Below are 111,448 nucleotides of genomic sequence, written 5' to 3' on the forward strand. Positions count from 1 at the left end.
CAGAGGAAATACAACAAAGTAATTTTTCATCAGAAGATGATTATTGAGCCGCTGTCTACTGTAATGTTTTATAAGGAAAAAAGCGAAAAAAAATTGTTACCTGCTTCTGTTCCCTATTTGTGGAACAGTTTTTCATGTAAAATACAGGGCTGCATATACCACAGTCCCAAAAATGACAGAAGGCAGATGTGTGCTGCACTCTCCGGAACAAATGAGAACTGTGGTGTATGTTCTGGATTAACTGGATTAGCCTGGTCCCAGATGGAGCCCCACCTCTCATAAGGACATGAAGTCTGAGTGCTGTGATAGTCAAAACAATCCATGCAAAGACAAAAAGGAAGTTGCTCACGACCCGTCCCTTTCTAAGTCCGCTAATGAAAGTGGAAGTCATTAAAAGTGTGGTCTTATCTTCCTATTACAGAGATACTGTATCCAGCCTGGTAATTGAGCCGCTGTGTCACATAAGCAAGGGGAGGGTGAGCAGAGCTGGGGACAGCGAATCACACATTTTCACATGGAATTTGTACACCTCCATCCCGCTTTCATCTCTTTCTCCTGTCACTGCCCTGTGCCAATTTCTCTCTACACAGACAGAAATGAAACTATGGATCAGAGCATGCCAGCATGGAAGATGTTTAAATTAAAGATATTTATGCTTGATAGTCCCTCCTCTTAATGAGAACTGGATTATTTTGGCTTCCCATGAATGGATCAAAGTATCAGAAACTTGGGAATAAATGGCCACTGCTGATTAGTGTGATAAGTTGGGGGTGAACTGCTCCCTTGTCCTGCGTAGCCCTGAGTTGCGAATGTCTGGTCTGGAAATTCATGCTAAAACAGTAGCTTAAAATGAAGAGATTGTCATTGTGATACACAGCAGCACAGCACATGGTGCACAGAGTGAAATGTGTACTCTGCATTTAACCCATCACCCTTAGTGAGCAGTGGGCAGCCATGACAGGTGCCCGGGGAGCAGTGTGTGGGGACAATGCTTTGCTCAGTGGCACCTTGGCAGATCGGGATTCGAACCGGCAACCTTGTGATTACAGGGCCGCTTCCTTAACCACTAAGCCTCCACTGCCCCTTAAAGACTCATTCAGTAAGAATCACTGATTTAACTAGAGACTGCAAGCTGAGAGACCAACAATCACATGAAGTAGGTCTGGTATACTGCTCTTAATTTGAGATAAGTAATTTTTTTCCATGTTGAGGGGAGATTCTGTGTCATCTGCCTAACAGTTGTTTCTGTGTGGAAACATTTATTGAAATAACAATATTGCTCCTAGTTAGATCCTTGGAGTACTCCATATTCAACCAATGCTTTTCCAGTGCTTTTCCAATGCTTGACCAATGGAGTAAGGAAACAGACCTGTAATCAGAAGGTTCGGATATTGAATTGCCAAGGTGTCACTAAGGCGCCACAGAACAATGCACCATCCCCACACACTGCTCCCTGGGCAACTTTCATGGCTGCCCACTGCTCACCAAGGGTGATGGGTTAAAAGCAGAGGACACATTTTGTGTGAAACCCAGTGCTGGGTAATTGTAAAACGTATTAAATGCATGATGTGTATTGAAATGCAGTCATTGTCCTGCAATGGGAACGGTTTTCTGTAGCTGTTGATGTCTTGCAGGCCTCTAAACGCTGACAAAGGCTTGTTGGGTGGAAACCTGTTCTCCAGTGTTTCAGCATCTATTTTTTAGCCATTCTGATTTCTGCATTCTCATCACCTCAGTGAGGAATTCACACCTCTATATAGCAGCAGAAAATTCATTCACTTTTTTATTTCTATTTCAGTCTGGTGGTTTTGCTTTTACTCTAAATGCACAGCATGGGCCTGAAATGAAATAACACTTAGGTAATTTATCACTGCTCAGAGTAGACAGGCTCATTTCAACCAGCCACAAACTCAATGTGTTGTGTGGATTACAAATTGCTCAACTGACAATAAGGAATACCAAATAGTAAAATATATGACAAGGAAAGGCATAGATAAAGATAACAGGGATCATGATGGCAATATGATATGAATTTATGATGTTTGACAGTGTTAAATTGCATAACTTAAAGTGTTTACTGTGACTGAGCTGCTATATAAACAGCAGTAGCCCTGCTGTTCTATGTATACACAGGATTGTTAACCTCAGTAAGGATTAAACCTTATGACTTAACTTCTTGGAGCTACTGCCTTTTTGCTTTTCACTTTATAGATCTTTGGGGTTAACACGGTTGAACCCATTGCAGGTTTGCAGGTTTAACACACATGTATACGAATTAAAACTCTATGTTATTATTTTTGAGCAACATAAAACGATTGAGTTAGAATAAGATACAACCCAAATTTCAATGAAGTTGGGACATTGTGTAAAACGTAAATAAAAAGATAATACAATGATTTGCAAATCCATTTCAACCTGTATTCAATTGAAAACCACAAAGACGTTTGATGTCTAATGTTTAAAACTGATAGACTTTATTGTTTTTTTGCAAATCTTAACTTATTTTGAATTTAATTCCTGCAACATGTTCCAATATACCAGGGTCGGGAGCATATTCACCACTGTGTTACATTGCCTTTCCTTTTAACAACACTCAGTAAGCATTTGGGAATTAGCACAATTTGTTGAAGCTGTGTAGGTGGAATTCTTTCCCATTCTTGTTTGATGTACAACTTCAGTTGTTCAACAGTCCAGGGTCTCCATAATGTTCCACACATTTTTAATGGGAGACAGTTTTGGACTGCAGGCAGGCCAGTCTAGTACCCACACTCTTTTACTACAAAGCCACACTGTTGTAACACATGCAGAATATGGCCTTGCATTGCCTTTCTGAAATAAGCAGGGATGTCTCTTGGTTGGAAGCGTATGTTGTTCTAAAACCTGTATGTACCTTTCAGCATTAATGGTGCCTTCATAGATGTGCAGTGGCAGCCTGGTGGGCTCTATGACTTGGGCAATCATGAGCTCTTAGCTTCCAAACTAGCACGAGAGTAGGGGCGACACTGGCTGGAGGAGGCGGTGTACCCGGTCCTGGTCCTGACGGACAACAAAAGCCATGCTTACATCTGGAAGTCCCTGTCCATGCACGTCAGCCCCGTGTTTCATGTGTATCACCTCCACAAGGCTCTCACATCTCCACTGACCCCCCCCCCCCCCCTTCCTGGCCCCCCGACCCCCATGTCCTCCTCCACCATGCCTTGTTGACAGGTCTGATATACCCACTTGAAGCCTAATAAATGACAGCCTCTGCCAGCTGACATTGTAATGGGATTACCAGGCAATTCGGTGTAATAAACTTCACCTGTTAGTGGTCATGATATTATGGCTCTTCAGTTAGCATGAAGAATGGTGATTTGTTGGGTCTGTGTATAGTGAAAATAAGGTGTTTTCTGTGTTGTGTCAGCAGTGTGTAACTGATATACAAGATTATTTCCAACATTTAATTACAGTTAAACCACAAGGAAAACAATCAATATGTTCACTCACCACTGCAATAGAAGGAGGTGTGTGTGTGTGTGTGTTTGTTTTCTGAGAACAGACTTAGTCTTTCTCACAACATCTTTTTTTAATGGCCAGTAGTAGCACAGTAGTAGTAGATATTTATCAATGTCATGATTTCTTTGTTAAAAATGTTTTTGTCTTCATCAAGAGCACTTTGCCAACTGACCAAAGGCAAATGGTGAGACATCTTGTTTCTTATAGTAACCACAACAATTGCAGTTGAAGAGATGAAAATATTCTGTCTTTCCATAAACTGTCACCATGCACATACCAACTTTTTTCTGAGATCCAACTGTCTTCTCCTTTCTCATCTTATATTGCATAAATATTGCAGTAGCAACTGTAGAACAATAGAGAGGTGACAATTTGCGTGGTGGCATCCATGTTCTGTATCAGGAGGTCTCCATTTGGCTGTATGATTTTAACCTTCAGAAGGCCTTTGTTTTCAGAATTTATTCTGCATATCTATTCTGTATATCCTCAGCACAGGCTTTTCATTTGCACATTGCAGGACTATCCATCAACATTTTGAGTCTGACAAATAAACACACACTCACTATCTCATTGTTTTTTACTGATTGCTTTACTGATTGCCGGTTCTCACAGAGGATTTGTATTCCTAATCTCTTCTGCTCTGGCTCTATGGCAAATTCAAGATGACCCTTCGATCTTTTCAGCCTCCTTGCCAGTCTTCACCTAATGCTGAAGAAATTGGCATGGACCTATGCTCTTTTGTCCTTCTGTGTCAAATCAGTCGATCTGTTCGTAAATGGACATGTGGGATCACTGTCAGCTGAATTATTGTGATTGTGACTCAACTGAAAGGCATATGAAGGTTGTGTTTCCACTTGAGTGCTTCGACTCCATGCCACTCCTCAAAACATGTCTGCAGGACTGCATCTCCTAATTGTGTTGCATTATTCCAACTAATTACCAGCTAATTAAGAATTAAGCAATTATCTCAGCCAGAGGTGATTGTGAAATGTTTAGAAAGAGATTTGTTAGGCTCCACTGATTCATTCCAAAGGACAATTTGACTTGAGAAATCAACAGCAAAACAAAATCTGTTTTGACCATATCAAGTAGAAGCCAATAGCACAAACCCTCAAATATCAGTCTGGTTCTGTGACTGGGAATGAAGAGTAGAATGTTTTAGTTGCTTTTTTTTTATCTAACTGCCTGGGTTAAAAGCAGAGAAGCAATTTCCATCGGGATTAATGAAGTTTAAGAAAATAAATAAATAAAATCCTCTTCCCCCACTGCTAATATGCAAACTCTCCTATGCAGGATAAGTGGATACAGTAGACACCTTCACAGCGATTCGTCTGCCAGCATGAACTTCACCTGGTGACACTACCCATGTGGTGTCACAAACAACAGGAGGACACAGGAGTTGTTTTACAGACTGTGAACCCAGGTAATGACAGTAGAGAGTTGTTAGCATGCATGGTCTGAACCAGTCTTCTGCTCTACTTGTCTACTTTCCTTCTTGGCTTTCTGTTGTCTGGTATGAAGCCAGTAGGTCCTTGTTGAGTCTAATTGTCCATCTGTCTCTTTGTCCTGTGGTAGCCAACCTCCGATCCCATTGCAAACACAAAGCCATGGTGCCAACTGTCTGGAGAGCCAAGCTGGAACTTTTTCCAAACAGGAGAGTAGAGTCAGGGGGAAATGCATAGACAGGCCATGGGTCTGGTTAGATCCCTCTGAGAACAGCATGTAAATAATGCACATTATTTTGTGTTCTATTTCCCATGTTTTTAATAAATAACCCTGTCTTACCAAACAAACATTAAGGGTGTGCAGATCGATCTGAAATATTGATGCTATCGTAGTGATCAAAGAAGCATAAACCAAAAGTAGTCAGTTCTGGAAAATGTATGACATGTTAACTAAATAGTATAGTCCCTTCTCTGTGCATCTGTGCAAACTAAATTATAACTGCAGTTCCTTTCTGGTTTGATTATAAGTGGCAAGAATCCCTTTGAATCTGTTTATTTCAGATTGGAGAGCCCAATTAAAATTGCCACCTATGATGAAACTATGGGATGGGTAGAAGGATGGGTTGTTTTCAAGGGCCCATACAGATTAACACAATTCAATGTTGCTGAAAGAATTTTACATTGATTTAGCAGATATGTCTCTAATGGGATATGTTTCGAATGATTAACCCATGTGAGTGTGAAACTGACAGCTGAAAATAGAGCATTGCCATATCTATATAACTAACTGCATAATTAGAAGTCCAAATGGAGCTTTTTGGAAAAGACTATTTTGGCATGTAGGTGTTTAATTCTACTCCATATTTGCATTAATTTGGCAATTTTTTTAATCCCCTTACATTTCAGGTGGTAAATAATATGGATTTAGTATAGGCCTATAGTTGAATTGACTGTAGAGCAGATGCAAAATTTAATAATTAGAAAAAGTATATGCTAAGAAACTGAAATACTTCCCACAATCCAGGAGGTGGGCTGAAAATAGAGCTTTTCTGGTGTCTACCATGAGGTGAGAAACAGGATGCCAATATCAAACTTCACATAGCCCCACCAGTAAAGAGCATTTAAGATGCTCTTATTTGTTTGCAATATTTAAACTGTTCCTTAGACCTGTGCTGAAAATTTGAATATCAAATTTGAATGTCATTTGAATATCATATACAGTTTATGCACAAGCACCTCCTTCTGATTCTGTCTGAAATGTGTAGAGAGGGAGACCAAAAGTCAAAACATTTTCAAAAACATTTTTCGCTCATAGAGCGTTCCTGTCAGATTTCATAATGGTTCACCGTCAAACCTGAAAAACAAAATCTTTCATTGTGTGAAATGGTATTGAAAATGTGGCTTGGGATAGCTGGATTGTCATTACACAAACCTGGCTACAGCTAGCCTTGACAAGACCCACCCGATTTTGGTTAGTGGAACAGATTGAGCCTCAAGTGAAAATTGCCACTAGAACCCAAGTGCCGATTTCTTAAGCAACATCCAACATTCAGAGTCAGCTTTTGAAGGTTTGTGCAGTGTTGGCCCTCTTGATCAGGCATCTACAGTGACAATGACACACAGTCAATACTACAACACAAAGAGACTGAGTGAGGGTCTGACTACTGTCCATGGCTGCTGCTGATCACGCTCTGTGACACGCACAGCTCCAAATGGTAAAAGTGGTTGAAATGTGCTGTCCCAATCACGTGTCTGTCTGTCTGTCTGTCTGTCTGTCTGTGTGTCTGTGTGTCTGTGTGTCTGTGTCCGCAGGTGAAGAGAGAGGATGCGATCCGCAGGCGCTCGGACCACGTCAGCAGAACGCGCGCCTCCTCCAGGAGAAGATGTCGCGCTAGGGTTACCTTGGTCACAGTGCGCAGTGGACGCCCGCGTGTTTTGTGGGACGGCAGCCCGCTTTATGTAACCGGGGTGTTTGAGTGGGACGGCGTGGTTGCGTGCGCAGATTCGCGCAGGGGCAGCGACGTCGCTCGGCTTCCGCTCTCGGTCACTTCGTCAGTGGAACGCTCGCCAGCATGGAGCTGAAGGCGGACCTGGAGGAGATGCGGTGCGAGCGGCCGGCGCCCATCGAGGTGTTCGCCAGCCGCTCCACGCTGCACGGCATCTCGCACATGTTCACGTACGAGCGCGTCTGCGTCAAGCGCTGCTTGTGGATCCTCTTCTTCCTGGGCTCGCTGGCCGTGCTGCTGCTGGTGTGCGTGGACAGGGTGCAGTTCTACTTCGAGTACCCGCACGTCACCAAGCTGGACGAGGTCGCCGCGCCCATGATGTATTTCCCCGCCGTCACCTTCTGCAACCTCAACTCGTTCCGCTTCAGCCGCGTGACGCGCAACGACCTGTACCACGCCGGAGAGCTGCTGGTGCTGCTGAACGGGAGGTGAGTTCGAGTGCAGGTAGGGTGCTGCTCTCCGCTGCAGAGAGGAGTTCCACGTACACGTCTCCAGCACGTGTTTCAGTCGAGTCATTCTTTCGTTGGTGAGTGGCCTCTGCCTGTCTCAGCTGGGGCGAAGTCTCTCTGCGTAGTTTGTGCGAAAACATCCAGACATGCAAAGAATGTCTGGGAAGGGAAGTGGGGGGTTGCTACACAAGTGTCCTTTGTGGACAGTGGACAGGAAACTGCAGACTGGTCCTGGTGCCTCCGAGGAAATGTGCGGTGATCTACACCAGGAGATCCTTTTCTCTGCTGTTGGGGTTTTTGGTTTGTTTGTAAGTTGGGCAGTGATGACTTTCATATTTTAATATTATTAATGAATCGAGCTGTGGCAATTTTAATGTATTGTACAGAAATGGCTGCAGTTTGTCGTCTTTTGAGATTTCTTTGATTGTCTGTATCATATTTCACAGTTTATCAAACAAGATATTTATGCTCTCTTGGAATGCAATTCATTGCTTTTTGATCTTCTCACTGCTTTAATGAAAGTCTAATACCTTAGAAACTCATAATCTCATGTACAGTTCTGTACATGTTTTCTGAAATGATCTATAACAATGTTGACCTGTATTGCACATTTTTTTTGCCTCGATTTGATCCTGTAACATCAAATTGTGGTTCAGTTGCTATGGAGATGTCAGTCTATCTGTGTCTTCATAAAAGTCCTATACACAATGGGCCACCAGTATGCACCATACATCCAGTGTTACAACCATATAAAATGATCTACTCACTGTGGCTCTTCCCATTCTGGAAAATCACACTTCAGGACTTCAGAAGGAAAATCCCTTCTCCACAGCCAGCTTATATCCCCTCGAGATGTTACCAGAGTAGCGGCAGAGGAAACGGGGGACTGGGGCTCACAGTAGGATTAGACAGTGCAGTTATTCCTGTAATCAAAGAAATGGCTTAATTCACACAGCTGAAGCTAGTTTATGACTGCAGAATATTCTTTAAAGTCTTTGGAGTCTGCCCAGTTCCTTTTTGGAGGAAGTTGGGAGAAGGTGGATTTATAGCCCCAACTCACTGTGAAACGTAATACTCAATTTATTAGACGATACTGCTCAGACACAACTTACAGTTTTTCTCAAATGCTAAAACACATTTCACAAACGTTTCCTCCATGTTCCCCAATGTCTAAACACAACACCCTTTTCTAAAACTACATAAACATAATCACACCTTCTCACTTCAAATCTCAAACTCGAAGCTTTCAAAAATGTAAACACTATACACATCATTACACACTACAGCAAAACAATTGAAAACACAATGCTCAATTTGTGAGAAGGTTCTTCATATCACAACTGCCAATTTTTAGAAACTTTACAGTTACGGATCTTCTTAGATCTCTGCAGAGGATTAGGCATTTCGATTTGTGAGTTTCATATGAAGAGTATAAATCTCTAGAAAATTCTGCATGTACACTACTGTAACACAACTCAATGCAAAAACAGAATCTATTGCACACAACAGTACTCATGAGCAGGGTGTGAATTTTTTTTATTTACTTTATTCACAACACACACACACCACAATCACTGTGCGGCATCATGTCGCTGAGCTGCATCGGGCCGCGTCACCTCATCCACATCGCAGGCTATATTGTCTCTTGCCAGACACCGCGGGAAAAACGCCCTGGAATGGCAAATCCATCCTTGGACGGCCTCCACTGGGATGTCAACACAGGCCAGCTCCATTGCATTTAGGAGGTTCTCTCTAGTGTATGGTTGTCTGTCATAAACCTTCCATGTCCATGATGAGAAGAACTCCTCTATAGGGTTCAGGAAAGGGGAGTAGGGTGGCAGACAGCCGTTTAAAAAGTGGTTACTGTTGGTGGTGAACCACTCTCTGATTTGGTTTGTCCTGTGAACCACTATCTTTCTAGCTGGCCTACCACTATGTACCATCCGACCTCTACAACTAATACAAAATGCAGCAGCACGACTAATCTTCAACCTTCCCAAATTCTCCCACACCACCCCTCTGCTACGTTCCCTCCACTGGCTCCCAGTAGCTGCACACATCAGGTTCAAAATACTGATGCTGGCCTACAAAGCCAAACATGGAGTAGCACCATCCTACCTCACAGCCCTTATTACACCTCACACTGCACCTCGTTTACTCCGAGCCTCCAGTACGACTCGCCTGGTCCCTCCATCTCTGAAGGTAAAAGGAAGACATTCATCTAGACTCTTTTCCGTCTTGGCCCCTCGGTGGTGGAATGAACTTCCCCTCGAGGTCAGAACAGCTCAGTCACTGAGCACCTTCAAACGACAGCTCAAGACCTTCCTCTTTAAAGAATATTTAGATTAAATTGTAATTTTCTTGTTGTCGAACTTTGTGTACAGAATCTACAACAGAGTGAATAAAATAGATGTATTCATAGTTGGGGTCCTAGTGAACCGGAATTGATCTCTTCGTCGATGGTAACTTGAAAGCACGTTGTAAGTCGCTCTGGATAAGGGCGTCTGCCAAATGCCGTAAATGTAAATGTAAATGGTTTGTCCTGTGAAAGCACGTCACATAAATGTGACGTGCGGGCCCAGGATGGTGTTGTTGGTGGTCCAGGTGGATGTCTTATAGAAAGGTGAGGAGATGCTGGGTGTTGTAAGACCCAAGGAGAAGCCGCTCCAAACCCATGGCCGCACAAAGAGTAATATTTCCTCCCTGTTGGCAAGGACTTCCCTAAATGCCCTGGGGTCATGTGCTCAGGGGTTATTCCAATGCTGAAGTTGCCCGTGTTTATTTTTATCTGTTAGAAGATTGTTAATTGGTGGAGATTTAGGTCTGTTAACCACTGTTTAGCAGAAGACCATTTAGCTACTTAACGATGTCTCTGAGTCTGCTGGTCCTAGTACTGATGAACCTGTAGCGCCTCCCAGAGGGCAGGAGGTTGAACAGGCCGTGATCAGGATGGGTCCGGTCTCTGATGAGTTCAGTTTACTGAAGTGATTATATGCTGTTAGCCCCTGCTACTATAAATGAAACAGTAGTAGACATTAATGATGATGGCTGCAAGTGTGCTTATGCTGGAGTGCCCTCAATTATTTTAATGAATGGTTTAGGGACAGTTTCAGGTATATGTCTACTGAAGAGAGTTTTAAATATGCTGGAGAGAAACTGTGGTGTTGACACAACTTTCACAGCCATATCTACAAATCAAAGTTTAGACTAGACCTCATGTGTAATAAAGAACAGAGCAAAAAGCTCTGCCTGGATAAACTCCGACTCACATACACAGCTTGATGATGATGATGATGATGAGGTTCCTTCTGGTACATTCAGAACTGGATAAGCAAGGTTCCTATCCTAGTGTTAGCCCTATGAATAACACCTAGCCTGTCCTGTTTGGCCTTGTCATATTAATCCTTTTTGCATATTGCTGAAGATTACAGGTTTTTGGTAAATACGTATATACACAGCACCTGGTTCAAGAAAAAGACGAAATGTGCTCATTTACTGCACATGAGTGGCTGGCTATTTTTAGCCATATTGATCTACAATGCCCTGTAGATGGGTGTAATACAGGCCTGAATCCCAGTACCACTGCATTGCTGTCTGAGTGACCCCTGACCCTTCATCTCACATTTCTCACCACCTAGGGGATTTAGCCACTGAGGCACATATGCGCCCCGACCATACCAACTGATGTGTGAACAAGAAGCATTAATTCTGAGAGAGAGAGAGAGAGAGAGAGAGTGTTTGTTTGAGATATACTATTTAAGGTGTGGGTGCTGAATAATTGTTGTGTTTGTGTTGTATTTTTGTAGCTGTGAAGTTTGAGGAGTGCTGTGTATTAATCCCACACACACACACCCATTCATGTGTAGAGCAGTGCACTTACCCACAGGACCTCTGGGAGAGGGGCTGCTGAGACTGGTACGTGGTGAGTCCTTTGCTGTGTGATAATAAGCACTTTTTTCATTGTAATTAGACACACCACACACACACATGCATATGTACTCAAATGAACATACACCCTTCACATCTTTGTGCATATTATATCTTTCCTCAGAACAACACTGAAGATAAGGCCCTTTGATACAATATAGAGTATAAAACCACTGACAACAAAAGAAAGTACACCCCTAAGTGAAAATATCAAAATTGTGCCCAAATTGTCAATATTTTTTGTGTGGCCAGCATTATTTTCCAGCACTGCCTTAAATGTCCTTACTAGAGCTTCACAGGTTTTCACTGGAATCCGCTTCCGCTCCTTCGTGACAACATGACAGAGCTGGTGGATGTTAGAGACCTAGTGCTCCTCCACCTTCCATTTGAGGATGACCCTCAATAGGGTTTAGGTCTGGAGACATGCTTTGGGTCCTATGAAATCAGTTTTATTTTTTCCTAAGTTCCTTGATTTCCATTATAAATATATGTATTCAATGATAAATCACATTTAATCACTGTTTGCTTTTGTAAGCCATTTACATGTAAATAATATGTGCATTTCATGCAAAGAAATTGTATTATTACATAAACGTATCAAATAAATAAAAACTGAGGAGACCTAGAATTTAAAAAAAAAGTTGTGCCCCCTTGCATAATGAACTGGAATCATGATAATGAAATCATGTTTTAAATCAGCTGGTTTGTTTGCATGACCAAGAGTTGCTGGCATGAGCAGCTCATGCTAGTTTGTTTCTTTTCTCTGTCTCTTATATGAGTTATTGACTGTAAGTGGTCATCACATACAGAAGAGTTGTTCTTCTGATTCATAAAACATAGTTTGGGTATTGTTCCGCTCTAAACTCTGCACTCAGAGTCGAATTACAGAATTTTCTGAGGACATTGGCGTTCCATTGAGCCAAGCCTTGCCACAGAACCGATCGGGCAAGTGGTCATGTGTAGGTGGGCTGCAGTGGCCAGAAACGCCATCATACACAAATCGTGTTTTATAGAGGATTTTGTTTTATTTGTTGGATTCTGCGTTTCTGTCCATGTTTTCCACATCGCTAAGATCATAGGGCCCTACATGCTTGGCCAGTCCAGTCCTTTACCTTCAGTTTTTTTATCAAGTCAGTAATCATCTTGGAGGTATGACATGTGGGTGTACGCTCTGAACTCTGACAGGCTGACCCCTCAACCATCAACCTGTACAGCAATGCTGGCAGCACTCATGTCTATTTTCAAAAGACAACCTCTGGATATGATGCTGAGCACGTGCTCTTGACTTCTTCTGAGGTTCCAGCGTGCTGGAGCTAAGTTTTAGGGGTTTTGACAGTCTTCTTAATGCATAGACCATTCTTTATCAAAGTGATTGGTTTTGTCATTGAGATTTGAACAAACAACCCATTGTTTATGAGTCTGCTTCCTCACTCGCTAGGTTACTCCCTGTTTAGTCTGCCGATAAGGCTGCTGTTTTACGTACATATACTCACATAGTACGCTATTAAATATTGTACACCAAAAATTTTCTAACACATTCACACATAATACAGACACTAACTGCACACTGCAAATGTTCACACTGCATACATATTTACATTGAACACATTCTCATACTTACATACAGTGCCAAGAAAAATTATGTGAACACTTTTAAATGTTTTCTGCATGAAAACCAGACGTTTATCTAGATCAGGAGTCTCAAACTCAAATTACCTGAGGACTGCAGGAGACAGGGTCTGGGTGAGGTTGGGCCACATCATGCATTCAACAAAAACAAAACATTCAATGTCCAGGTTGGAGCCTGACTCCGGAGCGGGACGGCAGACTGGAGTTTTACCCTCTTTTCAGCATTTTTTAAAATTGAAAACTCAAATGTCTTAAAATAGCATTCATTGAATAAAAAATATAACATATAACACATATTTGCAGGCCACATTAACATCAAACCTTTATATCATCCTGCGTGCCACAAATTATCATCCCAATGGCTCCAAGTGGCCTGAGTTTTAGACCTCTGGTTTGGTCAACAAATTTATATCGAGGAATATTATGTGGCCAAAATAACAGCACAAAGAATTCAGATCGTTCATGTCTTTTTGAGAACAAGGGAAAGTGAAGTGATTGTCATTGTGAAATACAGCATAGCACACGGTGAAACACTGCTTTTAACCCATCGCCTTGGTGAGCAGTGGGCAGCAATGACAGGTGACTGGGGAGCAGTGTGTGGGGATGGTACTTTGCTGAGTGTCACCTTGGCAGTTCGAGATTTGAACTGGCAACCTTCTGATTATGGGTCTGCTTTCTTACCCGCTAGGCCACCACTGCCCCACAACCATAAACACTTCATATTGCTAATAGAAAAACCATTGCGTTAATGACTTCAAAAAGGCTAATTGGGGTCAGGTATTAAAAAAATTGTTAAAGACGGCTTGTTAAAAAAAATTAGTTTGAAGGTGTGGATCAGACATACTTAAACTGATAAAAATCCAATCAAACTTTTTGAAATTGCTTCACACAAGAAGAATACATATGTGAACCACATTCAAGAATTGTTGATTTACATAAAGCTGGAAAGAGGTACAAAGAAAGGGTGAATCTTTGGAAAATGAAACCAATGTGCTAAAAAAATCTGTAATATTTGCACTTTTACTTGTCCTAACATTGAAGATGAAGATGTGGAACATAATTACATTTCAATGTATTTAAAAAAGACTTTAGATACAATATTAGGGTACTACTTAGACCTATATAAAAGCAAAAAAAGTGAAGACTCATCAATGAGGTAAAAAAACAACCCATAGCGAAAGACAACAATTTGAAAGCATCTTTTGAACTGGTTAACATATGTGTTCATGAGTCTTCAGGGCCTGGCCAGCTTGCATTCATTGAGGGGGAGATGAATTCCCAAGTGTATGGAAAAAATTCTGTAGTGTATTGTGAATCAACATGCCCAATAATCCAAAAAAGGGAAATAAGTCCACAACAGAATGGTTTAAAAAATACATCCACATTTTGGGGTGGCCAAGTCAGAGCCCAGACCTCAACCCAATTGAGAATCAAGGATTGACTTGAAGAGAGGCATGCACATGAAGTGAATATGACAGAGCTAAAGCAGTTCGGCCAGGAAGAATGGACTAAAATTCCTCCATCTCCATAAGATGATCCACAACTACCTGCTTCAGATAATTCTTGACGTGAGGGGGTTTAACCAGTCATTAATTCCAAGGGTTCACATACCTTTCTACTAGCAATATGACATTGTTTTTGTTTGAGGTTGTTCTCAATAAATAAATATCTATTTTATTATATTCAGCACATTATATTTGTCAATACCCTTGACTTAAATTAAGCTCAGATCACATTTTATGACAAATTAATGCAGAAAACCATGAAATTTGGAAAGGGTTCACATACTTTTTTTCTTGTCATTGTATATTGTACATTAGCCATTTATTCTCTCACACATGCACTCATACACCCAAGGCTCATTGCTCAACATCAAGGAAAAGAGAAGCGAAAACAAAGTCATTATTGGAAAAAGTGAGCTTCAATTGGGCATGGGGGGTGTCTCTTCAGAAGTCCTCAATCAATTATATTGGCACACACACACACACACACATACACACTCATTCATTCATGTCTATCGACTGACACACAGCTTCTGATCTCATGTGTTTACACTCCAGGGACACACTCATGCCTGTAACCATACCTATCCCATCTTTGATGTCTCTCTCACCTCTCTGTTTGGGGTGAGAGATGAGCTGCGATCAGAGATGAGCTGTGTTACTGATCTCAGGTCAGGGGATATGCTGGAGTATCACAGGAGTATACTGGTGAGCTGGTTAAGGAGAGATGTTGACTGGGTGTCCAGAGACGTCGTAGGTAACAGTGCTGTGATTTGCTGTCTGACTTGACATCTTACGTGATGAGGTTTACATTAACACACACACTAACTCATCTTTTTTCAGCAGAAAAATTTGGAGCACTGCTGCAAGGAGACAAACCCCTGACTGCCCACCCCTCCCCCACCATTTACCACCCTGCACCTCCCACTCATCTGCTTCATGGCAGTGTGTTTCGTTGGGAGCCTTGTTAATCTCCGCAGGTCTTTCAGTGGGAGAAAAGCTCCTTTATTTACAGTCTCCTTGTGCTTTGCTCGCTAGCTGTGGCCCCGGTGCTGGGATGATACTTAGGCTACATCATTCGTTAAGCCATTTTCTGAAAATTAAAGTGCTCAGGGCTGCTAATCCAATTCAGCACCCACTGCTTCCTCTGCTGCCAAATTCAGGAGACCTGTGGTGTGTGTGTGTGTGTCTGAGCAATTTAAGTGCTCTCCTGGCAGCCTTGGCCACCTTAAGATGTTTGAGGAGGCCCAGGGTCCAATTCGGTTTTGCTGGCCCTGCGATTGTGAGTTTCATTTTGTCACAGCTGCAGTCTTCCCAATACACCGGACATGTCAGGGGTTCTGTGCTATGAAGAGGAATGGAACTTCCTCCTCCTCTTATTTTGTGATGCTGCTGCTAATTGGTCCTAGTGCTGCTTGTGTTTTGGTACTTTATGTGTTTTGATTCGCCAGCCTGAGGAAAAGGAGCGAAGAGGAAGGTTGTTGTGTACGCCGTTCCCATGACACATTAGTTTGTCAGCAAGCATTATTTTAATTAATAGTAAGTATAGGTTGGGGACACATGCATTCATTGCCCTGAAATGACACTTAAATAAGTAAAATGAAATGTTTACATTTTGGAGAAGGCGCAAATGCTCAACATGAGTGCAAAAGGGTCATGTTTAATAAAAAGAAATGAAAAAGGCACAATGGTCAAAACCTAAACAACACTGAAAAACATGCATACACCAGACATCTTTCTCAGGGGTGGGGTGAGGAAAGAGGGAGTCAAGACCCTTTGGCTGCCTGCAGGTGTTGCTTCCCTCCTCTCGGTTGCAGCCGGAAGGCAGCACCTAGGCACTGGGATGGGGTCACCAGAAGACAGCGAGGTGCATACTCAGGGCACAGACACCGGTGACTACCAGAAAAGGCAAACACTCACTGCGTTCGGACACCATGCTGGTTGCATGCTGCGGACCATCTGAGGAGTTTTAGGGCAGTGTGAACTCGCAACCGAAAAGGATACGGAGAGGCAGGCTTCCCTAGCGGTGGGGCCTGGGAGGCGAGCTTCTGTCTGCCTCCACCGGTGTTCCTCTAAGTCGCCATCTTCTCACTCTTTGCTGTCAGCCTCCGGCTCACTGTCAGCTTCTTCTTGCCCCCTCTACTCAGAAGCAACTCAAAAACATGTAGCATACTCCAAACATCTTTATCAGAGAAATGCAGGACAACCTGTGTGTCCTGCAGATACACTTATAAAGGGTCCTGCTAATGAGCAGCAGCTTAGAGTGATCAGGGCCAATAATCAGGTAACCAGGCGTCAGTTGGGTAAGCCAAGTGACACCTGAGCATCACAATCCTACATTAGATCCTACAAATACAATAAAAGACAAAACAAATTCTTTCTGATGATAAAGGTATAAAATATATTCATAATTACTCTGTAAACCATTATCATGGATCCCATGTGAAGTACTGATGTTGTGAAAAGTGCAATCATCATGAATGTCATTAAGCACATAGTGTAACGTCTGCGGTCTGACAGGGGAAGGAAAGCGAAAATCCCCGCAATGGGATTTATTAATAAGCACAAGGGCCAAAACCAAGGAAACAAACACAAACAAACCTGTGGTCGTGTGCCAATTGCCAGGAGCTGAAAACAGACGTAAAGTACATAAAAGATTCAACTTCAATGTTGCAGCCGTGGTCTGCCGGCTACATTCCAGTTTTATGGGAGTCCCGATCCATTAAGCCCAATTGGTGCCGGGTGCAATGGATTGGGACTCCCTAATCAGGTGCATGGGCACCTGCTGTGACAGCTCCTGGCCCCGGGGCATCACACATGGATACTTTTAGATGACCATGTAGAAAAGAAAAAGGGGTGACCCATCTGATGTTAAACAAGGGTTGTTCCATAAAGGAGAAAGTAATACCAGTGTATTTTTCCATCCTATTTGAGAGAAATAGTAAATCTCTAAGTCCGTTGGAATGGATCAACGTAGCTTCTATTGGATATGTGGTCCTTTATCCATCCAAATATGTTTCGATCGGCTCTGGAAGGCAAGGAAGTACATTTTTAAATCAGGAACGGCTACTCAGTCCTATTTTTTTGGGTTGTTAAGATAATCTGTGAGTGTGCATTAGCCTAGTGGCAGCCTGGGGTGGCAGTAGCCTAGTGGGTAAATCACTCGCCCATGAACCAGAAGAATTAGGTTCAAATCCCACCTACTACCATTGTGTCCCTGAGCAAGACACTTAACCCTAAGTTGCTCCAGGGGGACTGTCCCTGTAACTACTGATTGTAAGTTTCTCCTGATAAGGGCGTCTGATAAATGCTGTAAATGTAAATGTGCATTCTCAAAAAATTGGTGAGGTTCATTTTAAGAATGGTAACTTTAGCTTGCATAAACATTTTAAAGAGCTCCATCTTTGAAGATCTGCAGTTATTTTTGTTTGAGCTCAGAGTAGTTGTCTCATAGGATAGTTGACAGGGAGCTTTTAATTTTGATGCTTAGGTATACAGGGAGTGCAGAATTATTAGGCAAATTAGTATTTTGTCCACATCATCCTCTTCATGCATGTTGTCTTACTCCAAGCTGTATAGGCTCGAAAGCCTACTACCAATTAAGCATATTAGGTGATGTGCATCTCTGTAATGAGAAGGGGTGTGGTCTAATGACATCAACACCCTATATCAGGTGTGCATAATTATTACTTCCTTTCCTTTGGCAAAATGGGTCAAAAGAAGGACTTGACAGGCTCAGAAAAGTAAAAAATAGTGAGATATCTTGCAGAGGGATGCAGCACTCTTAAAATTGCAAAGCTTCTGAAGCGTGATCATCGAACAATCAAGCATTTCATTCAAAATAGTCAACAGGGTCGCAAGAAGCGTGTGGAAAAACCAAGGCGCAAAATAACTGCCCATGAACTGAGAAAAGTGAAGCGTGCAGCTTGCCACCAGTTTGGCCATATTTCAGAGCTGCAACATCACTGGAGTGCCCAAAAGCACAAGGTGTGCAATACTCAGAGACATGGCCAAGGTAAGAAAGGCTGAAAGACGACCACCACTGAACAAGACACACAAGCTGAAACGTCAAGACTGGGCCAAGAAATATCTCAAGACTGATTTTTCTAAGGTTTTATGGACTGATGAAATGAGAGTGAGTATTGATGGGCCAGATGGATGGGCCCGTGGCTGGATTGGTAAGTTGCTGGCGTCCGACTCAGACGCCAGCAAGGTGGAGGTGGAGTACTGGTTTGGGCTGGTATCATCAAAGATGAGCTTGTGGGGCCTTTTCGGGTTGAGGATGGAGTCAAGCTCAATTCCCAGTCCTACTGCCAGTTTCTGGAAGACACCTTCTTCAAGCAGTGGTACAGGAAGAAGTCTGCATCCTTCAAAAACACGATTTTCATGCAGGACAATGCTCCATCACACGCGTCCAAGTACTCCACAGCGTGGCTGGCAAGAAAGGGTATAAAAGAAGAAAAACTAATGACCTGGCCTCCTTGTTCACATGATCTGAACCCCATTGAGAACCTGAGGTCCATCATCAAATGTGAGATTTACAAGGAGGGAAAACAGTACACCTCTCTGAGCAATGTCTGGGAGGCTGTGGTTGCTGCTGCACGCAATGTTGATGGTGAACAGATCAAAACACTGACAGAATCCATGGATGGCAGGCTTTTGAGTGTCCTTGCAAAGAAAGGTGGCTATATTGGTTGCTGATTTGTTTTTGTTTTGTTTTTGAATGTTAGAAATGTATATTTGTGAATGTGGAGATGTTATATTGGTTTCACTGGTAAAAATAAGTAATTGAAATGGGTATATATTTGTTTTTTGTTAAGTTGCCTAATAATTATGCACAGTAATAGTCACCTGCACACACAGATATCCCCCTAAAATAGCTAAAAATAAAAACAAACTAAAAACTACTTCCAAAAACATTCAGCTTTGATATTAATGAGTTTTTTGGGTTCATTGAGAACATGGTTGTTGTTCAATAATAAAATTATTCCTCAAAAATACAACTTGCCTAATAATTCTGCACTCCCTTTATAAAGGAGGTCACAATTGGGATAAATGAAGGTATGAATTGCATGATCAATTGGCATTAGTGCAGATTTGGACCAGTTTATCTTATTGCAAGATGGAGTGTGTAATTTAAGATAAGATAAGACCAACCTTTATTAGTCCCACAAGTTGGAGATTGCATTTGTTACGGCAGAAACAGAAGTAATAGCAGCAAAAACAGAGGTAAATAGCAGCAAAAAAATAAATATGTATATGTATATTTCTACAAATGTACAATGGAGATCTACACATGTGCAATGGGGAAAGTAATGGGTAAAATGGGTAAAGTGCAAAGGGTACACCTGTACAGTTGGTAATTACTGTGATGTATTTGAAGTGTGTGTTTATTTTTCTGTGTGTGTGTGGTCAACTGTGAGGTCTTTGTTATAGAGTCTGACAGCGGTTGGAAGAAAAGACCTTCTGAACCTCTCCTTCCCACATCGTGGGTGCAGTAGCCACTGAAGGAGCTGCTCAGTGCTGTCAGAGTTTCCTGCATGGGGTGGGAGATGTTGTCCAACAGGGATGACAGCTTAGCCACCATTCTTCTGTCACTCCACCACCTCCACTGGGTCCAGAGGGCATCCTAGAACAGAGCTGGCCCTCCGGATCAGCCTGTTCAGTCTCTTTCTGTCCCCAGCGAGATGCTGCTGCCCCAGTAAAAGATGGCTGATGCCACTGGAGAGTCATAAAAAGTCTTAAGGAGTGGCCCCTGTACTCCAAAAGACCTGAGCCTCCGCAGCAGGTACCGCCTGCTCTGCCCTTTTTTATAGAGAGCATTTGTGTTATGAGTCCAGGCACAATGGTCCAGTTTATTGTTCAGATGAACCCCAAGGAACGTGTATCTCTCCACAGCCTCAATGTCCATACCCTGGATGTTCAGTGGAAATTTGTCAAATAACTGGAATACATGGGGGACTGTTTGATACTGTTTGACAGATATGCAGGACATATCTGCATACAGTGAGAAATGACTGGAGGTGTCTAATAATTTGACTGGGGAGATCGATTTCTTTGTGCAACGGGTTCTAAAGAGAGGGCAAAGTAGATGAGAAAGGGGACACCCCGGTCTACTGCCTCGTTGTAATTCAAAAGGGGAGATTTGCAAAAACCATTTAGCACAGAGGTAGTGGAGAGTAGTGGAGTGCTTTAATCATCATTTTGAGTGTTAGTCCAAACCCGCAGTGCTCCAAAAGTAACCATAAGTATCCCCGTTCAAGGCAATCAAATGCCTTTTCTGTGTTTAGTGAGAACACTGCATTGGAGTTCTGAGAGGCATCAGCTAGATGAATTATATGGAGTAACCTTCTCTGATGCCATTTGTCCTTTGATACAACGTGTTTGGTCACAGGAAGAACGAATTTACTAATAAGGGGTTATATTGTCATAACCAGTGCCTTTGCAAACATTTTAATATAATCAGCATAAATTAACGAAATGGTTCTAAATTTGCTGTTTGGATAGTAAATTGATGTAACTAGTGCTAATGACAGCATAAGCCAACTGAACACTTGTGTCCTGCCCAGTTATATGAACTTTTACATGTTTTACATAATATTACAATGCCCTTTGACTTATTTTTGGTCAGGAACAGGCTATGACTTTAAATTGTTTATTCTGAAAGTGATGAACATCTTCTTGTTTTAAATGTGATTCTTGAATTAACACAATGTCTGCATTATTATGGTCACAAAAAGCTATTGCACAGTTTGCCAGTAAAAGCCTGAAGACTTCGGTACCCTTTAAGAGGGTGAAGAGTACATGTGAGGGGTATGTTGAATCCTTCGCAATGCTAGTGGCTTTCTGGACACAGTGTGTGTTGTAAATGTCCGTTATGGAGTGAAGAGAGAGACATACCAGACAGTGATGCTGTCTCTATAGAAGGTGGTGAGAATGGGTGATGGGCTTTCCTCAGCCTTTGCAGAAGACGTTGCTGGGCTTTCTTGGCTGTTGAGCTGGTGTTGAGAGCCCAGGAGAGGCACAAGAATAGTTTATGTTCAGTGAAGAGTGGTTGCTCCGTTCTTTTCTGAAGTAAAAAATTTTGTCCACGTTCAGAAACAGATTATTGAGCTTACACCAGTCCGTCAGTGGTTGCACCTCCTCTCTGTATACTGACTCATTGTTCTTGCTGATGAGACCCACCACGGTTGTGTCTACAGTGAACTTGATGATGTGGTTGGAGCTGTGCATTGCTGCACACTCATGGGTCAGCACAGTGAACAGCATTGGACTGAACACACAGGCCTGTAGAGCTCCAGTGCTCAGTGTGGTGGTGCTGCTCCTGATCTGGACAGACTGAGGTCTCTCAGTCAGGAAGTCCAAGATCTGGTTGCAGAGGGAGGTGTTCACGTCAAACAGGCTTAGCTTCTTAATCAGGTGCTGAGGAATGATGCTGAAACTAAGTCTATGGACAGCATTTGTGCGTATGTGTCCTTATTGTCCAGGTGAGTGAGGGTCGGATGCAGGTTGGTGGCAATGGCATCGTCCATGGAGAGTTTCAGTGAAGGGCAGCAGGGTCTTCATATGTTTCACGTCCAGCCTCTCAAATCACCTTGGGTGTAAGTGCAATGGAATGGTAGTCATTTAGACAAGACACAGAAGACTTCTTTGGCATGGGCCGGTTGGTGGTGGGCTTGAGACATGTTGGAACGGTGGCGGTGCTCAGTGAGATGTTAAAGATGTTGATGAGAACATCTGCCAGCTGGTTTGCACATTCTTTGTGCACTCAGAGCTATTGATGTTGTCTGGTCCAGCAGCTTTCTATGCAGAGTTTTTCTCACATCTGCTGTGGTTAGACACAGCACCTAATCACTGAGAGTGGGGTTGGATTTCCTTGCAGTTATATTTTTTTGTGCATTGAACTGTGTAACTGTCACAGGCAAAGGTTGTAGTCCTGTATTTTGTGATTGCCTCGATGCTCTGTGTTACATCCTAGTGTCGTCAGGTTGTATGTTTCTACCTTTTGTGTCTCTTTCTGTTTTTGTGTGTGTGTCTGTCTCTTTTAGATTGCTGCAGTAGGAAACTCTGCCTGCTGATGCTGATTAGATGCCACAAGATTTAAAAGGAAACCTCATTGTTTGAGAGGTCTGCTTGAGATCTTGCCCTGTGTGGATATAGATGTGTTCAGTGCTTAGGTTGCTTAGTATGTTTCGTGTGTTAGACTTGCTTGTGTGCCATACAGCACACAAAGCATCTCCTTCGCATTAACACTGTGGTCCCAATGAGCACAGTGGCTTCCATCATCCAAAAGTGGAAGAAGTTCAAAATCACCAGGTTTCTTCCTAGAGCTGGCAATCCACCTAAACTGAATGATCAGGGGAAAAGGGCCATAGTCAGGGATGTGACCAAGAACCCAATGGTTACTCTGTCAGAGCTTCAGAGGACAACCATCACTGTAGCAATCCACCAAAAAAGGCCTGTATGGTAGAGTGGCCAGATGGAAGCCACTCCTTTGTAAAAGGTACATGGTAGCCTACCTGGAGTAGGCCAAAATGCATCTGAAGGACTCTCAGGCCATGCAAAACTGGTTGAACTCTTTTACGTTAATGCCAGGTGTCATGTTTGGAGGAAACCAGGCACCACTCATCACCAGGCAAATACCATCCCTACAGTGAAGCGTGATGGCAGCATCATGCTGAGGGAATGTTTTTCACCAGCAGGAACTGGGAGACTAGTCAGGATAGAGGAAAAGATGCCTGCAGCAACATACAGAGACATCCTGGATGAAAACATACTCCAGAATGCTGTACATATATGCATATGTACATCAGGTATAGAAAAATCTGGAAATCACTATCCCAACATTAACAATCAGAATCTCTGGACTGGCACATGTAGCCAGAGCAAATAGGAGTCAGAACTGTGACAGTTAGACCAACCTGACCAGCACAACTTTTTAGAAGCCTGTCTTTGCGCGTGCAAAGATACTAAATTTGATACAAAATTTTAGGATTGGTTTATCTGAGAATAATTTTTTGACAACCCTACTTTAAACACTTTGTTCATGCTTTATATTATAATTCTATATTAAGGGTGGTAGTAGTCTAGTGGATAACACACTTGCCTATGAACCAGAAGACCCAGGTTGAAATCCTACTTACTACCATTGTGTCCCTGAGCAAGACACTTAACCCTAAGTTGCTCCAGGGAGACTGTTCCTGTATCTACTGATTGTAAGTTGCTCTGGATAAGGGCGTCTGATAAATGCTGTAAATGTATATTATAATTTGTTGATGAAAAGTTGATAAAAAGCACAAGCAGAATGTTTTTTTTTTTGTTATTTTATCACTTGGAGATTGGCCCATTACAAGGTTTGAAGACTTTGATCTTTTAAAATGTTATATTTATAAATATACATCGGAGTGTAAAAAGTTAGAGCATTTCAGCTAAGGAAGTAGAAGGTTGTGGGTTCGAACTACCAAGGTCCCTTCAAGTGAGGTACTGTCCCCACACACTGCCCCCTTAGCACCTTTCCAGTGATGGAGAGGACACATTTCATTGTGTGCATCGTGTGTTGTGCATGCTGTGTACCAGAATGGCAAAATTATAATTTTCACTTATTTCTTTAGCATCTGATTTAGCATCATGCACATTTCCCTGTAGAGGTTGTGTTACATTAGGGCATTAAATGTCTCTCCAAAAGACATATTATGAGCTGCAGAAAAGCACTGATGCCTTCTTGTATTTTTCCTGATATTTTTTAATGATGCTGTGCCACAGAGGATAAAATGCGTTCCTATAAGCAGTCCAGAGATCTCACACAGTGTGACTGGTGTGTCGGATTCCATGAGTCAGAGACACACCTATAGTAAACTTGATAGTTTATTAACCAAGCAAAACAAAACAAGCAATCAGCCAGTCTGAAGTTGGAAGATGTTAAACTGATTCTCAGGATGGTGTTGAGGACTGCACCTCCTGCAATCCTGGATGCAAACATAAATCTCCGAGGACAGAATAGAATAATAGAGAGTGATAGAATGTTGTGTGTATATTTTCCTACTTTGAATGATCATGTCATTAGTTTCTTTTACAGTATGTATTTTGTCCACTGTTCAGGTGAGCTTTAGTGCTTGTGATATTGTCCACAATTGGACAAGCTGAGCCCAAGGTTGAAGGACAAACTTGACTTTCTGCTGAATGAGACAGAAATAGGGTTTGCAGTTCTGTAGGTGCTGGGTTCTACAGGTTCTGTTCTTTGATGTGAATAACCAGATGGATGTGATCTGATTGGCTGTTGCTGCTCTGGCAGGTATGAGATCCGCGACACCCACCTAGTGGAGGAGAGTGTATTGGAGACCCTCAAGGTTAAGGCAGATTTCCTCAACTTTAAACCCCGCCCCTTCAACATGCGTGAATTCTACGACCGCACCGGCCACGACATCAAAGACATGCTGCTGTCCTGCAACTACCGTGGTGTGGAGTGTAGCGCCGAGGACTTCAGAGTGGTGAGTCCATCTGAGGGGTCCCTGGGGGAAGACCTGCAGCACTGTGTGTCGCAGTGCCATGTTCTGCTTGTTTTGTTCTATGTGATATTTTGAACACACTGAATCATGCACACACAGACTCACCAACATCCTCTGGGAATGGTGCCAGTTGGGTGGGGCGGGCTTCTGTGATGTGGGCGAGACTGCAGTAATATTTGATATCCTGAACCCTAAAAGTGATCCAGTTTTGACAGCCAAAATGATCCATCCAAAATGTGTTTGTCTTTGTCTGTGTGGGGCTTGTTTGAGCCGGTAAAATCCAAAAACTACATACTAGTCACGGGATGACAGATGCAGTACACGTGCAGACATAGTGAACACTGTTGGTAACTCCGAAGGTCTGCAGCTGGCTGAATGTGGTCACTTAACTTGCCGTGGAAAGAGTGAAGCAGCAGCTGCAGAGACCGCGGTGCACTGCAGCGTGTGACTTTACCGTGTCTGCGGGCATCAGCGGGGACTTGGCAACGTTCGATGTCTTCGTAAATGGCTTGGTACCGGGTGTTGCTTTCCATATTTCCCAGAATGGAAATATTTATACATTTTTCTTTAAACCAGTTTCACTCTGAGCAGCAGAGTGCAAAACAACCAAACACACACCAACGTACTAAGTTCTTAACTTTTTCTCCTCCTGCACACTGACATGCGCACTGCCCACGGAGACCCACAATTTCCCACAATCTCACGATCCTGCAACAGGCTCAACTCGTAACACGGGAGTAGCAGTTAATCCAGAGGGGCACGCAGTGGAGGTGTCCATGACCAAGCAAGTCTGTCATCAGTTGTGAAAGCAAACATCATGGTCATTCTAGAGGTGGCGCATCTGACCGGTTAGGGAACTCTACTTTCATTCCCCCACTCTCGCAAGACTGCATATCCAGTGTTTGAGGTTAAAGGGGAATGCCTTAAAGTCACATAAATGTGACTACTGTTACAGTGAGTTTGCAAAAACTATTTCATTGGCCAACTGTGACCTGTTTGGTAATTTCATTGGTCTGATATGACAACGTGTTGGTGGCAGGAAGCTAGTTTGCCTATAAAAATTAGACACATCATTGAGAGCAGCAGTTCTCAAAGTATATGAAAAAAGTAGCAACTTATACACTGTAAATTCCAGACTTTAAGGCTGGCGTGGGGCTTGCAGAGGACTAACCTGAAATGTAAACATATAAAAAACTAAACTCCCCTGCAGTCATGTGTCAAGGACAGGAACCTAGAAACAAACACAAGGTAAGCATGCACAGATATCCACATTAAAGTCGTAGTCCCTCCTGAGTCTTGGAGTAATCATGCTTTATTAATTCAGCATGTTTAAGGCTTCAGCTGAGATTACTCAGGACTCTGTAATTCGGTGCCTCAGCAATGGTTGTGATGGCCCAATGACCCCGGTGCGTCACAATCACCACTTAAAAAAATCGCAAAACATTGCATTGTTTAACAGTCATTAGGATTTCAGCAGAAATTGTCAGCAAGAAAACATTGTATGCAGTGTTTATTTGATGCCATCCAACGGTGCAGCCGAAAATGCTGGTGCTGAATGCCCATGTGGAGAAAATGAAATGCCGAATGAGTAGAAAAAATGGTCGGCATTCAGTCCTCACTCACCTGACAAAAGCTTCTAACAAAAAGAAAAAACAAACAAAAAAGACCCCACAAAACCATCCCCACCCACCCAAGTACCTCCAAAAATCTGTAAGTAAGTCACACAGGTTTTTGAGACTAAAGAAGACTAAATGTTATGCTTAGGTGCTCAAGTGATGCACAGATGTTATCTATAAACACATCTTTAAATTAGACTATACCTTACTTTCGCCAATCCAGAAAAACAGAATACTGAATAGATGGTTTGAACAGGTGGTTCGAAATGACTGGAGAAAAACTGCATTAGCCAAAGTATTTCCTGAATTTTTCCTTATTTTAATGAGTTTTTAACCACTGGGTTCCTTATTGACTTAACTGAAGGGAGAAGAAGTGAAGACATAAGCAGTGCATGAAGGGATAGTTTGTTATCTGAGTGTTGTTCCAACTCCACCCAGTCAGGGGAGTCAGAGCAATCAAGGGAGAAGAAAGCTGACCAATAGATTAGAAACCAGTAAAACCGGAAATTAGGAAGACCCAATCCACCCAAAACTTTATTTTTATGAAGGTGGACCCTGCTAAGACAAGGGTGCTTACCCTGCCATATATATGATGAAATTGTATACTCCAGTTGATCACAAAACTGATATAGTGATAAAGATTGGTATGGCTTGAAATATAGACATAGTAATATTGACATATTTACTGAGTTCATGCTTCCATCAAGAGACATGGACAAGGTGACCACTTTGATAATATTTTCTAGTCTGGTTTAGCAAGGTGATTAAGTTCTCTTTAATTAAATCTTTATATTTGCTTGTAATTGAAATGCCTAAGTGAGATAGAGAGAACCCAGGAGTACACTAGTCTGATAAGCTAGTCTGATAAGCGACGAAGTGCCAATGCTCAGTAACACAAATCTTCTGCTGCTCATGCAGAACTGCAGAACTGCCAGCTGGCCAATGTAGCAGAAGAAGACGGGTTAGGTGCAGTTAATATTCATAACTGAATTGTCTGCCTTTGAAATTGTGCACCTGAAAGAGAATTTTGAAGTCAATTCACAGATTGGGAATTGGGCGGGCAGGGCTGATCCATTTACCAATCCATATTATAGATCACAGCATGTGCTGACTACAAACCTGCTCCAACATGTACAATAAAAGCTGTTACCAATTCATATTCCATTCCACATCTTACCAGGATTCCGCTGCAACTTATCTCTAACTGACTGAGAAATTAATTTAGTTTTAAGTTGGTTTGTTTTTGACTAAAATGTCAAATATTACTCTGGAAACAAGACAGCTTCCTGTAATGTGTGTTGCTACCCCACAGAAAATACAACACCACCAGGCACCAGACTCTCCTTGATGCTTTTGAAAAACGCAAAAAACCTGCTGCAGATAACCCAAAGGCTAAAGTAATAATTCATCTAATTCAAGTGTGAAACCTCAGGTTTACTCAGGATCCATTGCCCAAGCATTCATTTAAACGTCAGTGATAACATTGTTTTTAGCTTTCATTTGAATGAATTGTAGGGTATATACGATTCTTTGGAATGCCTTTGTATTCACTGCATTTGTGTGATTTTGCTCCATGAAAAAGTAGTGATAAGTAACAGTTGTGTATTGAAACTGAAAAAACATGGATCAGCCATCCCTAGTGTCTTGTCTGTGCAGCATGGCTCCTGTGAACACATAACCAGATGTTTCCTGAATGTCAGTCTAGTCTGTAAAAGTTCAACAGTACTAATGTTTTACATACTAGGCTACTACCTGTAAATTCTCTCTCTCTTTCTCTCTCTCTCTCTCTCTCTCTTACTCACACACACCTACACCAAAATGGGTCAAGATAGAGTTTACAGTCACAATGTGGTTTGACACAAACAAGAAAAGACTTCAATGTGATCTTTTTTTTGCAAGTTCAAGTTGAGCTTTATTGTCATTTCAGCTACATACATTTTAGACAGTACATAGTGAAACGAAACAATATTTCTCTGGAACCAGGTGCAACATGTAACATTTCAACAATTAAACAAAGTTACATACTGACATAAAGTGCACATGTGCAACACAGACAAACCAGGCTACATAAACTGCAAACAGGGGACACAAGCAGAGCAAGAGTAACATTTAACAAAAACATGAAGAAAATAATAAGACAACAGTGCTAAACTAGTGAAATTAATAATAAATGTGCAAAGTAAAAATAATGCAAATACTTCTGTGCAAAATGGAACATTGAAATAATAGATAGTATTAACCAATATAACTGAGGTAGTGTGTGTGTGTGTGTGTGTGTGTGTGTGTGTGTATGTGTATGTGTTAGCCCTAAGAGGAAACTCCCTGAGTGTTCAGTTGTCTGTGGAAAGAAGCTATTGCATAGTCAGGCTGTGAGGGCCCAAATGCTTCGATACCTTTGTGTAGAGTCCTTCTCCATGCTGATGCAGATGCATCCAGATGCATCGTGTTTGGTAAATTTGTCTGTTTTAGAGGGAAGAGAAACTTGAATGATGTCCTCACAATACGCTGTAAACAGGTCTTGTGGTCAATTCCCAAACCAGTGATTGATGTAGCGGGTGCTGAACGCTCTTTATAGTCCCTCTAAATAAGGGGGTGAGAATGGATGGTGGGAGTTGGGCTTTCCTCAGCCTCTCAGGAAGTAGAGACCAGAACCAGAAGACCCAGGTTCAAATCCCACTTACTACCATTGTGTCCCTGAGCAAGACACTTAACCCTAAGTTGCTCCAGAGGGACTGTCCCTGTAACTACTGATTGTAAGTCGCTCTGGATAAGGGAGTCTGATAAATACTGCAAATGTAAATGTTAATGTAAATGTAATAGAGACACTGGTGTTGAGAGCCTAGGAGAGGTTCTTCTCTAGAAGAAAACAGACAAACTTTGTGTTCTTGATTATCTCCAAACAAGATCCAATGATCTATTTTGAAGTCAACTATCATCTCTTTCATTTTGTCCACATTCAGAAATAGACTGTTGACCTTACAGTAGTTCGTCAGTGGATGTATACTGACTCATCGTTCTTGCTGATGAGACCCACCACGGTCATGTCATCATAGGTTCAAATTCTTCTTATGTTTCATGACCATCCTCTCGAAGCACTTCATCATGATGGGTGTAAGTGCAACGGTGTTCTGTGTCGAATTGTGCATAGAAGTCATTCAGCCAGTCAGCGCTGTCCATGAAAGTGGCTGTGGACTTTCTGCCCGTGTGTACGTTTTGCTGCTCTGCTATAATGGCCCTTGCTGTTGTTATGGCCATGTTGTCACAAGCTTTGAGCAGGTCACATACCTCTGCAATTATCCACTGCTTCTGGTTTGATTCCTTTGTGAATGTCATAAGTGCATTTGCTGATGCAGCTGTTCACTGATGTTGCATACTCTTTCAAGTTGATGGTGTTGTCGCCGATCAAAAAAACATTGTGGAACAGAGAGGACGATGCAAGCTGCTGTCATGCTGATATCTTGGTTCAAACCAAGATGAGATCCTTATATACATTGTGGTGGGGCTGATTGAGGTGGACAGGTGCAGGTGATGGCAATGAAATGGCCAGAGACAGGATACAGGTGAGGGCAGACTGGTTTTGACATTACCCTGCCCCAAAACGTGCACCACAAGGCAAGAGCCCAGAGGGAGTAAACTACACAAACAAGAGTTGCCTGTCCCTATGGTTTTCTCTTTTTTACGGCTTGAACCCCTGCTTCCATGTTCTACAGGATTCTGTATGTTGGCCCCACTCTGCTCTTCTCCACGGTCCCCTCCTCCATTTGGCTGTGCCCATATAGCATTCCCTAGGGAGGAGAGATACAGACCACAAATATTGACTACACAGAAAGACAGGCAGAGACATTCCTGAGGCAGTTGCAAAGATCAAAAAAGTTTATACCCTAACATAGGCTTTGCAGATGAATATTTGCATAAAATTGTCTATTCACATGTCAAAATGCAAGAAGTGGCAGGACAGTTTTTAGATCTCTGCCAATTTTTCAGATCTCATGTGTGTTTTTATTGCAATGACACCAGCTATCTAATCACTAACTGGCCAGCAAATTAAAAATGAAAAACTCGCCAAAGAGTTTCTCACCTAAAGGTTCTGTTTGTTCTTTAAACTCAAAATTTTTTTTTGTTCTTTAAACTCAACTTCTAAATGTGAGACGCCTGAAATAGTCATGGTTTGTGTTTTGCGAGAAACTTTCACTCTCGCTCACAGTCTTGTCACAGTCAGTTTTTTCCTTTGCAAAGATTTAGCAATAGGGATAGGACAAATTTGTCTAGGACCAATTGTTATGAATGTGTCCTGTTACTGTCTCTAAATAAAGACAGAGATTCAATAGAGATTCATCTTTCGTTTTTCTGTCATTAACAGAGAAGACGTGACTAAAACATTTGTGTTTTGTTTACGAGATGTGTGGGTCTTGATGAGAAATTGGAGACCTCCAGTTGTTCATTATCTCGGCTGGATTCACGGCCTTCAGTGCGAAGTTGTGTTGTTTAGTGCAAATTCTGACTGCAAAAAGCTACCTTTTATTCTGGTCTCATCCCAGACCTTCCTGACAACCCCTTGATGCTTGTCATTGACCTGTGGGATTCCTGCTGCTCAGTGCAGGCCAAATCCATCAATTGCCTATTACTTACTGTAACACTCAAAAGCACCAATCAATGTGTCTTGGACTGATGAATTAAACATGACTAACTAATGAAAGAGGGCTGTCCTCATTAAGAGATTACACTGATTCTTCAAATGATGTCTCACAGAACCCTTTTGGTTTCTCTAAATAAAGATTAAGGGATTTGGTTAAAGCACAGCTCTTTTAAATGAAAATGGTTGAATTAATCATGCTAGACATTTTTAAAACAGATCCAAAGAAGAACAGACATTTTAATGGGGCAGTGGTGGCCTAGCGGTTAAGGAAGCGCTCCCAGAATCAGAATGTTGCCGGTTCGAATCCCGATCCACCAAGGTGCCACTGAGCAAAGCACAGTCCCCACACACTGCTCCCCGGACACCTGTCATGGCTGTCCACTGCTCACTCAGGGTGATGGGTTAAAAGCAGAGGACACATTTTGTTGTGTACACGTGTGCTGTGCTGCAGTGTGTCACATGACAATCACTTCACTTTCACTTTAATGGTGGAGATGCTGGTTGCACTCTGGAGCTACCTTGTTTTTTGTCTTGTTGAGGAGGTATTCTATGTTTCAATATAAAGAGCTCTGACTAACAAGGTGAAAGGTCTCCTGAGAGCCTCTCTCTGATGGGTTTAGAGCTTGGTTACCCTGTAAACCTCTGCCAGAACTTTGTGTTGTGCTGCAGTGTTTCACAAGGACTTTACTTTCACTTTTTTCTCATTCAAGATTGACTTCTGGATGTGCATGGGCTCACAGCCATTAATATATTCAAATTCTTTATCAAAATAATTCAATTAATGTCTGTCACACTCAGTCACATGATAAATAAACTAATTGCTTCTTGAATTTCCTGTAAATATCTCATAGAGAGTGTTGTCTTTCTTCTTCATGGGGAGCAGCAGGAAGGAGACTGAGGAGAGATGTGCAGTGAAAGAGGATTGTTAACAAATCTTATATTGGCCAGTGTACACAATATCACATGTAACGTTACAATTGAAGACTTAACAGGGCTCTAGATTGCAACCAATTTGGTCACACATGCAACCTAATTTCTCAATGGTGCACTGGTCCCATCAGCCATTTGGGGAAGAAAAGTCTCTGTAAACTCTCAGTGCTCTATAAACAGCTATATTGTATTCTAAACCAATCACAGATCATGAAGGGTGGGGCCTGCCTCTGATTGGCCATGGTTGAGATATTCCTGTACATTTGAAAGTGTTGCATTCAGACAGAGAGAGTAGCTTGGACCTGTCAGAAAGAGTGGATGTGGCCATTAGGGGTGTGAAGCTTCACAGGTCTCCCGATTATCAATGCCTCGATATCAATACATTGCGATGCATCCCATACATTTTGTGCATTGTCACATGATGTTCTCAAACATAAGAGTTAGGTCTGTGTGGACACTTTGATTTGCAACAATGAGTCCGCGCTCACCTTGTAAGTCATATATACTTGTAGTACTCCTGTAAATGTACACCTTTTCTCTGCATTTCTCCACTTCACGAATCAAAATCATTAGAACCTGAAACCACAGACAACCGGTTCAGACGTCCGTGGCGTCAGGTGAGCACAGGCTGAACACAGATCGTTTTTCTGCTCATTGGAGAAAATCTAAAGCCACTTTCAGACCGATTGTGGCACGTGCTGCACTCACCACGGGCCTCTGCGCAAAAAATACGAGTGTTTTTTCTAAACTTCTGGTAAGACGATAATGTTGTGTTGTAGATCTCCTCCATTCCCACTTTGTGTGTGTGTTTCGTGCCAGAAAGAACACTCACACGCTTTGATTCAATGGGTCTCGCAATACCCGTCACAGCTCGCAGCCGTCAACCAACATTAATTTTGACCGTGGTGCGAGAACAAGGTATGTCGTGCCATGCAGCGTGAAACCTCTACCCGATGTGCCGCTGTACTGAGATCAGGCCACCACAGTCACTACCAGCACTACTTTTTAACAAGTTTTATGCTGCCACCAGAAAATCATCAAGCAACGTCATTATGATCTAATCGAAGGTGTTCTGCAATGCATCGATGCAGAATCATCCACGTCTACATTATGATGCATCGATTATGCAATTGATTTCAACACCCCTAGAAGCCATGGATTAAAGCTGGGTGGTAGTAGCCTAGTGGGTAACACACTCGCCTATGAACCAGAAGACCCGGGTTCGAATCCCACTTACTACCACTGTGTCCCTGAGCAAGACACTTAACCCTAAGTTGCTCCAGGGAGACTGTCCCCTGAAACTACTGATTGTAAGTCGCTCTGGATAAGGGCGTCTGATAAATGCTGTAAATGTAAAAAGCTTATACAGTGTAGTCAGAGTGCAAAACTTACACCACATTTTGTTATGTTACAGTCTTATTCCAAAATGGTTTAAATTAATTTTTCTCCGCAGAATTCTACACACAACACCCCATAATGACAACGTGGCATCAGGCTGACATCATGAGAGGATAATCAAATTCAAGCTCTTATAGCACAGATTTAATATAGAATTTTTATATTATGAATTTTTTCCCTTTTATTTAGGTCTCAATGGTGCCCTAAATCTGTACTATATCTGAAGTCTCTTTCTGAAATTTAGCCATGGTGCAAAATTACAGCCACTTTTAGCCACTCACACAATGAGATTGTTAAATAATCTCACAAAGTGAAGTTTTTTTTTATAATAGGGGATCTTTAATTTGTCTTATTTTAATTACAGTTCATTGAAGCACTTTAAGCATCAACACATTTTCAGTACATTCTGGTAGAATTTATCAAATAAAGAACTGTATGTTAACAATAAGTCAATATTGCCTATATGGACGGCAATCTAAAAAACAAGAAGAAATGTAAATCTGTAAAACTGCTCACATCTAATTGGGTGCACATAAGAAAAACAGAAGCACCCGTGCATTTTAATGCCCATTTAAAATGATGCATTGATTTAAATTTTGAGCTTGATATAATATAAAAATACATCCCATAGTTGAAGTGTGTCCTGTTATGTCATGTCATCTGTCAGTCTGACAGTAAATTTTGAACCTTGGATTGAGAATTATAGCAATTCATAGCAAATGTATCAGAGGATACATACACATGTGAAATAGCAACAATATTCATTTTTATGTACATTTTATTAAAACCCAATTTTTTTTTATTTTAATAAACCTACAGGGCTTGAGTATGCCTTGTTTAAGGAGTTTATCACTTTTCTAAATACCTGATTTTGAATCGGGCTATATCTATGGCCAAATGATCAGTAAACACTAACAAATCCACTGCTCTGTTTTAGTGTTCCCTCATAGATAGAGACAGTTTTATCCTCCTTCACACAGATCAAAGAGAAAAAGAGGGGTGTTTGTGTCCAGCTCAACCTGAAGGTTTTCTCTGAATTATAAGGAATCATCATTCTCTTGTGTGTGGGGTGTGCAGCGTAAAGGGAGCTGATCCCTGAAAACATCAATTATACACAATGTGCCTAAGATCAGAGGGAGACAAGATGTAGTTCATCTGTGATTCATGAGCTGAGAAAAAGGAATTAAGTATTTTGTATGGCAGGGAATCTTCAATGTCAGGGTTTATATATGTTTGTTGCTTCAATGGCCTGGTTTAGCTGCAGAAATTAGTATTGCCTTTAGACATAGAGAACCACTGTGCTAGTAGTTGGAGCTGGCCGACACACTAATTTTCTCCACATTTATTCATAACAATTAAATTCAGCCACTTTTTCTTCTGGATTACATTTCGTTCTGCGAACATACAAACAGTCCAATGCAAACCATGTAAAAAACAGTCAAGGATTTCAGCTCTGCGAAACTTTGACTGTTTGTATAATTAAGTAACAGTTTAGTAACACATAACAGTTTTCTTATACAGTCTCTCGATCACATACACACATTTCTCTCATTTCAGATCGTCATTCTCATGAGTGTGTGTGCATGCACACTTACCCCTTTCCAGTTCAATACCCACCACAGACCCCCTAATTAGGGCCTAAAGTGGTTGCCATAGTACCTATGTTGCCATGGAGTCAGAGGAGGAGGAGGGTACAGACTTGTGTGCTGAAATTGTAGTGATGAAGGACACTATGCAGCACTCTGAGAGTGAAACATCACAATTAATCAGCCACAGCAACAGCTAAATGTCAGCAAAGGGCCAGTTTCCAATCACAATTCAAATGACAGAATATCCAGTCCAGTTCAACAGCTGCAGGCCCAAGCTCACTACAAACCTGGAAAAAATTCATCCTTTATGCCAGTATGGGTGTCCTGAGAGGACTGGACTGTGACGTCTCATTCAGAGCCTTGCTCATCAGTTTTTATATTAGATTGGTCTCCTGGTTCACAGGCGAGTGTCTTACCCACTAGGCTACTACCACCATTCCATAAGATAAAATCTGATCTCTGTATCCATAGTAAACTGCTTAGAAAACAGTTTGGTTCTAGAGCAACAGCTGACCAGCTAAAAAGTAGGTGAATTCCCTTTTTATTATTTTGAACGTGATGTGAACATGGTAATCTACCCAACCCCACCTGTTCACATCTGCTCTCTTGTGCCCACAGAGATCTGACTCCCGGATAAATAAATAAGCAAAGAAACAAAGTGGTCCCTGACTTAAAGTATGTTGTCACGGCAATGCCGAGCAAGAAGGACACAATTGCACGATTCCAACACTACATATACAACAGGGAACACTCACCAGGTGACACAAAAAACATTAGGAAATCCTGTCCTGGATGGTGGTGTCACATGGTATCATATTACTAATGGGCCATTTTAATGACATGAAATAGTATACCAAGCCCCTTGCATTGCAATATATGCCACTGCTAGTGTAGATATACTCACAAGAAATTGGATAGCTTTGTCTTATTTTTTTACTAAATAAACCAATTGCAAATGTAAAATTCCTATAAGAAAATAATAAAAAAGAGCTTGTTGAAGGCTAATTAGGATGGGATGCTGCAGTAGCCTAATAGGAAAGTTACATATCATTATTTTTATTATTAATACTACTGCTTAATTCCATACTATGTGGGTTTTATTTATAAAGCACTTTTAAAACAACAAGGCTGACCAAAGTGCTATACAGATAAAATAGGCATAAAACATGACAACACAAAGGCCAATGAAAAAAGAAACACATATAAATAATTAAGGAAAGTAATAATAATAAATTAAATCATTTCAAAAGACTATAAAATCTAGTGGAGTAATAAAACTAATATAATCAAAGTCTATACAACAAAATAAGAAAAGTACCAAAACCACATAAGTCACATTGGGTCGAAATCTAGAGAGTAAAAGTGTGTTTTTAGACAATGCTTTGCAGGTTGTTCCATAGTCAAGTCACCTCTGAGTTTGTAACGTGATTGTGGTACAGATAAAAGCCTCTGGTCTGCAGACCTGAGGGAACGGGATGGTATGTAAGGGTGCAGGAGTTCACACAAATAAACTGAGGCAGAGCCATTCAAACACTTAAAAACTAAAACAAAAGAATTTTAAAATGAACTGGAGTAATATGCTTTCGCCTGCTTATTGCCTGCACCAATTGTAGGTGGCCCATGTAGTCCTGGCCGGTTTCTAAGGCTTAGCTAAGCAGGTAAAATATTATTTTCTTTTTATAATAAGACACATTAAAACCAACTTGTTTTAAGAATAATGTAATGTTTTTTCCTTCCTCCCTTTGTGGTGCATTTGCCTATATTGCCATGGGCCGGCCCTAAGTGTAAGTAATAATATCAATTGTGGTTACAAATATTACACTGACACGGGGGATTTGAGACCCTTTTCACCACACTCCCACTAGGGATGTCACAATTAAGCGGTTTCACGATTAACCGCGATTTAAAATGGCACGGTTAATTAATCGGAAAGGCTCCTCAACACCGTGTTTCTGTTGGCACTCTTAAAAACGTAGATTATGACAATGCTATCAACAGCTTGGTGGCACTCGCCCGGAACAAAAACGTTTTACCACCAGGGGTGCACTTGCGCTAGAAACACAGACAGTACAATCAGCGCATGACGACTCATTTGACTGCGTTAAACAATGGAAGAGACAAAAGCTGAAAACGCTTTATTTCCACCAAAAAAGCGATTGAAGTCTGCCATATGGGAGTTTTTTTGGATACGCCAACAATACAGAGGGTCATATTCAAGACGATGGGTCACCCACATGCAAAACGTGGCACAAGAAAGTTTCGGCAAAAGGAGGTAATATCTTGAACATGACTCAGCACCTGCGGGATCATCATCCAGCTTTATACGCCCAAGTAAAGGTAATACAAAATAACTGATTCAAACTGTTAGTTGCAAGTTATTTACTGAGTTGGAGGGAATTAAATATAAATGTGTCACATTTCACTAGGGGTGGGGTAAAAAAAAAAAAAATCAATTCTTAGATGCATCGTAACTCGGGAATGCACCCGGACATTCAGCAGCAGCAGCAGGAAGGCAGAGAAGTGCAGCACAAGGCTTTGGATACGCGGACACACACACACACACACACACACACACACACGCACACACACACACACACACACGCACACACACACACACACACACACCTAGGAACTTCACTGTAACTCACACACACACACACACACGCACACACACACACACACACACCTAGGAACTTCACTGTAACTCACACATCCACACACGCCCAGGCTAGGCTAAGCGGCTAACAGGCTAGCGCCGTAAACAAACTAGTGCAGATAACGGGGGCGTGCAGTCTAACCACTAACGCACAACAGCAACCGCAAACACAGGCTTTGCATCTACTGGAGTTCCTGTTCATGTAGTATGGAAGGTAGCAGTTAGATTGTTAAAGTCTGATGTTAGCGTTATTAATTATAAAGAAGTTATTACGGTGCAGCACTGTTATGTGTCTATATACTGTGTTATGTCACATCAGTGAAAATTTTTCTAATAAATTATACGTGTTTTGAAAAGGGTATAATTTATTAGTTTGCTACACCCGTTTGTTTAATGCGCTAGGCTTAATGCATCGGCGTGAGAGATGTTCAGTTTCTGTCTATTACTTTTATTGAGACCTCAAACAAACAAATCAAAGTAAACAGGCTAAAAGGTTATATTAATTATTTGAAAAAAATTTAATTAACTTAAGTCAGTAGTGTCTAAACAAAATTAATCTTGGTATTGGTTACTAATTTAAATGTTTGTTGTTAACCTTCAGATTAAGACTGGTGGGGCTGCTGCTGTTCAACAGCTACTGTGGCAGAATCCTTTGCAAAGTGTGTGACCTATGCTACCAGTTCAAAGCAAGCAGAGGATTTGAATAAAGCTGTGGCCTATTTCATTGCTAAAGACATGATGCCGTTTCAGATTGTGGAAAAACCTGGATTTCTCCATTTGATGAAAAAGGCAGTGCCACAGTACAAAGTTCCAACAAGGAACTACTTCTCCACAACAAAACTACCAGCCATGTACCAGGAGGTACGAGCTGGTGTGGAAGAACGACTGGCGGAGAGTGTGTGGTTTGGTGCAACCACAGACCTGTGGACCAGCACTGGTGGTGGAGGAGAACCATTTATGAGCTTTACAGTCCAATACATCTCTGCTGATTGGAAGCTTAAGTCTCACTGTCTTGAGACTGTTTATTTTCCAGAAGACCACACAGCAGAGCATATCACAGAAATGATGGAGAACATGCTCATAGACTGGAAGATAAAGAAAGAGATTCTGTCTGGAATTACAACAGACAATGCCAGCAATATGAGGAAAGCCTTTGCATAATTTCCCTGTGTTTGGTTTTCTTGTTTTGGTCATAATTTAAATTTGGCCATTTCCAAAGGTGAAACTGTACTTGTCCCTCCCTACAGTCAGTGCTGATAGTGACATACTGGCTTGGTGGAAAGCACATGTGGAAGAAATTACAATGCTTTCAAAAGTGGCCAGAAAGTACCTTTGCATCCCTGCAACAAGCGTGCCATCAGAAAGAGTGTTCAGCTCAAGTGGCATTATCCTGTCTCCTCAGAGGTCAAGACTGAGCACTGAGAATGTTAATATGCTCACATTTTGGCACTTTAATATAAACTGATAGAACTGAAGCAAGCACTCCAGACAAAAGAGCACTCCAATCCTGTAGCCTTTGAATATGTTTATTTAAATAATATGTAAGCTTAAATTTAATTCTAAAGAAAGACTGTTTATTTTTGTTTTAACTATAATGCATCACTGTTTACATTATTATTTATGTTCCAAAAGGCAGTACCCATTTGTTTATGTTCCATTTATGCACAGTATTGTTTGTTTATGGTTTTTGTTTTTAAAGACAGCAGTAAATAAAAGGTAAAAACCTCTAAATAATGTGATTGTCTACATTGTGAAATAATCGTGAAACCATGATTATTTCCCAGACGATAATCGTGCCATCAAAATCGTGACATCCCTAACTCCCACAGCAGGTTTGAAACCATGCGAATCATTGAACATCAAAGGTTACTTTGTGTCTGCATGTATTGAAGAAAGTTTGCACAGAGTTGAGACTGACCAGCTCTATCCTGATTAACTAAAAATGCTTATAAAGAAGTGCTTTTAATAGTTGAACCTGTGACCATAACAGGGAGGACATACATCATTTGAAGTAAATACACAATTGCTTGCTCAAAGGCACTGATGATCTGATGAGTATAGCAATTGCTTATGCTTATATATTCCCACCTTCTCTTAAATACTACTGCCTTTATGTAACGAATGGATTATTACAATAATATTATTCATAGATATGTGCAAAACAGCTTCCAACAGCATCAATGAACACTTGACAAAGACTCAATACCCTTAGGTCATTAACTCTGCAGAAGGAAATCAGTTTGGTAGTCGTATCATTTTCCTTGCTTTCCTGTAACATTCTATAAAAGGTTGCTGCAACAATTGTCCAGAATTCTTTATAGATTTCAGCTAGAAATCCATCTGGACCTGGGGCTTTTGTATTGGGCATGCTATTCAGTGCTTCCTGGAAGTGTCCCCGGAAGAGTTGTTTATTTGTTCAGGGTCATACACTGTGTCACACATTTTTTGATAATATAATTTACTTTTGATTAATGTATTTTGCTCAGTATTTCCTGTTCCTGCGAATGTATGTATGTAATTTACTTCTGAGGATTTCATGTTTTTTTGTAATGCCTGACTACATTCATTGTTGTTTTTTATGTAATAAGGATGCAATGATTTTACCTCTCATCACAGCTTTGCCTGCTTCCCAGAGAATAGATGCTGATGTGTTTGGTTAGGCTAATTCTTCCTTATCCTCCCCCTCTTCCATTGCCCTCCTGTTTCCCCTCCTGTGCAATTTAACATTTTGATGACCTGTGGTACAAAGGAATATTTGGGACTTGAGGAGAAGCATTCACTGAAGAGGCTCCTCTTGATGTTTATGACAGTGTGCAGAGGCTGTCTGACATTGTCCATAATGGCCAGAAGCTTGTTCAAAGTCCTCTTCTTTTCCACTGTTATCAGAGTGTCCAGCTTCGTGTCAGGTGTATAAGTGAGAGAACTGTTGAACTACAGAATGTAGCATTGAGTTCTGATTTACCCTCAGGCTCTAAAGTGAAGTGAAAGTGAAGTGATTGTCATTGTGAAGCACAGAACACAAAGTGCATATAATGAAATATGTCCTCTGCATTTAACCAACAGCCCTTGGTAAGCAGTGGGCAGCCTAGAAAGGTGGGGATGGTGCTTTGCTCAGTGGCACCTCAACGGCACCTTAGCAGCTCTGGATTGGACAACTTTCTGACCTGATAACAGGTCTGCTTCCTTACCCGTTAGGCCACCACTTTCCCAGGTAGAAGTGGGGTAGGTGTGACCATTGATTTGGCTCTATTATTGCTTCCTGGGTACAATTCTCAGACAGTTCTTGGATTTCCAATACTATGTCCTCTGGGCACCATGAGACTGGGAGTGTCGCCAGGTAAGTACATCATAGAATCAGACCACAGGACTGCGTGGGTTATTGGCAGGGTGCTGGATGCTATTGGATGGAGTATAGGAAAGTTGAGCACTTGAGCTCAGCCCCCCAGCTAATCCAGTCTTGTGGGGAAGTATGTTTGTGTCGTCCCAACCACATTGCTTGAAACACAGCTTGCCCAGGTGGTAAAGGCTTGCCCACCAGTTTTTATTATTTACCCAAACTTGCATTGTGTTGTTGAAACCACTGAGGTCTTTGTTGAGATTCTTTGATTAAATTCCAACATTTCTGTTATTGCTACAGAAATGTCCTGTTTGCCTAAAATTCTCAGACAATTCTACACATTCTAGGTATTACAGCCATATATGATTTAACCTATCATAACATTTGACACATAGAGTCTCATTTATCAAACATGTCAATGCCAGAAAAACGTGTGTATGATCATACACACATTTGGTGATTTATCAAATTTCGATGTGAGGGTACAATATGCAATATGCAGAGAATAAATTACATCATAGCTTGTTTTAAATTATGTTAAGCAGCTAGGATATCAGGTGATGTTTGTTAGGGGTTATATATGATTAATGAGCTATCTTTATCGATCTAATTGTGAGATTATAGGCCACAAAGTTAGTTGTGTTATTACAGACATTTTATGTCATTATATTTCTCTCCTTGTATGTAATTGTGTACAGCAGTCAAAAATATAAACATCAGAATAAATGAAATTGTTGTTTAATTAATGTAACATTTGTAGGTTAAACAATGAAAGAGACCGACTTCAATAATAGCGATGACAGTGATCGATTTCAGCCAGATCTGTAGGTGTTGTCAGACAGGACAGGAAATACAACATCACACACAGGTCCATGGTCCACGGTGGTGCGTTGCAGCAGCCATAACATGTCATGGTCACAGTCACAGATTGGAGACTGAAGATTGACGTAGACCAGTTTGTGGTCTCTACTGGGATGTGAATTGAATTTAGTTAAACCTGCTAAACACATTACTAGGAAAGTGTAAACTGCGTCATCATAACTGGAGTTTGGTGAGTTATGCCTACAGCTGTGGTGATCTGCCTACATACATGTGTATTATCACCCAATTTTATTCCTCTCCACCTGAATAAATTAACATCTTCATTCTTTTTGGGCTTTCAGTGCAATAGTAATATTAGAGAGTCTAGAGAGGTCAATTTCCATGTCAGAGAAATTCCTCTTCTTTGCCAACTTCCATTCTCTTTCATGTTGCAATGTTCTGGGGCACGGCTCTGTAAATTAAGCTAAATTTCGGCCGTCAGATTTCATGAATCACACTTGCTGTATCGGGTAATAAGCACTCATATTGATAAATGAAGTACATAGTGTTTTGAAAAATTACAAAAAAGAATAATAAATAATCATTCACAAACTTTGAAATAATGATGTGGTTGAACCCACATTTCATGCACTAGGTACTCTACTAGTTAGAGGACAGTTTTCAGCTCTACTAAAATAATTCAAAAGGGTTTTATAATAACAAATTATATTTTTAAAGTGACACTTGGATTAATGCACACAACATTCCAAAATAGATTTGGATAAATAAAAAGGCAATGCCTTTGTGCATCATGTGGATAAAAGAACAACACTACATGTAACATGTAAAGACCTAAAAATGCCATGTGAGCTGTCAATTTCCCATCTACGAGGAACACACGGGCCAAACCAAAGTGCAACAAAAGTGTGTTTATTTACAGTGTGGGACGTGATATATACAACTAAACCATCCAGTGCTATATACTGTACACCACCATAAACCCTCAACCAATCACAAACTATATACACAGCACTGGCACAGAGCCAGACACGCTAACAAAGGGGAATTTGTGCACAGACAAATACACACGGGCAGAGGAGGGTACAAGGGAGAAGGGAGAGAAAACACTAAAGACAAGCACAATGAACAACAACTCCGACTCTGATTCCAACTCAGACTCCTTCTCTGCATCTCTTCCCCTCTCTCTCCGACAGGCTTTAAAAAAAACAATGAAAATCACACACACTAAAACAACAGAGAGACAAGAGGGAGATTACAGTTTTTCCTCAATTGCTAAAACACATTCCTGGAAAGCTGCTCTCCTTTTCCCTTTCAAGCGACATTCACAAAACCTATGACTCTTCTTGCAAACTGTCATGACGGCGAGCTGACGGGGGAGGAAAGCGCAGAGGCAGGACATTGGGAAACAAGGATTTATTAATAATAATAAATAAACACAAATAAACGCGGCTTGGTGGCTGAAAACAGTTGTACTTAACAGGGGAAAACACGAACAAGCCCGCAGGCGTGTGGCGATTGCCAGAACTCAAAAATACACTTTAACAGAAACAGGTCAAGTTCACATACTCAGAGTCCACAAAAATGCTGTCCCTGCAGAAAGGGGCGGAGTTACAGACTTTTAAACGCTGTCAGAATTGACCCCAACTGGCAGCCTCATCTGGAGCCAATCCCGACACAAACCAAACTTTCACCCCAAATCAGTTCAATGTGTGCTCTGAAATCTGCTATCAAATCATGCCTCAAGTAAATCTAAATTAAATACTCTGAGTAGTCACTAGTCTACTACATAGAAAAAAGGAAAACACAATGCTCAGGACATGAAGCAGTAAAAATAAATGTTTATTTATGCTAAATGCATCTTGCAAAACAAAATAACTGGACATTTACACTTGTACATTTGCAAAAAATCCAAGTTGGATTCAGTTTTTGGGCCAACAGACAGGCTTTTTTAAACCGCTGACATTCCAAACTCAGCCCACAGTCCAGTGGCTGCTGATTAGTGTCAGATAGCTGATTCCCCTCTAGCCTCCTCTGAAACTACTAATTTCCACTTTCTGCACTTTTCCCAACCTTCTGATCTCATCCCCTGCTGTTTTCACTGTTCGTTCTACATAAATCCAACCGGGCCAACACCAGACCAGTCCCACAAAGAGAACCATGGAGGAAAAAGTGATGGAAGCAGAAATGAATGTTCCTGTAGGATCTTTCTGATTGTTTTGTTCACAAGCTGCTGGAGTGTCTGGGTCCTGCAGGTGCTCTAGACATCAGCTCTTTCCAGCATCCTCCTGGGGCAGACAATTTCGCAGTACAAACTGCCTAATGAGCAATTGGAGCAGGTCTGACATGAGCACTGGCTTTGAGGTCAATACCCCAACTGGTGTATCTTTCCTACAGCTGACTATAGGAAACTAAACAGGATATGTTCATCATGAGAACAAATTCTACTGTGGGATGAATTAGTTCATTTCCCTTATACACTGTGGTGGCCCATCTGAGAATGCATTCACCATGAGATTTATAAAATAGATTTTTGCCATTTGTTATTTTACATTTTAAAACATAAAGCATTAATAGCCTGTCAGGATTGCCTGCAGCTGGGCTCCACACCGGAATGCAATCCTGACGCCCCATAAATGCCGGAAGTTTCCGCCCGTTCGGGGTCGCTGGCATTTTCGTGAACTCTCTGCACGAACTTGACCTGATTTAGTTTCATGTGTTTTGAGTTCTGGCAATCGCCACACGCCTACGGGTTAGTTTCTGTTCGTAATTTAAGTTAAATTGTTTTCGGCCACCGCGCCATTGTTTATTTGTATTTCTTTATTGTTTGTTATAATAAAAACCCCTTCCCAGTATGTCAAACCTCTGCGCTTCCTTCCCCCGTAAGTCCGTAGTCGTGACATAGCCGTAAGAGACACAGATACAGTATATGAAAAAATACTACCTGCATGGTTTTGTTTGTTGGTTATATTATGTGATTGAGAATGAAAATTTTATGCTTTAATATTTTTTCTACAAGCAATAGTGATTTTATTCATTTTTTTTTTTAAGCATAAAGCCTGGTTGCTTACATATGTTGACTTCATCACTGTGTGGACCAGTCAAAATGCTTAAAATCAGAATCTACTTATTGATATTGAGTGTGTGCCCAGTTCTAATGTGAAGACAGCATGAGACCAAACCTCCATCACACAGGACCTCTCTTTAGACTTGACTGTGTTTGGGTCTCATTTATGTCCTTTAAAGCTGCATTTTAAAAGTGTAAGGTTGAGTGGTAGGTTACATTCTAGGTTAATTTTAGTCACCTCAGATGACAGTGCTGCATGCAGTGAGACCATGAGTGCTGTCAGATTGTTTCACTACAAAATCATCTTTATCGCACCAATTTCTAAATGTTTATCTGACATGAAATGTATCCGGTCCTCCGCTAAAATGTCTTCTGGCTCAAATTACTGTCTCTGAAAGTATTAGATATGGTTTAGAACATGAGCGGCACTTGTGATAAATAGAGCTGTGTAATTGTGCATATTTGTCATGTTTCTCATCCTGTGAACATGAATTACAGATTGCACACGGTTATGGTGAAATGTTGAAAATGTGAATCTGCTTTCATCTTTGATCTGCAGATTTGTTTCTGACAACAGAGCTAATTATGTATATCTACTGAGGAAAATTAAAGGTCTGTTTCCTGATTTTTTGGGCAAATGAAAAGAGGAGGTGAATGTTTTATGGTGAAGGAGATGATGATTTAATGTAGAGTGGGAATTCTCTCAAGAGCAGGAGAAATAAAACAAGGTGGACTTATCATCGCTCCATAAAAGTAAACAGTGCTTGGACTGCTTCCCAAACATTTAAATCAGAAGGTGCAGTGCCCCGTCCTCTTGCACCCCCCTTGATCTTTCCGGAGATGCGCCAGAAATCGTTTCCTCACTGCCACTCACCTCCCCCCGCCTCATTATCGCTGTGCAGCCCTCTCGTGTTTCGGCTGTCTGTCAGAGCGCCTGCTTTGAAATTCATGTGCTGGATGTGATTGTCATGCAAAAGAAGCTGTTGGGTGTAGGTCCTTCCTTTTCCTATTTGGCTTTGGCCTTGAATCCATCAGCCTGGTCTGCTTGTCTGCTTCTTATTTTGTGGGAAAGATTGATTGGCCGTTCCTGTTGCATTCTCTTTCTCTCAACACTGCAGTCTGTGATTGGAAGCCAAGTCTGCTATTCAGCTCTTTTCTTCATTGTTGTTCTTCCTTCCACACCGTGGGCCTTATCTTAATGCCGTAATTTTCCCTTTTTTGGCTGCTGCTGTTGCTGGGCCCTGCTGGGTATGCACTTCGACATCAAAATAAATCAACTCAATAAATCAGTGACAGAACCACATCTTAGGACTGAACTCTTAGATGCAGGGATGGAACCCCTTGGACAGAGCTGTGCTGTGGCTCTGCTCTCACTGGAGTCGTATGGGTAGTATGATTCGTGTTCATGCTCACTCTTCAGCATACACACGTAGCAGTGACCTTTTCAGATAGTTGTTTAGCAGTGTACCAACCCTTGACATGAATCGCATGATTTATTCTGCCTCTCCTGTGCCCGCCTTCTGTCCAGCCCCAGACACAGGCCAAATAAACAAAACACTGTGTACAGGTACAGGATACTGGGGCCTAAACACAGCCCAGTAAAGACAGACTCCAGACACTGCGTGAAACCACCACCAACCAAAACCTTTACCCTTCTCCTGTCCTCCATAAGGTCATGGATAGAAGCTGCGAGTTGTAAATTGTGAACTTGTACACTGGTCTGTGCAGGTGATGTCTTCAAAGTTTGATGCAGCACGCAGACATCTTTGCTCGTTACCCTTTCATTTGACTAATTACACAGGAATCACGTCAGTGGGTTCTGATTGGATGAAATATGCAGTGTGAGGGTGGGATGTTCCTCCTTATTGGGTACTCAAGCAGACATATATTAGAAGCAATTATGCAAACTTCTTTTGTGGATGAATATGAGATGTGTGATTTTATGAAATGAATTAAAAGACTATACTCAGAATACTGAAACGTCAACAACAGGCTGGATGGACAGAGCTGTGATGTGTAAACTAATTTCTGTCCATTTTCTGTTTTAGACTGAATTGTGATGGGATGTCACGGTACAGATACTTTATCTAAGTTAGTGGAGCAGAAACTGTCCTTCTGTCTTGTCTGTCTGTCTGTCTGTCTGTCTGATTGAAACCGTCTGACTGTTGTCTGACGGTTGTCTGATGCTGTCTGATGGTCAGACAGCCAGCAACAACATTCAATAGTGAAAGTTGAGGGAATAAAGATTTAAACAACAACAGTGTTTGTTAAGAAGGAGGAAAGAATGATCTCCAGGAACGTATGCGTGCCTTGTGTTTGTGTCTGTCTGTGTGTGAGAGAGATTTGGCTCAGTGTTCATACGACAGGCCTCTCTCAGTTTGAGCTTGCATGCACCCGAATGCCAAATCTATCACTTTTTCTAGCTCGGCATTGCCTGTGGTGCTGTGCTCTCTTGTCTCCGGGCCAGTGGAGCGTTTCAGTGCCGCTCAGGCAAGTGCAGGGGAGAGAGCTTCCTGCAGCAGATTGGCACGGACTGCAGAGCCACAAGCCAGTTGGAGAGTTCATGGTCTTTCATTCTCTGTCCTTGAACACTGTACAGAAGTGAACTTTCACAAAACTTCTAAAAAATAATTAGAAAGTGTACCTTCATTTTTTCTTTACTCATAAAGAATTGGTTTGCAGGTATCCCTAGGCCTTGGTAAATGCCAGCCTTTCTGAAACCAGTACTTTGCTTTAACAGAGTCAATTAAGAAACATTGTCATTTAGTACTGCAGGATATACCTGGAAAACTGGTGAATTCCATCATTTACGTGAACAGCAGTGGGGTACCAGATTTTTAGGAGTGGCTGATCATAGGATCCAACCACACTATTTGTATAACCTAAATTCCATTTTGGTGGAACTTTTGAACAGGCCTCCTGATGCTGTATGAGTGTGTAGGAGCAGTACCATGCTCACTTGACTGATGTGTAATGAGCTGTCCCCATCACACTTGGCAAAGCTCACATCATATAGGCAACATGAACTGCCAACACTTCATGAACAGAAACCTTAAACCCAGTGTTTTTGTGTCTGTGTGCTGGAGTTGTGTGTCTGTAATTCATGATTAGAATGGTTTTGAAGATCATACATAACAGCAGCACCAGCAGTGCTGACAAAACCTCAAAGCCTCTAAGGTGCAGCATGAGAAATTGGAGTCGTGCATCACCATGTCAGAGGTGAGACTGGCAACATGAAAATTCTGAAAATTCAATTAAAGAATGAAGTGTATTTCTGGAGATAGGAGTTTGAAATGCTGCTACTGTGTGTGTGTGTGTGTGTGTGTGTGTTTCTGACTTTCGTATGTATTTGCTTTTTTATAGCAAATACATTTTCCAGAACTTTCTTGAAGCTCGATAGGAACTTCTGCTATGGTGCAGTGTGTAATGAATTATATTAATTTGGTAAATTCATGACATTTATCCATGTCACGGGTGGGCTGGACATGGCATGAAGGAGGACGCATTCGCACGATCACAGGACAGGGGTTTAATACAAACTTCACAAGACAGGGGACCATCTACACGCACAATGACCCGACGGCGAACAGACATGAACAGGATAGTTTTATACAATTATATAAATAGACAGCAGGTGAACACGAGACGAACATGAAACTCCGGTCCGGACTCCGGACCCGGAGTAACCCCTGCCGGTCCGGATCATGACAGTACTCCCCCCTCAAAGGCACTATCACCTGGGAGTGCCCACAAAACGGTCCATGAAAGGGGGAAGAAGTCCATAAGGACGAGTGGCGGCAGTCCTGCAACGGCGGCGTCAGGCCCGGGCCAAAGCACGGCTTGTCCGTGGGGGATCGGCATCCTGTCCGCCGTCCGAAGGCACCGTCACTCCGGTCAGTCTCCGGCACGCCCCGCTGGAAAGTTCGCCGCCTCCCTCATCTCGGTTAACGCCGGGAGCACCTGAACTGCGCGACCGGTGTTCTCGACCCCACGGTAGCTTTCGTAGGCCATCGAGGTCCGGTCGCACGGATTCGTCGGTACTCCCCGCCTCCGGAATCGCCAGGGGGAACCGCGTGACAGATCCTCTCGACCCCACAGTAGCTTTCGTAGGCCGCCAAGAGTCTGTCACGCTTGGGGAACTGATTAAAAACATGACATGGATCATGGCGGGGAACTGGCGATTACCGAAGGTGCGTCGCTGGAATCCGGAAGAGACGGCGGCGTCGGCGGACGTCCATACATGGAATCTTGAACATGGAACTATGGACCATCCACAGCTCCCTGGATCTCAGCGGGGCGTAGAACGGCTGCGTCCACATGGTTGGGTCATTCTGTCATGGGTGGGCTGGACATGGCATGAAGGAGGACGCATTCGCACGATCACAGGACAGGGGTTTAATACAAACTTCACAAGACAGGGGACCATCTACACGCACAATGACCCGACGGCGAACAGATACGAACAGGATAGTTTTATACAATTATATAAATAGACAGCAGTTGAACACGATCACAAGACGAACATGAAAGGGGCAGTGGTGGCCTAACAGTTAAGGAAGCGACCCCGTAATCAGAAGGTTGCCGGTTCGAATCCCGATCCGCCAAGGTACCACTGAGGTGCCACTGAGCAAAGCACCGTCCCCACACACTGCTCCCCGGGCGCCGGTCATGGCTGCCCACTGCTCACTCAGGGTGATGGGTTAAATGCAGAGGACAAATTTCACTGTGTGCACTGTGTGCTGTGCTGCTGTGTATCACATGTGACAATCACTTCACTTTTTTTTTTTTTTTTTTTGAAACTCCGGTCCGGACTCCGGACCCGGAGTAACCCCTGCCGGTCCAGATCATGAAAATCCAATTTAAATATAATCTTGGGAGAAATGGCCATGGGTTCCTTGATGTTCAACACTGTAAAAGTTAAGTTTAAAGATTTTACATCTATCATAATAACCAGGGTTCATTTTTCCCTATTGAATCTCTTATTTGGTTGTTTTGTAGGGTTTTGAAATTAGTCCAAATAGCTTTTTCACAATAAGCTAATCAATAATAGCTGTGTAGTAAATTAATTAAACCAAATCATGTTTTTTGGAATATTCACTGTTGACTGAGTGATTATAATCAAAATTAATACTATGGTGCAGTGGTGGCCTATTGGGGAAGGAAGTGGACTAGAAACCAAAGAAAAGGTTGCTGTGAGCTACGTATTTATATCCATAATCAGCTGTGCTGTAAACATTTGTGCTGATATACTTGCGTCCGTAATCTGTATTGTGTACTCCTTACCACCAGGGGTCAGTGTCTAGGTCACAAACCAAATAAATGAATCAATACCTGTAACTTAATAGTCATCTGTTCAGTGTACATCTCGCAACTCTGCTCCTATAAAATTAAGCAGGTATTGCATCTGTATATGTTCCATAAATTTTTAAGTATGTGAACAAAAAGCGACGCAAGGATGATTTTTTAGTAGCAGTGGTGCTACTTCTGGCTCAGGACAGATGTTAATAAAGCTGCATAATCTAACCTGTGAAAGAGTTTGGTCTGTGATAAAGATTTTCAATTCCAAACTGCATATTCACAGTATTGCCTGTGGAATATAACTTGATTGTTTTTTGTTCTACAGTTACTTGTGCCTACACTTTGACTTATGTTTGCCCCCAAATCTTTCCCATATAGCCTGCTTTTCCATATAACCCTCTCTCAGATAGAGTTGTGTCTGTGCCTGCACCTACAGCTGGTTAAAGGCTTTCTTAATTTTTTAAGCACTACACCAACAGAACTGTGCCAATCCACTCTGACCACATTGTGAGCTTTATGGTTTCAGCCTCTCAGGTAACCAGCCAGTGTTCCTTTGTATGTCTTTGTCTTTGTTTGGTGGCTTTGAATTTTCTTTTGATTAAAAACATCCACAACAAATGCACACATTTGGCATGAGCACTACATTAATGTAAAACCTTCATATTGTTTTTATTGCTTATGGGTTGTTTTTGTTGACCAAGAGCTGAAAACTTCTCATTATGTGTCTGCTACCTCCTGTGTCACTCCATTTCCTGGTCTGGATGGATGGAGCAGTGGGAGAGATAAATGTTACCACAGTGTTTAAATTTTCTTTTTCATCACCCTTCTGCTATCAGTCTACTGTACAGAAAGTGTAGCAGATTTTTCTCAGCGTGTCTTCAAAGGATAGGTTAATATAATGCAGTCTGACCTTGGGATTGACAGCCAATCCTTGTCCCTCTGTCATTGCTCTTTGGAGGGATGGAAAGAGATGGCAAAATGAGGGGGTCAGCAGAAAGACATGGAGCATAGATGTGTGAGTCTGTACTTTGTGCTTATGTATGTACATGTCTGTGGTATAGATGTTCTGTAGAGATACTAGGGATTGTGGGCAGAGCTCTCTGATCTTTGGTGCATTGCCTTAGTGAAGATGTGAATAACGAATGCATGGTACTGATTTTTGTAAAAACAGTTTTAAGTTGGTTTATAATGATTACACTCACTTCCACAATTGCTACACCAACAATAGACTTAAAAGTAACAAACTTCTTAACATTTGAATTAAATGAACATTTCCTATACAGTATAATTGCAGAAGACCTTTGCTGACATTAAAAAAGTTCTGATAAGAGTAGTGGTCCTTTTGTATGATAAAATGAGGGTGGAGGTGACCAGTCTTTTGTGTGTATTGTAAGTACATTTGGAGGCCATGCAGTCACATCCCCAGTCTCCCATCCAGATGAGGTCAGAGGCATTTTCTATTTTGCAGCATATCTGATATTCCTCATTGTCTCAGAGGCCAGACATGGTGAGGAAGGAGGACACACACTCATGACTCACAAGACAGGAGTATTATTACACAAACACAGGACAGGAGAAACATCACCCAAACAACAACTCGATGGCAAATCAACACAAACAGAGCAGCTTTAAACAGGCATACACATGTGAAAACAATCAGGAATTATAGTAACACAGGATGAACTCAAAACTCCAGTCCAAACCCTGGACCCAGAGTATCCTCTTCTGGGCCAGATCTGGACTCTCATGAATTCTGGTCATGTACAACCATCTGTGGACTATTTTGTTCCAAGAGAAGATTGAACACTTTTAACATGAGAAAATCCACCCATACTGATATTTGGAGCACTTCCATACACCTGCTGGAGGGTGTGTTGGTCCAGGCCTTGAGGGCAGACAGGGGGGATATGTGGAGTATTTGGCAGTGCTTGGTGAATAATTTGTAGTCATAGGGGTCCGATACGTTTGTCGTTGTACCCATACGGTATATTTGCACTGCCAGAAAGGTGCTCCACCCTGTTCCATATTGGCACAAAACCATCAACTGAATAAAAGCCGCCTGTGCCGGGTGCCGGCGGAAGAGAGACAATCCTTTCCTGTGTACATCCACATTTTACTTATGTGTCATGCAAAAGATTGAGATACCACTCAAAAAATGGCATGTGAGGATTATGTTGTCGTCTATTTTATTGTTTAAAAGGTCAATATATATGACTGTAGCTACATATTTACATTTACGGCATTTATCAGACACCCTTATCCAGAGCGACTTACAATCAGTAGTTACAGGGACAGTCCGCCTGGAGCAATTTAGGGTTAAGTGTCTTGCTCAGGGACACAATGGTACTCAGCGGGATTTGAACCTGGGTCCTCTGGTTCATAGGCGAGTGTGTTACCAACCACCCCACCAGGGGGGAACAATTTACAATACACATTTGATCATGGATGATAAATCAGCAGGACTAAAGCCAAGTGACTCTTGGGATGTTTCACACAGTAGTGGCAACCCATCATCTCACTTTTTGAGTCAACACAGTTTGTGCGGAACATGGCGTCTGATGAAATCTTTCCAAGGCTCCTTGAGACCCTGGATGATAAGCATTAGAAACAACATGCTTAATGGACAACTGACTGAACAGTTAATTAGGCATAATAGAAAATTAGAGCCCTGATCCGTCTTTACTACCTTTGACAGTCCAAATGAAATGGATGAGTGCTCGTACCACAGGTTTAGCATTGAGCAAACATTGTGGGATGGCTTCATGATAGTGTGTTGCAGCACACATAATCGTTAACAAATAACAATGTTGAGAGTTCGGAGGGAGAGAAGTCTGGAGCGTGCCGGCTATCGGGACGGTAATTGTTCGAAGAATACGGCCCACCTCGCCTGATGGGGATTGAGTTGTTTTGTTGATTTGATGGTGATGAGGTATTAATGGTCGGTCCAGACCAGAAAGGGGGTGTCACAACTTTGGTCTGGGTCGCGTTTTGAGAGGAGCCAGCACCCACCGCCAGCACCCACCTCCATGGCCACACCCTGGGCAAAATGTTAAAGCTTTAGGACTGCTCTCTCGAGTTGGATGTGGGTTTCCAGGGTTGGTGAGTAGGACATCGTCCAGGTTTGCATACACCCACTGTCCCAGCATGTCATGGAGAGCATCATTGATGCATTCATTGTGGGTGTATTACACAGTCCAAAGGCGATGACGAGTGAGTCAAAGTGGACGGTGGGTGTGATGAATGCGGTCTTACATTTACATTTGCCCTTAACCAGAGCAACTTACAATCAGTAGTTACAGGGACAGTCCCCCTGGAGAAACTTATGGTTAAGGGCCTTGCTCAGGGACACAATGGTAGTAAGTGGGATTTGAATCTGATTCTTCTGGTTCATAGGTGAGTGTGTTACCCACTAGGCTACTACCACCCTGGTGGTACCCCACGGTCTTCCACTCGTCACCCTCTTGAATGCAGATTAAATTGTAGGCAGAGTTCAGATCCATCTTGGTAAAATATGTGGCACCTGAGAGGGCATCGAGGGCGATGTTGGTGAGTGGCAAGGGTGTTCGGTTTTTGATTGTGATTTTACTAAGTCCACGATAGTCGATGCAGGGCCTCAATCCACCATCCTTCTTTGAGACAAAGAAGAACCCTGCCACAGCTGGCAAGAGAGAACATATCCCAGACAAAGCCACCAATTTTGTTACATGCCGGTCTACGTGTACAGTCCATAACAAGAGAAAAGACAAGGCCAAACCTACTAAGATGAAACAGAACAATTTATTAACAATAAAGACTAATAAGTAAACAAGAAATAAATATAAAACAAATAACAATGAATAACAATGAACAAAAACAAAAAAAGAGAAAAACAAACACAGACAAGCAGTCAGACACCTGTCACCTCTTAGGGGAAGTGCAGGGAAACCAGAAGTCAGGTGTAATCAGGAAATGCTAGGGAGGTGGGCAGGGTGGAAAAGGAAACTTAGAACACTTTTACACTGGCTGGCCATAGCAGGAACAAGTGGGCTCAATTGGCAATCACCAGGCATCCTGCAACACAACACAAACACAGAACAAAAACATACCAAAACACCAGGACTTAACAAAATTATTAGTGTAAACAATTATTACACTAGGTCCTATGTGTTTGTGTGTGTGCATGCTTGTTTGTACAAGTAGGGCTGAAATGAGTAACTCAAATGAAGATGGTCACCATGTTGTGTACAATCTTGATCGATGATCATTAAAAAAATTAAGCTCAATTTTTGTTTGTGTGTTTAAGTTATCTTTGGCCACCGGGGGAGATTTTGATTATGCCGACCTACCCCAGAAATACTTGACAAATAAATGACAAAGTTGCATCAGCTCCGCGATACCATGCCTACTTTCAGCACAAGCCATTCGTTTTGAGTGAGAGCACACGTAATAGTTTCCACAGATTTTTTAAAAATCCTAAATTCGAGTTTATAGTATTGTACACCCAGTAAATAAATAAAATAGAACAAGCCTTCAATCTGTCAGTAATCCACCAGTCACTGCACGCTTCGCACTTCTGGGCCCTCTTGCCCAATTCATAGTACTTGCTGATCAGTTCCACGCATGCACGTGCATGATCAATGGTTAGGTTTAGGAGTAGAGTTAGGTTTAGGCCTTAACATGGCTGTTATGCAGGCAAGGAACAGATTGAGTTCCGAGTGGTACCGATTGCGTTCTGACAGCACACATTGAAATGACCAAGGGTAGTCATAGCCTGGGCAGACTGTTATTTAACTTCTTGAAGAAATTATAATAACTTCAAAAAACAATAACTGTTATCAATACAGTGGAGCATCATGGGCCTGAGCCTGAATTTGAGCAAGCTGAAAAATATAATTTCAATGTAGATGCTTATTGGCATTGGAAATAATACACTGAAATTCTTTACAGCAAAAGAAAATCAGTATTCAATATCTGATGGAAATATGATGCAGTTGGAAACTGAACTGTTTAAGTTGGATTATTTGTAATACTTGAATTATACTTAAATTGTTTATTTATAATCACTTTTTTCTATTGTTTACCTTTTGTGCTCAGATTTGCTGTAGCTGGGTGTACACCACTTTTTCTTTTTTCTATGTTTGTGAAGTTCATATATTTCATAGTTGTTTTCTTGTACGTCATAAATGTTTCACAGAAAGGTTGATTAAAATGGCTTAGTTCTGGATGCAATAAGCCAAAGTTTTTAAGCTTTGATCTAATGAAAGTTTTGAGCTTGAATAAAAACCTTTTTTTATTAATAACACCAAATAGCTTGCTCAGTTTAAGAGGCCTTTTATTTAGCTTAAAACACTATTAATATAGTTGCTTAAAAACACAAAATTATGATTTATCAGAGTATTTGAATACAAAATACTTGATACTTGCAGCCCTAGTGTACAGTATTGCTGTAAAGGATATCATGATTTATTAGACAGAGCAAACACACACACACACTTGTGTTTGTCTGTGTGTGTGTCAGTTCCCCTGTGGTGCTAAGGTAGGTTTTTCTCTAATGGCAGCATCTCTGTTTAGTGATGAATGCTCAATTAAGCGCAGCTCTTGTCTTGCCAATGTGTCATGGCTGGCACTGCTGCCGAAACATTTACTCAATACAGGTACTGTAGGAGAAGCTGTGCACGTGCAAGATTAATGACTGCTGAGGATCTTGGGTCATGCGGAGTGCCATCCTCTCTGAATAGAGACATTTTTGCACAGTGCTATATTAATCAGTCATGGCCAGCAGGCAGCGTGGTAATTGGGTTGTTTTCTGTTTGTGACCACAACGTGCTGCTCTGGGCCCGGCTTTCAGAGGTGTTTGTTGACATATACTGTGGTCCACACCTCCCTCAAGACATTCACCATCACCAAGTGGAGATGCTCTACTACAGATGGATGTTTCTGACAGATGGTCACCATGTTGTGTTTCCTCCTTGACACAAGGATGCATGGTCACTCCTTGTTTACACATGACTATGCTTCTAAACAACATAATTAATATGGTATACAAAGTGAAAGTGAAGTGATTGTCATTGTGAATCACAGCACACAGTGCACACAGCAAAATGTGTCCTCTGCTTTTAACTCATCACCCTTGGTGAGCAGTGGGCAGCCATGACAGGTGCTTGAGGAGCAGTATGTGGGGACGGTAAGCCACTTACCACTTGAATTGTATTTATGGAATGGCAAAGCAGCCACAGTTCACCACTCATGAAGCAAGTTTTCTAAAACAGTGGTGTACAATAGGTAGTTTTTTTTTACAATAAAGTAAAGTGAAGTGATTGTCACTTGTGATACACAGCACACAGTGAAATTTGTCCTCTGCATTTAACCCACTGCTTACTCACCCTGATTGAGCAGTGGGTTGACAGGTAAGGATATTTCTGCTATTAAGATTGCACCTAAATGATTATCGGATCATCCAAAACTTCAAGGAGAGATGTTCAAGTGTTGTGAAGAAGGCATCAGGGTGCCCAAGAAAGTCCAGCAAGCACCAGGTCTTTTTCAATATGCTATAAGCTATAAGCTTGGTACCAGCCATGACAGGCACTCAGGGAGCAGTGTGGGGATGGTGCTTTGCTCAGTGGCACCTTTGCGGATCGGGATTCGAACCGGCAACCTTCTTATTATGGGGCCGCTTCCTTAACCGCTAGGCCACCTCTGCCCAAAAAAACGAATTAATTAATTGAGGGGGCAGAGGTGGCCTAGCGGTTAAGGAAGCGCTAATAATAATTAATAACAGCATTAATAATAATGCTGTTTTTAAAAAATCCACTAGTGCAATCAACCATGTTGGAAGCCCATGACATGACAAAGGTTCAATCACCTAAAACTCTTCAAAACTGTCTCAGGTAATACCAAGTATTTGTCAGGGGAGTTAGTAACATTACCAGATGATTAAACATTCTATAGGTTGGTTTTACGTGACATCAAGTTAAGGCATGAAATTCACGTTGAGAGCAGCTGGCTACGTAACGTCAAAAATTATTCTCTGTCGCATGAAGAAATTGTTACAAAATTGCATTTGTTATAAGGTTGGCTGGTTTGGTTTGGTCTTTTTCACAAATAGCAGATCGTTAAGTGGTGTGACGAGTTCCCACCAAGAGCAATTATTAACATACAAAGTCACCCGCAGGAACACCACTGGGTCAAATACACCAAATAACAAAAGCTCATATTGTCACGGCCGCTGTCCCACCACTGGGCCAACAGGGGACGTGTGGCCACCTGCAGGGACAAAAACCAAGAAGCAGTTGTGGCTGGGGTCAGTGTCGTGTATAAACATCTGGCAGTCATCTTGTTCAGCTCTAGCTCATCATTTGTTGCTGGTTGCAGTTTACTGACTGATCCTGCTTCACACCAACTGCCTTCGCCTGACCATTCTCAAGGATTACCCCTGCCTGCTTCTTGTTCTGACCTTATGTGCTTGATTGATTGCATGTCCAGCGACTACTCTTCAACCCAGCCCTCTTGTACCTCCGCCACTCTCTGCTGGTTCTGGACATCTCTGCCATCCATCTAGGCATTGCACCAAGACCTATGCCCTGCTCCATGCACAGCACCCAGACCCAATCTATGTGTGGAAATGATCTCTCATGCTCCCTGAACCTCTATTTATTAATTTGAGCCCAAGTAATTCTGTCATTGTCATCTTGGAATATGTTGTCCCATAAAGGAAGAAAAAAATTACTGATTGAATATCCTGTTCATTCAGTATATTTAGATAGAATGTTTGCTGAACCTTGACCCGACCAATTGCAGCAACCCCAGATCATAGCACAGCTCCCACACGCTGGTGCAGTAGGAACAAGCCATGAGGGCTCACTTCTGGAACAAGGATAATCTAGACTCAGATCACATGACCTTGTTTCATTGTTCTGTGTGCAATATTTAAACGTTTTAACACTTTTTAATCCCTTGAGTTGCCTTCCTATTGTGGGAGTGGAAATCCTTGTACTATTGATTTCTCCAAAGGTTTCAGTGATTGCCTATCATGATCATTCAAGATTGAACATCAAGATATTTTTTCCACATTTCTTTCATGAAGATGATGGTTCCCAACCATCCTCCCAGTTTTAATGTTTTGGATAGTTCAAACCCAACTTTAGTTGTTTTTAAATCTCCTGGGGGGGTGCGGGGGGACCGCACAGCAGTGGTTGAGGTTGAGGATACAGTCTTTACAGTGGCTGATTGGAAGTGGAGTGTGGCTGGCTTGAGAATTGTTGTCAGGCATAGGTCAGCGTTGGCAGTGGTGGAGGTACCAGTGGGGAGGTCAGAAGATGCATTGGAAGACTAAAATATCAAGGGCAAATAGTAGATAGGCAAAGTTAATCCAGAGAGAGTAATCATGCCAAAACAGTCAGCGTCAGGCAAAAATCGATCAAAATACTGCAAGCAGCAACACATGGACAAACCACAATGATGAGTTGGCGACTAACAAGATGGCTTTTCATGTTGTGTTGTGACCATGTGCTTATGTTACTGAGGTTTTTTTTTTCTCGGTTCCCACAATGTACTCCAACAATGTACTTCAATGTGAGCATTTCAAAACAAACACCCAGACGCATCACTCGTTGTGGCAGGGGACTTTAATAAAGCAGACTTCAGACAAGTTATGCTGAACCTTCACCAACACATATGTTTCCAACAAACACACTGAAGCAGTATTACTGTTCAAGCAGAGCTACAAAGCTGTTTCCCATCAAACGTTTGGGAAGTCCAAAGCACAACACCATATTTACATTTACAGCATTTATCAGACGCCCTTACCCGGAGCGACTTACAACTAGTAGTTACAGGGACAGTCCCCCCCTGGAGCAATTTAGGGTTAGTCATGCTCAGGGACACAATGGTAGAAAGTGGGAATTAAACCTGGGTCTTCTGGTTAGGCAAGTGTGTTACCCACTAGGCTACTACCATCCAGTGATATTTGTGTTTGTACATATATGTATGGGGGAGTGGTTGGCCTAGTAGGTAAGGAAGTAGACCCATAATCAGAAGGTTGCCAGTGCAAATCCCGAGCTGCCAAGATTGTGGTCAGCAGCATCTTAGATACAGTACAGGTTTACTTCACTTTGAGTAGTACGTTTTGTTTTAAGTTTCTCGATCTGTCGACCACTACACTGGTTGTGTTGACATGGGTAGCTGTTGTGTCCTGTACGCAGTGTTTTTGGGACATCTGACATTTATCTGGATTTGAAGCTGGTGAAGATGCCCTTGTAGACAGACAGAAAGTACTGACAGCACTGGAGCAGAGTCGGTATGCTGCCGGAAGTCAGCCACCAAGGAGGGGTCCAGGATGAAATGATTCTGGATCCACGAGCACTCTTTAGACCCATATCCGGCAAAGTGCACCAGATACTAATAATGCACTCCACCGTGTAGAACGGTCTCCCGTCAGTGATCCATGGAGGTGGCGGATCCAGAGCCAGTGGGTGACAAAGGGTTTCAGTCAGCTGACATGGAACACGGGGTGTGCATGGATATTGGGTGGAAGTTGGAGATGGTAGGTGAGTGAATTCAGCCAGCTGAGGATCTGAAATGGCCCAATGTACTGAGGGGACAGTTTGTGTGACTCAGTCCTGAGACGAGGTGGACAGCCCTAAGTGGACAGCCACACTCTCGGTCCCACTCGGAAGCACAGTTGCCATGGATGTCATCAGTCATGCACTTTCCTCCAGGCATTTTGGCAGCCCTGGATCATCTGACCTCGAATTAACTGTGTCCGGTGGCAGAGGAGACCTCTGGGAGTTGAAGAGGCAGTTCTTGGATGGCCCAGCAGGCTGCAGTCAACGCACAGAGTTAGTTGAATGAGGACTTTATATGTCTCTGGCATCTACTGGCTGACCATCTTGCTGCGGATTTATAATAAATCATCCGGAGGCCATGGGCTTCCAGCACAGTCTTGGCAGCCAGGGTCAGGAATTTATGAGTGAATTGGCTGACTGATGAGGAACTCTGGTGCAGATTGTAAAGCTGCAACAAGACGTTGTCCACGCCGTCCGGACGAAAGCTGGACACGTCGCCTCGCCGCTCCCCTTGATGCCACTCCAGCACTCTGGAGGAGCCAGACTGGGTTCTGGTGATGGAGGACCTTATGCCATGTCCACCGTGCCATGCCCCCGGCAGCCACATCATTGAGTGACAAACGTTCAATGATGTTGGCTTGCTGGGACACCTGATCACATAACGGGGCGAATTCCACGGCAATTCTGTCACGGTACCAGCGCAGGACCAGAACGTGAGTGCGTGTTGGAAGAAACGAGAAACCCTGTTGTGATTGGGCACAACGAGGCAGGTAGGTTTCCTCCTGTTTAATATGTGAACGAGAGCCGGCGTGAACAGGATAAATCTTACTTATTTGAGAAAAAGAGCCGAGTCGAGTTGACAAATGCCAATCAATGACTAAGCAGCCGGCAGTGGCCATCTTGCCAATTTATGGGAGTCACATTACCTCATCTCTGTGTTGCTCCCAGTCACGTGGATGGTCTCACGTGACACTGGCAATGGCATGGTCCAGATCAGACAAGGGGCAGGCAGAAGAGGTGTCAGAGAACAGAGAGGCAAGTGCAGAAAAGAGCAGGCAAGGGCAAATTTGCAAGAACAGTCAAAGACCAAAAAGTCAGTGTGGGACATGAATTTTGCCATAGCCCTGCACTGGCTATTAGTCTGTAATCAGTATATGTGTGTGTGTGTGTGTGTGTGTGTGTGTGTGTGTGTGTGTCTGTGGACTGTGTTTGTATATTTATATTTCTTCCTTTTATTTATTTGTCTCTACCACAAAACCTTTGCATGGGGCCACCACAGTCACTGGGCCACAGTAAGTGTATTTCACATACAGATGGTTGTCGACACTACTCAGCTCTTTATTAAAATGCAGATACCATATTTCACCGCTGACATGATCAGTGGTGCTGATGGTGCTGGGCTTACAAACATCATCTCAACAAGGCTAAATGTCTAACCCCTCCTCCGATCTCTCTCTCTCTTTTTTGACCCCTGACCTTGAGCATCATTTATCATCCTGCTGTCTGCAACATATAACATATACAGACAGAGCAGAACGCAGTATCTCAGCCTTCCTCTGAGGCATGTCCCATTTCTAAAACATATACATGCAATAGATCTTCGACGTCTATTGAGCTGCTTTGATTGACTGTTTAAATTGCACTGGGTGCAGGCCAGTCTCTGTCCGTGTTCTGTCTGGGAGTTGATGCCAAACTAGCATTAAGAGAAGTCTTGTTATGTAACTGCTAACACTATTATTCCTTGAACACAGCTGAAGGACTTAAGGAGGGGTTAACCCTGTAATCTCTTTAATGTTAGCTTATCGCATCATAGCATACATCACAACATATATACTGTGCATGCGTGCATGCATGCGTGCGTGGGTGCGTTTGTGTGTGTGTGTGTGTGTGTGCATGTGTGTGTGTGTGTGTGTGTGTGTTAATACTGGGGGCAGTAGCGGGTAAGGAAACGGACCCGTAATCAGAAGGTGCTATGCCACTGAGCAAAGCACCTTTCATGGCTGCCCACTGCTCACCCAGGGTGATGGTTAAAAGCAGAGGACACATTTCATTGTATGCACCCTGTGCTGTGTTTTACAATGACAATCACTTGACTTTCACTTTACTTCAGTTTCACTTTACTGCTGTAACATACACTAATAAGCAATAAAACACAATCCATTGAATGTTGAGATGTTGTGTTCCATGTGTATGTACTATGACAAATATGGTAAAAACAGTGGGAGATATTCTTGATTGTTTCATTTTCCCACACAAAGGAATTCAAGTTTTGAAATGGCTTGATAATTTTTTAACAAAATTATTCTTAAATTAAACTTAATGTTAAGTCAGTTTGAAACAAAAATATTTAGACTCACACACTTTTGATATCAATATCCATACTTTATGTAGTCTGGTTTGTCTGTATTGCACACATGCAGTTTATGTCAGTACGTAACTTCGTTTAAACGTTACATGTAGCACCAGGTTCCAGAGGAACATTGTTTCATTTCATTAACATGTATGTAGCTAAAATGACAATAAAGCTCACTTGAACTTGAACTTGAAATTTGAACTAAATGATTACAGTGCCACCAACTGGTGTCAGAAGAAAATACTATTATTCAAGTTCACATACAGTATACAGTGAAATAAAATATCATTCCTCCAGTACCATGGTTCAACACAGAGCATAACAGAGAAACATCTCAAGTGCAGGACATAATTATACATTAGACAAACAAGTGCAATAATCTGATTTGACATGACTAGACTAGGCGAACTGTGAACTGTGCTGACATCAGCACCTGTCATTTTATGGACAGAAATATCTCTGTTGTATGAAGGTAAGAAATGATATTTTGTAGAGTATAGGGCTGCAACAACGAATCGATTGAATCGATAAAAATCGATTACTAAAAGAGTTGGCAACGCATTTCCTAATCGATTCGTTATGTCGCGCGACGCAGAGAAAAAAATTTATTTGAGCGCGGAGCGGAGTGAACACCTCATAGACAGCGCGGAGAAAAAAAAAAAAAAACAAGCGGAGGTAGAGGAAAAATACATGGCGGAGGCAGAGAAATCTGTGCGAAAATATGCAAAAGCAACATGGCACGGCACGGGAGCACCACGGCAATGATCCAGCACCTGAAACGCAAACATGTTGGAGTGTTTGAGGAGGAAGAAGGTAGTTCAGCAGCAGGGGAAGTCGCTACAGAATCCTACTTTTGTTCCGTTTTGAAGTGAGGAACGTAATGTCCCTGGTGCTGGTGTTTAACTCGCCGTGGAGGAGAACTAGATGGGGACTTACAGCGCCACCTACAGGTTTGGAGGGGGGATAAAACAGCGTTCAGACTGTTCTCTGCATGTCCGCGTGAACGACTCACCTATTGTGTCCCTGACCAAGACAGTTAACCCTAAGTTGCTCCAGGGGGACTGTCCCAGTAACTACTGATTGTCGCTCTGGATAAGGGCGTCTGATAAATGCTGTAAATGTAAATGTTTACCCGTCATCCAGCTTGACAAGCATGTCAAGTTAGCGTTAGCGCGTTAATAACAGTAGTAAAGCAGGGGTGCTATAGTATCTTTGCATTAAAAGACTAAAGACATGTTTTTATTCACTAGCCTTTTTTGGACCATTCAATCTGTTGTTGTGTATAGCTACACTGCAAAAAAAGCTTTTCTTACCTAGTAATTATGTCTCGTTTCCAGTCCAAATATCTAAAAAATCTTAAATCAAGATTACTAGACAAGAAAAATGGCATGGGAAAATTAAGTGATGCTTAAAACGTCTGTTTGAGATTAGTTGAGATTAGTTTACTTACCCCATTGGCAGATAATTTTGCTTGTTTTAAACAATCACTTAATTTTGAGATGTTTTATCAGAAAACAAGAATCATTTCTTATGCTATTTCATGTGTCTAGTAAATGTATCTTGATTTAAGATTTTTTAGAGATTTGGACTGAAATCAGTACAAAACGACTAAGTTAGAAAAGCATTTTTTTCAGTGTGTGTGTGTCAGTGTGAGAGTTTGTGAGTGTGTGCGTCTGCGAGTGTGTGTATCTGCAGTGTAGTGTCGAGAACAAGTTCTGACAGTCAAACAAATCCTGTTAAATTTGCTGGTTTGTATTGTTCTTTATTTTTTTATAAATTATTTATCGTTCTGGCAGCTCAGGTGGCACTTTATTTAAAAAAAAAAAGTATATTTGGCAGATGTAAAGCATACATGTGTATGTTTTTTGTGTCAGTCAATTATTATTTTATTTTATTATTATTGGTTCTGTTTTTGAATAAAGGGTTGGAAATGAATGCTTTTCTTGTTTTTTTGTTTTTTTTCAGATTCTACGATTAATCAAATTAAAATAATCGTTAGTTGCAGCCCTAGTAGAGTACAAAAAGTCATTTCATTCATTTTTTGACAAAAATCTAAGTGACAGAATGTCATTTAGATTTCATCCACAAAATTACATTCACTCAATGAAAAAATGCCTTTTCGTCCACAAAATAAAATTTCATTTTGTCATATCATTTTGTCATATTATTGTTATTAAATGTGTTAAAAATATACAAAACTTATTTTTGTTCGGAAGTAGTGATTGTGTGTTTCGTGATGTTTCGTGTTTTGTGTATTTCTGGCTATGAGTCTATGAGTGTGTTTCAGTCAACAGACACATGTAACTGAATGTCGGCAGAGTGATAAAGAGTCCCTCCATGTGTGATTGTAGAGTTTGTAGCACTGATGCTGTCCCTTGGAGTGGAAGCATCATTATGCTCGTTCTTGTTTTATGTGTCTTTCAGGATGAATGGTGAGTGAGATGTCTGAGAGCTCAGGAAGTGGAACAAAGCTCAGATTTTGTCTATCCTGACAGGTACCAGTTTTTGCTCCAGCACCTCTCCATGGCAACACAGATGTGTTTGATGAAAGATCACAATGTGGCACACAGTAGACATGTTGGGCTTGTAACAGAACATAGTCGTTCACAGCAGTGTGACATGTGACTGTGATTTGTCTGCTCTTCAGATGTGGTAGCAGCCTAGTGGGTAACACACCTGCCTATGAAGGAAAAGACCCTATGAAGCAAAAGACCTGCTTACTACCATTGTGTCCACTCCACTTAACCCTGAGTTGAAAAAAACCTTGAAAAAAATACAATGGGGGCACAAAAGTATTTGGCAGCCACTGTTTGTGCAATTTGTCCCATAGATCAAGTGTACATCATAGGTACATTTCAACACAGAATGTAAATTTTATGATTTTTTTATATACTAAATTCTAATATTTTTTTTACCCCTCTGTATACACCTTGAGGAGTTAATATATTACTAACATTGTTTTAGTTTCAGAACTTCAGTGATACTGAGAACACTTTAGTAACAGAAAACTCAACCCTTAAGTGTCATTTGTGGAAACTGACCTCTTCTCAAAGGAAAAGCTGTAAAGAATATAATCTTACTGCTAATTTTTAAAGATGAATAATCATAGTGGCCAGTTTACAGAGGATTATAGTAAATGGCAGACCAATCAGAGCTTTGCTGTAAATAGTGAGAATCATGACATTAACGTTACAGCATGTCTATGGGAGGGACATATACACTGGCCACAGCAAGGTCTCTTTCCTGTTTGCCACATTTTGATTTTCCATGGATTTCAGAGTTAACAAAAGTGATTTTAAATTGCATTTGGTCTTTTGGTCAAGAGTATAAGTACTGTTCTCTGGGGTGAGGTGAAATGAGAGCCTGGCGTTGATATGGCTTTTTTCACATCCTGTTAATATGTTTGCTAAGTTCCACAAAGCAGTTTTTTTTTTTCCCTGCTGCATAGCAAATGCAGAGCATTTCGTTGTGCGGACACTGGCCATCTGCCAGTTATCCCTTGGCCTGGCAAGGTCCTGTCATTCATCTTCCTAGCTACTGATTCAAAGACAGGTTGCTGATTTATATGTTTGTGGCCATTAGTAAGGTGGGGAAATCCATTTTACTTTTTCATCCTCCATCCTCTCATGTTCTATAAAGATCACATTTTTATTTTGAATAAATTTTTTTAAAAATGTCACATTGTCATTATGGGTTGTTTTATGTAGAATTCTGAGGAAATACTGAATTTAATCCATAACAAAATGTGGAAAAAGTTATGCGCTGTGAATACCTTCCGGATGTACTGTATGATCATGAGCCTTTTAGTGATCTGTGATTCTGCAGAAGCCATAAAGACAGGGAACCCCTACAGTGGCCACCCACCCAGGAGTTCATTGGCTAAACAGCTAAACAGCTGCAGTAACCCCATATGGTGTCAACCAGGATCTATTTTTTGCAGTAAGTGTGTAGAATCTCTCCCAATCACTTGACCTCTGTGATTTTTTTTTGCTTTTTACACAGTTACAACTAAAACAAAAACTCTTATCTGAGCTCGTAATTACTGTTCCCTAATAGGACGAGAACATGGAGGGATTTTTCACAAAATCTCAACAGGTGCACACACACTGATGATCTGTTTCTATGGCTTGATAAAATGCAAATAAATCAATTAGTAAATTAGTTGGCAACTGTTTTAGTGAACATATATATTGATTAGGTGTTGCAGGCCTACGTTCTACTCATACATAAATAAAAAAAAATTGTCTGTGTGTGTGTGTGTGTGTGTGTGTGTGTGTGTGTGTGTATAAGTTGATGAATTCCTTGCCTCCAGTGTCTCCCATGCGTAGAGTCTGAAAATCAAGCTCACCAAATCTCATTACAGCTTAATCACACACACACACACACACACACACACACACTGCTGCTGTTGACATGAGGTAATAGTTTTTTTTTTTTTCAGCAGCCCCAATGACATTCAATTACATTTACGCTAATAATGACTCAACTGGCTAACTTCAGTATGAGGGCCTGCCTATCGTAATTCTACACCTACAGCAGCATGCAGCATCAGAAGTCATTGTTGTTAATACTTATAAATGGCTAAATAGCTATAACAATTTGTTTAACAAAATTATGATTCAAAGCTTCATGATTTCGGTTTGTGGTTCCAGAAGACAGAATCATGATAGACACTTTTTTTAAAAGTTGTATTTAAAATGAAATGAATCTACTGATTCGCTGATCAAAATGTCACTTTATGCAGATGCAGAGAAAGTAATTTCATTTGCCATTAATACTCAGTATATATGAGAAGCATGGTTGCGACATCATCTGACCAATGAATGAAACACCGGGTCTTTTATTTACCAGTTCTTTTAGTTCACCAGGTCTTTTGCTCATACAGTTTGCTGACTATGTAGTGTTGTGGCCACTATTTCTTGCTTTTTTCCCAGTACCTTTTCCCAGGTATGCGGAAGTAACCTTTCCCCTTATGATGACATAAGTGGGTCATTCCTGATCTGACTGTCAGAGCTGCTCTTTATATATATCACCATTTCTATCCACTGCAGGACCATAGACAGGCTAGGGGAACTCGTATTAATGTTAAATAATCTCACAAAGTGAAATTTTCATAATATTTTCAAAATATTTTTTTTTGTATAATGGTGCATAAAAATAAATATTTGGTCCATAGCAAAAGTTTACCCCAATACTTTGCAAAGTAACCTTGGTTGACAATGGCAGAGGTCAAACATTCCCTATAGGTCTTCACTAGGTCTGCACACACTGTAGTTGGCATGTTGGCCCATTCTTCCATGCAGATCTTCTCAAGATCTCCGATGATCTAGGGCTGTTGCTGAACACAGATTTTCTATCGGATTGAGGTCTGGAGACTCACTAGAGACCCACTCAAGAACCTTGTAATGCTTTTAATGCTGCCACTCCTTTGTTGCCCGGATGGTGTGTTTGGGATCATTGTCATGCTGGAAGATCCAGACACATTTCATGTTCAATGCTCTTACTAAATAAAATATGTTTTTGCCCAAAATCTCACAATACATGATCCCATTCATCCTTTCTTTAATACGGATTAGTTGTCCTGCAAATTATTGCTCCAACAGTTGATCTCTTCTCACCAATCTGCTTGCCTATTTTAGATTGGTTCATCCTCAGCCAGAGCCCACAATACCTTGCCTTGAACTACATTTGAAACCAAAAGTTTACATACACTGTATAAAAAGACATATAATTGAACTCAATGACTGAGCAAGGATTCCAGCTGATTAAATAGAATGGGAATCAACTGTAACTGTCTTCCTAATCCCATCACGTGATGTCAGTGTGGAGCATAGAAAAAATTTGTTTGTGCTATGTACAAGTTTGCTTAGCTCATAAAGCAGGTACAATAAATGCACCTGTTAAACTCACCTCAATCAGGTTAATAGGTATTGGAAACATTGTTAAATATGATCACATTCAAATTAAATGAATAATTTATTTATAATTTAGTTATAGTGGCATTTACTTCAATGGCCAGGTTATGCTTGTTTTATTAATTAATTTCATAATTAATTAAATAAAGACTGCTTTCTAAATGCCAAGAATAGTAAAGACATGCAGGCTCTTATTGGACCGTGCAGTTACATTACTTGCTTAAAATGACAGATTTATGGTATATATCCAGCCCCCAACCCTACACTAGAAATGAAAACCTCAGTGCTAGCTTAAGTATGGTACCCTACATGTTTATTGGTTTAGACATCAGGAAGGAAAATAACCTGGTGTGTGACCTTAATAAATGTACTCAACAGCTCAGCAGAGGTGATTACATTATATTGGACATTTCCTGGTCAAATGCAGACATTTGTTAGAGTAATGGAACAAGACTATGTAGCAATGCTGCCCCCTATCAGTCATAAATATGGAACAATTTCACAAAATCCTTTCCCTTACTTTTTTTGTGGGGGTGGGGGGCATAATATGAGCATGCTAGAGCATAAACTTATAAGCACTTGTAATGGATGAAATAGGTGGATACAAACTAAAAATTCCCATAGATTTCTCATTGGAGTTCTGGTGTGTCTCCTCCTTTATAATGTCCTTGGTAGAATTCCCATTCCTAACACTCAACAGTTTACAAAGGAATAAAATGAAGAGGGAGCCCAGGCTGCTCTTGTTGATTGTTATAGATGAAGTGAGATATCTGAGGGTTTTGAGTAGCCAGTTTTGCTGATGTTCTTGCAGAAGAACTCATCTATGTACTGTTCTCAGTTTATAGAATTATTTTGCCACTTTTCAGGTCTGTCCATCCTCTCTATATCATCTATGAGGCACGTTGGGCAGCTGGGCTTCTCACCTGCACTGCTGCTTCTACAGCACCAGCATATCTAATGCAGCTAAAATCAATAAAGCAGATCCCTTTTCCCCCAGTGTGCCTGGAAGACTATCCCAAATCTATAACTGTGCCGGAAAAGCTGCTGGAGGGAGGTTTCAGATTATCGCATATGCCACATGTAGGCCCCTAAACCAAGTTAAAGTGAGCAGCTCAGCAAATGTGTTGTTATCAGAGGAAATGGCAAAACATTAGGAAACATCTGCAAATTGACCGTTGAGTCAGCCACTAATGATTCTTCCTAAAAGCTCTTGCTGCCAGCAACCTCACTTTTCATTTTCAACAAATTGGGACAGGAAGTTAAAGTGCATTAGTCTTCGTGGGTCATTGCACTGGGTGTCAGATGGACTGGTTCAGCTGCAGGAAGTGGAACTGGTTCATCAGCATGTTCTGTTTATCTGTCTGAGAATTCAGTGGGAGGAAGACAATCTCCTGTGACCTCACGCCTGCCCACTAAGGGAGTATGGGATTGCCTACCCTGCAGAGGCATCATCAGAGACCCAGCACTCTGCCCCAACAGAGAGAGAGGGGGCAGACAGAGGACAGACACTCATTCCTTCTGCACTGGGATCGACTGAGACAATACGACTCCATCGCAGTAAAGTCAGGAGAGCAGGACATTGTCTGTGTCTGTTTGTGATTCCATCATGCCTGTACGCATCACCTGCACCATCTCTTTATCAACCGATGATGAGCCAGGAAGCAGCTACAAGGACACCTTTGATGACCGCTACAAGCGCGTAGTTCGACTGGGCGACAGTCACTCGGGTTTGTACCGTGAGGACTGTGATACCTTTGAGACCAATGATGAAGTTCAGAAGGAGGATGAGGAAGAAATCCCCGACCTGAGTTTAGCTGCCTTTGCATCTGGCTGCTCGTTGCATGGTGCCAACCATGTGTTTGTAGAGAACCAGCGGTTAGGGATACGGCAGGGATTGTGGGGGCTGGTGTTCCTATTTGCTCTGTCCATGTTCCTGCTTCAGGTGGTGGACCGGGTCATCTACTACACCCAATATGACCACATCACCATGCTGGATGAGCGAAATGCCCCCAACATGACCTTCCCTGCCATTACCTTCTGCAACTACAACAGTTTCCGCCGCTCGCAGCTCAGCTACAGTGACCTTTTGTTCATGGGACCACTTCTTGGGTATGAGGACAACATGGCCCCTGGAATCCCACTGGCTCCAGAACCCAATCGGCAGGGGGCACGATTCAGCATGGCCGAGTTCTTCAACCGCACACGCCACCGCATTGACGACATGCTCCTGGATTGTTCCTTCAGTGGACAGGAGTGTGGACCTGAGCGCTTCAGAGAGGTAAGTAGTCACCAGCAGTTGTCCAAGAGTTTAAATCATTTTAATGGTCAAATATATGAAAATCTAAAAAAATAAATAAAAAAGCACTTATAAGAAAAAGCACTTACATATATCAAACAGAATGTTTCCAATTCTCCAGACTTTGGCAATCAAGAACTACAGATTGTATCACCAATACAAATATTTAAAGTTAGTGCTCTTTGGTGTATTTCTGGATCTGGACCCGTGTTTTTGAAAGTATCTGTGAATTGTGTGGATTAAAGAAATATTTATATTGTACAGTGTGTTGGAATTTGTGCGAGAAATGTGAAGTGTCTGTGCAGTGTGTATATGTTGTGTATGGATAGTGGAGTGTGTCTGTGAGTTTTGAAGGGCTTCAAATGGAATTAAAAAAAATTATTCATTATATATCTTCCTTCAGCTGCTCCCCATTTCCCCAGGCTTGTGATCAGCAAAAAAATACATTCCCATTGGCTGGGTCAAATTTTTTCTAATATTTTCTTCTTAATATTTTTTATATTTAAAATAAATGTTAAATATACCTAAATCAATAAACCATAGGAGACGGACATTCAAATTCCAAAATGTGTTTCCAGAAGGCAATAAACACCTCAGTACCCTTACAGCATAAAATGGTTATGTGTGGATACGAAGTGATGACCAGTGGTAATTAATTAATGTGCTTAGTATATTTGGTTGTTTCTGACGTGACAGACATGGATGATTCTGCATGGATGCAGTGCAGAACATAATATCATTATTATATTTTAATGATGTTGCTTGGTGATTTATTTGACACATCAGAATGCACAGCACACTGAGCGCTGGTGCTAAACGCCAATGTGGATGCTTTGATTTGCTACAATGAACAGTCCATGCTTACCTTACCTAAAAACCAAAGAAAAAGGCCTGGCTTAACTCTCATCTCAACTAAGTATTTGAAAATATTATGTGAATTAATGTATAATAATTGAAGGGATGCACCGAGATATTGAATTGAATTGCTGACATGATAATCGTAATTGTGAGACCAGTGAAGGTTTATACCTTCATATTGACCATCAATAAAACATTTTTGGCAGTATATTTCTTATAATTCCTTTTCCTTTTGTGTATGTGAGGGAAGAGAGGAACTGAGGTATCAAATTAATTTGGCTGGATGCTGGGGTGGAGGTTTGGCTTAGTTTTCTGTCTCAGGAGTGAATTGCAGAATTTGAGAACCTTTAGGGTAGAAGCTGTTTCCTGAAGCTTTCCATTAAGCAGAGCTCAGCTTTCTCACATAAACACACACACACACACATCCTTCAGGGTGCTATCAGTAGTCTGGTATGTATTTGGTGTTTGTTGTATGTCCCAATAATTATTTTGCTGACTGGAGTGAAATATGACATGTGTGACATATGATAATGTGACATTGTCTTTATGTTATATACTTCAAAAGTAATTCATAAGTCACAGGGTGCCTGACCATGATCCTGACCCTTTAAAAAACATTTATTTTTCATGGCTGCCCACTGCTCACCAAGGGTGATGGTTTAAAAGCAGACGACACATTTTGTTGTGTCATCGTTTGCTGTGCTGCAGTGTTTCACAATGACAATCACTTTACTTTCACGTTCATCCTCAACAATGGTCCTTTCAATCAGGGAGAGAACTAAGTGAAGAAGCACTAAGTGGTGTAAAGAACAGTGTGGTGGAGGATTTTACAGCATTTTTTACAGATTTTTACAGAATTTACAGATCAATAATCATTATTATTATTACTACTACTTTTTAAAAAGCTTTGCTAAGCAGGTAAATTCATGAATAATTGTTCTTTTCATATTAAGACACAGTTTAAGACACCAAATAGTTTAAAGAAACCATCTAGTTTTAAGAAACACTTTTTTTTCTTCCTCCAGCTTGCCCATCCCATACGCAGCAAAAATATATTTCTCAATATTATGTGATAATATATCTTGTATTGCGACCTTGCAATGTATTTTGATGATTCGCCATCTAACAGGAAGTTGGTGTCACATTCCTGGCCTAAAAAAGTTAACATATGAAGTTTCTGGAATCCTGTTCCAATAAACTAAGATCACGTGAATGCATCGGTCATCAAACCGAGATAATATCTATGCAGTAGTGGCACCTGAGGGGGATGCGCACATGGTGTTAAACTCTTTAAATTGCCGAACACTGAGCAGGAGTGGAAAGATCATGATACATTTTCTTATTAGTACCAGATTCTCAGCTTGTGTGCGTGCACAATTGTCCTTGATACTAGATGTGGTGTCCCAGTCACAGCCAAGCCACAGTGCCTCAGTGTTGAGTTCAGCAGTGAATTAAATATTAATCAGCTCTGAGACAGAAATGGAGCCTGTTATCTGTACCCATCACCCTGTCTTATAGATACACATGTGCCAGCAGCATTACTGAAAAATTTTCTTCACTTTCATAAGTATAATTGGAGTGTGTGTGTGTGCATGTGTGCATGTGTGCATGCGTGCGTGCGTGCGTGTGTGCATAAACATGCGCAATTAAATGACTGAACGGACAAACACCAGAGGGTGCTCCAGCACTACACACATTAGATTTATTAACTGCATTTTAAAATATGTATTATTAAACACATTGGTTATATTTTACTAATCCTTTTAGTTTGACTTGTCTGACAGAAATGCATACAGTACAGGCCAAAAATTTGGACAAAAATTTGTTTTCTTTATTTTATTGACCCTTTACAATGGTAGATTCTCACTGAAGGCATGAAAACTATGAATGAACACATGTGGACTTATGTACTTAACAAAAAAGGTGAAATAACTGAAAACATGTTTAATATTCTAGTTTCTTCTAAATCAGAATCATATTTATCAGAATCAGAATCGTATTTATTGGCCAAGTAAGTGCAAGCACATACAAGGAATTTGATTCCGGTAGATGGTGTCTCTCAAGTACAGAGTAGAAAAAAAACAACAACAAACAACAATATGCAGTGTGACCGTTTCAGCTGTTTAGGAGGGAGATGGCGAGGGAGAAGAAACTATTCCTGTGTCTGGTGGTCCTGGTCTGCAGGCTTCTATAAAGTCTGCCAGAGGGCAGCAGGTCAAAAAGTCTGTGACCAGGGTATGAGGGATCTGAGATGATTTTCCCTGCCCCTTTCCTGGATTTTGAGAGGTACAAGTCCTGGATGGAGGGCAGGGGGGCACCGGTGATCCTTTCTGCTGTCTGTACAGTCCGCTGCAGTCTGATCCTGTCTCTTTTAGTGGCTGCTCCATACCAGGCGGTGATGGAGGAGCACAGGACAGACTCAATGACTGCAGTGTGGAACTGGATCAGACTGTACTTCCCCAGTTGCCTCAGGAAGTACATCCTCTGTTGGGTCTTTTTGAGCTGGTGATCCACTGGCAGGTAGCAGGTGACACGCTGAGCTGGGAGAGTTTGGAGAGCAACTACAACTAGCAACTGGGAGAGGAGTTCAGGCACAATGGTGTTGAACGCCGAGCTGAAGTCCACAAACAGGATCCTGGCGTAGGTTCCCGGGCGGTCGAGAGGTTGCAGGATGTAATGCAGTCCCATATTCACTACATCATTGCCGGTAGGCAAACTGCAGGGGGTCCAGCTGGTGTCCCGTGATGTTCTTTAGATGGTCTAAAACTAGGCGTTCAAAGGATTTCATGACCACAGACGTCAAGGTGACAGGTCTGTAGTCATTCAGACCAGTGATGGTGGGTTTCTTGGGGACTGGAATAATGGTGGAGCGTTTGAAGCAGGTGGGAACTTCACACAGCTCCAGGGATCTGTTAAAGATGTGGGTGAAGATGGGAGCCAGCTGTTCAGCACAGGCTTTGAGACAGGAGGAGGAGACACTGTCTGGACCCGCGGCTTTCCTGATCTTCTGTTTTTGGAACAGCCAACGCACATCTTCAACGTGTATTCTGAGTTCGAGGGGGGAGAGAGTTTGTCGTTGGGGTCGTTGACTCTGGTCATTGACTCTGGGGTGGGGTGGGTGAAGGGTTTGAATCTGTCTCTCTCAAACCTGCAGTAGAAGGTGTTAAGTTCTTCTGCCAGGTCTTTGTTTGCTGCAGCAGGGGTGGGGGTCGTTTGTAGCTTGTGAACTCTCGCAGGCCTCTCCAGACTGACGCAGGGTCGTTGACTGAGAAATGTTCTTTCAGTTTCTCAGAGTAGCGAGAAAGTAGCGAGCCTCCCTTTGCTCTGATTACTTCCTTGCACACTCTTGGCATTCTCTCGATGAGCTTCAAGAGGTAATCACCTGAAATGGTTTTCTAACAGTCTTGAAGGAGGCCCCTTTGCCTTCACCCCAAAGCATCTGTATTGGGTTCAGGTCCGGTGACTGTGGAGGCCTGGTCTCCACTTTACATAACTCCATATGTGTTAATTCATAGTTTTGATGCCTTCAGTGAGAATCTACCAATTCTCACTGTTTGCAGCCAGTTTATAGCTAGGACTATCTTTATATACAGCAACAATTAATTTCTTTAAATCCTCAGTGTGTTCTTTAACATGAGGTGCCAAGTTGAACTACCAGTATGAGAGTGTGAGAATGACAACACCAAGTTTAACACACCTGCTCCCCATTCACACCTGAGGCCTTGTAACACTAACCAGTCACATGACCCCCAGGAGGGAAAATTGCTAATTGGGTGTACTCACTTTTGCTGACAGCAATTTAGACATAAAGTGAAGTGATTGTCACATATGATACATAGCAGCACAGCACACGATGCACACAGTGAAATGTGTCCTCTGCATTTAACCCATCACCCTGAGTGAGCAGTGGGCAGCCATGACAGGCGCCCGGGGAGCAGTGTGTGGGGACGGTGCTTTGCTCAGTGGCACCTCAGTGGCACCTTGGCGGATCGGGATTCGAACCGGCAACCAGTTTATTGTCAGATGAAACAAATTGTGGTTGACAGAGGAAGCTATCTATCTAGATTAAATTAATTCAAATATTAATTAACCTCACCAGCAACTTTAATGGTGCATATATTATTCGCATGGAAGATATATTACTTATGTTTGACCCGATGATGACTCACCTGCATTATTCTTGCTCACAGTCATAGTAAATTGGATGTGTTCAGGAATATCAGATTCATGCTAAAAAAATGACAGACACAAGCTAACATTTGCAGCTTGATTTATTTATTTCTGGTGCATTGAGTTAAGCCCAATGCATGTTCCACTTTACTTTAATCCCACCAACACGTTTCTTTTTAATGCACCTGATTTTAAATGATTGTGTCATTGCACAGTTTAGCAAATCTTCCATTATTATTATAAATTGTTTTGTTTTATTTGAATAAATTAAATTTTGGCTGACTTGTGGAGCAATTTCTCTGATTTTGCTACCATTCCCAACTGCATAAACTCACACAGACACAAACTTATTATTATAGATTATTTAATATGCTTATTTACATTTACAGCATTTATCCGACGCCCATATTCATTTACCCCCTGGGATTGTGTCTTGCTCAGGGACACAATGGTAGTAAGTGGGATTTGAACCTGGGTCTTCTGGTTCATAGGCGAGTGTGTTACCCACTAGACTACTACCACCCATCCCATTACTTGAGGCACTAACACATGTTGCTAAGTCATGCTGCAGCTACCTGAGCAGCTGACAGTGGTGGCATATGTATTTCTCTTCAATGAAACCAGCGGCTGCGTCTCTATTGACTGCAGAGCAAGGACATATTAAGAGAGAAGAAACCTGGAAAGAGTGGGGTGGATGCTGAGAGTTTGTATTTCATCAGGAAAATCAATATGCCTTTAAACAATGTCTGAAGTTCCCCCTCAGCAATCAGGGAATTGATCAGTAATGATCAGATCTGAAATTGTGTAGCTGGGGTCTGGTAGGGTTTGGAGTCAGGCTTTTGGGTCGATGTGTATTTGCAAGTCAAACAATAAGATATAAGCAAACAAGGCCCAATAAAATGTACAAAAACTCAGTCATACAGTCATTACTCAGAGGTCCATAAGAGGAGGGAAGGATTGAAAAGTGCTTGATTATGGCCAGACAAGAGGTTAAAGAACACTCTGAACAGCCTGTGAATGCATAGAGAAGTAAGTCACACTAGGAAAGAGGAGCCATCTTTCTGCAACGTCATAAATGTCTGTGAACTCTGTCGTCATGGATGCTTCTGGGCCATCCAACGTGAAACTGTGGGAGAAAATTTCACATCTTAACAAGAATTCTAAGGCAAATTAATACCATTAATAAAGAAACATTGCCAGAGTACTGGTGGCATGTCTATAGTATGCAATTACAATACAATAGTGCTTACTATACAATTTAGCAAGTGATGGCATTAACATTTCATCATGATGCAAGTTATAATAAAATGCAGTAAAGTAAAATTTTTATTTCTTTAAAAAATAAAAAATTGTGGTCTATAACACCTTACAAAACCACAGAATGCCACCCTTTACAACTAAACTGATCCATGTGGTCCTCGGATGTGCCAAAGTTGCAAGCCACCACAGATGCAGTGGGGCAAAAAAGTATTTAGTCAGCCACCAATTGTGCAAGTTCTACCACTTAAAAAGATTAGAAAGGCCTGTAATCATAAATATACCTCAACTATGAGAGACAAAATGAGAAAAAAAATCCAGAAAATCACATCCTCTGATTTTTAAAGAATTTATTTGCAAATTATGGTGGAAAATTAGTATTTGGTCACTAACAAACAAGCAAGATTTATGACTCTCACCGACCTATATCTTCTTCTGTAAAATGCACTCATTACCTGTATTAATGGAGCCTGTTTGAACTCATTATCAGTATAAAAGACACCTGTCCACAACCTCAAACAGTCATACTCCAAACTCCACTATGGCCAAGACCAAAGAGCTGTGTAAGGACACCAGAAACAAAATTGTAGACCTGCACAAGGCTGGGAAGACTGAATCTGCAATAGGTAAGCAGCTTGGTGTGAAGAAATCAACTGTGGGAGCAATTATTAGAAAATGGACGACATACAAGACCACTGTTAATCTCCCTCGATCTTGGGCTCCACGCAAGATCTCACCCCGTGGGGTCAAAATGATTACAAGAATGGTGATCAAAAATTCCAGAACCACACAGGGGGACCTAGTCAATGACCTGCAGAGAGCTGGGACCAAAGTAACAAAGGCTACCATCAGTAACACACTACACCACCTGGGACTCAAATCCTGCATTACCAGACGTGTTCCCCTGCTTAAGCCAGTACATGTCCGGGCCCGTCGGAAGTTTGTACAGACCATCTGGATGATCCAGAAGAGGATTGGGAGAATGTCATATGGTCCGATGAAACCAAAATAGAACTTTTTGGTAAAAACTCTACTTGTCGTGTTTGGAGGAGAAAGAATGCTGACTTGCATCCAAAGAACACCATACCTACTGTGAAGTATGGGGTGGAAACATCATGCTTTGGGGGTGTTTTTCTGCAAAGGGACCCAGGCGACTGATCCGTGTAAAGGAAAGAATGAATGGGGACATGTATCGTGAGATTTTGAGTGAAAACCTCCTTCCATCAGCAAGGGCATTGAAGATGAAACGTGGCTGGGTCTTTCAGCATGACAATGATCCCAAACACATCGCCCAGGCAATGAAGGAGTGGCTTCGTAAGAAGCATTTCAAGGTTCTGGAGTGGCCTAGCCAGTCTGCAGATCTCAACCCCATAGAAAATCTTTGGAGGGAGTTGAAAGTCCATGTTACCCAGCGACAGCCCCAAAACATCACTGCTCTAGAGGAGATCTGCATGGAAGAATGGACCAAAATACCAGCAACAGTGTGTGAAAACCTTGTGAAGACTTACAGAAAACCTTTGACCTCCGTCATTGCCAACAAAGGGTATATAACAAAGTATTGAGATTAGTGCTGCACGATTAATCTAATCACAATTGTAATCACGAGGTCAGTCTGTGCGATTACATGAACGCAAAAAGCTGCGATTTAAATGTGACATGTTTGGTCACATGACTTTCGATTCGGTTCAATGGAGACCTCAGATTCGTAACTCACATAGACATATGGGTACACGTACGTCAACGTCGCCGCCATATTGCGATAGGCTCTGCTGTGGCGTGAAGCCTATTCAAGCCTATGGAGAGACGTGCATAAAAATGCCTCACTCTTGTGCTGCTTGGGGCTAAGCTAGCGAAGCTATGCATTCCTGTGTTCAAGTCAGCCTCCAAACAACGTTTTGGCTAAATGTAGGCATTAACTATTTAGACTGTTCTTAGCTTTTTAGTTAACTTTTCTCAAATTTTGAAGGTTTCCTAAAGAAATTCACCTCAGTGACCTTAACCTTAACCTTAACCTTAGCTAAGCTAGCAAAGCTATGCATTCCTGTGTTCAAGTCAGCCTCCAAACAACGTTTTGGCTAAATGTAGGCATTAACTATTTAGACTGTTCTTAGCTTTTTAGTTAACTTTTCTCAAATTTTGAAGGTTTCCTAAAGAAATTCACCTCAGTGACCTTAACCTTAACCTTAGCTAAGCTAGCAAAGCTATGCATTCCTGTGTTCAAGTCAGCCACCAAACAACGTTTTGGTTAAACGTAAGAACTATAATACAGGATTTTATAATGGCCAAATATAATCAAAACAGTGGTTTAGCCTTACCAGGGTTTGTCGTTCGACAGTAATGTTTTTTAAAGTAAAGACTTTTTTGTGATTATTTAATTTTGTAGAATATTGTATTTTGAAAGCACTGGGACTTCAAGCTGTTATAAGTAGTTTGTATGTTTCACTTTGAAATTAAACATTTCACTATTAGTAATTTGTATGTGACTTTTCATTGATATACAAGCAAGTGCCCTTTATCATATCGCAATCGCATATCGCAATATTGATCTCAATAATTGCAATATGTCTTTTTCCCCAAGTCGTGCAGCCCTAATTGAGATGAACTTTTGTTAGTGACCAAATACTAATTTTCCACCATAAATTCTTTAAAAATCAGAGGATGTGATTTTTTTTCTAATTTTGTCTCTCATAGTTGAGGTATACCTATGATGAGAATTACAGGCCTCTCTCATCTTTTTAAGTGGGAGAATTGGTGGCTGACTAAATACTTTTTTGCCCCACTGTATGTATCTTATAGGGGAAGGTTAGCGATAACCTTTCACACAAAATGTTCTTACAAAAAGCAGCTCTTCTCAAAGCTCCCACAAGTCTAGAGAACAAAACGTCTCTTTGAATCAGAGGCGACAATTACAGCATACACACATGAGCGATGACTCTCATGATCCTCTCATGCATTACAAAGTGAACAAGCACAAGGCTACCTCAGTTTTGTCCTTTGGTGTAAACACTGCAAAGGTTATTGTAAAACTATTTCATTATGTCCCTGACACATCAATCTTGATTTGCGTCAATCAAATGTATGCCAGAAGTCCATAGGACAGAGTCTGACTGCTGCAGTCTGTCATGATGAGAAACACAAGCCCCAAACTGCTTATTCTACAGACACAGACATAAAATTGTGGACATGCAAATGTATATTATAATATAATGTATATTTTAATATAATGAGGAAAATTAAGAAAATAAATATACAGGTTCACGGCAAATCTATGCGGGTGATTTTGGCCAATTTTGTCTGTGGGTTAGTCTGAATGAGGATAATGAGTAGATAAGAACAACTATTATACCGCCTACAGAGTCAACATCCAGGTTGATCCCACATTGTACTCCACAAGTGGATAACTATCAATCAGTACCACAAGAAGGAATGTTCTTATGATTGATTAATTCAAATGCTGTTTTAATGCTCTATATCAGCCAATGTACAATTTCACTCAATTCAGGCAATCTTGAAACTGTTCAAGAGCATTAGAACGTGTTAGACAGTACAGAGTGAAACAAAACAAAACCTGGTGCTACATGTAACATTCAAACATACCGACATAAAGTGCATGTGTGCGACATCGACAAACCGGGCTACATAAAGTGCAAAAACCTGGGCTCAGGCAGTATAAGACGACACTACAAACCAAATTAGTAGTTAAGGTGCAGAGAGAAATTCAGGTGTCTGATGGCCTGTGGTATGAAGCTGTTGCAGAGTCTGGCAGTGAGGGCCTGAATGCTTCTGTGCCTTTTTTCCAGATGGTAGGAGGGTGAAGAGTGCATGTGAGAGCTGTGTGGAGTCTTTCACAACGCTGGTGGCTTTATTAGTGCAAGATGACTTGTGCTATCTCCTCTGTGTAAACCTACTGCCAATGTGGATTTAGCCTGAACCTGTCAGAGTAACTCAGATCTTCTGATGCTTTCAGGCTAACATAAAAAAGCTATGCCTTGCTTTAAAATGCATTGCCTTGACAAGTAATCCAAAAAGCTCTATGTGTAATTGATCAAATGTTACAAGCGTTTTGTCATGAAAATAAAGACACATTGAATGAGGTGTGTCCAAATTTTTGGCCTGTACTGTGTGTACTTTATACTTTCAAAACACACATATGTGTGTGTGCATGCCTGTGTGTTCTGAAAGTTTCATCTTTATATTTGCATGCACACACACACACACACACACACATATATATATATATATGATAGAGAGAGAGAGAGAGAGAGAGAGAGAGAGAGATGCATGTATCTCTCTCTCTCTCTATCTCTCTCTCTCTCTCTCTGCAGAGACCTGTTACAGTTCTGAAGCTCAGCAGCATCGCTGTGGTTGCTCGCGATGTTGTAAATAGTGCCTGGAGCAGAACGGACGCGCAAGTGAAAGGGGTTTCGCGCACGGTGAATGAGTCGGCCATGTAGCCTTCTGGTCGCAGGAGATCCGCGCGGAAAGGCAGGACGCAACATGTGCGCGGAGGCTGGGCTCCGCTGGAGCTGCTGACTGAATGAACGTGTTCAGCTCGCATCTCCGGATTCAGGATGTGCGGAACCCGCGACTCTCTGTCCGAAGCGGGCCAGCTGTTCCTCAGACACACCACCTTCCACGGGCTCCGCCACATCTTCCTCAGCGGATCGTACCCGCGCAGGCTGGCCTGGCTCCTGGCGTTCCTGGCGGCTCTGGCGCTGCTTTTCACCTGGTCCTCCAACCGGGTCCGGTACCTGCTGTCCTCCCCGGTTTACACCAAGGCGCACATGGTGTACGCCAAGCGCCTGGTCTTCCCGGCGGTCACCATCTGCAACCAGAACCTGCTGCTGCCGCGCCGCATGAAGAAGCCCGACATATTCAGCGCGGGTCGGTGGCTCGGGCTCCTGTCCCCCTCCGCCCGGGACGCGCTCGCCTCCCACGTACACGGCGGCGGCGAGTCCCGCATTCTGGATTTTAAGCACTTCCTGCCGCCGCCGCGAGAGGCGCTGCCGAGCATGCGGCAGCTTCTGGACCGACTGGGGCACCAGCTGGAGGAGATGCTGCTCTCCTGCCGCTTCCAGGGCGAGCTGTGCGGCCCGCGCAACTTCAGCACCGTGAGTGGACCCTGTAGGATCAGGATCAATAAAAGATGGTTCTGGAAAAATGTGTTCTGAGTGTTTCTCGTTGCTGGGGTGGTAGTAGCCTAGTGGGTAACACACTCGCCTATGAACAAGAAGACCCGGGTTCGAATCCCACTTACTACCATTGTGTCACTGAGCAAGACACTTAACCCTAAGTTGCTCCAGGGAGACTGTCCCTGTAACTACTGATTGTAAGTCGCTCTGGATAAGGGCGTCTGCCAAATGCCTTAAATGTAAATGTAAATGTAAATTCGATTTGATTAGTTTTTGCGTCACTTTATTCACATTATTAGTAAAATGTATGGAGTAGGCATCATCCGTTTGGGAGTTTTTATTTCGAGGCGGTTGGTATTGGACAATCTGTATTTTGTGGATTATTTTTTTTATTCATAAGGACTTGATTTTTATGCGATCATTATGGATTTAGTTTAATTAATAAATCTGTGTGTTTTATCAGTAGACAGGCAACTAACTTCTGCAGACACCCCTGTACTGCAGATCAAAACACAATTTTAATCAGACAAGTGATTAAATTCGGCACACGCCAAACCATTGTCTTTTCCAGCTCCTTTTTTAGAAATATCCATCTTTCTGCTTTTCTTGCCCAGACCTTTTGCGTTCAGTCATGTAACTTTGAGGATATAATATCACTTAATCAGTGTGGACCACCTCTTTAGTTAAATCAATTCTTCGTTCTGCTAATTTCTTATAGGAAGGAGAAAACCTCTCAGTTTTGCAAATTGGGCAGTGATTTCTTGAGAGGGGGCAAACACTTTTTCACAAAATAATAATTTTGACCTCAGCTGTAGGTGTGTGTGTTCAGCATTCATGTATCTACTGTGCGTAGTGGGTGTCTGTGTTTGCTGAAGTGTGTGTGTGTGTGTGTGTGTGTATAGACGGGTGTGTGTATGCATTGAAGATGGGGATGTGTTTGTGTGCTCATGTTTGTGTGCAGAAGACTGCAAGATCCATTGATTTTCCTTCTGATCAATCTGCCCTCCACTACCCCACCATGCCCGCTGCCTCATCCTGTTTACTGTGTGATGTCAGAACATGACAGGTGGTGAGCCGCCTCCAGCTCAGGCTGCTCTGCCGATTGTGCAGCTCTGAACTCTTCATCTGTATTATGATTCTTGTTGATTTTTCAAGTTTTGCTCTAAATTGGCCCTTCAGTAGGCCATTGTGGGGCCTTTTTTCAGAGACGAAGTCTGGGGTTTCTGGTGCTGTGAAAAAGGTAAATAAACTGCACAAATCTAGTTTTATTGATAGAAAACTCTTCCAGATTTAACAAACAAGGGTCTCCCTCTATCCAATCCATCCAGGACTGAGTCCTCGCTCTGCAGAACAGAAAGATCTTTTTCTCTACAGAACAAGAGTCTCTCTCTGTAGGGATGTGCTTTCTCTGCAGAATGGAGGTCTCTCTTTGTATAAGAAGGGTCTTTAGCTCGAGAACAGCTGTATTTTATGTTGAGAAGTACCGTCTGTCTATCTGAGTTACATTTACAGCATTTATCAGATGCACTTATCCAGAGAAACTTACACTCAGTAGTTACAGGGACAGTACCCCTGGGGTTAAGTGTCTTGCTGAGGGACACAATAGTAGTAAGTGGGATTTGATCCTGAACCATAGGCGAGTGTGTGTCTTTCTGCATAACATTTTCATCTCTCTCGCTTTCTCTTGCTGCTGCCCATTTCGAAGAGAGTGGCTGTAATTGCCCTCAGAGTCCTGGGGCAGAGACCCTGTGTGTGACAGCTGTTCTATCAAGAAGATCGATATGGAAACACATGCAGGCAACATGTTAGCATCTGTTCCATCTCAATGAGGGCTTCAGTAACTGGTTCAGGAGTGGAGCAGCTCCAGGATGGTGGCCCAGTGGGGTTTCACCCTTTTGCATGTTTACACAGCAGCCTGTGTGTGTCGTGTCTCTCTGTTGCTGTTACATTCCAATTAAATGGCTGTGGCCCAAGGTCACCACCACTGAATACACATACATCAAACACACCCTTGCGTTCAGTGTGCCAGTTACCACAGCAACTCAGAGAACCATCGTGTTTCTTAGTGTTGCTTCTGCTCACCCCATCGCTGCTTCTCTTCCACACACAATTTGAATACACAAACATTCACAGCATCCATCTGCCCACACTCACACACAGACACAGAACAGCCTTATGATCGGAAGTGGAGGAAGCGTAGTCAGGGCAACACACATTCTGTTTATTGTGAAGTAGGCTCAAGTTATATCTTATGCTGCTTAGACCAAACTGTCTTTATTGTTCCAAAGTTGTTCATCTTCACAACAAAGATGTCACAACTTTTAGGCATGACGAGGCAGGAGAACAGAGAGGAGGACGAAGAGGTGACGAAATGACGAGGAAGAAGGGGGCATCGCATGACATCACGATACAGGGGTTTAATGGTGCAGAGCAGGACAGGGGAGACATCCGAGACGCGGTGAACATGTCACACATCAAAGACCCGATGGCAAACAGAAACGGACAGGGCAGCTTTATACACTTAAAAGGGTCAAAACAATTAGGGAACATAACACAGTGAAACTCCAGTCCAGATCCCGGACCGGAGTAACCCCTTCCAGACCGGATGATGACAAAAGATCACTTTAGAACATTTCACATTGGACGAACTACATCACATATCCTAGGAATTTTGGTGGGAGATAAAAGATGTATGTATAATTCCATCACAGTTCAGAGAAAGCCCAAAATGACCATGAGGCGTGTACTCAGACCACAGCTGTATAAGACTCAATTGGTTCTCTTGTCACGATCCGGTCCGAAAAGGGGTTACTCCAGTCCGGGATCCGTGAAATGTTCCCTAATCGTTCTCACCTGTGTCAAATGTATAAAGCTGCCCTGTTAGTTTCTGTTCCGCCGTCAGGTCTTTAACGTTATGTTCCGTGTTCACTAATGTCAACATCTTGGATGTCTCCCCTGTCTTGTGTTCCACCATTAAACCCCTGTTTCGTGATGTCAGGTGAAAGCGCCCTTCATTCCTCGTCACTCTTCGTCCTCCTCTCCATGCACCCGCCGCATCATGCCCGCATGAACGTGACATCTCTCTGTGGTTTTGGTGGTCTTAGATTTAGTAATTACTGTTCAGTGAGTCTGTAAAGGATAATTTCCATGGTTACCATTTGCACATTTACAGTAGTTTAAGCATTTTATGCTGATCATAGGTTTTTTTTTGTTTTTTTTTTTAGTGAAGTGATTGTCACATGTGATACACAGCAGCACAGCACACGGTGCACACAGTGAAATTTGTCCTCTGCATTTAACCCATCACCCTGAGTGAGCAGTGGGCAGCCATGACAGGCGCCCGGGGAGCAGTGTGTGGGGACGGCGCTTTGCTCAGTGGCACCTCAGTGGCACCTTGGCGGATCAGGATCAGGCAACCTTATGATTACGGGGCCGCTTCCTTAACCGCTAGGCCACCACTGCCTGGTGGTGGCCAATAGTTAGAGATATACTGAGTGTAGTGCCAATAAAATGTCAAGAATAATATGAAGTATAGTGCTTAATATGTATGAGAAAACAGTTACAACAGATATGGGCTTAAAAGCACTCAAAGGTTTTGTGTAACACTTTTAATACCTGAAAAATGTTGTTAAGTGCGCTGGGTTGACATTGTGCTGCTCTCTATCATTTCACCAGTGTAATAAGCCATTACCAATTAACTACTTGGTTTTCTAGTCAAAAAGCCTTGGGCTTTTGACTGAACAGTGTCAGTGTCAAAGTTACTGTTTATATTTTAGGGATGTGAGAAGGTGAATCCACCTCCCTTTCTCAGTGTCACGTTCACCAGAGGACAGCAGATTGGAGTTGACCATGAGAGCACAAGTGACTTTGAACAATAACACACGCACGCACACTAAAACATTAAAATACACACGCATTTGGCTTGGAACTATTTCATGTTCTATTTCTTATGTTTTTCTTATGACCCTGGTATATCAGACAAACATTCAAATTACTGTATTATATACATGTAGTATTGTAGTATTGGGAGTTATACATGTAGTTTAGAAGTATTGGGAGTTGTACAAATGTAATGTCGCCTGGTAAAAGAGTGATTTCTGTTGGTGTATCTTTTTTTTCTATTTTGCAGGCTATGTGCTGTAGGTGCAATCTGGTCTAGTCCCCTCAGTGATGGTTCAGCCACAGTTTCGTTTGGGCCTGGGGTTAAGTTAATCTGGGGTGTTTTATTGCTGTCTGACTGTTTGGTGTTTTCCTTTCCAGATCTTCACCCGCTATGGGAAGTGCTACACCTTCAATTCTGGCATGGATGGACGTCCTCTGCTGGTCACCATGAAGGGTGGGATGGGCAATGGGCTGGAGATCATGCTGGATATTCAACAGGATGAGTACCTGCCTGTGTGGGGGGAGACGGGTGAGAGAGCTCACATCCAAAAACACTGTTCAATACCTACATTAATTATTATTATAACCATATATCTCAGATCTCATGGACTGGTCATGTGACATGCATTGAACCACAAAATCAGCATCCAACAGATTGCTAAAAGTTACAACAAAATGGAAAAATGTTATCTTGGAACTCAGATAATGTGGACATAATATAATCTCAATGTATTTAAAAGCTAAAGGTTTTGCAGACATTTGAAACATGGTTACCTCTCGCAATGTAAATTTGATGCTAATTTCAATGACATTTAAAGTAAATTATTATCATAGCCCAGACATTCAAAGTTCAGTTGAAATATCGTATATTGAATAGTGAATTAATTAAGGCTTAATTAAAATATTCATACAATGCACCACATTTTATCTCTTCATCCTGGCTATCATATGTTAAACTTAACAGCACTCATGTACCTTTAGACCAGTGACTTTTTTTTGTCCCGTGCATTACAACTTGGTCATTTTAGTTTAGCATATATTGGTACTGCATAAACATTATTTTAGTGTTGCACAGTTTTGACACCTTGGTGCAGGATCTGATCACCTTACGCATTACCTGATGACGGTGGCTGAGAATTGCAAATCAAATTAACATTTCATAAAAAAAATGTGATGTGCAGGTTTAAAATATAATTGCCAGATGCTTGGCTCCATTTCACCTCCTCAGCTTCTCTCACAATAGTTAAAATGCATGATGATGGTGGCAGAGAATTGCAAATCAAAATGAATATTTCATAAAAAAATAATGTTTATTAAAAAAATTATTTACATTATGCGCAACACTTCACCAAATCACCAAAATCACCCAATCACCAAAACAAATGAACAAGAAGTGAATTATACAGAAAGAATAGGTACTATAGACTGAAAGCTTGTGTTTTCTGACCGCTCATTTAGTGTGCGAGCTTAAGCTAACCCAAGCCTGATTAAACTGATAGGAATTGATCGACTTGCGATCTCTGGTGTCTGAGGTGTTGACTTGGCCACCAAAATCTCCAGATTTTCTTGTTGGCAAAGGGGCAGGTACTCAATAAGGTTTGGAGACTCTCAACATCCTCCTCGATTTTCAGGGAACCTGCACTGACTCACATTGGGAAGTTATGGATCTTGAACTCTCACAGTCATATCGAACAGATCTGTAATGCATTCTGTGCTCAGGTTCTCTGTACTCACTTTGGGATGCTGGTCTCCGTCCCCATTTTTCACCAAAGAATTGCTCTGTTCCGTGTTTCCTCATAGGGCAGCCTGTATGCCACTGGGCATGTAACAGTGAGCAATACAGCACACACAACACATTTATATACAGTGTACACACCACTGATAAAATGGCACATTTTATTCACATTGTTTCAAAACTGTGCGAGTGAGTGTGTGTGTGTATGAAATAAGAAGTAATCAAGGTAGCCTTGGAACTCCTGTGTGTAAGCATGTGTGTTTGCTAGAATTCTTGAATAAACGTAATAATCTGTCTGCATGTATGGAGCCATATTGAAAAGCACAAAATATGCTTCCCACTGCTTATTTTTGTGTGATCTGAGGGGTAATCCAGGCCCTTCAGTGTGTGTTAGTGAGTGAGTCACCCCAGGCTGAAGAAATGTCACATGTATGATAGTAAAAGGATTTTGCTTTAACATTGGGCCTTAATTTGGATGTAGAGGTAGATTTCTAGGCAAGGGCACATCAAAAAACTTGGTGATATCGTCACCCTTCCGGTCTGCAAATGCCATTGAAACCGAAAAACTTGGCCACACTCACTTCATGATTTACTTGCAGTGATATGTGGTGAAAGCAAATTAAATATCCTGTAATAGTTAGTGAAAGTGTTTGATGCAGAGCAAGCACTGTACATGGTGCACTCAACAAAATATGTTCTCTGCATCAGAATCAGAACATGATCAGAATGGCGTTTATATGTGAGTAAACACAGAGAGCAGTGGGCAGCCATGAGAGGTACCCGAGCAGCAGTGTGTGTGGATGGTATCTTGCAGTGTGGATGGTATCTTGCAGGGTGGTAGTAGCCAGTGGGTAACACACTCACCTATGAACCAGAAGACCCAGGTTCAAATCCCACTTACTACCATTGTGTCCCTGAGCAAGACACTTAACCTAAATTGCTCCAGGGGGACTGTCCCTGTCACTACTGATTGTAAGTCACGCTGGATAAGGGTATCTGATAAATGCTGTAAATGTAAATGTAAATCATCTGATAAATGCTCATGGCAGTTCAGGATTTGAACCCGCGAGTCCGCTTCCTTACGAGTCCGCTTCCTTAGCTTGGCCCCCACCACCAGATAGTAAACCACCCCAAAATACTTTAATCTTAATTTGATATTATAGTAATGTCATTAATCTTCAGTTTACTGCACAAAGACAAAATTAGAAATACACAAGGCACCTAGTGTCAGGGTGAAAATAAAGCCCAAAATATCAGTAAATGCAGTGTGAGTTCAAGTCAGCCATCTTTTGTGTAACACACAGTGGTGTAGTGGTATTAAGATATGTGTGTCTAAATATCTGATTAACTCTTTAGGTTGCTAAATCTAATCCAAAGAGAATACTTTTTATTTCTATTTATTTTTATGTATTAATGATTATATTCAAGTCAGTGACACCATTCCAGAATAGCATAACTAATGGTGAGTGCAGTGTTGATAAAAGCATGACTGTAAAAGTGGGTTTTTAGTCTGTATTTAAATAATGAAACTTTTTCTGATGCCCAAATGTTCCATCGGAGGTTGTTTAAAGATTTTGGGCTCTGTAAGCAAATGCTCTATTTCCAGCAATGACTTTGAGTAGTTGGGGGACAGAAAGTAGTGGATTGTGGTTGGTTATGAGGGACTAGTATTAACTACAGGGTTCAGATCAGGAGGGCCCAGACCAAGTTGTGTTAGGATTTATTCATGAATTGTCTTTGAAAATTGATTTTCTTCTGTTAGGTAGGGCTTAAGAGTAGGATTCGAAAGCATTGATTTATAAAAAGGATAATTGGGGTTATAAAGCAGTAAAGCTCACCCTCCTCTCTTGTTACTCTTGCAGATGAGACATCATTCGAGGCAGGCATTAAGGTCCAGATCCACTCACAGGATGAGCCGCCATTTATTGACCAGCTGGGCTTTGGTGTGGCACCAGGATTTCAGACTTTTGTGTCCTGTCAGGAACAAAGGGTAAGAGCTGAACTAATTCACATCAGCACATGAAAACATCAGCACAGGACCATCTTAGCACAAATCTCACTTGTACTGATTAATCTTAATCTTATGTACAAAAATAGGCACACATTTCTTCCTTGTGTACCTGAATGACCATTTTAATGGGATGTGGATGAGATAAAACACAACAATAAAAAGACAACATCAAAAAGAAATAAAATGTATTATTTAAGAAACCGAAGGACATAAATAAATAACAAATACAATTACAAAAGCATCTGAAGATAGAGTTGAAAAGCCTGTTGTATTCACTTTCCTTGTAAATTATTCAGTAACACTAAAGCTGCAGAGCCCTGATGCATAAAAATAAATTCTGTCATATCTCTTCTGTTCTCTTCTTTTCTTGTGTTTAGGCTTGGTTTAGGATTTGGTTCAGGTTTAGCATTCAGTTTGGATAATGAGTCACCGACCAACAGATTAAATAATTATTAATTTCAAATGACATTGACATGATTCGGGTAATGCATCTAGATTAATAGAATAAAATACATTAAAACTCATTTTAAATATTCTGAATAAGGTCATTAAAATAACAGTAACATATTCCTGGTATTAAAGGTAGCTTGGGTATTGATATTGTTAATTGAATGATTTTGAAATCAATTGAGATGATGCCCTGGGTCGCAGATCAGGGAAGGATGCATAGGCTTGACTCCCACAAACAAACCAGTTTAATCAATAACACAGAACATAAAAGGGATCGGGAAAACCTACCATGTGTGACGACAAAGACTGCACGCCAACCAGACACATTCAAGGTACATTTACAGATACATACGGGAATACCACCCAGAGTGCCAGAGAAGGTTTGGGTTGTGACACATGCTCAGTTTATTTCTCATTCAGACAGATGGTCTCTTATTAATTTGTATTAAACATACAAGTAGATTGAAATAACACTGATCAATAATTGATCAATCAATATTAGGAGTAACAATGTTTTTCCTTTGTGTGTGTGTACTCCTCAGCTGACCTATCTTCCCCCTCCATGGGGTGACTGTAAGTCCACCCCAATTGACTCGGATTTCTTCAGCAGCTACAGTATCACTGCATGCCGCATTGACTGTGAGACGCGCTACCTAGTGGAGAACTGCAATTGTCGCATGGTGCACATGCCAGGTAAAACATACACTGTAATCCAATCCCTTACGTGACATACTTTCATTAACTGTCTCAGTGTGTGTTTCTCAGCACGCTCCAGTAAATTAGTTTAAATGAACTTGATGGAAAAAAAACATTTTGGAGATTATTTCAGGGTTATTTGTTAGATTATTTTAATCTTTTTTTTTTTTTTGGAATTCGAACCAGCAATCTTATGATTACTGGTCTGTTTCCTTACTGCTAGGCCACCTCTGCATCATGTGTGAATAATGTGTTCAAGGTAATTCAAAATAATTCTAGTTTAGGTCATTTCAGTGATCTCTATAGTAGTTTTATTTGCTTGATACAATTGGACTCTTCTGAAACACAGTGACTTAGTTTCCACAACCAACCATGTCTTCTGAGACAGAGGTATTCACTGTATCAGTGAAGGCTGGAATATTAATAAACCAGTTTAACTTAAATTATAGTGGCAACATTTGGACTACCTTGCAATTACCAAAAAACTATTGACTTGATTTCAGACATTTTTTTTTTTCTGAAGGAGTAACATTTGGTTGTTCCTGTCTATAGGTGATGCGCCATACTGCACCCCAGAGCAGTATAAGGAATGTGCAGATCCTGCTCTGGGTGAGTGAGGGGAATCAAAGATTGTGCTTTTGGGCTCACATCTATAAGTGTTAAATATGCATCCATTGTGTGTATGTGTGTGTGTGTGTGTGTGTGTGTGTGTGTGTGTGCAAGAGAGAGAGAGAGAGAGAGAGAATGAGTGATTCAGTACAGCCTGTAGGCCTGGAGAGAAAGTGATAAACTGATCCCAGATGGCCATAATAAATCCCCTCCAGAATTTTCCCCCACCTACTCTTTTTCATCCATTCATACTGATGTCCTTGTCTGATGTCAGTATTCTACTCTGCCTGCAGATTTCCTGGTGGAGCGGGACAATGATTATTGTGTGTGTGAGACACCCTGCAATATGACACGCTATGGGAAAGAGCTTTCCTTTGTCAAGATCCCCAGCAAAGCCTCTGTCAAGTACCTTGCAAAGAAATTCAACAAAACAGAGCAGTACATCTCGTGAGTTCCGCCCGGGGTGACATGCAGCAAAATAAATGGGGCAGTGGGTAGTCTAGTGGGTTAAGGATGGTCACAGGCTTGAATCCACCAGCCATCATGTCCCGATCAAGTTTCTTCACAGATGAGCTAAAAGCAGAGAGCACATTCATATTCAACCTGCGACAGCACGCAAACTCTCTGGGGTCGAGTAGGTCAGGTTTCATTTGTTTTTGAACTGATAACTGAACGTGACTGCATTGTCTACATTTTGCAAGTGTAAGTGAAGGAACATAGAGAGAGGCAAGAGGAGAATGGAGAAAGAGACTGAATGAGATGACCTTATTCTTCAGCTCTGGGTGAATTCACCTGCACCCTAACGTGTTTAGCTCTGGACAGTTCAGGGTCCTGATAAGAGAGCTTGGTGATCTTCTTCTCATCTCCACCTGCTTTAAATTCTGAAAGAATCGCTGATCATATTTCAGCTGCTTTTAAATCTGCAGCTCACGCAGCCAGTTACTTAAATAGATGAGCAATAAATCCAAAAGTCCTCTAGTTTAGGACACAACACAGAACGTGTTGCTGGCAGATCCATCTCCTGGGCTTTTTGCTATAATTAGTCTGAGAGCCCATGAGTCTGTCTTTCTGTCTGCGTTTTCTATCCATGCTTCCTACATCATGGTAATTGTTTGGTTATATTTAATGACTTTAGCTGGTGGTATGTGAACTTGTGTTGGTGTATGTGTTGGACGTCACAGTAGATCATGAGATCTACTATGATCCACCCACTCTGTAGATCATGAGATCTACTGTCATCCACCCACTCTGTCTCTGACATACAGGAGTATGTCAGAGACATACAAAAAAGAAAGATATGAAATAGACTGTCTGAGGACCACCAGATCTGTCATCTGCTGATAAAACCTGTGAAAAATAAAAATACAATAAACAAACTAATGATAAAAGAAGGATTATTAATACATAATGATATGTATTTTACCAGTTCTACTCATATGACCCTTCTCCTCTTCTACAGAGACAATATCCTGGTGCTGGACATATTCTTTGAGGCACTGAACTACGAGACGATTGAGCAGATGAAGGCTTATGAATTGGCAGGGCTACTGGGTAATGGATGGATTCAGGTGTAGGATGCTGAAGACTACTCATCTGCATAATGACAACAGCAACCAAGTTTTTTTATATTTCATTTACAGGTGACATTGGAGGCCAGATGGGACTGTTCATAGGAGCCAGTATCCTCACAATCCTGGAGCTGTTTGACTATCTGTATGAGGTAAGGCATTTCCAACCAACTCATCACTTTTATTGGCAACGTCTATCCCCACATGTCAGCAGTGGGGTTTAAATATTCTAGAGACTCTTGCTTTAGGCTCTGAAGCTGTTTGTAATTCACAGCACGTCATTAACATCCTAATTAGCCTAAGCCTTTCGTAGCGGGTCTGTCTGTGGTCCCTGGGATGCATTTTAAAATGATTGATTGCTATTCATTTTCCATAAAGCTGCCTGTGCTGATCCATCTGAACTGGCTGCCCAGTGGCGCATACAAGGGGCATGTGGAGTTTTTGCTTAAAACACTTAAATCATGTCATCAGGAACGGAGAGTGGCTCTCCAAAGCCAACAAAAGCAGAGTCACAGAGATGCATCTGAGGGCACTGAGGGCCCTCTGATTGATGCTTGGTGATCTGTCATCAACAGCACAGCGCCACAATTCTCTAAATTGTTGTCTCACCCATAACTCTCATTTCAGCTGACATCACAGCACATCTTCAACATTAGAGAACAAAAATGTTAACAGCTAACCTCATATAGGTATCATGGTGACCTTAGGTCAGGCCTACAGCAGCATGTCATGTCATGTTGGGGTCACTGGGGGTGCTATTTGTGGTGCTCAAGTTTATTTCATGGTTTTATTATATTAAAGCTCAGATCTATGTAAATTGATTAGGTAGAGTGCTTTTCTATTGGCAAGTGACCAATCAGACAGAAACAGAGTCTCTGCAGTATTTACCGTTCTCTGATAAAACTCACTGAAGCAGCAGCAAAAGTGTTCAGCTTCTTGGTGCCTCTCCCTCTTTGTAAAGGTTTGGGACCACCATGCGAGCAAAATGCGCAGGGTGACTAGAAGATTTTGATTAGTGATTGTGAAGTTTCCAGGTGAAGGTAAAGGCTAGAAAACATCATAGTGAACAAAAAAGAGAAAATTATGTTGGACATGACTTGCTGATTTTATTGTTGACAAAAAACAATGTATTGTGTGCAGATTGTAGGATTAAGTTGATTGCTGATGGATGTAGATACTTTACACCTAGAATTGTTCAAGTAAAGAGTCTGCATAGATATTTCTGTAATAATATCTCTCTATTTATATTTTTACTAATGTTATTGGTACTGGTTATGGTCAAGATGTTGAACTGTGGATTACGGTTTGCCGCTGTCATAATCACTGTAAAAGTGCCATGACATTTTTCCTTATCATCATAATTTCTACACCACTAAAAGTGTAGTGAAACTGAATGTCATTGTGAAACACTGCAGCACAGCACATGGTGCACACAATTAAATGTGTCCTCTGCTTTTAACCCATCATCCTTAGTGCGCAGTGAGCAGTGTGTGGGGATGGAGCTTTGCTCAGAGGCGCCTTAGTGTCTGCATTAACACAAGTTAGAATGTTGAGGAGCACAAGGCTAGAAATCATTCTGTCATGCTGATTGAGATAAAATAGCAGACTGAATGCTTTAAAAGGAGGGTGATGCAAGAAAACATGTGCAGTCATCATTGTGTTGCATAAAAAGGGCTTCACAGGCAAGAATATTGCTGCTACTAAAATTTCACCTAAATCAACAATTTACCGGATCATCGAAAACCTCAAGGATAGAGGTTCAAGTGTGAAGAAGACTTCAGGGTGGCAAGCAAGCATGTCCAGCGTATCCTAAAGATACTTCAGCTGCAGGATTAGGGTGCCACCAGTGCAGAGCTTGCTCAAGAATGGTAGCAGGCAGGTGTGAGTGCATCTGCATGCACAGTGATGCGAAGAGGATGGCCTGGTGCCAAGAAGGGCAGCAAAGAAGCCACTTCTTTGCAAGAAAAACAGGACAGATTGATGTTCTGCAAAACATACAGGGATTGTACTGCTGAGGACTGGGGTAAAGTCATTTTCTCTGATGAAGGCCATTTCTGTCTATTTAGGGTATCTGGAAAAATTATTGTCTGGAGAAAAAAAGCTGAGAACTACCATCAGTCCTGTCTCATGTAAAGCAGTAAAGCATCCTGAAAAGCAGTAAAGCATCCTGAGACCATTAATGTGCTGGGCTGCTTCTCATCCAAGGGAGTGGGCTCACTCACAATTTTGCCTAAGAACACAGCCATGAATAAAGAATGGTACTAAAACATCCTCTGACATCAACTTCTACCAACCATCCAAGAACCGTTTGGTGAAGAAAATGCCTTTCCATAAGGCTTAAGTGATAACTAAGTGGCTCAGGGTGTCACGACTACGGACTTACGGGGGAAGGAAGCGCAGAGGTCTGACATGTTGGGAAGGGGTTTTATTCATATATATAAACAAATACAAATAAACAATGGCGCGGTGGCCAAAAACGGGAAATAAAAGGGAAAAACACAAACTAACCCGTAGGCGTGTGGCGATTGCCAGAAAATGTCCACGAAAATGCCAGCGACCCAGAAGGGGCAGAAACTTCCGGCATTTATGGGGCGTCAGGATTGGAGTCAGGTGTGGAGCCCAGCTGCAGGCAATCCTGACACAGGGAAAAAACGTTTTGGGTCCATAGCCAGGAAACTCCCTGGACCTTAATCCAATTGAGAACTTGTGGTCAATCCTCAAGAGGATGGATTTGGAACAAAATGGATGGATGGATAAAACAAAAATGAGCAAAGTTTATTTGGATAACAGGGGAAAAAAAGAGGGTCCCGGCTGATTTTGCAGTGCGTTTCTACAGTCTGCTGACTGGTCACGATTATGACCAGTCCTGGGCACACCAGTGTTTACACACGGTGCTATATGATACAGATTCAACACACAGTCATATTAAGCACAAACCAATTCTTTGGAGGCAACATCAGACACTGGGGACACCTCAGGGTTCGTGAGGGAGAACAGCTATGATAAGCTTTGGATTGTGCAAGCTTAAATGGGGGTAATGCTTAATCCTAACAGGATGCACCTGACATCCAGGCCGCAGGATCCTTGGGAGGAAATGTAATTATGGGAACTCAGAAGTGAGGGAAAGGCAACGGCAAGTGTATGCTACGGACTTATCAGGGAGTTGCAGCCACACACGACATGCAGACACAGACATAAACACTAATATTCGTTGAAAGGGGGAGAGCGTTGAGTGACCCAACACGGACGTGACTGTCAAAATTTCAGAAAAGGTTCCATTTGAGATTTTTCATAAAACAACTGATATGCAGTTACTCTTGCTGCTCTGCTGTCACAGCTGTCAATTTACATGTCTCTGACATTGGGTATGTGGTTTTATATTTGGTGACATTATTTATATTCCATTTTTTTTTAAATAAAGATTCTTTTGTTGATGTTTTTACTAGGTCATCAAATTCAAGCTGTGCCGATGTAGCCAACGGAAACACAAGCGCAGCAACAACAATGACCGGGGAGCAGTGCTGAGTCTGGATGATGTGAAGCTCCATGTCAGTAACTGTCTCATCTTCTGCACTGGACTAGAAATATCAGGGGATGGGAGGGTGGAGGGATACAGGAAAGACTGTGAGAGGGTCACACCCGAAGGTGGAGGGAGAGGAACGACGGAATCCGATCTGTGAAGATTAATTAACGCAGTTTATTTCGGGAACAACAGAAAATAAATAAAAACAAATCCACCACTCCTGGTGCTGAAGGGGGTCCTGTAAGGATCTTCTCTGTGCTGCTCGACACTGTTGTCCGCTTTGTCTAGCTCCCAAGTCCTACGCATTGAAGAGAACATCACAGTTCTCTGGAGCATAGAAAGACACATGACTTCCCATGGTTAAGCACCATCCTGTACAATACAGAGATATACACAAATATCAGCACAAACCAGACTCTGGGGACTCTTTTGAGATTTGTGTTGAAGAACTGCTTTGTAGATCTCCAGATTACACAGGTTTAAGTGTAAGGGAAGCTTAAGGGGAGTGGATTGCTGTATTCTCAGACTGCATTGCTGCAGAGGACACCCTCTCAGGAAAAAGAGCTGTTTGACGTTCTCATGGGACTGGGAGGGACAAAGTGGCTGAGCATAATGGCTTCCCAGCAGACTTTAGAGATCATCTGCTCTTCTATAGGACAGGAGTCGTTAGCTGTGGTGTAATGGGCTTTCGTTACAATGTGCATGAATTGACACCCTATTTTTGTAGAGTGTACATATTATGCAGAATGAACAATCATCTTCTTTCTAATCCTCTCTTCTCTATCCACAGGCTCCCTGTGAAAATTTGCGTACAGCGCCAAGCTACCCTGGCAACATCCTACCTCACCACCCAGGGCAGAGCAACTTTGAGGACTTCACCTGCTAAGGCAGTCAGGGTCGAGCAGGGGGTGCAGTTAAGGATGAACCACTTGCCTGATGGTGCTCAACCAAAGCTGAACACCTGAACTTCCCATATAGGAGTAAAAACTGGCATGTCAAACATTTTAAAGGAGAAACCTTCAATCCACCGAAAGATGGATGGTTTATGTAGAAATTTGCGTTTGCATCCAGAAAGCCTTTACCCAAAAAAAGTGAAATTTCCTTGAACGTTATAGGAATTTGGATCACTGCCTCAAATGTCTTTGTGAAGCCTCACCAACACAACCTCTCTCACTGTGGGATGGAAACAAGTGAACTGCAGCAGAGGTCCCTCTCTGCTCCTGAGCTCATGCCTTCAGTGTACATAGCAAACTGGAGATGATGACTGAGGTCTGTTAGAGTATCTTAATGCTTTTACCCTTCATGTAGCAATGTGAGTCACAGCTGCCCGTAGACTGGAGCAGAATGTATTGTCCCCATTCACCCACAGCCACAGGACCAAGGAAGGAGGACCAGCCTGTGTGTGTAATGAGAGTGTGGTGAAGTGCAATGTGTGTGTGGGTCCTTATGTACCCTTTCAGGATTCATCTTGTAAATGCATGATTGTACCCATCATTATCAGCATGATTTTTATTTTTGCTCCACAATTACTATTACCGTTGCCAAGTTTGCCTCAATTACATTGCAGATGTTGCAGTATAGAGACTGTCATTGTGCTGTGTATGCCTGTGAGTGTCTGTGAATGTGTGTGTTTTTCTGTCTTGGTGGTATAGAGAGGTTTGTGCAGATGAGGTCAGGGATACTTGGGCGAAATACTGCAATTGCGATATACAGTGTGTGTGTGTGTCCTTTCATCTGTTTCTGTTTTTCTGTTGCTGTTCTTGTCTGAAATTGTCATATCAAAGCACAAGAAGCATCAGTATGTAGAGGTGATGAAATTCATACTGATACTCTCATCATGTTCATTACAGCATTAGTACTATTGTAAACTATCATTAGTCTTTTTTCTACTATGAAATGTACAGTGCATATTGCCTGATAGTGCAGTCTCCATCTTAACAAGTTCCAGGCTGTTCTATTTATCTATGAAGTTACAATAAAAATATTAATGATCATTTTAAATGTTGTGAGGGATTCATGATATTCATGTTACCTAAGGTTGCTACAATCTTTGTTGTCTTAATTTTCCTCATCTTAGAATATAAATCTGAAAAATCAAAACACAATACACTGGATGGACATAACCTGGTGTGTATGTGTGTATATTACAGCTTTTCATAATGTCTACACACAATGCTCAACAATAATAAAGCAAAACTAGGTCTTTCCTGTGTTTTGTAAATGTATTTAAAAAAGTTGTCCCATATACATAATTATTCAGAATTATTGAATTCTGTTTATTTCAATGTTCCTTGAGTGGCTTCTACAACTTCATTGAACTCAATGTGTGCCAATTAGACATAATAAAGAAAGGTACACAACCGTCTATGTAAGGATGAGCGGTTTATGTGGTATGTCACCAAAACCAACATATGAGGTCCAGAGAATTGTCACCAGACCTGCAAGGTGGTAATGTTGCAAGACGCAGATCTGGGGAAGGATACAAGAAACCTTTGGCACCAAAAAGCATCTCAAAAGCACAATAGCCTTTATAATTGTGAGATGGTAGAGACTGTGAACCATCACTAAATGATTATGAGGTGAAAGCCTTGGTCAGACAGGGAGAACCAAACAGTAAGACAACAATCAGTGTATGGCCAGACAGAAAGTGTTTCTCACTAAGAGGCTCATTAATGCCATCTGTGAGGACCTTGTCTGATGAAGCAAAGGTTTTGCCCCAGTTAACAACAACGTGTATGTTGGAAAGTGGGTACTGAGTATAACCTGATCAATACCATCCCTATAGTACAGTGGCACCATCATGCTGTAGGAATGTTTTGCTGTAACAGGGACTACAAGACCAGTCAGGACAGATGGATAGATGGATGCAAAAAAATATACAGAAATCCTAAAAAATATAAATATATATATTTCAGAAAAACAATCTTTTTATTCACGTTATTCATGTTGTAGTTTCTATACATAAAACAGACAAGTTCATCTAAATATTTAGGTTACAAGTTCATCTAAATATTCTCTAAGTAGCTGTCTTGAGCTGCCGTTTAAAAGTCCTCAGTGACTGTGCTGTTCTGACCTCTAGGGGAAGTTCATTCCACCACCGAGGGGCCAAGACAGAGAAGAGTCTAGATGAGTGTCTTCCTTTTACCTTTAGAGATGGAGGGACCAGGCGAGCAGTACTGGAGGCTAGGAGTATACAAGGTGCAGTGCGAGGTATGATAAAGGCTGTGAGGTAGGATGGTGCTACTCCATGTTTGGCTTTGTAGGCCAGCATCAGTATTTTGAACCTGATTAGTGCAGCTACTGGGAGCCAGTGGAGGGAGCGTAGCAGAAGGGTGGTGTGGTAGAATTTGGGAAGGTTGAAGATCAGTCATGCTGCTGCATTCTGTATTAGTTGTAGAGGTCGGATGGTACATAAAGGTAGACAGGCTAGAAGGGAGTTACAGTAATCCAGTCGTAAGATTACTAAGGACTGAACCAGTATCTGGGTGGCCTGTGTTGACAGATAAGGACAGATTTGTCTGATATTGTAGAGAAGGAATCTACATGAGCGGGAAAGATTGCTGATGTGATTCGTGAATGAGAGTTGTTGTCTATTGTTACTCCAAGGTTGCGAGCTTTTGTAGAAGGAGAGAGCTGTGAGTTGTCCAGGTAAATAGCAAGATCCTGATGTGGTGAAGAATCTGCTGGAATGAATATTAGTTAAGTGTCGGTAAGATTGAGTTTGAGGTGATGGGCTAAAGTAAAGTGAAGTGATTGTCTTTTGTGATACACAGTGAAATTTGTCCTCTGCATCACCCATCACCCTGAGTGCCATGACAGGCGCCCGGAGCAGTGTGTGGGGACGGTGCTTTGCTCAGTGGCACCTCAGAGGATCGGGATTCAAACCTTCTGATTAGTTAGACAGAAACAGCCAGAAGGGCAGTTACAGTAGAATGAGCTGTTCTGAAGCCAGACTGTCAAGTATCCAGGAGGTTGTGAAGTGACAGATGAAGTGATAGCTGATTGTAGACACAGCACTCAAGGATTTTAGAAGGAAATGAGAGGAGAAAACTGGTCGGTAATTGTTGACGTCTGTAGGATCAGAGGTGGGTTTCTTTTGGATTGGAAGAAGCCTGGTTGTTTTAAAGGCAGATGGTACATGGCCAGATGTGATTGAGCTGTTTATGATATAAGAAATGAAAGGGATGGGGTTAGGAGAGATGGTTTAGCAATGCAGAAGGGATTGGATCTAGTGGACAGGTGGTTGGATTGCCTGTAGATATAATCTGAACGATTTCATCTGATCTTAGAAAATTGATTTAGAGCAGTTGTAGAATTTTCATAGGATAGAGTAGGATTTGTGGTGGATAATGTCTTACAGATTTGTTCAATCTTCCCTGTGAAGAAGTTGGCAAAATCATCAGCTGTTAGGGAAGACGGGCGAATCGGACGGTTGAGTAGAGATAAGAAGATGTTGGTGAGTTTTTGAGGGTTGTTGGCAGAGGCTTCCAGTTTTGCCTTGTAGAAAGCAGTTTTAGCAGTAGTAAGGTTTGTTGAAAATTTGGGAAGAAGATTCTGGTAATACAGTAGGTCTGAGTCAAGCTGTGATTTCTTGTATTTTCTCTCCGCTGCTTGAAATACTCTTCGGTTGCTGCGCAATGTATTGGAGAGCCAGGGCACAGGGGAGGAATTCCTTTTGGTTTTAGAAGATAGAGGACAGAGGTGGTCCATAGAAATGGAAAGTGAGTTGAGGAAAGAGTTAGTGGCTGTCTCTAGTGGTAAGGAGAAGAATGAGTCAGAGGTTGGGAGATGTGAAAGAATGCTGGAAGATACAGATGAAGGTGAGACAGTGTGAAGGTTTTGTCGAATGAAGGATGAATGTGGGATAGTTGTGGATCCTGTAGGTAGAGTAAGTGTGAAGGTCAGGAAGTGGTGGTCAGAGATGTGAAGTGGAGTGGAAGAAAGGTTGGAAGTTGGAGAAGGGCGATATATGACATGAGAAGGATGTTCACAGGAGAAGAAACTGAGACTGCATGGAATTCAAACAAAGAGATGTTAAGATAAGGGAGAAACAATGGTGTGAAGGACCAATTTTGCTATATTAAAAGGCCAGTGCCCCCTCCTCTCCCACTTTTTCAAGGAGTGTGGGAGAACGTGTAGGCAGAAGCGCCAGGAAGTCTAGGGAGTGGAGAGTAGTGAGGCCAGAGATGAAGTCAGCTTTTTAAACAGCAGATTAAGTTCCAGATCCCACATACCAACCCTTTTGTGTTCTGGACTTCACTGTTGCCAACCCCTCGAGCTCTCCCTCTTCTGCAGCCCTGCACTACTGCTCTCCCTCTCCTTCAGTCATTGCTTGCTAGCCCAAGTGCACTCGCCCTTCCTGCCCTGGTCCTCCTGCATCTCCAGTGACTTCCAGCATGCCTGCGAATGCTCCCCCCGTTCCCATTTAAATTTGATGCCTGCTACAGGTTGCAAAAATTTTTGGCCTGGGGTTTTCTGGCTGAAAAATCATTCAGTCCAGTCTCCTGGACTGCCCCACTTGCCATTCAACCCTCTTGACCATTGACCTTCTTATACCTTAAGGCCCGCCCCATCTTATCCAGTGACTCTCAGCTTTCTGACTCTCAGTTTACTGCTGTGTTGTCTGCGAGTGTGCCTTCAAGTCAGCCTTTTATTTAGTACACATATGTTAAACCTACTTAGTAACATTTACTAGTAACTAATTTGTCTAATTTATTACCCCCACCTATTCAGTGGGTTTAGGATTAACCCCCCAAAAAATGTACAAATACAGTTGGCAATGTCAACATCTTTAATAAATAAAATGATCATTAACACAATTTAACTGCAATATAAACAGGCAATGCATCTTTCATCTATAACCATATAATACTGGGATAGCTGGGAATGTTCCCAATTATCACAGCAAATTATGCACATTTCAAAAAGTACTAGTCACCAACCCATGAATAGAACTAACAATCACCCAAACAGTGTGTACACCCAGTAACCTCCTTTTTTGGGTCATTCCCTCACCTTCTCCAATGCTAACAATGCAGTAGTGAAGGCTACTGTCCCCACAACATCACCAACAGTGACACACAATGCATAAATCGTGCACACATATCCCCAGTTGGTGGGCACATGCAAATTAACCTATGCAAAGATATCCCACCCCACTTCATGCTCTACAAGATGCATGCACACATTGTGGTCCAGAACACATTCAGTTTGAGTAAATTTTATGATATTTTTTATCAGTGCTCTTACACTTAAAAATGGGTAGTGTGGGTATGATTTACCCAACTATTTTAGATTTAGCTCATTGATATAATTAAGTATATTTTACTCAACTTGAATGGATCATGTTTGCCAACCTTCAGAATAGCTTTTTACAGTGGAGGATACACTGCCATCTCAATTCATAGTGTCTAGAACTGCTGTATGTTGCAGAATTGGCAAATACAAGGAAAGAAACAAACCTGGCCATGGCTGTAAGCACAAGATTTCGAGAATTCTGGAAAGGAAAATAGTCAGAGATGTCCGCAAAACTCAGAAAGAAGGTCAGAGATGTCAGCAAGAAGCCCCGGACATCTGCCATGATGTTGTTGCTGACCTGGCCTCTTCTGGAGTCAATGTTTCAAGGAACACAGTTGTGAGGGCTCTTCATCATGGTGGGCTTCAGGACCATCTTCTCCAGAATAACCCCTGTACTCTAAGAGCAGCACATCAGCGGCTGACTGAGGTTTGCCCATCAACATGCTTACATGTTTTGGAAGGAACTATGATTTATATATGTGTGTGTGTGTGTATGTATATATATGTTATGTCTCTACTCCTGGGGCCATTGTGGTTTGTGTTCTCTGCTGTGTGTGTATGGATCTGTTTCCCTTTTAGTTACTTGAGGGGACAGGCTTGGTGACTGGAGACTCCACCTATGTGACTTCCACAGGATGCATTTAAGGACATCTCCTTTACAAAGATGGGACGCTCATGATGCTCATGGAGGAGAGGATATTATTGCATTGTTGTGGAGAGATTTGGAGTTCTGTTCTGTGCTGTAGTAGTTTTGTTGCCTATTCCTTGTGAGTTCTCTCCCTTTGTAAATAATCTCCCTTTTGTGTGTGTAGTGTTCCTCCTAGTTATTGTTTAGCACTGGTCTTTGGTTTGGTTTGTTGGTTGGTTTGCTTTACTGGCCTGCACTGTAAATAAACATACTATTATTGCACTTTGGTTGTGTTTGTGTTTTTTCCAGCTACCTATTCCTTTCCCTTTGTTCATGTTCTCTACCCCTAGATGGGACCGTGACAAGTACCATTGATAGTTCCTTGAAAAAAATAAATAAATCCATTTATATAAGTGTGTGTGTGTGTATATACAATATATATATCTCCAATATATATAAATCCAATATATATATATTGGATTTGCTGGTTTGCGAAAGGCCACATTAGAGGAGTAGCATCACTTTTTAGAGGGAGCACAGCACCGACATCATGACTGACCACCAGAACCTAAAACATAAGCCAAGTGCATGTTTTTCTTTCGTTTCAACTTCCAAATAACGTGTTGGTGCGAGAAGCTGAATGGGAAGGCAGCCACGCTCTCACGGCAAATTTTCTGCAAGTGATGCTTTGGATGAGCCTGTGCCTATTCTGCTGCCCTCCATTTTTGTAGTATGGTTCTTGGTCTCTTGACAAGTAGATCACACAAATGAGTTGGGGTCTCCTGATCCCTCCGGGGATATCCTCCAGGTTGGACCTACATGCCAGAGGGTGGGTGGGATAGAATTGGTCCATATTAATTCAGCTACTGGACACCCCTGAATTAGATGAACGGGGGAAGTCATGGCATGGTGGCTCTCTTTACAGGGGGACATACTGACCAGCATCACCTCCTGTTCTGTATGAGCCGCCACGAAAAGTCCCACAGACCTGCCAACTACTAAATTAATGCCCCTACCAATTCTGGACAGACCGTGGTCACATGTCCAGTGCATGTTGGGTCACCAGCTTCTTCTGTGGCTGTTGGACAGGGAGGGCAAGGCGTGGTCTGGGTGGTTCCAGCGGGCTGAGAGGATGGATCTCAGATGTTCATAAACTGGAGAATTCCGGAGTTCGGACCGGAGTTTCATGTTCGTCCTGTGGAATGTTTCCTGATTGTTATCATCTGTGTATTATTGTATAAAACTATCCTGCTCGTGTCTGTTCACTGTCAGGTCATTGTTTGGTGAGGTTCGTGTTCGTGTGTATTATGTCGTGTGTACCCCTGTCCTGTGACGTCCTCCTTCCTCACCTTCTGAATACTTTGGATTACTTAATATATTGTCATGCTTTTCACAACTACATGAATGTAGCAATCACAGATAATAAAAAAGCCATGTTTTTTCCTTAACCGTTTCCTTATTTATAAAGCTGCAAAGTGGAAGAGAAACATAAAATATGCCATTGAAAAGTATATACTGTTATGGTCACCAACATAATCCATCACTATTTACTATTTGTATTACCCGCAGAAAGGTTACTTTCATGGTGAGGGACAGACCAAAATCCCTTCCTTATCAGCATAAATGCAAATTATATTTATGTCAGGATTGACTGCAGCTGGGCTCATCACCTGTACCCAATCCTGACCGCGCATAAAAGCCGGAGATTTCTGCCCCTTCGGAAGCTCCGGCATTTTTGTGGACTTGGTGCATGAACTTGAGTTTCTGTTCTATGTTTTGAGTTCTGGCAATTGCCACACGCCTGCGGGCTCTTTTTGTTGTTCCCCTTTATTTCCCTTTTCGGCCAATGGGCCATTTTTTATTTGTAGTTATTTATTGTTCATTTATAATAAAACCCCCTTCCCAGCATGTCCTGCCTCTGCGCTTCCTTCCCCCGTCAGCACATCGACGTGACAATTTACTTAATTTTGAGGTAGTATTGATCATGTGTGAAGACATGTTGTGTTTTCAAATTATGCACGTATCTGTCATTAATGATTTTATGACAGATTGTTTCACTGGGACGCAGAATGTACAGATTACACGGAATCACCCCTAAATGGGTTACATATAGTGCAAATCTTTGTCATGCCTGAGGAGGGAGGTAGGGGAATGATGGACTCCAAGGGGGTGAAGAGAAAATGAGTTTATTTGAAGTAATAATCACAAAAATGATCACAAGGTAGAAAAACTAAGTACTGAAGGGGGATCTTCTCTGTCCATGGGATTGTCTGTGTTACTTAGCCAGTCAGGCACCAACTTGTGGTTAGATGTTCACCAAGTCCTGCACATGGAAAGCTCTGAGCTGAGAGGCACAGGGAGTCCTCGTGTTCATACACAAACACATCACTTGAAACAATGCACAGCACATACCTGTTTGGGGAAACATATGGACACAGGGAAAACCTCTGGGTTCATGTCGGAAGAAGGCTCTGTGAACTCCATATCACACAGGGCTAATGTAGGAGAGCAAATGAGACCCAACAGGCCACACCTGATGATCATTAAACCCGTGGGGATCCCTAATCAATCCGAAAGTCCTTAGGAAGGGAGCGTGAAGGTGCTGGGATAAATGCAGAGTGTGCTATCCCTTGCTTGCAGTGTGAGGGCAGTGTTATCGGGGAGGTGTACTGTAGTCCTTTCAGTGAGTGAGGGGGCAGCATGGTACTCATGAACTGGATTGCTTGGAGGAAGAAGCCATTACACAGTTTAGCAGACCTGCTCCTGATAAACAGGGGGTAAACAGTTGGTAGCAGGGGCGGTGGGGGTCCTCCACAATGCTGGTGGCCTTATGGATGCAATGGGAGGCGTAAATGTCCTGCAGGCCTTGTAGAGGGCTGCAGACAATGCGTTCAGTGGTCCGTTCAATCCTCTGAATCTTTCCATAACAGACTATGATACAAAAAGGGGTGGTAGTTGCCTAGTGGGTAAGACACTCGCTTACCAGTATTGTATCCCTGAGCAAGACACTTAACCGTAAGTTGCTCCCTGTAACTACTGATTTTAAGTCACTCTGGATAAGGCTGTCTGATAGATGCCATAAATGTAATGTAATGTAAATTCAGTCATGCTTGATATGGAATGTCCAACACGCTCCTGTATGGCAAAGTCAAAGTCAATACCAGCATGAACACAGAACACGCAAAGCAGACTGAAGGGTAGCAACACCCTACTTGGGAAACACCTTGGGTATTGATGTTTGAAAGAGACTGGTGGTGTTGCCATGAGCCTGATGGGTGTGAGTATTTTGCAGGGGCATCTGTGAGTGTGAGGACTACCCCGACGGTATCAGCACCAGCCCCAGGACTGAGCGCAGCCCCAACTGTGTTTGCGTAGTGACTTGGTTCTCTGTGTTTTTGGACATATTTACAGCATTTAGCAGGCGCCCTTATCCAGACCGACTTACTATCAGTACTTACAGGGATAGTCCCCCTGGAGCAACTTAGGGTTATGTGTCCTGCTCACAATGGTAGTAAGTGGGATTTGGGTCATCTGGTTCATAGGCAAGTGTGTTACCAATAGGTTACTACCACCCACATCCCTATGGTTTTGTTTTTGTTGCACAATAAACTCCCTTGCCCATTTGCCACCCATCGTCTTCCTTAGTCATCCAGACTCAGGCATGACATTGTCTCCTTGTTACAGTGTTCTGATGTCTAGCCACATGCTGATAGATTTTTGAGATTTGTTTAATTTTTGTTTTTGCCATCATGCTGTTTTTCTGGCTAATGAATGTCATTGTTATCAAAATGATGAGTTTCAGCATCTCATCAATCCTACACCCCTGCAACATGACATCACCACAAAATTTATTGTCACTTATATTTTCTTTCCAGAGATATTTTTTAAAAGTGAGTACTGTATTTTTTCAAAGTTGGAAATGTACAGATTTTGTGGAATGACCCTTAAATGTTACATGCAACACCTGGTTCTAGAGGAACATTATTACATTTCACAATGTACTGTCTAACATGTATGTGAAATGACAATAAAGCTCTTATAGTGACGTATTTCTGTATGTGTGTGTGTGTGTGTGTGTGTGTGTGTGTGTGTGTATATATATACACCCACACACACATTCACATTGTGAAATGTACACTACCATTTAATTTTAGGGTTTTTTTACAAATGAACTTGTTTTCCATAAAAATTTGTTTAAATTTAGTTTAGCTATATTTAATATTAGCTTGTATTGACTTACAAGAGGAAGACACCAACAATTCTCAATATTTAATTGGCACTGAAATATTGCATATCTATAAACTGTACAATATCATTATTCTCACTGTCCAACATCCACTACTCACTGTGCATGTTCATAACCTTACTTAGTTATTTATTCTTTCCATATGTATATAGCACTGTAATTTTGTAATTGCTGCCATTTCTGACACCTTGTATTTTTGCATATTTTGGAGTTTTTTTTTGCATTATTTTCTACATACATGTATGCATTGAAGGAGTTGCTTTTAATCTCATTGTACATGTGTATAGTGACAATAAAAGGTATTCTATTCTATTCAAAGTGACAGACTTTACATTAATCCAATGGAGCTCAAGAATAATTATTGCTAATAATTTGCATCTGTACATGTATGCAGATTTTCCATTGATTTACAGCCGTTTCCAGCTACCATAGTCAAAAAGCAATATCTGGACAACAGTTTTGATCACTTTGATGTTGGATGCACAGAAGTTTATGTTTGTAGAAAAAAGGTTCATAATCAAGGAAAACAACAGCTATTAAGCATATTGGTGGACTGGGAGAGGAAAAAATTATTTTAATACATCGTTTTTACATTTCTGGCATTTATCAAATTATCCTATCTGGAGCACCTCACAATCAGTAGTTACAGGGACAGTCCACAATAAGTGTGTTAAAAAGTGTAGTTTGAACCTTTGTGGTCTTCTGGTTCATAGGTGACTGTATTACCCACTAAAAATTCCTGAGATTTCAGAGATGCGGCTTGAGTAAAGCAATATGTTTTCCAGTTGTTGTGACACTAGTCCTTTCTTTGGAATCCAGCACACCTTTTATCTATGAGTTTTGTTGATGGTCCATGACAGATCTTGGTTCATGTGAAAAGTTCTAAGAAGCTGTGCTGCTTTCCTCATAATGGTAGATGCAAATAGCACAATTTTAACATGTTAAAATTAATTAATTTACTTTTACTATTATACCCAAACCATCATACCACCAACTATTTACTCAATTTAAATAATATCCCTGCTTGAACCCCACAACTCAGAACCTTTCTCTGTTGTGCATACGTCATGCTTTGTAAGAGGAAGGTTAGGGGCCGGCCTCCACCAATACAGTACCACAGTACCATGTAAAAAAACTCACTGACAGAGTCTTATATTTTTCTGTATTTGCCCTTTCATGGGTATTTGTGTATATTTAGCTGTTGTTATGTCTTCAATTCTCTATCCACAGCACTGTGAATATGCAACCGTGAGAAAATCTAAATTCTAATGTCTATATTAGATAATCTTCTCCCCCTGAGATCATGTTGTTTCTATCAGAGCAGGGAAAATGAATCAGTGCAAGATTCATTTCTGAATCTGCTTTTGATCCATCTTTGAACCTGTCAACTCTTTTCTTGCAGATCTGCAATCAAAGCTTTTCATCGTCAGGGTTCGTCCTGCTTTTGATTTGAGTCAGAACAGACCATTCCATTACCATGGGAACAGAGGGCCTGAGCTGTCCATTTAATATGCCACCTATATGCACAGACACATACACACACAGCCTCCTCCTGGTGTTTCCAGTCAGACATCATCAGGGGTGATTAAAGTGGAGCCGGATGACTCTCATTTCCTCTCTGTCAGTCTGTGCTTGTTAGAGAGCACTGATACTCAGACGCGGTGACAGATGTTTGTACTCTGATGTGCAGTAACATGGAAATTTCATCCCCATTGCTTTTTCAGGAATTCCCTGGCTAAAGTAATTAATATTTCAATTCAGGTTTTGATGTAATTAACAACAGATCAATGGAGTAATTGCTGGCAGTTTTTAAAAATTGTTTTTAATTATTTTGACTTCTACTTTTAACTTGGTCTTGTATATAGATTAAGTAATCTAGCAATTCCCACTAAGCAGAATTGGGATGTCATGTGCATCCAATCAGAAATTTTCAATTGCTGCATTTCTCAGTTGCATGTACTGAAAAGCTTAATGATCAAATACAAATGTTATAAAACATAAGTAGTGGATTACACTCTCAGAATTAACAAAAAAAATTGTCATTTTACAAATCTGATCAATATTAAACAACAAATCCCTGCAGTGAGTAACAGGCATGAACAGTGACAGCTGAGCTACAGCAACATCTGCTGGCATGTCTGAGCCATGAACAGGATCATCACTTCCACTCACTCACTCACTCACTCACTCTCCATATCTGCTTATTCCTAATCAGAATTGCATCTGCCAGAGCAGGACATTGCTGGACATTGGCACAGGTCAGGAAAACCCGTAGAAAACCTACAATGTTGAGGTCAGTAAGTTCATTTCCACCCGGTTTCCAAATGAAGAGTGTGGAGGCAGAGGGACTGACTAGACACCATCAATGGTGACCAGCCATTCCTGGGCTGTTTCCAAGGATCACCACCGCCCCAGTCTGAAACTCCAAAAGTACATTACCTGCCTTTCATGCAACATTAAATAGTCGCGTTAACTTACAATGTCCAATGCTTTCAAAAACTGGACGAATCTCATCCACCCCTGCAGCCTGAAGACTATGAACAACTGCAGCACCTTCACAATCTTAGTTGTAAGTCAAGTGAAGATTAATAATGTAGCACATTTTAAAGTCCTCAAAGACCTGTACATATAATACAACCAAAGTTGGGAAATTGACAAGATATCTAATAGTCTAATAAATTTTATTGTTTTGTTTTTTTGCAAATTTTGAATGCCTGCAACACATTCCAAAAAACTGTGACGGGTATATTTACCACTGTGTTACTTCACCTTTCCTTTTAACAACTCTCACTAAGAGTTTGTGAACTGAGGACACTAATTGTTGAAGCTGTGTAGGTGGAATTCTTTATCATTCTTGCTTGAAGTACAACTTCAGTTGCTCAACAGTCCAGGGTCTCCATAATGTTCCACACATTTTTAATAGGAGACAGGTCTGGACTGCATGCAGGCCAGTCTATTACCCACACTTTTTTTACTTCAAAGTCAGGTTTCTACAAAGTAACACATGCAGAATGTGACCTTGCATTGTTATGCTGAATTAAGCAGGAAAGTTATGCTGTATGTTTCGGATTGCGATAGGAAAGTCGATGAACTGCCTCACTATATTCGGTGCAGTCAAGGCCATCAGAGTGCGTTGCTCTGCTGACTGTATTGTGAGGGAAACTGGAGTCGTAACTGGAGCGCTGCTGCAGTTTTAGAGTTGCTAAAAAGCATTGTTCAGTTTGGCAGTATGTGCATTGTTACATGATGTGGGTGATTGTATTCTGTTCCCTTCATGAGCATGCCTGTATCTTTTTATCAACTCATTATCGTCATAAATCCACAGTACGTCCTTTCTTTCACGAAATGTGCCTGTAGTGGTGTTGCCATTGTGCAACTCATATCTTAAGAATGTTTATGCATGCCACTTATTTTTATGTCTGGTAGTGAGATGTCACAATTAGAATCCCACACCCCGGTTCATCCAAAATGTAATCGCACCATAAGTCATTTTTGCATCTTTCTCGCTAGTGGAAACGCATTACCTGACCACTCAAGTCAGTGAAAAAAACGGTTGGGTTCAGGGGAAGATCTTCAGCTCCATCTTCGCATAATGTGCCACCTGGTGGAACACCAGGCATTACAGGGGGTGTTCAAATGAGAGCAGTCATAATTACGACCTTATTTTGGCAAATCTGTGCCAATGTTCCATCAGGACGTAGTTTGCCCACTCCTGCTCTAGTGGGATTGCTGCTGAGGAGTACTGACCTAAATTATGGTGTTGATAAAATTCAATAGATAAAGGCCGTTTGTCAAAAAGAGTCAACACGTCAGAGTGTCCACATCCACTGCCAAGGGAATAAAGTAGTGACCTAAAATTCTATCCATAAAAACCGATTTTCACACAAGGGTAGATTGGTCCTGAATGGTCTGTGTCCTGCCGTAAGACAAAGGCAAATTTCCAATCTTGACTGGACAGAAATTAGATATTCTATTT

At 41.7% G+C, this 111,448-nt stretch overlaps 1 protein-coding gene across 3 annotated transcripts; it reads left to right on the forward strand.

The window, feature by feature from the left end:
- The first annotated feature begins 6,726 nt into the window (after positions 1–6,726).
- Positions 6,727–98,507, forward strand: asic1b (acid-sensing (proton-gated) ion channel 1b). 3 transcript variants are annotated; one of them, XM_028967303.1, is made up of 11 exons: positions 6,727–7,374; positions 24,745–24,940; positions 86,088–86,238; positions 89,307–89,434; positions 90,448–90,598; positions 91,154–91,210; positions 91,504–91,657; positions 92,670–92,761; positions 92,851–92,930; positions 96,225–96,326; positions 97,092–98,507. In XM_028967303.1, exons 1-11 carry the CDS (start codon positions 7,013–7,015, stop codon positions 97,185–97,187), a joined length of 1,569 nt encoding a protein of 522 aa, XP_028823136.1. In that variant the 5' UTR covers positions 6,727–7,012; the 3' UTR covers positions 97,188–98,507. The 3 variants fall into 3 exon arrangements, with proteins under 3 accessions (XP_028823136.1, XP_028823134.1, XP_028823137.1); XM_028967301.1 differs by lacking the exons at positions 6,727–7,374; positions 24,745–24,940 and adding an exon at positions 69,493–70,392; XM_028967304.1 differs by lacking the exons at positions 6,727–7,374; positions 24,745–24,940 and adding an exon at positions 81,033–81,806.
- Positions 98,508–111,448: the final 12,941 nt, after the last annotated feature.

Source organism: Denticeps clupeoides, chromosome 2 (genome assembly GCF_900700375.1).
Source record: "Denticeps clupeoides chromosome 2, fDenClu1.1, whole genome shotgun sequence".
Lineage (NCBI taxonomy): Eukaryota > Metazoa > Chordata > Actinopteri > Clupeiformes > Denticipitidae > Denticeps > Denticeps clupeoides.

What these genes read in the sequence shown, in the direction of transcription:
- asic1b (XM_028967301.1), top strand. Translation starts at nt 69,721, where the DNA reads ATGCCTGTACGCATCACCTGCACCATCTCTTTATCAACCGATGATGAG. An exon ending in GACCTGAGCGCTTCAGAGAG is followed by an intron (nt 70,393 to 86,087) that starts GTAAGTAGTCAC and finishes TTTCCTTTCCAG; the next exon opens with ATCTTCACCCGCTATGGGAA. An exon ending in ATGTGCAGATCCTGCTCTGG is followed by an intron (nt 91,211 to 91,503) that starts GTGAGTGAGGGG and finishes CTCTGCCTGCAG; the next exon opens with ATTTCCTGGTGGAGCGGGAC.